This window comes from Bombina bombina, chromosome 1, assembly GCF_027579735.1.
Source record: "Bombina bombina isolate aBomBom1 chromosome 1, aBomBom1.pri, whole genome shotgun sequence".
NCBI classification, from domain to species: Eukaryota; Metazoa; Chordata; class Amphibia; order Anura; family Bombinatoridae; genus Bombina; species Bombina bombina.
The window spans coordinates 461,431,937-461,546,715 of NC_069499.1; the positions used below are offsets into that span (position 1 = coordinate 461,431,937).

At 37.2% G+C, this 114,779-nt stretch overlaps 2 protein-coding genes across 2 annotated transcripts; both read right to left on the reverse strand.

Annotated features, from left to right (window-relative positions):
* Positions 1 to 19,453: 19,453 nt before the first annotated feature.
* Positions 19,454 to 96,950, reverse strand: CHRNA1 (cholinergic receptor nicotinic alpha 1 subunit). The gene is made up of 9 exons (XM_053698468.1): positions 96,809 to 96,950; positions 55,606 to 55,751; positions 55,474 to 55,518; positions 51,921 to 52,030; positions 46,913 to 47,108; positions 34,957 to 35,194; positions 25,875 to 26,098; positions 23,445 to 23,684; positions 19,454 to 20,668 (listed from the first exon to the last, which is right to left on the reverse strand). Exons 1-9 carry the CDS (start codon positions 96,849 to 96,851, stop codon positions 20,537 to 20,539), a joined length of 1,374 nt encoding a protein of 457 aa, XP_053554443.1. The 5' UTR covers positions 96,852 to 96,950; the 3' UTR covers positions 19,454 to 20,536.
* Positions 96,951 to 101,722: 4,772 nt separating this feature from the next.
* LOC128638272 (intelectin-1b-like) lies at positions 101,723 to 114,497 on the reverse strand. The gene is made up of 6 exons (XM_053690140.1): positions 114,193 to 114,497; positions 110,441 to 110,620; positions 110,016 to 110,174; positions 109,682 to 109,802; positions 103,774 to 103,877; positions 101,723 to 101,947 (listed from the first exon to the last, which is right to left on the reverse strand). The coding sequence occupies exons 2-6, from the start codon at positions 110,519 to 110,521 to the stop codon at positions 101,801 to 101,803; spliced, it is 612 nt and encodes a 203-aa protein (XP_053546115.1). The 5' UTR covers positions 110,522 to 110,620; positions 114,193 to 114,497; the 3' UTR covers positions 101,723 to 101,800.
* Between the last annotated feature and the right edge of the window lie 282 nt (positions 114,498 to 114,779).

Here is a 114,779-nt window from a genome sequence, read left to right on the forward strand (position 1 = left end):
AGTCATAGTGTAGATAACGTAGTGAGTTTGTTGTCTGTTTGGTATTTGTCCCATATTCATGTCTGTTTAAACAAGTTATGGGAAAAAGCCATTTACGGCAAACCGGAAGTGTGAATATAACGTCACTTCCGGTTTCGGCATTATCGAGATTGGGGCAGAGGAGAAACCGTGTATTATAGTGATTGAGTGACTTATTAAATAGTAGTTTGTTTTGTAGTAATGTTCTGTTTGTAAGGATGTATACTTATTGTAATAAAACAGTTTCAAGTTGCGGTACAAGTATCAGGAATATTATATATATTTCTATATAAAAGCGGAATATATATTCCTATAAATAAAAAATGTAACAGTGTATAATTTAGAGAATTATATCATAGTAGGGTCAACTTTTGTTTAATTCATAAGGTAATTTCCAGATTTGAAAAACAGAGGTTGGTTATGATGTCACCCCCGGACTTGACAACAACATAAGTACTATAGTGAATGTTAGTACTTCTGTATGGGGAAATAAACATAATGGCTTGATTTATATTCATATAGTCATATTTGTTGTGATGTCCATTAGGGATGTTAAATCTTTAGGCGATCATGTTAAATCCCAATACATCGAGACCGGGAATGGGATAATATTATCAATAACATGTGGAGACCAATCGGTCGAAGGTGTCACATATATAAATCGATGATAATATGCATTGTCATTAAACAATGACAGTGTTAAACAGTAATATTATTAATATACATTACCACTGACAAGGATATGACATTTAAAATATATATACAAAATATATACAAAATATTGGAAACCGTTCAAATGTAATAAAGACTAGATAATAACCACTGGAATTACAACAAAGAAATTTTAGGCATATAACATTTGCCAATAATAGTGTCCTATATAGCTTTCCAAATTATATATTATACGGACTTGAGTAAAGATTGCATGTGGCCCCATATAAACTTGTGTAATTGCATCTCGGGTAGGTGGATAAAAAACATGATAAAGGTGGGCTCTTAAACATTAAAGCCACACCTGCTATAAAAAGAAGAACATAATAATATGGGACCAAAAATCGTTAAAAACTATATATAGGCCATCCATCATTATGACAGGGCTCAGTAGATCAATTTAAGAATATTAAATGATCTAAATGGACAGTTTGGTAGTGACCAAAAGAGAATGGATAGTCAATTAATATAGGATTTTATCTGGAAGGAGAAGACAGGAGTAAGGCCTGGTAGACAAAGGGATCGAGCTAGAAAAATTATACAAATACATAGATTGTATCTCTTTAATGTTCTTTAATATTCCCTTTATGTATAGTTGAAAAATGTTTGTATAGAATATAGAAAATTTATAGGCATTCAAAAGGTCAGCAAAAACTGGAGAGGCGGTAATCATGAGAAAAAGCTTCTGACAACAGAATACAAGTGGATATTTCTGTTAGACTGCCTACATCCGAAAGGACTCGACAATAAAGAAGATGTAATCCATTTATTATAGAACCTGTCTTTCTAATACAGGGAGTGCAGAATTATTAGGCAAGTTGTATTTTTGAGGATTAATTTTATTATTGAACAACAACCATGTTCTCAATGAACCCAAAAAATTCATTAATATCAAAGCTGAATACTTTTGGAAGTAGTTTTTAGTTTGTTTTTAGTTATAGCTATTTTAGGGGGATATCTGTGTGTGCAGGTGACTATTACTGTGCATAATTATTAGGCAACTTAACAAAAAACAAATATATACCCATTTCAATTATTTATTTTTACCAGTGAAACCAATATAACATCTCAACATTCACAAATATATATTTCTGACATTCAAAAACAAAACAAAAACAAATCAGTGACCAATATAGCCACCTTTCTTTGCAAGGACACTCAAAAGCCTGCCATCCATGGATTCTGTCAGTGTTTTGATCTGTTCACCATCAACATTGCGTGCAGCAGCAACCACAGCCTCCCAGACACTATTCAGAGAGGTGTACTGTTTTCCCTCCTTGTAAATCTCACATTTGATGATGGACCACAGGTTCTCAATGGGGTTCAGATCAGGTGAACAAGGAAGCCATGTCATTAGATTTTCTTCTTTTATACCCTTTCTTGCCAGCCACGCTGTGGAGTACTTGGACGCGTGTGATGGAGCATTGTCCTGCATGTAAATCATGTTTTTTTTGAAGGATGCAGACTTCTTCCTGTACCACTGCTTGAAGAACGTGTCTTCCAGAAACTGGCAGTAGGACTGGGAGTTGAGCTTGATTCCATCCTCAACCCGAAAAGGCCCCACAAGCTCATCTTTGATGATACCAGCCCAAACCAGTACTCCACCTCCACCTTGCTGGCGTCTGAGTCGGACTGGAGCTCTCTGCCCTTTACCAATCCAGCCACGGGCCCATCCATCTGGCCCATCAAGACTCACTCTCATTTCATCAGTCCATAAAACCTTAGAAAAATCAGTCTTGAGATATTTCTTGGCCCAGTCTTGACGTTTCAGCTTGTGTGTCTTGTTCAGTGGTGGTCATCTTTCAGCCTTTCTTACCTTGGCCATGTCTCTGAGTATTGCACACCTTGTGCTTTTGGGCACTCCAGTGATGTTGCAGCTCTGAAATATGGCCAAACTGGTGGCAAGTGGCATCTTGGCAGCTGCACGCTTGACTTTTCTCAGTTCATGGGCAGTTATTTTGCGCCTTGGTTTTTCCACACGCTTCTTGCGACCCTGTTGACTATTTTGAATGAAACGCTTGATTGTTCGATGATCACGCTTCAGAAGCTTTGCAATTTTAAGAGTGCTGCATCCCTCTGCAAGATATCTCACTATTTTTGACTTTTCTGAGCCTGTCAAGTCCTTCTTTTGACCCATTTTGCCAAAGGAAAGGAAGTTGCCTAATAATTATGCACACCTGATATAGGGTGTTGATGTCATTAGACCACACCCCTTCTCATTACAGAGATGCACATCTCCTAATATGCTTAATTGGTAGTAGGCTTTCGAGCCTATACAGCTTGGAGTAAGACAACATGCATAAAGAGGATGATGTGGTCAAAATACTCATTTGCCTAATAATTCTGCACTCCCTGTAATAGTCAAACCCAATTTACAGGTGAAACTCGAAAAATTATAATATTGTGCAAAAGTTCATTTATTTCACTAATGCAACTTAAAAGGTGAAACTAATATATGAGATAGACTCATTACATGCAAAGCAAGATAGTTCAAGCCGTGATTTGTCATAATTGTGATGATTATGGCTTACAGCTCATGAAAACCCCAAATACACAATCTCAGAAAATTAGAATATTACATGCAATCAATAAAACAAGGATTGGACATACCTGTAGAACAATATCGGACCTCTGAAAAGTATAAGCATGCATACTGTTTGTACTTAGTACTTGGTTTGGGCCCCTTTTGCAGCAATTACTGCCTCAATGCGGCGTGGCATGGAAGCTATCAGCCTGTGGCACTGTTGAGGTGTTATGGAAGACCAGGATGCTTCAATAGCGGCCTTCAACTCTTCTGCATTGTTCGGTCTCATGTCTCTCATCTTTCTCTTGGCAATGCCCCATAGATTCTCTATGGGGTTCAGGTCAGGCGAGTTTGCTAGCCAATCAAGCACAGTAATCCCACGGTCGTTGAACCAGGTTTTGGTGCTTTTGGCAGTGTGAGTAGGTGCCAAGTCCTGCTGGAAAATGAAGTCAGCATCCCCATAGAGCTCGTCTGCGGAAGGAAGCATGAAGTGCTCCAAAATCTCCTGGTAGACGGCTGTGTTGACCCTGGACTTAATGAAGCACAGTGGACCAACACCAGCAGATGACATGGCTTCCCAAATCAACACAGACTGTGGAACCTTCACACTGGACTTCAAGCATCTTGCAGTGTGTGCCTCTCCATTCTTCCTTCATACTCTGGGTCCTTGGTATCCAAATGAGATGCAAAATTTGCTCTCATCAGAAAAGAGGACTTTGGACCACTGAGCAACAGACCAGATCTGTTTTTCTTTAGCCCAGGTAAGACGCTTCTGACGTTGTTTGTTGTTCAGGAATGGCTTGACAAGAGGAATACGACAGTTGTAGCCCATGTCCAGGATCCGTCTGTGTGTGGTGGCTCTTGTGAAAGTCCCCAACACTTTTGAATGGCCTTTTCCTGACAATCCTCTCCAGGCTGCGGTCATCCCTGCTGCTTGTGCACCTTTTTCTTCCCCACTTTTCCCTTCTACATAACTTTTTATTAATGTGCTTTGTTACAGCACTTTGGGAACATCCAACTTCTTTTGCAATTACCTTATGAGGCTTTCCCTCCTTATGGAGGGTGTCAATGATGGTTTTCTGCACAACTGTCAGGTCAGCAGTCTTTCCCATAATTGTGATTCCTACTGAAACAGACTGAGAGACAATTTAAAGGACCAGTCAACACAGCACAAAACACAAAACCAAAACCAAAATAAATATACAGCCACATAGAGGATTAAGTTTATAATGTATATGAGCATTCAAAATAAAAACTTAGATAGTAAAATTATTATAAAACTTACTTTTCTCCTGTCTGTTTTACCAATTGTTCTGAGGCTTGTCCACCTCCCACGCCTAGAGGAGGATGGGCTCACTGTGAGTGACAAATTTTATCTTCCAATCCAAGATTAGCCTATTTGCATTTTTTCCCCCCATTGTGTGCATGTGAGTGTGCACGTGAGCCCCCGTAGTGTGCACATGACCCCCCCCCCTTGCATGTGCACGTGACTCCCTCCTCAGACGTGCACTATTGTCTTTATACATTACAAGCAAGCACAGCATGAAAGGGAGCAAGCAGCTCTGCTGAACAGCATTTAGAGCAGGAGTTGTTCCCTTTCATGTCAGTTGGATTGGTGCCACATTATATTGCTTCTCTGTCTTATATATTTTAGTGCACCCACATATTTGCAGCATAAATGTTTATTTTGCTCCCCTTGCATGAACATTTTCACTATAAAAAATAATTTCAATTTTTTTTTAAATTTATAATGTTCCCATTTTATAGTAAGTCTGTGTAATTTTACACTTCTAATTACTTATTTTATAATTATTATCCCTAGTTTTAATTATAGACTACCCATGCTACATATCTATTTATAAATGTATATTTTATATAGTCTTCCATTGATACTCGGCAGGCAATATGGGTATTTAAATAATGGAATTTATATTTTTTATACCTTAGAAAGCACCCTACTTGCTTTTATAATTAGCAATTTATTTTTAATTTATAGGCTAACCCCGCTAACTTCTCTTTTTAACATTTATTTTTCATAAAGTCTTTCACTGATACTCTGCAGGCAATTTGGATCTTGAAATACGAGAAATTTTACTTATCGTACCTACAAAAACACTATTCTCTTTTTAAGGCTAACCCTGTTGCATATCTGTATGTAAAAATAATTAGAACTCAATTTCATGCAGATATTTTCTGTTTGTTATTTCCACCTTTGCATGTAAGGCTATTTTTATCTGTGCAAAATCCTTTTCAAGCACCCTACTACCTCTTCAAAGCTAAACCTTTCTAAGCCAAAGCCTTATATGCAAAGGGGGTAAATAAGAAACGCTAAATCTCTGCATGCAATTGCGGTCTTCTATTGGTAAACATGCAGATATGCAACAGGGTTAGCATAAAAGAAGAGATGGAAAATACAAAATACTTTTATTTGCTAACCCTGCTACATACATTTGTACATTACAATCCTTCGTTACCCAGCATGTCATTTTGCACCCTTAGAAAGATGACGTTAGAAAGCACTCTACTTGCTTTTATAATTTATAATGTTCTAATTATTTGTACATACAGATATGCAACAGGGTTAGCCTTGAAATAAAAAGTATGAATATTATAAATTATAAAAACAAGTAGGGTGCTTTCTAACGTCATCTTTCTAAGGGTGCAAAATGACATGCTGGGTAACAAAGGATTGTAATGTACAAAATAAAAGTACAAATGTATGTAGCAGGGTTAGCCAATAAAAGTATTTTGTATTTTCCATCTCTTCTTTTATGCTAACCCTGTTGCATATCTGCATGTTTACAAATAGAAGACTGCAATTGCATGCAGAGATTAGCGTTTATTATTTACCCCCTTTGCATGTAAGGCTTTGGCTTAGAAAGGTTTAGCTTTGAAGAGGCAGTAGGGTGCTTGAAAAGGATTTTGCACAGATAAAAATAGCCTTGATATTGAGTTCTAATTATTTTTACATACAGATATGCAACAGGGTTAGCCTTGGGGAAAAAAAGGTATTGACTCAATTTCATGCAGATATTTTCCGTTTGTTATTTCCACCTTTGCATGTAAGGCTATTTTTATCTGTGGAAAATCCTTTTCAAGCACCCTACTGCCTCTTCAAAGCTAAACCTTTCTAAACCAAAGCCAGCTACCACTGCCCCCTTACCGTAGATTAACTTATCTCTACTCTACTATATTGTCCTGGCTGTAAATTAGCTGTGTGCTGTCTCAACTTAGTACTGAATACCTTACTGGCAGGCTCAGCACCGCGCGCGAGGGGAAATAAACCATGGGAAGGGTGTCATGAGATGCAGGACATATGCAGGACACAGCAATGATGGTACAACTCTATTTTATTACAGAGCATAGCAATACACATCCAGACAGGTTGATTGTACTAAACTAACTGCGACACAGACACCGGACCTAAGCCCCGCCCACATGCTAGTGACATCACATCCTGCTATCATCACATCTTCCCCTTTTTCAAAGACAAAGCATACATTCGCATATATTAAATAACAAGGTACACCAACAGGGTATACAACAACATTTTGTTTTAGAACATTATAAAAACAGATAGATTAGAAAACATGAACAAATAAATTACATCCTGACTTGGACATCGGGGTAGACTACCCTAGTCCACAGTGACCATGGGATTATTCTGCCCATACTTCCGGTCACTGTTCTAGCTAAAGTCAGTCCCTGTATCGGGCCGGAAGCCTCACCACTCTTCCGCTTGATGTAACTTTGCATGAACTGTCCTCTGATACAGAAGATGGTGAACAAGAGTCTGCTGGAGGCAAAGATATATCCCCGCTATGATCTTGCTGAGGGGAAGGCACCTCTCTTAGAACAGGGGATCCCACCGGCGGTGGTACTGAGGTATCCGGTTCCAGACTCTCAGGTACAGGCTGAAGATGTCTTCGGTTACGGCGTGTAACCGTCCCTCCCTCTGTAAGGACTGTATAAGACCTTGGTTCTGGAGAGCGGCCCACTACCGTAGCAGGCGTCTTCCATTTCTTCTCATCATCCAGTTTAATTCTGACACTTTGGCCCGCTTTCAGTTCCTGTAAAGGCCTGACAGAATGTCTCCTGTCGTAGAAGAAACGATAACCCTTTTTGGCCTCTTCATCCCTCCTAAGGACTTCGTCCCGAGGAACAGGGCCAGGCGGCTTGAAGACACCCACTGAGGGTAAAGTGGTGCGAATCTGGCGTCCTAGCATCAGCTGTGCCGGGCTAAACCCGGTGGCTTGAATGGGCGTCGCCCTGTATGACAAGAGGGCTAGGTACGGTTCAGATTGCTTTAGAATGAATTTTGTTGTTTGAACTGCCCTTTCAGCCATTCCGTTGGCCTGCGGATAATGTGGACTTGACGTGGAATGTACAAAATCATATTCCCTGCTGAAAGCACTGAACTCTGTAGAAGCGAACTGCATGCCATTATCACTCACCAGCTCCATTGGAATGCCCCAGCGGGCGAACAAGCTCTTCAGGCGAATGATAACGGCCTGACTTGTGATATCATTCAGGGGTGCTATTTCCAAATACCTGGAATAGTAGTCGATAACAACAAGAAACTTTTTCCCGTGCAGTTCGCACAAATCAGCAGCTATTTTCTGCCACGGCCCCGCAGGCAGCGGAGTAGACATTAAGGGCTCCCTTCTCTGAGTAGGCCGGCGTTCCCGGCAAAAGGCACATTTAGACACGTGATTTGCAATGTCGGAGCTGATCCCAGGCCACCACACAGCTGTAGCTGCTCTTTCTCTGCACTTTGTAATGCCTAAGTGGCCATCGTGAATCCTGTTTAACATCTCCTTCCTCATGCTGACAGGAATTACAATACGGTCTTGGAACAGCACCAACCCCTCCAGCTCCGTGAGCTGCGACCTCTCTGGCTGGTAAGCATTTAAAGACATCCAGGCTGCCCGGCTCTCGGGCCAGCCATCTCTTATGTACCTTATAACTTCTCGCAGATCTGTGTCCAAATATGTCTCTTTCTTTATCTCTTCCAGTTTCCTTGAAGAAATGGACTTAGAGGCCAGAACTGAATCAACATACACTTTTACATCCGACTCTGTGGAGGATTCTTCAGCAGCAGCCAGCGGGAGCCTGGACAGTGTATCTGCCACAACCAGCTGCTTCCCCGGCACATGCACTGCCTGAACATTGAACCTGAGTAGTCTCATTAAAAGTCTCTGGCATCTCAAGGGTGTTTTGTCGATGTCATAAGAATTGATAAGAGGGACTAGCGGTTTGTGGTCAGTTTCCAGACTAAATTTCTCCAAACCCACTAGATAACGCTGAAAGCGCTCACAGGCCCAAACTGCAGCCAGGCACTCTTTCTCAATTTGAGCGTATTTCGACTCCGCAGCCGTCAGTGTGCGGGAACAGTAGGCGATGGGCTGTAGTTTGTTGTCATTCAGCTGCAGGAGTGCAGCCCCCAACCCATAACTGCTTGCATCAGCACTAACCACCGTCTTTTTTGAAGGGTCGTAGAACCCCAGCACTGGGGCAGACCCCAGTAGGGACTTAGCATGCAGGAACGCTTTTTCTTGTGAGGGTCCCCAGACCCAGGCAACATCTTTCTTAAGCAACTCCGTGATAGGGTGCAAAACTGTAGATAAATCTGGAAGAAACTTGCCCACGTAATTTACTAGGCCCAATATCTGTCTCAGCTCATGTACATCAGAAGGGCTTTTCATCTGTTCGATAGCCCGAATTTTCTCGGGGTCCGGCTTGATGCCATCCCCGTTGATGATATGCCCAAAGTAGCATAATTCAGTTTTCCTAAAATGACATTTTTCTTTATTCAGCTTCAGCCCAGACTCTTTGATAGCCTGCAGCACACAACTCAAACGCTGATCATGCTCCTCCACTGTAGACCCATACACTAGAATGTCGTCCATGACGACTGCTGTGCCCACGTGGCCACTCAGGAGAGAACTCATTTCCCTCTGAAAGATCTCAGGAGCGGAGGATATCCCAAAGGGAAGTCTGCAGAAACAGAACCGACCTACCGGAGTGATAAAGGTAGTCAGTTTGCGGCACTTTGGATCCAGGGGGATCTGCCAAAAGCCGCTAGAAGCGTCTAATGTGGAAAAGAACTTCGCCCCAGCCAACTTCGGGGCTATATCTTCCAGTGTCGGCAGCACAAATCTCTCCCTCTTCACTGCCTCATTCAACCTTTTCAGGTCCACACAGATGCGCACCTTTCCGTTTTTCTTTGCAACTGGAACAATGGGGGCACACCAATCAGTTGCTTCAACAACCTCTTCAATAACCCCCATAGACTTCATGCGCATGAGCTCTTTCTCCACTTGAGGCATGAGCGGGAACGGAATTCTACGAGGAGTAGAAATACTGTACGGGACTGCGTCACTTTTAAGTGCTATACGGACAGGTTTGCAGCTCAGTAGGCCCAACTCGCCAAACATATCTTCAGAGATCTCATTCACTCTGGCCACGAGGCCCAAGTCACAGGCTGCTTTTCTGCTCAATAAACTGTTAACACACTGACCTCGGATCACATGCACCCACATGGTGAACTTCCTTTGTTTGTACTCACAGCTGGCAAGAAATTTCCCCACACAATCAATGCGGCCACCAGGACTATGAACATTTGTAGTAACCTTCGCCAGCTGGGGCTGTCGAGGCAGTCTCATAAATTCAGCAAAAGACATTACAGTGATATCAGCTCCTGTGTCAATCTTAAAATCAACATTGGCTCCCATTACAGTAAAGGTAACTTTCCAATCTTCCTCTGAGCTTGTCCGTTCCACAACAGACCCCACAAAAGACACTTCCTGACCCTCCTGGTCACTGTCCACCTGCATCTCCTTAATGTATTCAGTTTTACACACCACTTCAAAATGGCCTATTCTGTTACATTTTCTGCATCTTTTATCTCTGGCCGGGCATATAGCACTCTGATCATGAGCCCGGTAGCACCGTGTGCATCGGCCATGTTGCGCCCATCCACTTCTAGGCCTTTCCAGTACTTTAGATCTACCGCTCACACTGTGCCTTTCACTAGTAATTTTCCTAGACTGTTGCACTTCATCCACAATACTCTCAGACCTCAGATCAGCACTTTGCTTTTTCACCAGTTCACTCTGGCGGGCCATCCTAATAGCCCCGTCTAATGTTAAATCAGGCTCTAACTGCAGCTTCAGGGAGACTTCAGCATCTGCAATTCCAATAACTATTCTGTCTCTGATTTGCTCTTCTTTAGCAACACCAAACTCACAGAATTCAGCTAATTCATACAGGCTGCGCACAAATGACTCCACAGATTCTCCCACACGCTGATTACGTTTGTGAAAACAAGCTCTCTCATGAATCACATTTCTTTTGGGCACAAAGTGGGCACTGAGTTTATCCATAACTATATCAAAGTTAACTTCTTCCCCTTCTTGGAAAGTAAAAGCATTGAACACTGGCTCTACATCTTTCCCCATAGAGTATAAAAGAGAATTAACTTGTACTTCACCACTCTCCTTGTTCAGTTTGGATGCAATCCTGAAGCGCTGAAACCGCTGACGCCATGTGGGCCAAGCTGCAGGCTGAGAAAAGTCAAAAGGCTCAGGTGGGGTAAACTTTGACATCGTCATCATCAGAAACAGAAGCGTAGTCCAGAACTTCTGACACCATGTCATGAGATGCAGGACATATGCAGGACACAGCAATGATGGTACAACTCTATTTTATTACAGAGCATAGCAATACACATCCAGACAGGTTGATTGTACTAAACTAACTGCGACACAGACACCGGACCTAAGCCCCGCCCACATGCTAGTGACATCACATCCTGCTATCATCACAAAGGGGATGAAAAGGAGGGAACTGGGAAGTAAAATGTTTCAGGCTGTTTAAAGGAGCAGTGTTGCCTGAGACTGCACCACCCTCTGAAGTAACTGTGCTGCTGCGCCCCAGAACCCTCTCTCACATCCCAACTCAAAAACACAAGCTTGTTATCAAACACTTCTGACCGCAGCCAGCCACCTTTACTTCTCTACATAGTTCTCCTTCTGCAGCGTGTGGATGTATAACGCTGCTTGCTCTGTCAGATGCACTCCCAGTGCTTTTAGATCCTGGCCCCACATGGTTATATAATAAACTTATTTTATGGTCTCTTATAGATATGGACACAAATTTAAATAATAGATGCTGTGGTGGAGCTTTTAACACTATGCAGAGTGTGGATGCCCTGCTATAGCGCTGCCTGCTCTGTCACACACACTTCTGGTGCTTTTGGGTTTTTTTTTTAAGACAAATTCATTTCTACAGATATAGAAGTATATACCGGGAGTGCATGTGACAGAGAACAGGCAGCGCTATAGCAGGGCATCCACACGCTGCATAGTGTTAAAAGCTCCACCACAGCATCTATTAATATATTTAAATTTGTGTTTGTTGGTATCTGAGACGGTAGACCATAAAATAAGTTTATACATATAACCATGTGGGGCCAGGATCTAACAATATGTATGGACGAGCTCTTCTTGCCGTTGAAAGTAATTTTTCTCTTTTTAGTTCATAATGATATATAATTTAAACACCCGCCACAACAGAACATGAAGCTGACCTGTAGTACTCTGCGTTACTGGCAGTGGCTGCATTCTGACATCTGCCTCGCAGCCTCCTTCTTTCCTGCTAAGCAGCCGGCAAATGTTTCAGAGCGTTGCCATGGTAACCTGCGGCAACGCTCTGATTTAAAACTGCTGTTACAACGCAGGCACGCTTCTACACGCAGGCGCGCTTCTGTGGACAGTGCACATCCTTTTATGTGCACTGCTCCACCAAAGAAGCGCGATGCCGATTGCGGCAACTTCCGGTTGCGGCTGCGCAGTGAATGAAAAATGCATATACGTATATGCATTTTTCATTCGAAAATGACAAACATGTGACAAAGAGGACAGGGAAAGCGGCCAAAAATGTAACACAATCATTTGAGGGGAAAAAATGACATAAAAATGATAAGGTACTGTTAGAAACATTTAATATAGCACATGGAATATTTTTAGTATTGTTCTGTATAGTGTTGACTGGTCCTTTAAAGGCTCAGGAACCCTTTGCAGGTGTTATGGCTTAATTAGCTGATTAGAGTGGGACATTTTGAACACAATATTCTAATTTTCTGAGATTGTGGATTTGGGGTTTTCATGATCTGTAAGCCATAATCATCACAATTATGACAAATCACGGCTTGAACTATCTTGCTTTGCATGTAATGAGTCTCTCATATATTAGTTTCACCTTTTAAGTTGCATTAGTGAAATAAATGAACTTTTGCACGATATTCTAATTTTTCGAGTTTCACCTGTACATGTTTTTTCTTACTAGTATCCTGGTTTTTCAACTATTCGACAGACACTCAGTCCTGCTTGTATTTTTATCCAGCCCGATCCCTATGTATTTGTATAATTTTTCTAGCTCGATCCCTTTGTCTACCAGGCCTTACTGTTCTGTCTTCTCCTTCCAGATAAAATCCTATATTAATTGACTATCCATTCTTTTTTGGTCACTACCAAACTGTCCATTTAGATCATTTAATATTCTTAAATTGATCTACTGAGCCCTGCCATAATGATGGATGGCCTATATATAGTTTTTAACGATTTTTGGTCCCATATTATTATGTTCTTCTTTTTATAATATGATAATATGATCCCATTCCTGGTCTCGATGTATTGGGATTTAACATGATCGCCTAAAGATTTAACATCCCTAATGGACATCACAACAAATATGACTATATGAATATAAATCAAGCCATCATGTTTATTTCCCCATACAAAAGTACTAACATTCACTATAGTATTTCTGTTGTTGTCGAGTCCGGGGGTGACATCATAACCAACCTCTGTTTTTCAAATCTGGAAATTACCTTATGAATTAAACAAAAGTTGACCCTACTATGATATAATTCTCTAAATTATACACTGTTACATTTTTTATTTATAGGAATATATATTCCGCTTTTATATAGAAATATATATAATATTCCTGATACTTGTACCACTGCCAAAACCGGAAGTGACATCAAAAGCACACTTCTGATTTACCGCAACTTGAAACTGTTTTATTACAATACGTACATCCTTACAAATAGAGTATTACTGCAAAACAAACTACTATTGAATAAGTCACTCAATCACTATAATTAGATATGAGCGATTCGGTCCGAATCGAAATTCGGACGAATTTGTAAAATTCGGAGATTCGGATTGATTCGAATTTCCGAATTACGGTAGTGCCGAATCTACCGAATAAATCCGAATCAATTCGAATTTATTCGGTAGATTCGGATGGCCATGTATTACACTAGTATTGTACAGTATATTAGGTTTATCACTCTGCTATGGGTTAAACCTAATATACAGTACATAATACTAGTGTAATACACAGCACATCCCACCTAACACTTACCGAAATTCCGAATCGATTCGTACCAAATCTAACCAAATCGAACCAAATTTTTCATGAATCCGAAAGAATCTGAATAAATCCGAAACAAATTAATTAGATTTTTTCCGAATTCGAATCGATCCGAACCGAAATTCTAATCGATCCGAACCGAATTTTTCGAAGCTTCTCAAGTCTAACTATAATGCACGGTTTCTCCTCTGCCCCAATCTCGATAATGCCAAAACCGGAAGTGACGATATATTCGCACTTCCGGTTTGCCGTAAATGGCTTTTTCCCATAACTAGTTTAAACAGACATGAATATGGGACAAATACCAAACAGACAACAAACTCACTACGTTATCTACACTATGACTCAGACCTTCCTATATACTTGTATACTTTTTAGCCTTTTCATGTTACAGCCGAAACCAGAAGTGACGTTATATTCGCACTTCCTGTTCAATGAAAAATTGAAACGCTGAAAAATTGAAACGATTTCTTCACAAGTAGCTTTAACATAAAACATGAAAATATACTAAAGGGATTACGATATGATATAAATCCCCTTTTATAGATTCACTATTTATATATTCACTTTTTTCTTGGCAGTTCCACATCCGGTATTGTAAAAACCGGAAGTGACGACATTGAAAACAAAATCAATTATCAGACATAACAAACCGTTTTAAAATTGATTCTTAACTTCTAGTCACATGCTATATATTTTTTAATATTTCCTTGCATGGCTTCTGTTTGAATACCCTAGCAAAGATATTAATTGTTAATTGTTAACTTTTATCACTCTATTTACTAATCTAACGTTTTTTACTCATGATGCACCTCCCCAGGAAGTAGGCGGTCCAAAAAGAGCTGCTTTTTGGCGCCCAAACAAACAATTGCTTACCCTATATAAGGCCATCAATGCCACACAAATTTATTGTCTTCAAAAACTCCTTGCATAGGCCGAAACGCGTCGACAGTTGGTAAGCACAATTTTAATATTTCTATTTATCTTGTACATCCTACACTATGTTTTTTTATTTTTTTATAGGATTCTCAGAACCTTAATCACAATGGACACAGAACACTACTAGGAGCACATTGGAGGATTATTGCACATAAATTTATCATCTTTAAACTTTTCATTGTTTTTTGTGTATACACATTTTTTCTTAATTTTTAATTTTTTCATGTTTTTGGCATCCAATCATCACATTTTTATATTTTTATAGAGACTTACTCACAGAGACTTATTTTCATAGAGATTTTTCCACAAAGACTTTTTTAATTAATTTTTTCATTTTCACTTCATCACATCAACATAATTTGGTATTATTATCTTTTGGACACTTATTGGATATTTGTTTAACCTTTTGGACACTTTCAACTGGACATCATCATGGACAATGTTTCTCATTAAAATTATGGATCTATAATTCAGTTTATCCATTTTTTCTTTCTTTTTTGTTTATAATAGAGTCCTATATATAACAACCTGTAAACACTATTACACAACAAAGTAATGGTAGTAGAAGCATATGGAAAACTATATAGGAAGTTCAAAGTCTAAAACTATGCCGTGATTTTTTTCTTTTCTTTTTTTCCCACTAGCCAGCAGAGTTAGTAAAGTCTACCTCTACCATGAGGGCATGTAGGGGCATATTGAGTATGTCACAGGGTAGTGATACATATATTAAATACAAGGACCATAACTAAGTGTAAAAATATTAGTCTGAAAAGTTATATAAATGAAATATAGGATTTGTAGACAAACGTAAATATAAGAGTTCATACCTACATTTACCCCAAAAAGTACATTTTACACATGACCTATTCCCAAAACGGTAAATAAACTATTGCAGCGTATCTCGATGTTACTGGTTATAAGAGGTATAAAAGCACATAACTAAATAAGTACATGAGAGAACAACCTTCATAATGTCCAGTTACAGTCATATATTATGCAGATCTGAGATTCATCGTGGCTATGACCCACCAAGTGTACATCCACCACGGAGGGTAATATTCAACCGACTCCAAGTCTCCACGCTAGCTGGCTCTCGTTGGCTGCATACCAGATGGCATACATTATGGCTATGAACTCCAATAGCCCAAGTCTGTCCTGCATAATGTGTATCCACTCAGATGACAGTCTCAAAGTTATTTTGTCGCTGGGGCTGTTAGTCCAACTAGGCAAGCTACAGAACTGAAGTTGCATCAGATTATGTACCATCCAAAATTGGCTGTGGATCTCCACGGACTTAACAGGCTTGTTAAATGATCCCACTTGATAGACCGCATCACTCTCCACAAAGGACCATGCGTGGTCACAAACAAATTTGGGCATGGTGTCGGACAGTATGAGCTTTGTGAAATTCTGTGGCCTCAACATTTGCCGCTCCGTACTGTCTGCTCTCTGCATCTCCACTAGGTTCTCTGCGAGGTCTGGGATATGAGCTGCCGTGGTAGGTGAGAATTGATGCATGAGCAATGGGGTACACACACCCGAGACCCGAACCGCCAAGGTGTTGCTCCTCTCCAAGCCCTGCCAACTCGCAACTGCTCCAAGTTTGTGGTCTCCTTTAGGGACTTGACAAAACAACTCACTGGCAGATTTTCCCTGGTGTAGGGGTTTCATTGCCTCCTTTATAGTGTCGCACATCTGAAATTCAAACTGGTCCAGCAAAGTCTGTAACGCTTGGTATATCTCTTCCATAGCTGGATTCAGTTTTGCTGCTCTCGTTAGAATAATAATAGGTAGAAGCTGTTTCCTTTTAATTGCTTATGCTACGTTTCCAAATAGCAAGACAGCTCGTAAGGCTGTTACTCCTGTAATATCAGGATTTAGGGAGGGCAAATGAGGAGTCAGGTCTACTACTAGGCCTCTGCTGCGTACCTCACTTATTCCGGTCTGCTTTGCTGGAATTCAAAATCAAAAAGCATATGAGTCAGTTCTGTAGACATTAAACTACAAATCAATTGCAATTTAGGGCTTGAGTTATATGCTAGTGAAGCGATAGACAGCAGATCCCTCAGCTCCAGAATTCAGCCTAAGTTAAAAGCAGCCATCTTGGTCGGTGCTCGGACCCGCCCCCCCCAGTTTATCCATTTTTAATTGTATTTTTAAATTGTTTTTATTGTATTTTTGTGTACTGCTGTTTGAGAGTTCATCTATATCATATTGACTATTTTTAACATTTATTTGTATTAAATTAATTTTAATATATTTAATGCGTTCCTAGGATTCCTAAAATTCATCAGAGACACCTATCTAATTAATACCCCTGCCTTAGGTGCTTTATACATCTACCACGCTATATATCTATTCTCTTTGGGCCAGCTAGGAGGCCTCTGTATAAAGCTAGAGGGTAAATTCTGTGGCACTTGATCTATACCTTCATTTAACATTACACCTGCCCTTTCCAATGATATATGTCTTGGAGGCACATAATTAATAATTAAAAAAAAATAAAATATATATATATTTAAGGAAGGGGGTCTCTATGCATTTGTAACATGTGATCAAAAAGGCCTAGAGACCCCCATGTCCCTTTATTTTAAAGCCAATAAGCCCCTCTTTAAAATTAAGCCCCTATATAAGTTTCAATAGCCAGGAGATCACTGTAGTAATAGTGATCACCTGGCAGGAATACATGTGCATTTTATTTGAGCAGAGGCTCATGGGAGCCCCTACATTCAAATCAAAGTTATATTAATATATCAAAAGGCACTAATTTATATGAGGTTAACCACTTCTTCTTTTCTACATAGAGTTTAGGGGGGGAAAAACACACAATTTTTTTGCAACCTTGTTTATTACAATTGTAATATATATATATATTTTTTATGAAAGGGTCTTTATACACTTATAATAGGCCATCAAAAAAGCCTAGAGACCCAGAAGCCCCTCTTTAAAATAAAGCCCCTAAATAAGCTTTAAAACCAAGGTGACCAATGTGCTAATAGTGATTACCTGATGTGAATAAATGCATTTATTTGAGAAGAGGCTCCTAGGAGACCCTATGAGCAGATCAAAGTGACATAACTATACCTTAAGGCCCTAATTTAGTGACTATAGAGTTTAGAAAAAAAACACAAACGCACTATTATTTTCACTCTTATTTATTTTAAAAAACAATATATATTTTTTTGCAGAAATCTCTCATGTCATGATATATACTGTCCATAAAATAAAGGTATAGTTTAAATCTGCTGGGTCTGTTGAAAACTCCCAAATATATAATATGTGTGGGTTTATCATTGAAAAATGTTTGGGCTTAGCACACTTACAGTTACAGCATGGGCTGGCATACGGAGGCAGGGGGATAATGTATTGGGGCTTAGCACACTTACAGTTACAGCATGGGCTGGCATACGGAGGCAGGGGGATAATGTATTGGGGCTTAGCACACTTACAGTTACAGCATGGGCTGGCATACGGAGGCAGGGGGATAATGTATTGGGGCTTAGCACACTTACAGTTACAGCATGGGCTGGCATACGGAGGCAGGGGGATAATGTGTTTGGTATTAGCACACTTACAGTTACAGCATGGGTTGGCATACAGAGGCTGAGGGATAATGTGTTTGGTATTAGCACACTTACAGTTAAAGCATGGGTTGGCATACAGAGGCTGAGGGATAATGTGTTTGGTATTAGCACACTTACCGTTACAGCATGGGTTGGCATATGGAGCCTTGGGGATTATGTGTTTGGGCTAAGCACACCTACAGTTACCACATGGGTTGGAATACGGAGGCAGGGGGATAATGTGTTTGGGCTTAGCACACTTATAATTACAGTATGGGCTGGCATACGGAGGCATGGGAATAATGTGTTTGGCTTTAGCACACTTACAGCTACAGCATGGGCTGGCATACAGAGGCAGTTGATTGACAGCCATTGATAACTGAACCCAGTTAAACCACTAAAAGGGTATTTTCACTCATGAATAGCTTGTGGACACTCAATGTTAGTGACTAAGGTAATGTAACCTTATTATCAATATTAACAGCTTTGAAGAATACAGCAGCTCTTTTTTTCCTCTTAAATTTAAAGTAAGTACATCAACAGCTTCTGTATATGTAGAGACATATTTTACATAAAAATGACAATACAGGGGCAAGGTCTGTACAGTAAGAGATCTCTTGCACATTTTTTTAGAAAATACCAGTTTCAGTGCAGAATAAGTAAGACAGACCTTCCTGTAAAGATGTTGCCCCTGTATTTTATTGTTTTAAGATGTTATCAACAGAACTCATAGGGGTCGAATTATGGGTGTGAGTAAAAGCCGGATCCTACCGGATCCATGTCTAATTTAGACAGATATACACAAATGTAAGTGTTTTTCACACAAACACATCCAGACACTTCTGGATCCACCAATGTTTTTAAATGGTCAGTTGCTTAGCAAATCCGATACAACCAAACAGCACAAGAGACAAGCTAGTTTGCCAGAGTGTAGCCCCTTCTGCACACGCATATAGTGTTGTTTGTTCAGAAGCAGTTTAAAAATAGCAACTCTCTTGTCCTCCCCATTGGGATTTCTCAAGCCGACCACAGAGAAATAGCTAAAATGCCCTTCCTATAAGCTAAAGCTGAAAGTCACTGCTCTTGCATCTAGTTTCTTGGTAAACATTTCCTTTTAAACTAAAGCCAATCAATTCTTTTAGTGGTTTCAGTTAGTTTTTGTTTTTCAAGTAAATTTAGACATCACAAACTGAAATATAATTTAAGTGAAGGGAATGTATATGGACATACAAATAAAAAAAAAGACATCAGCAAATCAAGATGACATATCGCTGAACTTTATTCAAGATGCAATACCTTTCTAAAACATATTTTATTTATTGTTTCTTAACTTTTGGACTTATATGATATTTTAAAGGGTTGAACAAATAATAAATCTACTGACTACTAATGGAATTCCACACTGATATACATACAAACCATACATCATTTTTTTAATTTATTTTTTAATTTAACTCTTTATTTATGGGCTGTAACATTACATGAAAAATTCAGTACAAATTCAAACATTTAAAGAATTAGTTCTGGAAACCATACATCATTTAAAAAAATAAAAAAATAATCACCACCTTTATTACCTGTAACACAGACTCCTGTCTCTTCCGCAAACACTATAATTGTAGCAGTTACAAGGAGATGTAGAACAGAGAAGAATTTTCATTTTCTGATTTCCAATCCATGTACCTAAATTCCTAAGCAACAATCACTGTGCTATATGCATGATATAATATTGTATCACACAGTAGCGGATCTACTTAAATAAGGGCCCTGGTGCAAAAAAATGTTTAGGCCCGCCAAAGGTAACTCAGTAGTAAGCAACAGTAATAATATACATGCTGCGCTATATAATGATTTTGAGGATAGAGGAACCTGAAACCTGCAATAATAAAAGGCTCCCCTGCCTTAGGACTGCATATTCTGCACATGACTTTATATAGACTGGCTGCTATGGGCTCCACAAGCACTTAGGCCATGGTGCCACTGCACCTGCTGCACCAATGGTAGTTCCGCCCCTGGTATCACTGGCAGCTTACTCCATAAATACCTTTATAAATGTAATCTCACGGCAATCCTTATATATTAGTAGATGTAAAAGTGACTACTACAAGCCCCAATGTCTAGTTGCACCTGTGATAACAAGCAGCATAGTCTTATTCTACTTTCCAGCCAGAATTCCACTTTAATATAAGTTATTAAAAACAACTCTGTGAAGCGCCCATATCAAATATGCAGCTGGTATAAAATGATAAAATGGATGTCAGTTTCTCTTGTCTGAATGAGGATATAAACTATTCATTTAAGTTAGAAAACCTCTGCATGTTAGAAAATAGAATTGAAATCAGCCCTGCATATTAAGCTCAATAAGACGACCTGCAAAAACAACAGTTGTCCCAATGATACAAACAAACATGAAGACTGCCAGGAGAATGTGATCCAAAACCATTGCGACAAACTTCCACTCTTCTGCAGCCTGTAGAGAAAAAATACAGTTAATAGTATCTGTAATATGATTCGTCAATGAAAACAGCAAAACATCACATTAATATTATAAATAACCTTATCAAGACAATACACTCAAAATGTAATTCCACATAAATGTAATTATAATTTAATTATGCACACTTAAAAATATCCAAATTTTGCAATAAACTTTAATTATTTATTTTGACCATTTTTCATGTAATATAACTGTTAAAATGATAGTTTCCTCTCCCCTAGAGAGGCTGGAGGGCATTGTGTGAAATGCAGAACCCAGACACTCCTATACACTGCACAGTGTTTGACTGATATATGCAGGATCTTTTTTATATCTGTTCCTAATTGGCTAAAGACATAGGAAGTCAAATAACATTCAAGAGGCTTTTCAATGTGTGTGTCCCAGGCCTGCAATCTAATGCATATTTTTTTTAACAAAAAAACATTTTCCCTTTAAATTGGTTCTATAAGGCAAAGCCCCTCACTCCACATAACTGTTGTTTCGTTGGCTAGTTCCTTGAGCTCCAGTATCCTGTTGTTTTGAATATCATTAGTATTGCTTTTACATACCTCCCAAGAACCCCGCATCTTGTGGTACTGTCACGGTTTGGGAGGTATGTCTAGCTGTCCCACTTGCATCCCCTCTGATTTCCTGCTTTATGGGAATGATGAGTTCCACCCAGACATGCCTACATAGCTACTGGACATGCCACATGACTCCTGGACACACCCATGGACCACCTATATCCCGCCCATTAATAAGTAGCCCATCCCTCCCATGTATGGCCCTACCCCAAAATTACTGGTGGGCCACTATGTCAAGCTTTACACTGTCTACATCCCGAAAATCATTCAGCAGATGTTGGAAATATGCTTTTCACATTCCCTAAAGAAGCTTTCTATTTATAAGTGAGCCTGTAAGTAATAAAAACAGGTGCCCTTCTTTATTGTTATAATTCTGCACAAACTCTACTGTTCAGGGATACATACAATATATATACACTAACATTTTCTCCTCAGTTCCTTTTCTACTTTTGTCATCCCCTTGAACCCCCTTAGCATGTAAGCCTATGAGCCCAGCTGCTTCCTTGAGAGCTAATTTACAGTGCATCTCTTGGCAAGACCCTCTATACCTTTGTCTCCCATTATTGTCACCTTGCATGTTAGACCCAAGTTTAAAGCGCTGCAGAATAATCTGTTGGCACTCTACAAATAACTAATAATAATAATAATAATAATAATAATAATAATAATAATAATAAATAACAATAATAACTAGCCAAAGGCTAATACTGTAAAAGTAAATGTTTACATTTCTCTAAATCTTTTAGACATACCTTTAACCCACTGGTAATAATAATAATGAAGCCTTTCTGGGATCTGTGTGCCCATTCATATGACAGTGTCTCTAATAACAAATAACTGACACCATTTTTCCACTAACTAGATGTTCATTCCAAAGGACAGCTGGCATTCAATTCAACTAGAGCAGTGGATATTATTAGCACTGCTGAATACAAACTATTCTCTGTTGTGTGCAATCTGTCCTACATAACAATTAATGAAATAACCTACTATGTTTTGTTTAATGTTTTGAATTAAAGTTTTTTTTACACCTAATTATGTCCCTATATATATATATTATTGGAACATTATTACAACTTGCAAAAATGTTATCTTTATATATATATATATATATATATATATATATATATCTATATATATCTCAATATTCATTAACCTAAGAAGCAAATAATTAAGTTAAAAATAAATATTTGAACAATACTTTACAATATAAATGATTTAATTATTTATTTATTGCTTTATTTTTGTTGTACAATTCCTCTAAATATTGTTTTAGTTTCACTCCCCCCATAGAAGCTGGAGTGCCTACTTGATACTAGCTTGCAACAATGTACACAGTGATTGGTTAGCTAACAACAGAAGCTCATTAACATTTGTGCATAGTTGGCCACAACAAAGGAAAATATGAACATGATATCCACCAGACTTTTCAAAAAGGTGTATCCTTGAATTTGTAAACATTTTTATTTGCAAAAACGTGTAAATTAGACTAACAAAATTGCTTGAAATGATTTTGTTTTGTAATTCAGTGCTTAATTTTTAATATATACTGGCCTAGATTACAAGCAAAGTGCTACAGATAGCACAGACTACTAAGAATAGTGAACAATCTGGTATTAGAAGTCATTGGTAAAATAGATTTACCAGAGTGCGGCCAACAATTTTTGTTTAGAGCTCCTCATACTTTCGATGAATAGCGCAGGATGAGTGGCGTGTTCAAGTGCAACATATAATAACACTGAAAAATGTAGCATTCCTGCAGATCTGAAGTTTTAAAGGGATATGGTTTATGATAAGGTGTTGGACATGGAAGGGCCCTAAGACTTTTTTAGCACGCCCCATAGAAGTCTTATAGGTGAGGGATTTAGCACGGCCATGCTATCCGAACTCCAGATGTTAGTTAACCCGCAGCTTTTGTTCAGCCGCTAACATTTTGCTTTCCACTTGTAATATGGAAGTTAAACTGCTTTGTGCAATGTTAGGTCATCATAGCGCTTCCATTTTTATGCTTCACTTGTATGCTCCACTATGCGTTGAATGTCCCTTTAAGACATATTAACACAAAGGCTGCAAAGTTATAAGACTTTGAAGACTTTTTATTTTACAAAAAGAAGATTAATTTGTAAAATTATGATAAAATATTTGTCAGCTAAATATCAGTGTGTTAAAACTAATATGGAGCTTACCTTATTGGATTCCTGGTCCGCTTTCATAGTCTCTGCAATATATTTAACACCTTCTATAGCACTTTTCACATCAGGATTCTTTAAAACTGGAGACTGATAAGTCACTGCAGCAGGTCCTAATTTTCCTGAGATGTCTGAAATGTCAATATCTTCTGTAAATATCTTCTTTCCTTGTTTTTCTTGTGAGGGACGTTTCATTGTAGAGAAGAACATCATTTTTGGGATGGTGTCAATAAAAATCTGAAACCAAAAAATGTTGCCTATTATATTTAAAAAAATATGTACAATTATCACATTTAATAGACTTGTGCATGATCGAAAAATTTGTTTCGATTCGGATCGATTCAGATTTTTTCGAATTTCGGTTCAAATCGATTAGAATTCGGAAAAATTTGAATGAATTTGTTTCGGATTCGTTTCGGATTAATTCGGATTCAAATAAATTCGGTTGGATTTGGTTCGGTTCGATTCGGAAATTCGGAATTTCAGTATGTGTTAGGTGGGATATGCTATGTATTAGACTAGTATTATGTATTGTATATTAGGTGTAACCCATAGCAGAGTGATATAACCTAATATACTGTACAATACTAGTGTAATCCATGGCCATCCGAATCTACCGAATAAATCCGAACTAATTCGGATTTATTCGGTAGATTCGGCACTATTTCGAATCGGAAATTCGAATCGATCCGAATCTCCGAATTTAAGAAATTCGGCTGAATTTCCGAATCGATCCGAAACGAATCGCACATATCTATAAACTACACAATACAGGTTAAATCAAATTAAGCTTATACCAATTGCATTAATGCTACTCTCATATTCTCAAAGAATAACAACCAGCACATCTGCAGAATTATATCTATAGACAATGTGTAAATAAGACATACAACAGTCTGGCATAGCACCTCCCATTTTAAAATCACTTAAAGACTTTCAAAACAACAAATAATTGATATAGTTGTTATAGCTGTAAATATGATTTTTTATTATATAATTAGGCCATGATAAACAAAAGCCAAGTCTAAAACATGTCAGTTATATGTGATGTCTGTTTTATTAAGGATGTCTACTCTTTGGTCCCCATTTATGAAGCAGCTTTATCAATGTCGAGAATTGTGTATAAAAAATAAATCCAAACAAATAATCCATATAAGATAATATATTAATTCCCATATACAATGATTTAAGTTTAAATGCCCATAAGAAAAGAGTGAATTTCTTTTCTTTTTTTTTAAGTAAATTAATTTTCTTTGCTTTTAGGTTTAAAAGCCATTCTATAATAAAGTGTAAGCTGAAAGTTTTTTTCTTCACAAAATGAGGTCATGATCTCAAGTTGAAGGTTAGTAGGTTCAGGAGTAATTTGCGGAAGTGAAGTACTTCTTTACAGAAAGTGTGGTAGAATCAGAGAAAATGATTAGAGGTGGTAAAAAAACAGCTTTGGATACTTCAAGAATGCCTGGGATAAGCAGAAGGCAACCATACGATCTAATCAAACACGTGAAAGCAAATATGGGCAGACTTGTTAGGCCTATGATTCTTATTTGCCATCACAAATCTGTGTTTCTACATTTCAATAAATATATCATCATGAGCAGAGACGGACTTAGTTTTGACTTCTTTCAGCTTCAACAAAAGAATTAAGCACATTTGTACAATTAAGAAGTGCAAGTAGAGATGTAATGTGTAACAGTATTTCAGACCTAAGAGTCCAGTCAAGCTAGGAGGTCAGGATAGGTTGCAGATTTAGCCTATTATGTTCTTGTTGCCAAGTATAAAACAGGACAAACAGTACAGGTGGCCCTCGTTTTACAACGGTTCAATTTACACCGTTTCAGAATAGCAACCTTTTTTTTCCAGTCATGTGACTGCTATTGAAAAGCATTGAGAAGCAGTGAATTTATTAAAATAGCCAATAAGTGAAACTGTCCGCTTGTGTTGCAGCAAAGCCAAGCAAGCTGAAATTAATCAGTTTAACCAGACCTGAGCTATCGAGCAGATTTCAAAGGAACAAGATCTTCCTGTCTATAAATCAGTCCAGATTGGAATGCATAGAAAGAACTGTTTGCAGAAAAATGCAAGTGAAGTCTGTGTTGTGTGATTATTGTATTAGGTTTATAATACTGTTTAGCAAATGTTTTTGTTCATTTAACTTACTTTAATTATATATTCTGTGTTGTGTGATTATTTTATTAGGTTTATAATGCTGTTTAGCATTTAAAGTCTTCATTTCAAAGCTTTAAAAATAATGTATTAGGTGTTACTTATGACAATTTTGAGAGGGACCTGGAACCTATCTCCCTCACTTCCCATTGACTTACATTATAAACTGGGTTTCAATTTACAACGGTTTCGATTTACAACCATTCCTTCTGGAACCTAACCCTGGCGTAAACTGAGGGCTACCTGTTTTATGTAGTATCTTACCTTTCGTACCCACTCAGGCATAATGTGAGTACTGGGGGAGCGGTGATGAGTGTTGATTACAATTACTGTGATTATAATAGATGTTATGACAAAGACCATGGTAAACAACATGTATTTGCCGATCAAAGGCACAGCACTTGAAGTGGAAGGGATCAATTCAACAATAACCAGTAGAAACACAGTCAGTGACAGCAAGACAGAAATGCTCAGTGTCATCTTTTCACCTAAAATAAAAAAATACATATAATTATGTTAGACATTTATTATTTTGAAGCTAAATATTAATATAATTTAGACAGTAAATCTATGTTAAAATTGTATAATACATCACAAACCCAACATGTAAATAGTTGTAAAATCTTAATATGAACCAAATATTGGGAAAAAGTACACCTGAAGATAAAATAAAGTACTCCAGCATTTGTCAACTTTAACAGGCCAGATTTAAAGTTAATAATAGTGATGAAGAGTCACTGAACAGCAAACTGGCCTGTTAGGGGTACTTGAGACCTGGAGTTAAAGGGACAGTCAACGCCAACCTTTTTATTGTTTAAAAAGATAGATAATCCCTTTATTACCCATTCCCCAGTTTTGCATAACCAAAATTGGTATATTAATATACTTGTTACCTTTGTGATTACCTTGTATCTAAGCCTCTGCAGACTGCCCCTGATCACATTACTTTTTATTTATTATCTATTGACTTGCATTTTAGCCAATTAGTGTTGTGTTGTGCACAACTTCACGGGCATGAGCACAATGTTATCTATATGGCCCACATGAACTAGCAATCTCCTGTTGTGAAAAGCAAATAAAAAAGCATGTGATAAGAGGCTGTTTGTAATGGCTTAGAAACAGGAAGAAATGTAGAGGTTTAAAGGTTATAAAGTATATTAATATAATAATGTTGGTTGTGGAAGGCTGGGGAATGGGTAGTAAAGGCCTTGTCTATCTTTATAAACAATAACATTTTTGGTGTTGACTGTCCCTTTAAGGAAAGCTTCTGTACAGACTGGAATCAGATAAGTAAGAAAAAGTTGTTCCCCTTCCTTGCCCCTCCCATTCTTAGTGGATGTCCAAAAGAGGATGGATAACAAGGGAAGGAATCTTGTTAAATATTAACTAGGGATATAAGCAGGGGACAAGTCGAATGGGAACGCATGGGAATGGAGTTCCTGCACTATTTTTGCAGGAGGAACTAAGTTCCCTCTGGACAGAGAACAGAAACCCTTCAGTAAACACTGCTGCTGCTGGTGGGAGGAGCTGGAGCACAATCTGATTAGAAGGATAGTGAGATCCTCTTGTAATGGGCACTAACACTTCCTACAATACACTAAATGCAAGCCTGCCAGATGTCCTGCTGTGTAATCACCCCGCAATGTGTGTAACAAATGGTGCTTACATCTGTCTGACTTATGATGGGGTTATTAAGCTCCCCTCAGCAGAAATAGGAATATTGCACCTTAAGTGGGTGAGACTCTGTTACAGAGGAGGATTCTCAGGCCCAAAGGCAACCATTTGCTTTCATTAACCAAAGTGTATAGATTATATACATACAAATACAGTGTGTGTATCTGTATGTGTATGTGTGTGTATATATATATATATATATATATATATATATATAACACAATATTAATTGTGAGGGGGGGTGGAAGTCTTGGTGAGTTCCCACACTTTATTTTTTGTAGGACTTGACCCCTGGATATAAGCCAAACTATAGAAATGTCTGTATTTTGGCTCACCACAGCTAATACTCACTAGATTTGGTAGTGAAAATGACAAATAACGAGAAGTATGCTACAAAACATGTATTTATTATGACATAGCAGAGTTTAATAACTTTCTTACAAATTTTGCCAATGCTTAATACAGGACATCCAATTTTGTAGCAAGAAAATAATGTATTAGGTGTTTTCCAGAGTTCAGAAGGTGATGGATCTGCTTCCATTACCAAAAAGGTTGAAAGTGTCTTGTAGAATGAGGCCTGGGCCCTCCTGGAATATGAACTCATTTTAACTGGTATGTCTTGACAATGCATTGTACCATTCAGGTTCAAATAATTGTCTTTTCTAGTAAAAAGATATTTATCATATCAATTTGGCTAATAAAGGGTAATTTTTTTCCTCCATCCTTTTGTCCTTTTAACATAAACATAAAAAGCATCTGACAACAGCCATTTTATACAATGGCTGACCATTCATTGTCTTCTTATCTCATCTGTACAATACAATAGTAGGATTATATCCTTTAAAAAATGAAAATCTGAATAAAACCTTGGATAAAAACATCTGGAATTGTACTTTCCATTACTATTTCTTTATAGAATAGTGTTATTGTACCAAAAAGTGCTTCAATCAGAGCATCAAGTGTTAAAGGCAATTCCCAAGGAGGTGTAAAAGATATGCACATGTAGTAATTGTTTCTCCAGGTAAGGACCCAGAGGCTGAGAAGTGATAATAATAAACACTACCCCAAAACACTTCATAGAACCTAGGATGTGATCCACTTAAAGTAGTAACAAGATTAAAAGTGGTCAATCAGGCATAGTCATCAACAGGCAATCAAGTCAGTCACACAAAAAACAGACAAAACAGAACTGGAAAAAAAATCAAACTCAAAGAGCAGCCCACCAAGAAAGCAATCAAAATACTTGGAAAAAGTTGGCCACCATAGCCAGTTTTAAAAATGGGAAGGAATTATGCACCGAAAGACAAAAGCAAAGCAAAAATGTTGTTGCCTCTTACCAGAACAATACACAATGCATGTAAAAAATATGTACCTAAAATATATCCAACAGCAACATCAGTATGAGCTGGACACATTCTCTTCAATATACGAATGGCTAGTTACCCCATGACATGGTCATAATGTTGATTGACTGTCATGTCACTGGGGGTGTGGCCTAACTATATAGTGGATGACGAACATCCTAGGTAGCGTTTGGCAAGGAGTATTTAAGACAGCAAGCGGCTACATGGTGGTTTGTTTATATGCATTGAGAAAAGCCATCGTGGCAGACACACGTTTGCTTTATACTTTATTCTATCCCTTTGCCTCTCCACTTCCTCCCACCTGATGCCGAGGTTCCAATATATCAGCCAGGACTCTTTGGGGGAGTGTGATGCATGCTCTGTAAGCTGTCTTTCTTTTCAGATTTCCTTCTCTCCTGGGGATAATTTTAAGAGCTGTGGTTTTTACTACACCCAAGGGTTTGAGGAGGTTATGCTCCTGTAGGGTTGAGTTTTAATATAAAATAAAAGTTATATTTTATTAATTAATTTGGGAATTGTACATAAGCCCTACTCCTTTTCTTCTCTTTTTGTTTTTTACAAAGTATCTATTTAGAAGGGTTTGCACCTTACCATAATAAGTTTCCCTATTGTTACAAGGAATACATTATTGTGCCAATATAATCATTAGTATTTGAGGGGAATTATGCAATAAAGACAAAAGCAAAACATGATGTAATATTAAACAATTGTGTTGCCTGTTACCAAAACAATACAAACACAATGCATATAAAAATTTTGTACTCAAAATATATACACCAGCAACATCATTACAATTGCTATTCTGTAGTAAGCTGAAGTAGTATAGTTGTTTTGTGATTAAAGTATAATGTATAGTATATTTATTTGCTACAGTTTTGATCACTCTGCAACCAAATAACCAACCTCATATTTTGTGGATTGGGATAATAAATTGACCATTGGTGCAAAATTCCTGGAAACACCAGAACTACTCAAAGTAATTCTACTGCCAGTTTCTGAGTAATAGTTACAAATAGTTTGTTCCATCCTGATTTTTTACTGAAGCTGATGTATTTGTGATATTTAAGTTAAGGCAGAGATTGGCTTGAACTAGTAAGATGTGTGGTGATATATGTGCAGGACTCAACTGTGCAGCCCCTAATTCTGATATGCTCCCAGTATCAGAAAGTTTAAGTCTAAAACATGTGGGGGGAGGGGTGCGCTCAACTAAAGAGCTGTGAGTGGGACTTTATCTATTGTGTATGACTAATATATTATATTTCTATATTTATATTTTAGCAACCTAGTTAAGAAACATATATTATCGTGATAACATATGATTGTGATGTTTCTATTTTTATATATATTTTTATATATTCTTCCGTGATAACATATGATTATATGGTGGGGGGATATTAAATGTGAATCCTTAATAGGATAAGGTATAAGGTGTGTGTGCGATGGTTTGTTGCAAATTGTGATGCAATATGTTGCAAGGAACAATGCTTAAAGTGCAATATATGTGGTGGAAATAACCAACAATATGTGGTGTATAAAAAAACAGATACTTCTTATTGAAACAAAACAAATGTTCAATTGAATTATTAATCAGTTTATAGATATAAGCAAATAAAAACAAATGATAACAAATAAAATGATCATATCATTGCAATGAAATATAACAACTAATTCACTAAGTTAGTTAAAAATAGTGTCGGTAAAACTGACTTATCAGCATAGACCATAAGTACTGGGATTTGGCTGGTATGTTAATAGACACTCTTAGACAAAATAAGTCCTTGAAAGGATATGATGATTATAGTTCAGCGTAAAATATAAAAGTTAAAAGTTGTGGCCACAACTATTTGTAAGGGATCCAAAAAGCTCCAAAGAGCTGTTTCCTGTTAGGATAGCTTGTGTAGCTTGTAATGTCCCGTTGTTAAAAAAGGAGTACTACGGAGTTCTTATGATGCTCACCCCTACCGGACTACCGATATCCCTTACCTCCTCTTCTACTAGCGTGGGTTATGGGAAGGATTGTAATTGACCCGGGATGTGTCTCAGTTCGGCGTGTTGCCGTGTAGCTGTGGTAGTATGTGAGCGTCTCACCTTCAAATTTCCCGGTCAGTCCTTCCTACCCTGACGTCTACGTAGAATAATCACGTGGTCCTCGGAGGTCCAATCGGATAGCCGGGTCGTTGGGGGGAGTGGTGCGATAGCGGTTCTATCGGATCTGCTTGCTGGAGCCAAATTCGGTCACACTGGATTGTCAAAATCTACGCGTTTCAGTGCTGGATATGCGCCTTTATCAAGACTTCCTATTCTTGTGTGTTATCTGTGGCTCTATTTCTAGTATTATGGGCGTTAGAAAACTCCTCCCAAGGTGTCATATATCAAGCGATATTATCGCTTACTTGTCTATGCCTATATTAAAAACCAGTGATATTAAAGACTAATAATAACAGAATAGCACATATTGTGCATTTAAAAAACAACAGTGACAATGTTGCACTCAAACATTATTGGAACTATGTGATTAATATTAATCCAAAATGTGGAATATGTATGTATTTGCTGTCACACAAATTGCTATATATGAAACATATATGAGACATATAAAACAATTCGAAATATATGATACAAAGTTAAGTAAAATTAAAGGAAAATTAAAGGAATAAGACGTTTGGTATAAAGAAAAACTGCTCAGTAAATGAAACTTTCATCCCACAAGCTAACACATTAGAAAAGAAATTTCAGGACAAAGGATATGGAGATAACATAATCAAAGAAGCAAAAGCACAAGCAATAAGAAAAGATAGAACTGAATTATTAACATATAAGAGGAAGGATGCTAATAAAGATACAAATAATAAAATATCATTTATAACAGAATACAATGAAGACCATAAAATCATAAAAAAGATCTTAGACAAACACTGGCACATAATTAAAAAAGATCCAATTCTGTCAGATATTATAGACCAACACCCTACTATAATATATAGAAAAACTAAAAATTTAAAAAGCATATTAGCACCTAGTCAGTTCAATAAAAATACTACAAAAAAAAAATACTACATCAAAACAACAAGATTTACTAGGAAACAATCTTCATGGTTTCTATCCTTGTAATAGCTGTAAAGCTTGCAAATTTGGTAAAAAAGACAAAGAAGTGACATCATCCAATAACAATTATAAGCATCTGATAAAAGAGATAATCAGATGCTCAGATATTAATGTAATCTATCTAATACAGTGCCAATGCAAATTACAGTATTTAGGACAAACCAGTAGACCTCTACATGACAGAATAAGAGAACATCTCTCAAATATTAGACGCGGTAACTGTAAGCACTTACTATCAAAACATTTTACAGAAATACATCACAAAAAACCAACAGGTTTCAAATATTGGGGTATCAAAAAAGTCTTCAATAATAGAGGAGGAGATATAGAAAACACTTTATTATTAAAAGAAGCAGAACTAATATTCAAATTCAATACATTGACACCTAATGGTCTCAATGCAGAACTTAACTTAAACCCCTTTATATAAAATATAAAATCAAAACAGATATCCAATCGATAAGAAATAGTTAAAATTCATCTCCTAACATATCCCAATAGAATTATCTAATGTTTTTATTAATCTATCAATCTGCACCAACATGAATAAATATAGATATATCCCCATCTGTCCATATCGCAATATTTAAGATCCCCACACTGCTATCCTTACATATTAGAACACATTGGGTCTTTTCACAATTATTTGGCATTTCCTCATCGAATAAAGATACAAACTCTAACCATTACCCTAATTATTATCTTTCAACTTAAAACACCAAACGTCTTATTCCTTTAATTTTCCTTTAATTTTACTTAACTTTGTATCATATATTTCGAATTGTTTTATATGTCTCATATATGTTTCATATATAGCAATTTGTGTGACAGCAAATACATACATATTCCACATTTTGGATTAATATTAATCACATAGTTCCAATAATGTTTGAGTGCAACATTGTCACTGTTGTTTTTTAAATGCACAATATGTGCTATTCTGTTATTATTAGTCTTTAATATCACTGGTTTTTAATATAGGCATAGACAAGTAAGCGATAATATCGCTTTATATATGACACCTTGGGAGGAGTTTTCTAACGCCCAGAATACTAGAAATAGAGCCACAGATAATACACAAGAATAGGAAGTCTTGATAAAGGCGCATATCCAGCGCTGAAACGCGTAGATTTTGACAATCCAGTGTGACCGAATTTGGCTCCAGCAAGCAGATCCGATAGAACCGCTATCGCACCACTCCCCCCAACGACCCGGCTATCCGATTGGACCTCCGAGGACCACGTGATTATTCTACGTAGACGTCAGGGTAGGAAGGACTGACCGGGAAATTTGAAGGTGAGACGCTCACATACTACCACAGCTACACGGCAACACGCCGAACTGAGACACATCCCGGGTCAATTACAATCCTTCCCATAACCCACGCTAGTAGAAGAGGAGGTAAGGGATATCGGTAGTCCGGTAGGGGTGAGCATCATAAGAACTCCATAGTACTCCTTTTTTAACAACGGGACATTACAAGCTACACAAGCTATCCTAACAGGAAACAGCTCTTTGGAGCTTTTTGGAACCCTTACAAATAGTTGTGGCCACAACTTTTAACTTTTATATTTTACGCTGAACTATAATCATCATATCCTTTCAAGGACTTATTTTGTCTAAGAGTGTCTATTAACATACCAGCCAAATCCCAGTACTTATGGTCTATGCTGATAAGTCAGTTTTACCGACACTATTTTTAACTAACTTAGTGAATTAGTTGTTATATTTCATTGCAATGATATGATCATTTTATTTGTTATCATTTGTTTTTATTTGCTTATATCTATAAACTGATTAATAATTCAATTGAACATTTGTTTTGTTTCAATAAGAAGTATCTGTTTTTTATACACCACATATTGTTGGTTATTTCCACCACATATATTGCACTTTAAGCATTGTTCCTTGCAACATATTGCATTACAATTTGCAACAAACCATCGCACACACACCTTATACCTTATCCTATTAAGGATTCACATTTAATATCCCCCCACCATATAATCATATGTTATCACGGAAGAATATATAAAAATATATATAAAAATAGAAACATCACAATCATATGTTATCACGATAATATATGTTTCTTAACTAGGTTGCTAAAATATAAATATAGAAATATAATATATTAGTCATACACAATAGATAAAGTCCCACTCACAGCTCTTTAGTTGAGCGCACACCTCCCCCCACATGTTTTAGAGATTGGCTTGAAGTCCCACTGAGAGAAAGCACCCCCTTCCCCCACACTGAAAGAGGAAATGGAGGGCAGTTGAAGAACTTATGTATTTGAAGAGTGTTATTGTAGGGCATAAAATCCACATATTTCTGAGAACAAAGGTATAATGGATTCACTTGCTTGCTTGAGTACTTAGTGACTTCCTATCTGCCCTTGAAATTGTATGCAAGGCAATGCTGTCCTGTTGTCAGGGAAGATGTTTATTGATTCTCCTTGTAGGGAGTCCTTAAAATGTAACACCATATTTATTGCTCTTACCTCCAATATTTTTAGGGTAAAACTGATTTATCTAGATTCCATCTTCCTACTACATATTGCCTTTGCCAAGTTGTTCCCTAGCTATATTTGCTGGGATATTTAATTATGTGTAAAGGGAGCTAAATTGTTTTCTATATATTGGTTACCACTCATTGGTGTCTAGTGGAAATGAAGCATGTATAAGAGCAGTTCCTAGCCAGTGCCATTTTTTTAAAAACACGTTCATGGGTTACCTAACTGACTTACCCAACTCCCAATATGAAAGAGCCTCTGTTGTCAGGATGACTCCTTGGAACAGCACCCACCTCACTTGATTAAAATGTTAGGCCATATACCCAACAAACTTCAGTTTTCTAATGCTAGGTGTCTTGTTTTGTTTGATCTTTGCCTCCTACCACCCACAAGTTTAAAGGGAAGAGAGAAGGTCCTAGGTCTTAGTTAGGGGTGACACCATTTATAAAGGTTGATAAAATGAGAAGTGGTGAGTTCTATCCTTCCCCCTTATAAAAGTTCTCTCTTACTAGTATTAGCAAGGGTGAGCTTCAATAAAAAGTTTAGTTGTAGTACAACATTTTATGAAAAGAACGTATTACTAATGTTAATTAATAATTTACTTTTTTCAGATTGCCTTTTTATCACTTAACTGAAACATATTTTTATGGATTACAAAAAGAGCGATTGTTAGATTCAGTAAACTTACCCGAATCAGTGGGAAGATAAAACACTAAACCAGTAAGAAAAGAGAAGAGAAGACATGGAATAATAACGTTTACAATAAAGTAAAGAGGAAGTCGCTGCATAAGGAAGTGATATGTGATATCCAGATATGGGGTGTCAGGACAGCAGGCGTAATAAACCCAATGCTTCCAACAGCGGTTGTCCTTCATCAGCCATTCTCCACTCTCCATAAAGCTGCTCAGATCTGGACGATCACTCTCCTAAAATATTTGTTAGACTGTTATTAGAAAAATGTAAAAAATATAACCAATTCATTTTATTTTCCTGTATCACAGTGTTGTATAATATTATATAATATGATCTCTCTCTTCTGCCTCTTAAACATTACTCCTATGTTGTAATTTGTGTAATTTGCTAAATTAGCCAATATTACTGAAACGCTCATATATAAGTTCCAAAAATGACTGAACAGCATGTCTAACTATCATTTTAAATGGGCTTGAATGATCTTCATGGACAGATTTGTATTTTTTTTTTGTCTGTCAATAAGATAAATACACAAAATTATTCAATGTGAATGTCTTATAGCAGAAAAAATCTTAAAGAGACAAAAAACCTAAACATTTGCTTTCATGTTTCAGATAGAGCATCCAATTTTAATCAACTTTCCATATTACTTCTATTATCAAATTAGCTTCATTCTATTAGTATCCTTTGTTAAAGTTAGGCTCAGTAGCAGCAATGCACTACTGGGAGCTAAAAACATCTGCTGAGCAAATGACAAGAGTCATTTGTACTGCTGTGCAAAAGTTTTAGGTAGAGGAGAAAATAAATCTGTAAAGTAAGAATGCTTTTAATAATAGATGTGTTAACAGTTTGTTGTTATCAATTAACAAAATACAAAGTGAGTGAACAGATGAAAAATCTAAATCAAATCAATATTTTTTGTGATCACTCTATGCCTTTAAAACAGCATCAATTATTTCAGGTTTACTTGCGCAAAATCAGGGATTTTGTAGGCATATCAGGTGCATGATTAAACAATTATACCAAACAGGTGCTAATGATCATTAATTTAATATGTAGGTTGAAAAACAATCATCAATTGAAACAGGAACAGGAGCAGCAATGCACTTGAGTGCTAGCTGAACACATTGGGTGAGACAATGGCAAGAGGCATATATATATGCAGTCTAAGGCCTAGATTTAGAGTTCGGCGGTAGCCGTCAAAACCAGCGTTAGAGGCTCCTAACGCTGGTTTTGGCCGCCCGCTGGTATTTGGAGTCAGTGATTAAAGGGTCTAACGCTCACTTTACAGCCGCGACTTTTCCATACCGCAGATCCCCCTACGCCATTTGCGTAGCCTATCTTTTCAATGGGATCTTTCTAACGCCGGTATTTAGAGTCGTTTCTGCAGTGAGCGTTAGAGCTCTAACGACAAGATTCCAGCCGCCTGAAAATAGCAGGAGTTAAGAGCTTTCTGGCTAACGCCGGTTTATAAAGCTCTTAACTACTGTACCCTAAAGTACACTAACACCCATAAACTACCTATGTACCCCTAAACCGAGCTCCCCCCACATCGCCGCCACTCGATTAAAAATTTTAACCCCTAATCTTCCGACCGCCACCTACGTTATACTTATGTACCCCTAATCTGCTGCCCCTAACCCCGCCGACCCCTATATTACATTTATTAACCCCTAATCTGCCCCCCACAACATCGCCGCCAGCTACTTAAAATAATTAACCCCTAATCTTCCGACCGCAAAGCGCCGCCACCTACGTTATCCCTATGTACCCCTAATCTGCTACCCCTAACACCGCCGACCCCTATATTATATTTATTAACCCCTAATCTGCCCCCCTCAACGTCGCCGACACCTACCTACACTTATTAACCCCTAATCTGCCGAGCGGACCGCACCGCTACTATAATAAAGTTATTAACCCCTAACCCGCCTCACTAACCCTATCATAAATAGTATTAACCCCTAATCTGCCCTCCCTAACATCGCCGACACCTAACTTCAATTATTAACCCCTAATCTGCCGATCGGAGCTCACCGCTATTCTAATAAATGTATTAACCCCTAAAGCTAAGTCTAACCCTAACACTAACACCCCCCTAAGTTAAATATAATTTTTATCTAACGAAATAAATTAACTCTTATTAAATAAATGATTCCTATTTAAAGCTAAATACTTACCTGTAAAATAAACCCTAATATAGCTACAATATAAATTATAATTATATTTTAGCTATTTTAGGATTAATATTTATTTTACAGGCAACTTGGTATTTATTTTAACTAGGTACAATAGCTATTAAATAGTTAAGAACTATTTAATAGCTACCTAGTTAAAATAATTACAAAATTACCTGTAAAATAAATCCTAACCTAAGATATAATTAAACCTAACACTACCCTATCAATAAAATAATTAAATAAACTACCTACAATTACCTACAATTAACCTAACACTACACTATCAATAAATTAAATAAACACAATTGCTACAAATAACTACAATTAAATAAACTAGCTAAAGTACAAAAAATAAAAAAGAACTAAGTTACAGAAAATAAAAAAATATTTACAAACATAAGAAAAATATTACAACAATTTTAAACTAATTACACCTACTCTAAGCCCCCTAATAAAATAACAAAGCCCCCCAAAATAAAAAATTCCCTACCCTATTCTAAATTTAAAAAGTTACAAGCTCTTTTACCTTACCAGCCCTGAACAGGGCCCTTTGCGGGGCATTCCCCAAGAAGTTCAGCTCTTTTGCCTGTAAAAGAAAACATACAATACCCCCCCCAACATTACAACCCACCACCCACATACCCCTAATCTAACCCAAACCCCCCTTAAATAAACCTAACACTAAGCCCCTGAAGATCTTCCTACCTTGTCTTCACCATACCAGGTTCACCGATCCGTCCTGGCTCCAAGATCTTCATCCAACCCAAGCGGGGGTTGGCGATCCATAATCCGGTGCTGAAGAGGTCCAGAAGAGGCTCCAAAGTCTTCATCCTATCCGGCAAGAAGAGGACATCCGGACCGGCAAACATCTTCTCCAAGCCGCATCTTCTATCTTCTTCCATCCGGTGCGGAGCGGGTCCATCTTGAAGCAGGCGACGCGGATCCATCCTCTTCTTCCGATGTCTCCCGACGAATGACGGTTCCTTTAAGGGACGTCATCCAAGATGGCGTCCCTCGAATTCCGATTGGCTGATAGGATTCTATCAGCCAATCGGAATTAAGGTAGGAATTTTCTGATTGGCTGATGGAATCAGCCAATCAGAATCTAGTTCAATCCGATTGGCCGATCCAATCAGCCAATCAGATTGAGCTCGCATTCTATTGGCTGATCGGAACAGCCAATAGAATGCGAGCTCAATCTGATTGGCTGATTGGATCAGCCAATCGGATTGAACTTGATTCTGATTGGCTGATTCCATCAGCCAATCAGAAAATTCCTACCTTAATTCCGATTGGCTGATAGAATCCTATCAGCCAATCGGAATTCGAGGGACGCCATCTTGGATGACGTCCCTTAAAGGAACCGTCATTCGTCGGGAGACATCGGAAGAAGAGGATGGATCCGCGTCGCCTGCTTCAAGATGGACCCGCTCCGCACCGGATGGAAGAAGATAGAAGATGCGGCTTGGAGAAGATGTTTGCCGGTCCGGATGTCCTCTTCTTGCCGGATAGGATGAAGACTTTGGAGCCTCTTCTGGACTTCTTCAGTGGATGTCTAGCCCCCGCTTGGGTTGGATGAAGATATCGGAGCCAGGACGGATCGGTGAACCTGGTATGGTGAAGACAAGGTAGGAAGATCATCAGGGGATTAGTGTTAGGTTTATTTAAGGGGGGTTTGGGTTAGATTAGGGGTATGTGGGTGGTGGGTTGTAATGTTGGGGGGGGGTATTGTATGTTTTCTTTTACAGGCAAAAGAGCTGAACTTCTTGGGGCATGCCCCGCAAAGGGCCCTGTTCAGGGCTGGTAAGGTAAAAGAGCTTGTAACTTTTTAAATTTAGAATAGGGTAGGGAATTTTTTATTTTGGGGGGCTTTGTTATTTTATTAGGGGGCTTAGAGTAGGTGTAATTAGTTTAAAATTGTTGTAATATTTTTCTTATGTTTGTAAATATTTTTTTATTTTCTGTAACTTAGTTCTTTTTTATTTTTTGTACTTTAGCTAGTTTATTTAATTGTATTTATTTGTAGATATTGTATTTTATTTATTTATTGATAGTGTAGTGTTAGGTTAATTGTAGGTAATTGTAGGTAGTTTATTTAATTATTTTATTGATAGGGTAGTGTTAGGTTTAATTATATCTTAGGTTAGGATTTATTTTACAGGTAATTTTGTAATTATTTTAACTAGGTAACTATTAAATAGTTCTTAACTATTTAATAGCTATTGTACCTAGTTAAAATAAATACCAAGTTGCCTGTAAAATAAATATTAATCCTAAAATAGCTAAAATATAATTATAATTTATATTGTAGCTATATTAGGGTTTATTTTACAGGTAAGTATTTAGCTTTAAATAGGATTAATTTATTTAATAAGAGTTAATTTATTTCGTTAGATGTAAATTATATTTAAGTTAGAGGGGTGTTAGTGTTAGGGTTAGACTTAGCTTTAGGGGTTAATACATTTATTAGAATAGCGGTGAGCTCCGATCGGAAGATTAGGGGTTAATAATTGAAGGTAGGTGTCGGCGATGTTAGGGAGGGCAGATTAGGGGTTAATACTATTTATGATAGGGTTAGTGAGACGGATTAGGGGTTAATAACTTTATTATAGTAGCGCTCAGGTCCGCTCGGCAGATTAGGGGTTAATAAGTGTAGGTAGGTGTCGGCGACGTTGAGGGGGGCAGATTAGGGGTTAATAAATATAATATAGGGGTCGGCGATGTTAGGGCAGCAGATTAGGGGTACATAGGGATAACGTAGGTTGCGGCGGTTTACGGAGCGGAAGATTAGGGGTTAAAACTGTAATGCAGGGGTCAGCGATAGCGGGGGCGGCAGATTAGGGGTTAATAAGTGTAAGGTTAGGGGTGTTTAGACTCGGGGTACATGTTAGAGTGTTAGGTGCAGACGTAGGAAGTGTTTCCCCATAGGAAACAATGGGGCTGCGTTAGGAGCTGAACGCTGCTTTTTTGCAGGTGTTAGGTTTTTTTTCAGCTCAAACAGCCCCATTGTTTCCTATGGGAGAATCGTGCACGAGCACGTTTTTGATGCCGGCCGCGTCCGTAAGCAACTCTGGTATCGAGAGTTGCATTTGCGGTAAAAATGCCCTACGCTCCTTTTTTGGAGCCTAACGCAGCATTTGTTTGAACTCTCGATACCAGAGTTAAATTTATGGTGCGGCCAGAAAAAAGCCCGCGGAGCGTTAACAGCCCTTTTACCGCCGAACTCTAAATCTAGGCCTAAATGAGCAGCTAACTTCCAGTAGTTCATTGCTGCTCCTGAGCCTACCTAGTTATGCTTTTCAAAAAAAGATACACAGAGAATTAAGTAAATTAGATATAAAGAAGTAAATTGGAAAGTTGTTTAAAATGATATGCTCTATCTGAATTATGAAAGTTTAATTTTGACTGCCCCTTTAAGGATTTTCCAGTCCTGAAAACTAACAATACAAATAGTCCTCCTGTCACATATCTGTCCTTGCAGCTAGTTATCTTATAATTTCTGCTGGAGCCAAACTATTGAGATTTCCTAATAAGGAAAGTAAAGGGTGAAGTTTGACCTCTGAAAAACAATTGCAGCAAACAAGGACTAATCTGGTCTAATAACTTTCAGACTCTGTTGATGTGTTAAAGCATTGGAAGACTGCAGAAAAAACTTAGTAATTACTAGGTGTTTACTGCTTCTTTAATCAATAATTATTTTTTGCCATAACTGTTGCGTTGCACACTTCTCATTGGGTAATTAAGCACGTATAAATACTGCAGCTTATAAATGAGAGTATTATATGCTGTAAAATTAAATTAATCATTAGTAACTTATGTCATATGTAATTTTTAACTAACAAGTGGCCTGCTAACGTTTGCGCGCAAGCAATGCCAGCTTTTTGCGCATGTCATATATAATGAATATAAACCTGATCGTGAGAATGCAATTGAATTTTACACTCGTCAGATTAGCGAAAAACTGAAAACCTTGAGTAAAAGGTAGTGTGTAAAAAAAATTTTGCACTAAACACAACATAAATACACTGAAAATTACAGTTACACTTATATAAACCCTATATATTCATATAAATATTTTTTAAAAAGTTATAAGGGATTAAAAGTATATGGCATATGAGGTGTTATTCTATATATACATACAAACACATGTCTAAATATGTGTATGTATATATAGGCTTAAGGTCTAACGTGGTCGGGTTAGCAAACATGAAAACTTAGTAATCAGTGCGTTATTGAAATATTAAATATAAAATTAAAAAAATAATAATAATTATAGATACTGTAAAAAAAAATCTTAATAATTTATAGAATATAAAATATAATAATTTTTAATAATTATTAATATTTTTTATTATTTTATATTTTATATTTCAACAACACGCCTACGTTTTCATGTGTATTAACCCGTCCAAACACTTTCAAGTGTTTCAACATTTGGGTATCATGGCCCTTTAACATATATATTATATATATATACAGTTGCAAGAAAAAGTATGTGAACCCTTTGGAATGATATGGATTTCTGCACAAATTGGTCATAAAATGTGATCTGATCATCATCTAAGTCACAACAATAGACAATCACAGTCTGCTTAAACTAATAACACACAAAGAATGAAATGTTGCCATGTTTTTATTGAACACACCATGTAAACATTCATAGTGCAGGTGGAAAAAGTATGTGAAGCCCTAGACTAATGACATCTCCAAGAGCTAATTGGAGTGAGATGTCAGCCAACTGGAGTCCAATCAATGAGATGAGATTGGAGGTGTTGGTTACAGCTGCCCTGCCCTATAAAAAACACACACCAGTTCTGGGTTTGCTTTTCACAAGAAGCATTGCCTGATGTGAATGATGCCTCGCACAAAAGAACTCTCAGAAGACCTACGAAAAAGAATTGTTGACTTGCATAAAGCTGGAAAGGGTTATAAAAGTATCTCCAAAAGCCTTGCTGTTCATCAGTCCATGGTAAGACAAATTGTCTATAAATGGAGAAAGTTCAGCACTGCTGCTACTCTCCCTAGAAGTGGCCGTCCTGTAAAGATGACTGCAAGAGCACAGCGCAGACTGCTCAATGAGGTGAAGAAGAATCCTAGAGTGTCAGCTAAACACTTACAAAAGTCACTGGCAAATGCTAACATCCCTGTTAGCGAATCTACAATATGTAAAACACTAAACAAGAATGGATTTCATGGGAGGATACCACAGAGGAAGCCACTGCTGTCCAAACAACACATTACTGCACGTTTACAGTTTGCACAAGAGCACCTGGATGTTCCACAGCAGTACTGGCAAAATATTCTGTGGACAGATGAAACCAAAGTTGAGTTGTTTGGAAGAAACACACAACACTATGTGTGGCGAAAAAGAGGCACAGCACACCAACATCAAAACCTCATCCCAACTGTGAAGTATGGTGGTGGGGGCATCATGGTTTGGGGCTGCTTTGCTACGTCAGGGCCTGGACGGATTGCTATCATCGAAGGAAAAATTAATTCCCAAGTTTATCAAGACATTTTGCAGGAGAACTTAAGGCCATCTGTCTACCAACTGAAGCTCAACAGAAGATGGGTGTTGCAACAGGACAATGACCCAAAGCATAGAAGTAAATCAACAACAGAATGGCTTAAACAGAAGAAAATACGCCTTCTGAAGTGGCCCAGTCAGAGTCCTGACCTCAACCTGATTGAGATGCTGTGGCATAACCTCAAGAAAGTAATTCACACCAGACATCCCAAGAATATTGCTGAACTGAAACATTTCTGTAAAGAGGAATGGTCAAGAATTACTCCTGACCGTTGTGCACGTCTGATCTGCAACTACAGGAAACATTTGGTTGAAGTTATTGCTGCCAAAGGAGGTTCAACCAGTTATTAAATCCAAGGGTTCACATACTTTTTCCACCTGCACTGTGAATGGCAACATTTCATTCTTTGTGTGTTATTAGTTTAAGCAGACTGTGATTGTCTATTGTTGTGACTTAGATGATGATCAGATCACATTTTATGACCAATTTGTGCAGAAATCCATATCATTCCAAAGGGTTCACATACTTTTTCTTGCAACTGTATATATATATATATATATATATATATATATATATATATATATATATATATATATATATATATATATATATATATATAAAAATAAAATGTTATTGTAAAATATATATCCATACCTATATATCTATAGGAAAAGATATACAGGCATATATATATGAGAGAGAGAGAGAGAGAGAGAGAGAAAGAGAGAGAGAGAGAGAGAATTATGTATCTACAATAAAAATACAATTTTCCTGTATGTGAAGAATATTGGAATGGGAAATATTAAGAATTCCTGTTGGGTTAGCGCATGAGCAATAGGTGTTAGCTCTGTTCTTCTGCATCCTCCATTGAAGTCTATGGGGAGAATAAGCTAATGTGGTTACGATATTTGATGTATATTTGGTTAGCACGCTCGAGTGGGAGTGATAAATAGTACTCCACTTGTAATCTAGCCCAAAGTGATTATAATTTATCTTTAGCATAAGTGTGAGTATTATATAATGTGGCCCAAAGCTAATCCCGATATTAGTGATTGGCTCTCCATACTAAAAACTTGTGTGCTCCTAGTTTAGATGGAGATAATTGGAGAAAATGTGGTTGTATACTAAAGGGATTGTGTGGGGCATTGGGTCAGCTGTCAGGTTGCAGGATCTTGGTTAGAGATAGTGGTGGTGGAGCCCAGTTTAGCAGTTTTAATTGTGGTATGGGAGATCCAGGACAGGGTTAATTGTATATGGCACATTTAAGGTGAAAAGTTCACACGTGAAGAATTGTTGCTTTTGCTTGAACCACTAAACTTCGTGTGGCTTGAGTGCAATGGGTGGCCAGCTGTAACTGATAGTAACAGAACTATTGCTATCTATAGCAGCAAGCATCGGATTTTGATCTTTAGATTTTAACATGATAGAAAGCGGAAACCATTACACATTTGACATCATGCAGTTTATCCCCCAAGTACTATAATAATATTTACATACTTCCTATGCTTCTTTTATATTGACGCTAGTCTTATCTTTAAAATAATCACTTTTGTAAACAGACATACCGAACAAATAATAACAAAAGTGGGTGCACAAGCGACTGTGTGTTTGATGTAGAGAAGAAGAGTTCTAACAGAGACAGAACAGAAGTGTTAGAAGGCTAAGGGCTAGATAACAAGTGGCGCACTATTGTTAACACGCATATAACAAGTTAAAAGTAAATGTGTTTGCTGAAGCTCAAACAAATTTAGCGCATCAGGTTTGCATGACTGAAGGCCAAGCGTAAAGTGAAAGAGTTAAAATAAAATGTACACCAAACACATCAATACATAAAGTGTTACACTCATATATACACTATCTGATAAAAATACTTTTTAATTGAATTTTAATATTTTATAATGTATTTTACTGTGTATTTACTGTAAATACTTTACTTTCCAATGTTCTTCACATAGTAGAAAATGTTCTTTGTATTCTTAAATATATAGTCCTATATATATCTGTATATATCTATCAAGTAAAAGGAATGTATACAATACGGATAGGTACTTCCCTCTGTTCAGAACAGCTGCCTTCCAACAGTCTCTCTCAAGGCTGTAAAATTGATGTGTATGGCAAATAGAGGCGCTGGTTCTTAGGGGTCTTCAAAGGATTCCTTTCTGTGCTTCACGATTCTCCCAAAAGAGTTTTGTCTGTATCTGTGTTCAAAGAATATCACATTGGCGTATTGTTTCTATGCACCTTGGTACATAAGTGTAGTATACTCACAGAATAATATCAGACAAACCGCTCCACAGGTGGTTTCACAACAACCGTCAGGAAAAACTAAAGCTGAATCTTTGAATAAAATATGGTTGTTTATTTGGCTCAATGCGTTTCAACGGCTTTACCGTCTTTTTCAAGAGCTGTTAAAAACTTAGTATGGCTTGCAAAAAGTCATATCACTTTTTACCATATGTTATTCAAAGATTCAGCTTTATTCTTTCCTGACCGTTGTTGTGAAACCACCTGTGGAGCTGTGTGTCCGATAATCTGTGAGTATACTGCACTTATGTACCAAGGTGCATAGAAACACAGAAAAGAATCCTTTGAAGACCCCTAAGAACCAGTGCCTGTATATATCTATACCTGTTTAAATTCATATAGATATATTGGTATAAATATACATTTAAAAAATAAAAAAATCAACAGATATATCAAAATATATATTTAAAAATAAAAACAAAATTTTCTTCTATGTGAATAAAATTGGAGTGTAAAATATGCATAATTACCTTTGGGTTTACTGTTGTAGGTCTAACGTGGTGTAGGGTTAGTTTTATTTAATAGTGAAGTCTATGTGGAGGAGTCAACGTGGTCGCAATATCCTGAAGTTAGCGCGCATCAGGTTTTGCTCGTACTTTTAACTTGCAATATGGGAGCTAACGAGTGTTAAAAATTTTACTTCCTTCGGTGGTTGCGTGCAAGCAAAGTCGATAAATAGCGTGCCACTTGTAATCTGGCCCTAAGTAAGATAGAAAAAGAGGCAGGAAATTGAGCTGTAGATACACAGGTTTGCTTATAGGACCACATTATATCTATAGGTTTTACATTTAACATTGGTTGGTCAAAAAGTATTCTTTGAAGGGTTTGAGGGGTGAGAAGACCAGCCCTACAATTACTGGACATAATCATATCCTTTAAATAAAGCAGAGACAATGATTTTTGTCTGAAATCGTAGCTCTCAGTTAAGCATACAAGCCAACTATTAAATACAAAGGGAAGGGACATAAGATGCACGTTCAGTGGTGGAAAACTAAATATTTATCTCATTGGAAGCACTAAGAGTGGGCAAAGAGAAAAATGTGTCATGCCTAATGTGTAAAGCTGCTGTAATTGGTCATCATAAATGAATGAATACTGAATAGCATCCCACATTATAATCTACAGTAAATATGTTTAGTAAATTTATATACACACAAACACACACACACACACATATATATAGGGCTCAAAATTTCAAGTCCTAAGCTACTATCCAGGACAAATTGTTACTCGCCACTTCTAATTCCACCCACACCACACACACTACTTTACCTCCTCTTTGCATATGTATAATATTGTTTTTATTTTATACCATAACAAATTAAATAATGCTACATACAGTAATACATTAACAAAAATAAGTTCATAGCAGTTAGAAACATCAACTAGAGGTTCTGGGGAAGACAACAGCTGAATAGAAAAAGGAAGTTCTTCAACATAGGGAGTGCAGAGAGTTCTGACAGTCATAAAAGGTTATAGCAGATCTGGAGTTTTTTTTTAAAATAATTATCATCTCTCCCTTCACTCTCTTAACTGTCTTTCTCCTCTCACTCCTCTCTTCAATCTCTCTTTTTATCCTCTCCCTTCTTTCTCCGGTCATATCTTCTCTTTAAACTCTTTCTTTCCCCTTTCTCACCACATGTAAATCTATTTCAAGCATTTAATATTGTGCAAACTGTTCTACCCTACCAAATTGAAACTTCACCAGCCACCACTGTTAATCTCTCTCTCTCTCAACTATATTTTCCTCTTCAACCTTCCTAAAGAGATGTATTGGTAAAAATATAGATGTATTGGTAAATATAAATGAAAAATAGTTCTAGTAATAAGCAGATGATTAGGAATCCCTATTACAATGTGAATTTTCTATTTCTATAGAACGTAGGTAAAGATCAAATTCTTTCCTGCTTTCCTCTGTAGCATCAGAATGATTTCTTACCGGGTTTATAGCTACTAGTGTGCCATCATAGGTCCAAGTCCCCAGTTTCATGCTGCAGTTCTGCACGTCAAATGGAAAGTATGTGACAATAATTTCACAGTAGCTTTTAAAAATGGCTGGAGGTGTCCATGTGACCTTTCCTGTATATTCAAGAAGTACTTTTGTATCCTTGACAATTGCAAAGTCACCGTTTGCACTAAAATAAAAGACAAAGCATTGACAACGAGATTAAGATTATAAGGAATAATTGTAGCATAAGGGGCTGGATTACATAAAGCTAACTTGTCTAGCGAGACCAATCTCTCAAAGAATTGTAGGAAGGCAATTTTATCTTGAGAGCGGTTCATTTGCTAAGTGGGATTCATTCTGGATATAAAGGAGAGACACCTATATTACAATAAAATTAAACAAGTTTAGGGAGTTAGGTAGCAAGCTTAAAGCAATTACCTCCAAAGTAATATTTTCAGAGATATTACCAGTGCCATGGGCTAACTCAGTAAGGCAGAAGGAGCTAAGGTCTGTGAATTCATGGTTAAAAACAAGGTGTAAAAATCAGGGGTTTGACTTTTTAGAGCACTGGGCTGACTTTTCACTTGGGTACAATTTGTACAGTAAGGATGGATTGCGCCTGAATGACATAGGTGCAGGTGTGTTGGGGGAAAGGAAGGTAGCACATTTAGAGAATCTTTTAAACTAGGCAAAGGGGGGGGTCAGTTAGAACACAATAGAACAGATAGATCAGTCTAGTAATATGTCACTCCCTTAATATCTCAAGGAAGGGATGACTTAAGAAATGTCACATTAGAAAGTATAGAGGAAAGCACACCAAGTAGCAGCAGAAAGCACATAAAAATTAAATGTATGACAACAAATGCAAAAAGCATGACAGGTAAAACAGGGGAGCTGGAGCTCTTAGTTGCAGAAGAGGACTATGATGTTATCAGTATAACTGAAACTTGGTGGGATGATCCACATGACTGGGAAGTTAATTTAGAGGGTTATACTTTATTTAGGAGGGACAGGAATAATAAAAGGGGTGGAGGAATCTGCATGTATATTAAACCTAACCTTAAACCAACAATAAGGGAAGATAGTTATGATACAAGTGACAATGTAGAGATCCTGTGGGTTGAAATAAAGAGTGGGGGGAAAAATCCTAAAAAAAATATTACTAGGAACATGCTACAAGCCCCCCAACATTAGTGACCCGGAGGAAACTCAACTACTTATCCAAATAGGTAAGGCTGCTATTAACAGTAATGTAATTATGGGAGATTTTAACTTGCCTGATATAAACTGGGACAATGAAACTAGTAATTTAGCTAAGGGGGATAGATTTTGAAATGTTCTCAGGGATAACTTCTTGTCACAATGAATAGAGGAGCCAACTAGGAGTAAAGCTTTATTGGATTTAGTGCTATCAAACAATAAAGATATAATATCAAACATATTTTTATTATTTTATTTTATTTATAAAATATTTTACCAGGAAGGATACATTGAGATTTCTCTCGTTTTCAAGTATGTCCTGGGAAGTCATAGAAGTCAAAGAACATTTGGGTAACAGTGATCATAACATGGTCACATTTGAAATCTCTTTTCATATGCAGTGTCTTAAAGGTTTAACTAAGACTTTATATTCTAATTCTAATTCTTAATTCTAAGAAAGCAAAATTCAACGATTTAAGGAAATCATTAAATAATATAAATTGGGACAATGTATTCTCTAATAAAAAAACAGTGGATAAATGGATAATATTTAAAACTTTGTTAAATACATATACATATCAACAAATACCATATGGTTATAAAAAAAAAATAAAAAAAATCAAAGCCAATGTGGCTAAATAAAAATGTGTTAAGAGAAGTTAGGAAAAAAACGTAGGGCATTTAAATTATTCAAAGAAAATAGCACAGACTCAACATTCCATATTTATAAGAAATGTAAGAAAGCATGCAAAAAAGAAATCAAATTAGCCAAAATTGCAAATGAAAAATTAATTGCAAAGGATTCTAAGTCTAACCCTAAAAGGTTCTTTAAGTACATAAATAGCAACAAATCTAAGAAGGACAATATAGGTACATTAAAATGCGTTGAGGGTAGCATGATAAATGTCAGGGAGAAGGCTGATGTACTAAACCAGTTTTTTTCTTCAGTATACACAAGAAAGGAACCATTGGATGATACTTTGGAACAAAATAGAACATGCCAGTCCGTACCATTAACAGGGTTATGTTTAGAGGATATCAGGAAAAAAATGGATAATATTAAGGTAAATAAAACTCCAGGCCCAGATGGAATACACCCAAGGGTGTTACGGAATTTAGCACTGTTATAGACAAATCACTACTCTTAATTTTTCAAGACTCATTATCCTCAGGCATGGTACCCCATGATTGGCGTAAAGCTGATGTGGTGCCACTCTTCAAAAAGGGAAGCAGGGATGATCCAGGAAGCTATAGACCAGTTAGCCTGACATTAATAGTGGGGAAGATATTTGAAGGGATTATAAGGGATTATATTGATGATCATATTCGTGTAAACAAGATTATGAGTTCTAATCAGCATGGTTTTAGGAGAAATAAATCATGTCAAACTAATCTAATTAGATTCTACGAGGAAGTAAGTAAAAATATAGATAAAGGGGAATCAGTTGATGTGATATACTTAGATTTTGCAAAGGCATTTAATACAGTGCCACATGAGAGATTAATGCACAAAATTAAGGGACTGGGAATAGCTGAAAATATTAGCTCATGGATAAATAACTGGATAAAAGATAGGGAGTAGTAGTAAATGGATCATACTCAGATTGGACAAAGGTAATCAGTGGAGTCCCCCAGGGATCAGTACTGGGCCCTGTTCTTTTTAATATTTTTATAAATGACTTGGAGCAAGGATTAAATAGCGACATCTCAATTTCTGCAGATGATACTAAGTTAGGTAAGGTCATTAGGTCAGAGCAGGATGAACTTTCATTACAAAGGGATCTGCAAAAATTAGAAGTATGGGCAAGTAAATGGAAAATGAGATTTAATACGGGAAAATGCAAGGTTCTACATTTTGGAAGTAAAAATAAGCAGGCAACGTCTTTTTTAAATGGGACAAGACTTAGCCAAACAGAGGAGGAAAGGGATTTGGGAGTAGTAATAGATAACAAGCTAAAGATGGGTGCACAATGCAGGGCAGCGGCTTCAAAGGCTAATAAGACACTAGCATGTATTAAAAGAGGCATGGATTAAAGGGAGGAAAGCATAATTCTGTCACTATAGAAAATATGTTAGTGTTATATTTATTATACATAAAGGCATCATGGTACAATGTATTCTTTACTCTGATTCTCTTCTTTAGAATGCACATATGAATTAATAGCATATAATTGACTAGGGCAGCGTTTCTTAAACTCTCTGTTGCAAGTACCATTGAAGACATAAATATTTTTTGAAGTATGAAGTGAAACATGTATTATTGAATTAAAAAATCTGTATAAACATAAGGTACAAACTTTATAAATCAAACTTCATTTCAAACAGAGTTTATCTGGTTGAACACCTTATACCAGTCATCAAATGTTTCTAGCAGGAGAGATTCTGTGAGTTTCCCTAACTTATTCTCACAAGCTGGTCGCTTAATGTACTTGAGAATGACTTCTGGTATTCACTAATATACTGAATGTCTATCATAGCCACATCAGAGTATAAAAATATATATGAAAGGGCAAGCCCTGAAGTATCTCTTGCTAATACCTCATTTATGTACCACAGCTTGATAAACTAGGGCTAGAGATAATGGAAAGATTTACTTGCATCTTTCTATTATAATAAAGCTGTTTTATCTGTTGTAGCCTAACAAGAGGATACAGTGTCCCTTTAAGTGAAATAAATTATCTATTAAAATTAATTTTAGACTTGACTGTTAAATATATATAATACGTAGGAAAAGTCTTCAAATGTTTATAGTTAAATTCATAAGTTTTGTTAAAGGGACAGTCTACTTGAAAATTGTTATTGTTTAAAAAGATAGATAATCCCTTTATTACCCATTCCTCAGTTTTGGATAAACAACACTGTTATATTAATATACTTTTTACCTCTGTTATAACCTTGTATCTAAGCTACCGCAGACTGCCTCCTTATCTCAGTGGTTTTTACAAACTTGCCAATCCACTGGAGTGAGCACAGTGTTATCTATATGCCACACATGAACAAGCACTATCTGGCAGTGAAAAGCTAATAAAATACACTGAGATAAGAGGCGGCCTGCAGGGCTTAGAAACATGCAGATATTTTGAGGTTTAGAGGTTATAAAGTATATTAATATAATAATGTAGGTTATGCAATGCTGGGTAATTGGTAGTAAAGGCATTATCTATGTTTTTTAAACAATAAAAAAATATCAAGTAGACTTGCTATAATTAGGTACAAAATCCAATGTAAAAATGAACGCTTATACTTCATTTCCAACTAAATTGCAAGTTAATGAACATGCCTATGTGAACTTTATTAAAGGGACATTGAAAACCATACACACTTCATAAGCATAGTATTGAGGTAATTCCCCACCTCTCTCCTAGCATGTTTGCCGCCATGTTGAAATCCCTCCACTACATTCTAGTGCTGATGTGCTTGCACGTGTGCAGTAACTCTCCTTCAGATACCTGCATGTAACCTAGGTCCCAAAATGGCGGCACTTATAATTGTAGGGAGGTGCATGAAATGTGTTTAGTCTTCAATGTCCCTTTAAACCTAAATAGTTGGCTACTGTTACATACTGAAAAGTTTATTAGCATATGAATTATAATTTGTTATTTTAACTACTATACTTATCAATATAACTAACACTATTACCAGCAATGATATGAAGAATATAGCAAATTCAATTTGTATCCTATATTTGCAACATCTACCCAGGTTATATTATACTTTGTTGCATCAACAAATATTTTTTGCAGTTTAGCTTTTGAAATTCACCTATGTATATAGGTTATTTAGTATATAGTTTTCTTACTTATTATAAAGAACAAGATCAGGGTGCCAGATATCGCCAGAAGATATGCGGATTTTCTGTATTCCACCATATTCTGTTGGGTTCCACTTGAGGTTTATATCCACCCATTGCTAAACAATTGAAAAACACAAAACAAAAAACATTTTAAAAATAAAAATGATGACTGTGTTACAATATTAAACAGTATGCTTTGTTTAACTGCCACAAAACTTTTGAACCTTTAGAGAAATCCTTTTTAGCTATGGATAATTATTAGAGATCTAGAACAATTTTCTAGATTCACCAAGACTAAAATATTGTCTCCATTCTAAATACTATGGGGCCTATTTAAGAACGTGCGAGTGGACATGATCCGATATTGCGGATCATGTCCCCTGCACATCGATAAATGCCGACAGCATACGCTCTCGGCATTTATCATTGCACCAGTAGTTCTTGTGAACTGCTGGTGTAATACCGCCCCCTGCAGATTCGCGTTAGCAGGGGGTGTCAATCAACCCGATCGTATTGGATCAGGTTGATTTCTGGCGATGTCTGTCCATCGCCTCAGAGCAGGCGGACAGGTTATGGAGCAGCGGTCTACACGGGGCTTCAAGCTCCATACAAATCTTGATAAATAGGCTCCTATGGCCGTGTTTACATAGTTGCAGATAATTCATTTTCAGCAGCTGTTAACTGTTAAAAGTGCTGTTTTAGCGGTTAACTTCTATTGGTAGTTTACATAGTACAGATTTTTTATCCATTTAGCACTTACTAAATATCGGCAGCTATTGCCTAATTTGCACCAAATTTACACTGCACAAATTATCGTTCAATGACTGCCGAATAAAAAAAGGCATTAAACCTATGCTATCACAAAATGTACTTTTTAAAGTATTTTTACACTACCTTAAAGGGGTATGAAACCCAAAATTTTAATTTGTGAATTAGACAGAGAATACAATTTTAAAAACATTTCCAATTTACTTCTGTTATCAAATTTGCTTTGTTCCCACTGTATTTTGTTATTAAAGGGATGCTGAGGAAGGCGTCTGAAGCACTACATGGTAGGAAATCATACTGCCATCTAGTACTCTTGCAAATTGATAACATTCTAGCAAAACTGCCCGCTCCTGAGATTACGTCCCTGCTTTTCAACAAAAGATACCAAGATAACAAAGAAAATTTGACAATAGAAGTTAGGAAGTTGTTTGAAATCAGAGGCTCTATCTGAATAATGAAATTTAAAAAATTGTGATTTTATGTTTATTTAAAGTATAATACATCAGAAAAAATAATAATAATCATAACAAGGGTGAAAGTAAACAGTTATTTTCCTATTTATTTATATTAACAAAAATAAATATATTAGTGATGCATTTGCATTTCTTTCAACTAAACATACAGTATATATTGTAAAAATGAAGTTTGTGTTTACATAGCTCCCACTATACAGCAAAGGTCGCATGTGCAAAACTGTGTTTATATGTTTTTTTGTTGAGGTTTACTAAAGTGGCCTTTTTCCTTCAAAAACTATAAAGTCACATAGTGTTACATGTAAAACACATTGAATTATAGTTGTGAACTACGCAGACTGTGGGGCATATGTATCAAGCTCTGAAAGGAGCTTGATGCCCCGTGTTTCTGGCGAGTCATCAGACTCGCCAGAAACAGCAGTTATGAACCAGCGGTCACAAAGACCGCTGCTCCATAACCTGTCCACCTGCTCTGAGCAGGCGGACAGACATCGCAACAATACAACCCGATCGAGTACTATCGGGTTGATTGACACCCTCCTGCTGGCGGCCTATTGGCCATGAGTCTGCAGGGGGCGGAGTTGCACCAGCAGCTCTTGTGAGCTGCTGGTGCAATGCTGAATACGGCGAGCGTATTGCTCGCCGTATTCAGTGATGTCTGTCGGACCTGATCCGCACTGTCGGATCAGGTCTGACAGACATTGATAAATAGAGGCCTGTGTGTTAAACGGGTGCAGTTGAGGGATTTCATGAATAAATACTTTTTACACTTAAAGGGATGGTGTAGTCAAAATTAAACTTTATGACTCAGTCAGGGAATGCAATTTTAAACAACTTACCAATTTACTTTTATCAACAAATTTGCTTTGTTCTCTTGGTATTCTTTTTTTGAAAGCTAAACCTAGGTACTCTCAAACTGATTTCTAAACCGTTGAAAACCACCTCTTATTTCAGTGCATTTTGACAGTTTGTCACAGTTAGATGGTGCTAGCTCATGTGTGTCATAGATAACATTGTGCTCACTCCCGTAGAGTTATTTAGAAGTCAGCATTGATTGGCTAAAATGCATGTCTGCCAAAAGCACTGAGATAAGGGGGCAGTCTGCAGAGGCTCAGATACAAGGTAATCACAGAGGTAATATTAACATCACAGTGTTGGTTATGCAAAACTGAGAAATGGGTAATAAAGGGATCATCTATCTTTTTAAACAATAACATTTTTAAAGTAGACTGTCCCAACTAGCAGACCAAGGTACATGCGGCCCGCTGCACAATTTTTGCATCCCTCAGGAAAAACAGAACTAACAATGTGTGCCATAGTCTTTCTGGCCCTCGAAAAACGTGGAACTAACAATGTGTGTTTTGGGGTGACCACAACTCAAAAAAGCCTCCTAAAGGGAAGCACAGCATACAGGCATATCCTACAACCTTACCTAAATCTAGCCCTGTGCCACTGTGCTTAGGAAACATAGTATTTGTTTATTTAATAGCCATAAATTTATATGCGGCCCTTAAAGAGTCACAAAACCTAAATGTTTTCTTTCATGATTCAGATAGAGCAATTTTAAGGAACTTTCCAATTTACTTATATTATCAATTTGCTTCATTGCTTATAACGTGCAAGCGAAAATGAGTTAATCACGGTTGTTACAGCTCATATTACAAGTTGAAAGTAAATGCGATTGCTTGAGTGTAATTGCGATTACCGTATCTTCAGAGCTCTGGATAACTGTTTCGCAAAACATTTTACTAAAAGATTTTGTCAAAATACACAAAAAACACTTATTACCCTAATAGAAAAACACATAATATGAAAATGGAGTAGATTGTAAGATACTATACGCTGAAAGCAGAGTCATTTGATTTGTATTGGCTGCAGATTTAAATTTAAATTGCACCCTTTGCTCCCTGTTAACTTCTCTCTCTACAGCAAAGTTTCCCTTTTGGTAGAAAAGTCCAAAAAATATATAGGGGTAGATTTACTAAGTGTCGAGCAGACATGGTTCACTGTAGCGAATCATGTCCGCTCGACATTGCTAAATTTCTAAAGAAATGCTTGTGCAATGCCACCCCCTGCTCACTGGTGGCTAGCAGGGGCTGTCAATCGGATCGGGATGATTTCAATCTGCCACCTAAAAGGTGGCGGACAGGTTAACTTCCGTTTCACGCGAGCCAGAAACGACGGGCCTCCGAAGCGGCATCCACTGCTTCATAAATGGAGCCCAGAGTTATAGGTACCTTATATATTTAAATTAATTAAAATATAAAGCAGGGTACTCTATGTTTTTGATATTTAAATAGTAATGTTGCTCTTCAAACCTGCTTTAGACGAACATTTGTTGTTACAATTTGATTGACTTCATCCTAAAAAAAGAAAGAAAGACATTAGACTATGCATGTTGTCTTGTTTATTGAGAAACTGACTGGGTGAGACAGTGATCAGGAGCTTACCACGTTTATGAGTTGGATAAGCTGGAGTCCTACTGTCACTTCAACTTTATCTTTGAATCGTTGAACTGGCCGAACAACTTTGTTGTAATCTTTGAACAGGTTTGTAATGAGACGAGTCTCATGTTCAGAAGAATGCACATGCCCGACTGCAAAGAGACACAGCGTATTAATATATAATATATTACAGGTGCTCATAATGTGCTGTTATATAAAAAGTTTACATCTAGCAGATATAAAAGTGCAAAACTATTTTTTTATATGTTAGAGTATTTTATTATTGCAATATTGCTGTATATAAATGTGTGTTCAACCCCTGCAAAGTATTAAACTCATAGTTCAAGTCAGCTCTACAGCAGCAACTGCACTACTGGGAAATACAACAGGTGAGCCAATGACAAGATACAAATGTGTGTAGCCACCAGATAGCTCCCAGTACTGTAGGATATGTGCATATCCCTTTTCAACAAAGGAAACCAACATAACTTATATTTGACAATTGAAGTGAATTTAAAAGTGTCTTAAAATCACAAGCTCTATCGGCAAGTTTAAATTTGACTATCCTAATCCTTTAATGGAAATATAATTTACTTCTTATCTTGTTTAGGTCATATATCTGTAAAACCAGTGCTTATTTGTTCTACAAATGTTTTTTACATTATAAATATCTGTAAGCAATTTTTGTATCTCAAATTATTATTGTTATCTCTTAAATATCACCTCTCATGTGTTTCGTAGTGAAATAAATACATAATATAGGTAAGGCAGATACTTCTGTAGGAAGTGAGAGATACCAATATACGTGGAAGAATCTGAAAAAATAGGGGTCATTCTACCGAAACATATTGAGCCTGAAAATAAAATCATCTTGAACATATTTTTAGTTTTTTTTCAGAGATGCTACTTATTGACACTGATGTCTCTTATTTATTGAAGGCCATATTCTGGTCTAGCAAGCTTCTATAAGAAAACACTTAGGGCCCAATTTTCTAAAGGCCTCTGGGCTGGCGATATTCTAAAAGAATGCTCGCCAGTACTTTTGTTTCCCTGGTGGAATTATCTAAAGCCAATTTTTACCCTGAATACAGGGTGTCTTGCTAAGGGGCGTGTGACGAACCAAGGTTATCCAACCCTGTGCCAGTCTTTTATTTGGCACAAAAAGGGTTATCAGACCCCTTCTACTCTCACTAATATGTCACAATCTAGCCACACCAGACCAGCTTGTGATTTAGTTCAGTGGGTGCAAGGGTTAACAACACTCTCCAGTCTGTACTAGAAGTAAAATAAATGCCCAAAACTCCCCTTTAATGCCACCCACCCTAAACTAACTGCAATAGCTCAGCTGCCACCACTTAAAATTTATTAAAGGGAAAATCCTAAGGAAAAACCCAGACTTACACATTAACTCTCTGAGTAAAATTTAACAGAAAATAACCTAAATTATGCAGTTCTAATATTCCAGTCTCTTCAGTAACGTGGTTCAATTATTAGACAAAGGCCAAACTTAATAAAGGAATTATTCATTATGCCAAAAATATTATGCACAATGCATTATTAATAAAAAGTTGTTACAAATACAATTACACACAGCAAACAGGTTAAAATAAAATGAAGAAAATAACAGACCTAATACTTTACTAGCTTATGAGTCTGCCCCCAGGGAGATGGGCAAGAGAAAATGGTCACTCATGCTGTAGCAAGCAGGCTCCCATGTAGAATGAACCATTTCAGTGTTGACACGCAAGACCCTTATACCTTTTTTCCATAGATCAGGTTGCCTGACCACACCCTCCTGGGCGGGCTAAGAAACCCCCCTGTCTTTAAACACATATAGGCATTAGAAAAATGTCCTTTTATTGACCTCATCAGGATATGGGGGAGAAGCACTGTGGTATCTCTGGAGCTGACAGATTGACTCAATGCATACACAATAACATTTGGAGGAAGGGTTTTTTTAGAAACTATTTATGAGGGGTTCTGGCACATCAAAGAAAACACAAACAAACCCAGTATGCAGCTATTTTAAAAAACAAATAACTGTTCTTAGTTCACAAACTAAACAGAATTAACCCCTTAGCAGCTACATCCTGAGATATTGGTGACAGGGCGTATACTGCATTTTCTTATGTTAAGGAGATGCATACATTACCAAGTGCACAATAAAAATCGTAACTTAAAAATCATACAAAATGAATAATTCAACCATTCACAAAAAAATACACAAAACAAATTGTATTGTTAAGGTGCATCAAAAATCGTAAAAAAAATTGTGTTTTATCAAAAATGTTAAATTTGTATGTAAATTACACAGGAATAAATTGTATTAAATTTTCAAAGCGTAAATTGTAATACTAAACTCAGATAGATCATATACTTTTAAGCAACTTTCTTATTTACTCCTATTTTAATTTTTTCTTTGTTGTCTTGCTATCTTTATTTGGAAAACAGGAATCTAAGTTTAGAAGCTGGCCCATATTTAGTTCGGCACCTGGGTAACACTTGCTGAACTGCCCCTTTTTAAAGATAATTCCATGAGGGTAGCTCCTGTAAAGGTTGGCATGAAAAACCATGTCAGAACCAGCAATGTTTAGATAATCGGGCCCAGAGAGAGAAGCGCTCAACCAGGAATGAACAACGGCTGTGTAGCTTGTTCTTTGGCAAGTCACCACCTGGGAGCAGCCTCTTTTAGCTCAATTGTGCCTTTTACTGTCTGATTCTGCCTAAAAAGACACAGCACGGAAAAAACAGGCAATACTCCTATGAAAAAGGGACATGGCAACCTGAGATGATCATTTCATCCTTCTGTGGGCCTTGTCAGTGAGATGCAGCCATATCCCTCTAGGCACATTTACCTAGATTACGAGTTTTAGTTACGGCTTTTAACCCTGAAAAATGGCAATTTCAGGGTAAAAGCAGTAATGCAGCTATTGCGAGTCATGTCGGTATAGCTATACCGCAAGCATTTTAGCCTGTAACGCAACGTCCATTCTGCACTCCAAAAAATTACGTTTTTGCGTGGTATTTTCATAGCGGCGTGGTAAGGTATTGTTTTCAGAGGGGGAGTGTCAGTCAGGACTTGGGCCTACCGTACCACCTGGAAATGAAGATATTATTTGATAAGAACGTCCAGAGAACAGTAATTCAGACCACTTTATTTTACCTTAGTGCTTTTAAGCATTACAGAAAGCTGACCGGCTTCTTTTAAATAAAGGATGTTACGGCTACAACAGGAGGTGCTCACTGAGCCATAACTGAGAGGAGATCCTCAGGAGGTGTATCGCCTTGCAGTGTACTAGCCACTGTTTAAGTGCTAGCAAGCGAATTTGCACTGGTCATAGTAAAGTGCCACAGTCTCTGGTAAGCATATTACCTTTCAGCATATAATCGTATTGATGAAACTTTATCACGCTATGTGGCGCCCTCTCTCCATCTTTGTTTACTATAATAAAGCTATTAACCCTTATTCCGCTGCTCCCCGACATCGCAGACACTATAATAAAGCTATTAACCCCTATTCCGCCACTCCTCTACATCGCCAACACTATAATAAAGTTATTAACCCCTAAACCTCCGGCCTCCAAGATCTCTGCATCTAAATAAACCTGTTAACCCCTAAAACTCCAACCTCCCAGATCTCTGCCACTAAAAAAACTTATTAACCCCTAAACCGCTGGCCCCCCACATCGCAAAACACTAAACTATTAACCCTTAAACCTACCACCCCCCCTAACTTTAAATTAAAATTACAATATAACTATATTTAAATAAATAAAAACTTATCTGTGAAATAAAAATAAACCTAACATTAAATTATAAATTAACCTAACCTTACTATTCTAATAAAATAAAAAATACTACCAATTAAAATATCTAAATTACAAATTTAAAAAACCTAACACTAGCAGAAAATTAAAAAATCTTAAATTATAAAAATATTAAACACTAAATTACAAAAATAAAAAACACTAAGCTTACAAAAAATAATAAACAAAATGATCAAAAATAAAAACAATTACACCTAATCTAATAGCCCTATAAAAATAAAAAAGCTACCCAAAATAAAAACACCCCCTAGCCTACAATAAACTACCAATAGCCCTTAAAAGGGCCTTTTGTAGGGCATTGTCCTAAGTTAAACAGCTCTTTTACCTGTAAAAAAAATACAAAGTCCCCCAACAGTAAAACACACCACTCAACCAACCCCCCAAAATAAAAAACCTAACTCTAAAAACAACCTAAGCTACCCATTGCCCCTAAAGGGGCATTTGTATGGGCATTGCCCTTAAAAGGGCATTCAGCTCTTTTTCAAAAGCCCAAACCCTAATCTGAAAAAACCCACCCCCCAAAAAAATAAAAAAATACCTAACACTAACCCCAGAATATCTACTTATGGTTGCTGAAGTCCAGACATCCAGGTGGCGAGAAGTCTTCATCCAGGCGGAGACATCTTCATTCATCGTGGGGGCGTCTTCTATCCTTATCCCAGCAGCATGGAGCGGAGCGGGGAAGACATCCAGCGAGAAGCGTCCTCTTCATATGGTGTACCTTCCATTCCTTTTGACTGATTTAATTCTTCAAATTCAAATCAGCCAATAGGATGAGAGCTTCTAAAATCCTATTGGCGGTTCAAAACAGCCAATTGGATGAGAGTACTGAAATCCTATTGGCTGATTTGAACAGCCAATAGGATTTCAGTAGCTCTCATCCTTTTGGCTGTTTTGAACAGCCAATAGGATTTCAGTAGCTCTCATCCTATTGGCTGTTTTGAACAGCCAATAGGATTTCAGTAGCTCTCATCCTATTGGCTGTTTTGAACAGCCAATAGGGTTTTAGAAGCTCTCATCCTATTGGCTGACTTGAAGAATCAGCCAACAGAAATGCACGGTACGCTATTTTAAAAACGGCTACCTTGCCTTGAAGCTTCAGTGTACGGCGAGGCATAAGAAGAGGACGCTCCGCGCTGGATGTCTTTGCCGCTCCGCGCCATCGGGATGAAGATAGAAGACGCCCCCGCGATGGATGAAGATGTCTTTGCCAGGATGAAGACTTCTCGCCGCCTGGATGAAGACTTCTCGCCGCCTGGATGTCTGGAGTTCAGCAACCGTGAGTAGATATTCTGGGGTTAGGGTTCGGTATTTTTTTTTTATTTTTTGGGGTGTTTTTTTTAAGATTAGGGTTTGGGCTTTTGAAAAAGAGCTAAATGCCCTTTTAAGGGCAATGAAAAAGAGCTGAATCCCCTTTAGGGGCAATGGGTAGCGTAGGTTTTTTTAGAGTTGTTTTTTTTTTTGGGGGGGGGGGTTGGTCAAGTGGTGGGTTTTACCGTTGGGGGACTTTGTATTTTTTTTACAGGTAAAAGAGCTGTTTAACTTAGTAGTTTATTGTAGGCTAGGGGTGTTTTTATTTTGGGAGGACTTTTTTATTTTTATAGGGCTATTAGATTAGGTGTAATTGTTTTTATTTTGGATAATTTCATTTATTTTTTTTGTAAACTTATTGTTTTTAATTCTTCATAATTTAGTGTTTTTTTATTTTTTGTAATTTTAGTTTTTTTTAAGTTTTCTCGTAGTGTTAGGTTTTATAAAATTTTTAATTTAAATGTTTTAATTGGTAATATTTTTTCTTTTATTAGAATAGTAAGGTTAGGTTAATTTATAGTTTAATGTTAGTTTATTTTTATTTCACAGGTAAGTTTTTATTTCTTTAAATATAGTTATGTTGTAATTTTATTTTAAAGTTAGGGGGTGTTAGGTTTAGGGGTGAATAGTTTAATTTAGTGTTTTGCGTTTTGGGGGGCCGGCTGTTTAGGGGTTAATAGGTTTATTTAGTTTAATAACTTTATTATAGTGTCGGCTATGTCGGGGATCGGCTGAATAGGGGTTAATAACTTTATTATAGTGGCGGTGATGCCGGGGAGCGGCGGAATAGGGGTTAATAACTTTTATTAGTGGCGGCGATGTCGGGGGTGGCAGATTAGGGGTGTTTAGACTAGGGGTTTATGTTACGGTGTTAGGTTTAAACATAACTTTTTTTTCGTATTAATGGGGTTGCGTTACAGAGAATTTTCATTCCTCGATCGCAGGTGTCTCACATTCCAATGTTCTGTACATAGCAGAATTTGTTCTTTGTATTTATAAATAGATATTTCTATATACATATCTATATATATATATCTATACCTTTATATAATATATCTAATATACAGTATATATATATATATATATATATATATATATATATATATATATATATATATATATATATATATGTATAAATATATTTTTTATTTAAAATCCAACAGCTATATGTTGAAATATTTAATTATGAACAATTAGAACATATTCCGTTATGTAAAGATCATTGGAATATGATATATTTATAGTTTCATGTCGGGTTAGCGCTAATGAGAATATGTTATGTTGTTTACGCAAGAGTGGGGTGTTTTTTTTCCAAACTTTTTTTCTCCATTAACTTCTTTGGGGGGAATCTGTAAACGTGTTCATGATTTTCGAAATTCGAATTTATTTATTCGATTTCGGCTACCACTAGGGAATAAACTGTTTGCCAGCACAACCCGACTAGTGCAAAAATGAAAGCTGAGTTTCCACTATAGCTCCACTTGTAATCCAGACCCAAATTTTTTAGAAAATTTTATAAACTATATGAAAGTTGTGGGTAAGGGCAATACTAAATGGCTTAATTATTATAGTGACCTAAAATATGTACAAAAATTATTGTAAACTTTTTGAGAGAATTCTTTTAGCAATAGAACAGGACAATGTCAATATAAAGTGGAGGGTGCTTTCTAGTAAATTGGAAATAATGCATATTTATGTTCACCAATAGATTTGTAGGAAATATTATATCAGCCAGTAAACAATTTATTCCATAGGATCAGTTGTGCTCGTCAATTTAAACTACTTTAACAAAGCCTGTGATAATGTTTCTCAAAAGATTTTTGGAAATGAAAATGTATTGTACTAAAAACTGTATTGTACTTTTTTTTCAGATTTGAAAAACACTGCTGTTCATTTTAGATTTGATTTTATGTCCCTCTCATGTGTCTCTAAATAACAGGATGTATCAAATTCCCATTTTGGAGATGCCAGAGACGCACATGTCATTGCAACACTGTGCACTGCTGTTCAATAATTCATGAACAGTGGTCTCAATCTGTGAATAACATTTTCAATCCTTCATGTCGTAAGCAGCATATTTATGGTACCTTATAGCACCTGGCATTTTGATATTCCTCCAAGCATAATCTTGCATATTTGTAATGTTCTAATAAATCTGAAAATAAATATGTAGGGAACAAATAATAATAAGCTGGCAAAATCATAAAAGCAGAGCTGGATATTGCAAAGTAGGCAGCTTATTGGTTTGTCTGCTATGGTTGAGATATTTGCCTAATCTTAAAGGGACATTAAATTAAAAATTTGTGTCATGTATATGAAAGAGCACTTTTTAAACATGTTAAATATATACAAAATGTTTGTGTATCAGTCATTCCTAGGGGCACATTGCTCACTGGCTAATAAAGGACAAAACATAAAGCACTATTTGTGGGAAGTAAATATTCTTGCCAAGTGGACACTTAACTAACATGTTTAAAGGCTGATATGGGCATATGGCTTTCTGAGGCTACAGGGACGTAATTCTGAACTGAGGTCTGATGGGTGCATAAGTGTCCAATGCTCCAGGGCCATGTGACTGATCTGATAATCATACAGCCTACAGGAGCTTCAGGGTCATGTGTCTGATCTCATAGTCATACAGCCTACAGGAGCTTCAGGGCCATGCATCTGAACTCAGTCATACAGCCTACAGGAGATTCAGGGTCATGCGTCTGATCTCATAATCATACAGCCTACAGGAGCTTCAAAGTCATGTTTCTGATCTCATAGTCATCCAGCCTACAGGAGCTTCAGGGTCATGCATCTGATCTCATAATCATACAGCCTACAGGAGCTTCAGGGTCATGCCCCTGATCTGATAATCATACAGCCTAGAGGAGCTTCAGGGTCATGCCCCTGATCTCATAGTCATCTTACAGAAGCTTCAGGGACATGCATCTGATCTAAAAATCATACAGCCTAAATAAGCTTGAGGGTTATGCATCTGCTCTCATAGTCATACAGCCTACAGAAGCTTTAGGGTCATGCATCTGCTCTCATAGTCATACAGCCTACAAAAGCTTCAGGCTCATGCGTCTGATCTGATAGTCATACAGCCTACAGGAGCTTCAGGGTCATGCATCTGCTCTCATAGTCATACAGCCTACAGGAGCATCAGGGTCATGTGACTGCTCTCCTAGTCAGACAGCCTACAGGAGCCTCAGGGTCATGTGTCTGATCTGACAGTCATACAGCCTACAGAAGCTTCAGGGTCATGCATCTGCTCTCATAGTCATACAGCCTACAGGAGCATCAGGGTCATGTGTGGGCTCTCCTATTCAGACAGCATACAGGAGCCTCAGGGTCATGTGTCTTATCTGATAGTTATACAGCCTACAGGAGCTTCAGGGTCATGCATCTGCTCTCATAGTCATACAGCCTACAGGAGCATCAGGGTCATGTGTCTGCTCTCCTAGTCAGACAGCCTACAGGAGCCTCAGGGTCATGTGTCTGATCTGATCATCATAAAGCCTAAAGGAGCTTCAGGGTCATGTGTCGGATCTGATAGTCATACAGCCTACAGGAGCTTCAGGATCTTGAGCTCTGACTTAAGGACTGCTGACAACCCTGCTTACTACTTTTCCCTGAATTCCCACTGTTACGGTTACCCTTAGTCTCGCTGAGAGATGGACCGCTTAGTAGCCTGGATCCCTATTGCTAAAGAGGGGAGAAGCTGCTTTCCATAGTATTCTATATGAGTCTCGCAAATATAGAATAATCTCCCTTAGCTGCAGTACAGCTAGGATACCCTTCTGCCCACAAAAACGAGTCAACGCTGCGATTGAGGGTCAAACAAGAACTCAGGACTGGGATGCCCAGCCTGCTTTTTATTAAGGTTACATGCACACAGGGCACTCCCAGGGGGAGAGGGGGGGAAGCACAAAATCCCCCATCACACATTTAGATAGAGAGCACTGTCCTTTGACAGGCCACAATAGGATTACAGTACTTAAGATAACAAGTTTACAAGTTCATCTTATCAATTAGCAGTCTGGCTCCAGAGGTGATTAGACAATGGGATTGGTTATCCCTAAACTTAGAGCTGAGGCCAGCAAATGTGTATTTAGGCAATAGTTTCTAAAAGCTGAAAAAAAAGAGTTAACTCTTTATGAAATTATACTTGTTACGGTTTTCTTAGAGCCCTTCTTAGGCGCTGGCTTGCTGGTTCAGGCATTGCTGCTGGGAAATAAGCTCTTCACAACAAAATAACTAATGCTTCTGTAACAGTGCTCCCTTTCTGTGGAACACTCTGGCAGACACGGTCTGACCCCTTTTCGGGGCAGACTAAGGCTGTCCAGACCGCTGGTTATGCGGGGCTGAGGTCGGTTTGTCTGGACAACCCGTCAGCGTTGCCATTCTGTTTCCCAGGTCTGTAAGTAATGGTGAAATTGAAGGGTTGCAACGATAAGCTCCAACGTAATAGCCTGCCGTTATCTCCAGAGACCCGGTTCAGCCACACCAACGGGTTATGGTCGGTGACCAGAGTGAACTCCTGACCATATAAATAGGGAGTCAATTTCTTTAATGCCCACACCAAAGCCAAACACTCCTTTTCGACCGCTGCATAGCTGACTTTGCGGGGCAGGAGCTTCCGGCTGATGTAGGCAACTGGATGCTCCCTTCCATCTTCGCCTACTTGGCTGAGGACAGCTCCCAGCCCGAACATGGAAGCATCTGTATGGACGATAAAACGTTTGTTAAGGGCTGGGGCCGCCAAGACAGGAGCGTTAATTAGAGCATTTTTGAGAGCCTGGAAAGCCGTTTCACAGTGGGGAGACCACAGGACCTGTCGAGGTAAGTTCTTCTTGGTCAAGTCAGTCAGGGGTTTGGCAAGTGTGCTGTAGTCTGGTACGAACCGTCTATAGTACCCTGCCGTGCCCAGGAAGGCTAGGACCTGAGTCTTAGTGATGGGGGTGGGCCAATTGGCGACAGCTTCTATTTTGGCCGGCTCTGGTCGCTGCTTTCCACACCCCACCCGGTGACCCAGGTACTGTACCTCGGCCATCCCAAAGTGGCATTTTTCTGGCTTCAGAGTCAGGCCAGCAGCCCGGATCTGATCCAGAACCATTCCCACATGAGCTAAGTGGTCCTCCCAGGACTCACTGTGGATCGCTATGTCGTCCAGGTAGGCGCAAGCAAAACTCTGGAAGCCATCCAGGAGCCTATCCACCAAGCGCTGGAATGTAGCTGGGGCATTCTTCATCCCAAACGGCATTACCCTAAACTGATATAAGCCGAATGGGGTGACGAATGCCGACTTGGGGATAGCCTCCGGGGCCAGGGGAATCTGCCAGTAACCTTTGCAGAGGTCAATAGTGGTCAGGTAATTTCCCCTGGCTATACGATCGAGTAGCTCGTCTACCCTGGGCATAGGGTAAGCGTCCGTCACAGTATTTTCATTGAGCCTCCGATAGTCTACGCAGAACCGGGTGGTCCCATCTTTCTTGGGCACCAAGACAACTGGGGAGGCCCATGGACTATCGGAGGGCTCAATTACCCTGAGCTGGAGCATCTCATCGATCTCCTTCTTCATTCCTGTCCTAACTGCTTCGGGGATTCGGTACGGAGCCTGGCGCAAGGGAGCTTGTCCCGGAGTATCTACCTGGTGGGTGGTTAAAGTAGTGTACCCTGGCTTCGAGGAGAAGGTGAGGTGTTTGGACTGGAGGAGTTGGTTGAGCTGCTCCCTTTCAGTGGGGCTAAGTCGGTCCCCTATCTGAACCTGTGCCACTATACCTGTGGGGAGACTCTATTCTAATAGGTCTGGAATGGGTAAACTGTCGGGGTCTTCCTGAGGGGAACAACATACGGCCGTCACGTTCTCTGGTCGCTCAAAATATTCCTTGAGCATGTTTACATGGAATGTCTTTCTAAGATTGTTGTCATGGCAGCTAGCTATCACATAAGTGGTGTCTCCCCTTTTCTCTACGATCTGGTAGGGACCCTGCCAGGACGCCTGCAATTTGTCTGTCTTCACCGGCTTAAGTACTAACACCTTTTGTCCTATGGTGAAGATTCTCTTTCGGGCCCCCCGATCGTACCATACTTTCTGTCTTCTCTGGGCCAACTGGAGATTAGCCCGCACGGATTTGGCTAATTACTCCATTCGGTCCCTGAGTTCCAGCACGTATGGCACAATGGGGACACCGTCAGCCTCCATCTCTCCCTCCCAGTGCTCCCGGATCAGGTTTAGGGGTCCCCGTACCTTTCTTCCGTAGAGCAACTCGAAGGGAGAGAACCCTGTCGTTTCCTGGGGCACCTCCCGATAAGCAAATAGGAGGTGCGGCAGGAAGCGTTCCCAGTCTCGGTATTCCTGAGTGAACGTCTTGAGCATTTGCTTGAGGGTCCCATTGAACCTCTCACACAGCCCGTTCGTCTGGGGGTGGTATGGGGAGCTCAGGAGGGACTTAATTTTGCAAACCTGCCAGAGTTGTTGGGTTAATTCAGCCGTAAATTGGGTGCCTCGGTCGGATAGGATTTCTTTTGGAAATCCTACCCAGGAGAACACCTGTACTAGTGCATTCGCTACCATATCCGCTTGTATGTTGGATAGGGCGACAGTCTCTGGGTACCTGGTAGCGTAGTCCACTACGGTAAGAATGTAGCGCTTACCGGAGGGACTAGGGGTAGCCAGTGGTCCCACTAGGTCAATAGCAACCCGGCTGAAGGGTTCCTCTACAATGGGCATATTTACTAGCTGGGCTTTAGGGTGATCGCCTCGCCTTCCTACTCGTTGACACACATCGCAGGTGTTACAGTAAGTTCTAACGTCAGCGTGCACCCCTGGCCAAAAGAACGTGTGAGTAATGCGGTGTAGGGTACGGGTTACGGCTAGGTGGCCTGCTAAGGGGATGTCGTGGCCTATTTTGAGGATTTCTTGACGGTATTTGTGGGGCACTACCAGCTGTCGCCTACGCTGTCCCCTTTTCTCTGTCCAGCGGTATAGTTTCCCTTTTTCCCATAAGAATGTTTCGTTATCTGCCCCGCCCCCTCCGGTCTCTGCTCGTTCCCGGTACTTTTGTAAGGTCGGGTCAGTCTTAGACTCTGCCTCGAAAGCATCTGGGGTGTCCCAGGGTATGGGGCCTAACCTGTCAGGCAAGGTCGGGGTAGGTCTTACCTGTGTCTCCCGCACTGGTGAGAGCTCTCGCTCCGTCCGGGCTTGGGCCCGTGTAGTCACTGGGTCCGCCTCGTTGTTGCATACTGGAGCATAGGCAGAAGTCATGGGGCCCAAATCGTTGCCCAGTAGTACTTCGGCAGGTAAATTATCCATTAGGCCCACGTTCACAGCCCCCTTTCCCGCTCCCCAATCAAGATGCACTTTAGCTGTTGGAATTTTGTACACATCCCCCCCGCCACTCTAACGGCCACAGTCTGTCCGGATCGCTTGTGCTCTGGCACCAAATGACTCTGTACCAGCGTGATAGTAGCCCCTGTGTCTCGCAATCCCTCGGTAGATCGCCCCTCGAGCCATACCCTCTGCCGATGGTGCTGGCGGTTATCTGAGGCAGCATATACAGGGTCTGCCTCGTGAAGCGGCCCCACATATCCCTCCATAGGGGCCTCTTGGTTAACACAGAGGGCCCGGGCCAGACGATAGGACCCAGAGGGGTAATTGTAATTCCTGGGTGTCTGGTGCGTATTAAGGGGGCAGCTAGCCATGAAATGCCCTGGTTGCTTGCATCGGTGGCAAGTCGGTCTGGGACGCTCAGAGCTGTTATTGGGTGGTCCTGAGTGTCGGACGGGCCCTGTGGGCACCGGGGCTCGGAATTCAGCACGAGGGGGTGCACGGTAAACCTCTCTGGGTTCGACCCGTGCTGGAGCTCGGTAGTTCATGGGTTCGGGAAGACGGGAGTCATAATGTTCATCGGCCAATTTGGCTGCTTCTTCTAAGGTAGAAGGCCGCCTGTCTCGCAGCCATTCCTTCCCTTGCTGTTCCATGCCATTATAAAAATGTTCTAAGAGAAACAATTGTAAAATTTCCTCCCCAGTCACCGCTTTACTTCCGCTCAGCCAGTGATTTGCCGCTCTCCGCATTCGGTGCGCCCATTCCATATGGGTATCGTTAGGCTTCTTTTCCGTGCCCCGAAACTGTCGGCGATACGTGGCCGGAGTTACAGCGTACCGTCGCAACAGTGTCTCCTTAACTAGCTCATACTGTGTCACTTCCTCAGCACCCAGAGTACGAAAGGCTTCCAGGGCTCGCCCGGATAGTTTCCCAGACAATATCGTGGGCCACTCTCTGTTGGGAATCTGGTGCAGGGCACATTGCCTTTCGAAGTCCGCCAAATATTCATCAATCCCTGTCTCGCTCTCTAGAAAGGGTCGAAATGCCGCATAGGGTATCTTGGGCCTCCCAGCATTTTCGACAGGGATGATTACCTGCGGGGCTTCAGCATTGCGGTGTGCGTTTGCTAGGTTGAGTTCGTGGGCTCGAGTCTCTCGTATATCCTCGTCCGCCTCCGCCATCAACTGCTGTACCAATTCCATGGAGGGGTTCGGCCCGTATAATGAGAGCCTTTCCCGAACAATCCTGGTTTTTTCGTCACTAATCGTGGTCGGTGTTTCCGCCATTGTGAAGCTCTGATCCAGTTTGGTCAATTCTGCGATCAACTCTCTCCTCGGCCGGTTGCTGGCGTACCCCCCTCTGCTTTCAAGTAAATCCTTTAGGGTTGTACGCTTCAATTTTTCGTAAGCGCTCTCCATCCGTTCTGTACCTCTCCTAGGAAATCCAGGAAAATCCCGCCGCTGCCGTCAAATGTTACGGTTACCCTTAGTCTCGCTGAGAGATGGACCGCTTAGTAGCCTGGATCCCTATTGCTAAAGAGGGGAGAAGCTGCTTTCCATAGTATTCTATATGAGTCTCGCAAATATAGAATAATCTCCCTTAGCTGCAGTACAGCTAGGATACCCTTCTGCCCACAAAAACGAGTCAACGCTGCAATTGAGGGTCAAACAAGAACTCAGGACTGGGATGCCCAGCCTGCTTTTTATTAAGGTTACATGCACACAGGGCACTCCCAGGGGGAGAGGGGGGGAAGCACAAAATCCCCCATCACACATTTAGATAGAGAGCACTGTCCTTTGACAGGCCACAATAGGATTACAGTACTTAAGATAACAAGTTTACAAGTTCATCTTATCAATTAGCAGTCTGGCTCCAGAGGTGATTAGACAATGGGATTGGTTATCCCTAAACTTAGAGCTGAGGCCAGCAAATGTGTATTTAGGCAATAGTTTCTAAAAGCTGAAAAAAAGAGTTAACTCTTTATGAAATGATACGTGTTACGGTTTTCTTAGAACCCTTCTTAGGCGCTGGCTTGCTGGTTCAGGCATTGCTGCTGGGAAATAAGCTCTTCACAACAAAATAACTAATGCTTCTGTAACACCCACTAGTCCAGTATTTTTGTGGTTGGCTGTGGCAACACTAACAGTGTTGGCAATACTTTTTAAAGTGCAGTCTTTAATGTCTCTTTCAAATTTCACAAACAAACATCTGTATATTATCAATTATTCACTGTCATCGGTATAGGAAGCATGGAATGCACAAGAGTGAAATAGATCATTCTACCCTCTCTTTAGAAAAGGGGAGTGGACCGAGCGCTACAGATGGGCCTTATGCTTACTAACAAAGTAGCCTCCTAGTAGGCTAACCAGATAAAGATAATAATTAAGGTGAGAGTAAGCGCTAAATAGCTTAAAAGGCTAGATACGATAACACAATTTAATAAAAAAGTATTACATAAACATTAAAATCAAAATCATACGCATGGATCCATGTCTGACTTATCTAAAAGCTGTGATATACAAAGTAATTATAAAATCTCTAAGAGATGAGATATACAGTAGATCAAAACAGGACAGTCCTAAAATAGGATTCACAAGTGCGATATACTTGAGACAAACTAAAAACCGTAATGGGTAGATATAATAAAAAGTTCAGAGAAAATCAAAAATGTAAAAAAATGTGTTCATAAGGCTAGCTGTGAAAGTTCATGTGGATCCGTGGGTGTATCCTCCAACGTGACTTGCAAAACTGTGTTGTGATGTTTAGTCAATTGTGGATGATAAGAAAGGTTTAAAAAAGATGATCCAAACTCCAATTGAAATCCGTGAAAAAATAGGAAATAGCTTAAAACACACTTTAAAAGTCGGTATGAATAAAATCCAATGTGATAAAGTCAAATGTGAAAAAATGTAATAAAATGTGAAAAAATATGAAAAAATATGAAAAAATAGGTTGAGCAATCCAAAGAGAGTGGTGTTGATCCTAATAAACACAACGCATAACTGCTGATTAAAAAATGTGAGAAAAAATCTAAGTCATGTGAGTTTAAGCACAATCAGTGTGTTTGATATAAAAAACCCACAATAAAATCCATAAATAAAATAATGACAACGAGAAAAAAAAACCTAAAATGAAACAAAAGAAAAACAAATAGTGCAACACTGTATATAATGGAAAATAATGTTAATTAAAACCAAGCTCACCAGTATGCCAACGCGTTTCGGCCTAGACTAGGCCTTTCTCAAGACTATACTTTATAATGAAACCTGGGAGCTTTAAATAGAGTATGTGTGAAAATGATTGGTGCAAATTTGGCGCCAAATTTTGGAAAGGCCTCCCTTTCCTGTTTGGCCCATTGCATCTCTGGGATGCTTCCTGAAGTATCAATAATATTCCGAATTCAATCTTATATAAATTGTAAATAGTAAGATCTATTTTGACCTCTAATATTTGTGTAAATCCAAAATCTATCGGGTTATCCATTTTCTGTGTTTTTGTAAATGATGAGTATAGATGACCTTTATCAATATCACTGCGGTACTCTTCTATGTTATCTTTTCATGTAATTCCCCCTTTATAATATAAATGCTTCCTATCTGCGGGCTGGCTTTCCTTCTTATGATATTCCTATTATTGTAAAATTAATGCTTACTTTGTTTGTAATCCGATCTTCATTGCTAAGGTTAAGGTCGCTAAAACCGGAAGTCACCGGATGTTTACAAAACCGTCTTCCGCTCTGACTTCTGGGAGACAAAATATGCTAGTCCTTTAGGCTGCGGGGTATAACTGGAAGTGCAGTAATGCCTTCCGCATTGAATCATGGTATATGTAGTTGATTGCCACATTTGTTTACTTGTTGTAGATGCCGGTTTCTGCCAAAACTCGATGTATCTACATTTATCCTTAGCTCTTTTATGTGTGTGCATCTGTTGATATTCCAGAGTTAATATGCCACTTCATATGTATATGATAAGCTCATTTGTCACTATGAATTGTATATCGATTGAGTTATATATTATAAATCCTCATTGTATAATTAATTTTGTTCAACCTTATTTGTTATGAATAGCGAATCTGTCACTTCCTATAAAACCACTACAACATATCCAGGTTTACCTTCCATGTTTTTAACGAACCCTATTTCAACCTCATACAACTATTTTAAAAGGTTTGCAGAGCCGCCTATACCATAGGCTTGTGTTCGTGAATTTCTCACTACCTACTTTCTAAAAGGAACCTGTGAGTGTTCTAACGGGGCTGTTGGACCATGATAGGTATATCATAAGCTTAGCGCTAAAAAATGAGAATAATGGAACAGAGGAAAAAAATAACAGTAATAAAAAATGAGATAACGGTAATAAAAAAATGATAAATAAAAGATATGACATATATATAGAAAAAAATGTGTAATGACCATAAGTCATATGTCCGAATACGTATTATATAAAGTTCACCGAAACTAGTCTCTATCCATTACAAACAGGGCTATGGGCTGTGAGTTTACTGAGAAAGTCTTGGACCTTCCTGCTGCACTTTAAAGAGAATGTAAGCTATGAACTTTTCTAGGAACCTAGGTATCTTCCTAGGGATGGACGCTTCTTCGGGTGTATACTTGTATAGGGTAGGGTGTGGGTCTATTAGTAAAGGTGACTAATGTTTTTTGTATCAGGGCAGACATAGTGTGAAGATTCTTACATCCTACATTAGAGGTGATCCGTTATAATTTCTCGTTAGTCCTTCATTAGGCTATACTTCATAGATCCAATTATACATGAAGAGTTTCTTCCGTGGGGGAATTTAGTGCTTGTTTTATTCAAAATAATTCTTGTTCGATGTTTCATAAGTCGTTGTACTGAATGTGTTCTGCTTCACAAAGCTGAATGAGTTAATTTTGTCAGTACTGCAAAATTTATTAGTACTACAAAGTTTGACTTACAGTCAGTCTTTGTGGTCTGTCATTCCGATGTATGGATCTGTTGTCAGATGTGGATTTATGGAATAGTGTGCTTGTACTCGTATACTTTTTTGTGCTCTTTAAGTTTATACTAGTGTATCTCTATATTACAATAGTCCTCTACCTAGTACTAAACCCTTATCTCTAGTGTTATTGCATATTTCTATATTATATAAATGAACTTCCTAATTTTACACCACAGGACAGGTATTCTATTCTGTCTAGTTCCTTATCTCATCCTTGATTTATTTAGAGATAGAAAAGGTAGATGTTTAACAGTCGTTACTCCCACTTAGATTGATGACTTTAATGTGTTAATTTTCCCGTTACAGGGTCTAATGTGTTCATTTACCCTTTACAAGGTCTACACGGTATATATTTTACCGGGATGTTTTCTATTCTGAAACGAGGAAATCGTGGTTAGGGTGACCACCTCAGCAGACTTGTGTTGGAATCATAGTCTCAGTTTGATCATATGAAAGGACTCTTTTTGGATGTTATTTCATAGAGAGCAAGTGTGCAAGGTCTTCCTTATGATTTAAACCTTTCGGGTAGAGCCAGTCCATCATGAAAATCCATCTTGACTCATTAAATAATAGTTTCTGCTCGTGGTCCCCCCCCCCCCCGCCAGTCTTTTTGGACTTTTTGCATCCCAAAGTAACTGAAGTCTTTTAGATTTCCCTTATGGGTAGTTGCAAAATGTTTATAAAGTGGGGTATCTGTTTTACCTTTCTCAATACAAAGGATGTGTTCCCTAATCCTATCTTTAAGGGCTCTTGATGTCTGCCCTACATATTGCAACCCACAGGAGCAGGAGACTCAATAGATGACATTTTTATCGCTACATCTGATCAACTCTTTGATCCTATGTTTCTCGTTCTTATGAAAGGATGAAAAGGTGTCTGTTTTTCGTCCGTTCTTACATGCTTTACAGCTTGGACATGGGTAGAAACCTTTAATATTTTTTCTTTGATGGTTAATGGTGTTATTAGTATTTCCTTTCCTTGGGATGCTAGGAGCTATCATTGTTTTCAGGTTCCTGGTTTTCCTGTAGATGAATTTTGGTTGTGCAATCAGCTTTTCCCCAATCACGTTGTCCTCTTTGAGTATCGCCCAATGTTTCTTGATAATCCTTTCCAGGATGAATCTATTCTCACAATATTCGGAAATCATAGGAACGTCAATTGTTCTGTCATTCCAGATCTTTTTTGGTTTGTTTTTGTAACGCAGGAGGTTCTCTCTATTTATCTTACTGACTTCTTCGATTTTTTCATCCAGGGACTCTTTATCATACCCTCTTTCCAAGAAACGCTGTTTCAATATATCTGCCTGTGTGGTCCATTTTTCGGTTGTAGAGCAGTTTTTCCTCACCCTCAAGAATTGACCCTTGGGTATGTTTGACCTCCAGGTGGAATGATGGCAGCTCGTGTTATAAAGATATCGTCTATATATCTTGAATACAGGACCACACCTGCGCCAGCTGGACATGAGTCCCAAAAGATGTTTTCCCATGCGCCCATGTAAAGGTTGGCGTAGCTTGGCGCGAACCTGGTCCCCATTGCTGTCCCGCATAATTGTTTATAGAACTGGTTGTTGTTACAGAAGTAGTTATGATTCAAGATATAATTGATACAGTCCAGTATAAATAACCTCTGTTCATCAGGTATTTCCTGATCTTTTGTTAGAAATGAGTTAACTGCCTCTATCCCTAGGTTATGTGGGATACTAGTATATAGTGACGTGACGTCACATGTGACCATTATGTAGTTGTTTTTCCAGGGTATTGTATTTAGTAGTGACAGAACTTGTGTGGAATCTCTGAGATACGATGGTAATGATACTACATATTTCTGTAATATCTTGTCCACATACTCTGATAAGTTGCTTGTCAAAGATCCTATCCCAGATATGATGGGCCTACCCGGTGGATCTTTCATGGATTTGTGGACTTTAGGTAGTTGGTAAAAGACAGGTGTTTTCGGGTGTTGTATTCTGATGTAGTTGTATTCCCTTTCGCTGAGTATTCCTTCGGTTTTCGCTTTGCCAAGGAGGGCATCTAGCTCTTTCTTAAACCTTGCAACTGGATTATTACAGAGCTTTTGGTAAGTGTTGACGTCACTTAGAATTCTCAGACATTCATCATCGTATTTAGCCTTAGTACTGTTGTTTGCTCTGGCTTCTGTTTCCTTGACCTACTGCCCCCTCTGGATCCTCTAAGGGTCTTTTTTTGCTTGTAGAACATGTTTCTTTTATGTCTGGATTTTTTCTTTTTAATGTTGATTTGTTTTTCTCTTTTTCCCTTGGTGGTAGGGGGCTCTCCCCTAAAAAAACTTTGCCTGTTTCCTGGCCGTTTTCTTGTATTGTAATGGTCCTATGTTGTTGTGGGGTATGTTTATGTTGGTCCACCCCCACATTAGGATGTTGTTGGTTACCCCTCCATTGTGAGTCTTTAGACGCATTTTCGATCTTTCCAACTTTGTTTTCTGTATCCGTTGTGCGTATTGTGGTTATGTTCTCTATGACCTGTGCGGGCATATGATCTCATATCAAACCTTAGATGGTTTATCCCTTGGTTTCTGTAATTATCCCTCACATGGGGTGGTGATCTTCTATCATCACGATAGTAATGCTGGCGTCTGTGATGATAAGTCTGCGGGCGGAAATGGCCATAATATGGCCTAATATTTCTGGGTTCGTGCTCCCAGTGTGTTTGATCTTGGTCTCTTCTATTATTGTAACGTGGTCTCCTTTCGGAGTAACCATAATTATTGTAGTCTCTGTGGTATTGCTCATCCACCTGATATGCATCATATCCATGATTTCTATTGTATGAAGAGTCTCTTGTATAGGAATAATGGCTATTGTCTGTTCTTACAGGGGAGCGGAAATGTGTTCTTCTCCTTCCGTAACTTTCATTTCCTGTTTTCGAATAGTACCCCTGTTTTTTCTTTTTTCTGTAGTTCACCTCAGTCCAGTTGTCTCGTGTGTCTTCCTCTTTCCCTTCACAATCTAGTTCTAATTTATCTTGTGGACAGTCCCCCCTCGTCTCATATGGTGGGTCAGTCTCTCATGTGTTATTCATATCTGTCGATTTCTTGGCATCCAGTTCCCTGTTTAGCTTCTTCATCTTTTTCTGGATTACATCCTCTCTCATTTTTGTGACTCGTTTTATTAGAGTGTCCCTTCTCTCAGCTATTTCCTTAGATTCAGGTTCTGTGCTGTCCAAATTGGTTAACAGTACCTCATCATCTTTAATCTCATCATCTAGTTTGGTAATTAGAGAGGATTTAAACTCAATGATCAGTTTCATTAGTTGTCTCGATGTCTCCAAAAGGATATTCATCCATTTCTCTGCAAAATTTGGGTCAGCTAGCTGAAATGAGCACTCCTTCCTAATGCTCAGGCCTTTAGGGATAATATCAAGTTCCAAACACTTGTTTAGAAATGAAATTTCAGCTTTATACTTGACTTCAGAGATAAGAAGTTTCTCTAAATTTGTAAATATGGATGGAATGTCTAATCTATCTGGGTCGTCGTGATTTTAATCTATCGGTGTAGTTATACTTAGGGTGATATCCCTTCTTAGTGTTGACAACAGATCCATAATTCTAACCAGGAATGTGACAGGCTATGGCCTATAAGGGGGAAATGTTCATGCAGTATTCTATGAATAAGAGTACCGTTGACAGCTGTTCTAATAGGTAGCGGCTCAGGACCTACTAGGAAGAAACAATCTAGAAAAGGGGAGTGGACCGAGCGCTACAGATGGGCCTTATGCTTACTAATAAAGTAGCCTCCTAGTAGGCTAACCAGATAAAGATAATTATTAAGGTGAGAGTAAGCGCTAAATAGCTTAAAAGGCTAGATACGATAACACAATTTAATAAAAAAGTATTACATAAACATTAAAATCAAAATCATACGCATGGATCCATGTCTGACTTATCTAAAAACTGTGATATACAAAGTAATTATAAAATCTCTAAGAGATGAGATATACAGTAGATCAAAACAGGACAGTCCTAAAATAGGATTCACAAGTGCGATATACTTGAGACAAACTAAAAACCGTAATGGGTAGATATAATAAAAAGTTCAGAGAAAATCAAAAATGTAAAAAATGTGTTCATAAGGCTAGCTGTGAAAGTTCGTGTGGATCCGTGGGTGTATCCTCCAACGTGACTTGCAAAACTGTGTCGTGATGTTTAGTCAATTGTGGATGATAAGAAAGGTTTAAAAAAGATGATCCAAACTCCAATTGAAATCCGTGAAAAAATAGGAAATAGCTTAAAACACACTTTAAAAGTCGGTATGAATAAAATCCAATGTGATAAAGTCAAATGTGAAAAAATGTGATAAAATGTGAAAAAATAAGAAAAAATATGAAAAAATAGGTTGAGCAATCCAAAGAGAGTGGTGTTGATCAAACACACTGGGAGCACGAACCCAGGTTCGGAAATATTAGGCCATATTATGGCCATTTCCACCCACAGACTTATCATCACAGACGCCAGCATTACTATCATGATGATAGAAGATCACCACCCCATGTGAGGAATAATTACAGAAACCAAGGGATAAACCATCTAAGGTTTGATGAGAGATCATATGCCCACACAGGTCATAGAGAACATAACCAGAATACGCACAACGGATACAGAAAACAAAGTTGGAAAGAGGACCCCCCTTACATCCAAAATGCGTCTAAAGACTCACAATGGAGGGCTAACCAACAACACCCTAATGTGGGGGTGGACCAACATAAACATACCCCACAACAACATAGGACCATTACAATACAAGAAAATGGCCAGGAAACAGGCAAAGTTTTTTTAGGGGAGAGCACCCTACCACCAAGGGAAAAAGAGAAAAACAAATCAACATTAAAAAGGAAAAAATCCAGACATAGAAGAACCATGTTCTACAAGCAAAAAAAGACCCTTAGAGGATCCAGAGGGGGCAGTAGGTCAAGGAAACAGAAGCCAGAGCAAACAACAGTACTAGGTTCCAAGAACAACGACCCTACCAGTGATGACGCTGACAAAACAACTAAAGGGCTGTTTAACCTGAGTTCCATTGTACTGACAGAAAAAGAAAAAGAGGTACTCTCATACGGACTAAGTTTTGCTCCATCCAAAAAGATGGACAAATTCCTAACCTTTATAAGCGCGAAGGAATTGGTTAGGAAATTAACCCTAAAAAGGCATTTCCTAAAATCTCCCATTGATACCAATCAAACACCTCAAATGAGCGATGTCAACGATAGGTTTACGCACACTGATCTCAAGGCAAAGTCTTCATTTTACCCTATAACCAGCAAAGGGAGCCATATCGAGACATTCGAAATGAATGTCTGCCAAGACATCAGAAACCTGAAACTATCAAAATGCAACCAAATTAGACATAATCTAACAAGACCACAATTGGAGACAATCAAATGCCTAGAAAGGAATCATAAACTAACCATCAAACCAGCCGACAAAGGCGGAGGAATTGTCATTATGGATAAGGCTAAATACGATGATGAATGTCTGAGAATTCTAAGTGACGTCAACACTTACCAAAAGCTCTGTAATAATCCAGTTGCAAGGTTTAAGAAAGAGCTAGATGTCCTCCTTGGCAAAGCGAAAACCGAAGGAATACTCAGCGAAAGGGAATACAACTACATCAGAATACCACACCCGAAAACACCTGTCTTTTACCAACTACCTAAAGTCCACAAATCCATGAAAGATCCACCGGGTAGGCCCATCATATCTGGGATAGGATCTTTGACAAGCAACTTATCAGAGTATGTGGACAAGATATTACAGAAATATGTAGTATCATTACCATCGTATCTCAGAGATTCCACACAAGTTCTGTCACTACTAAATACAATACCCTGGAAAAACAACTACATAATGGTCACATGTGACGTCACGTCACTATATACTAGTATCCCACATAACCTAGGGATAGAGGCAGTTAACTCATTTCTAACAAAAGATCAGGAAATACCTGATGAACAGAGGTTATTTATACTGGACTGTATCAATTATATCTTGAATCATAACTACTTCTGTAACAACAACCAGTTCTATAAACAATTATGCGGGACAGCAATGGGGACCAGGTTCGCGCCAAGCTACGCCAACCTTTACATGGGCGCATGGGAAAACATCTTTTGGGACTCATGTCCAGCTGGCGCGGACCTGGTCCTGTATTCAAGATATATAGACGATATCTTTATAATTTGGAGTGGTTCATTGGAAGATCTGCTACACACCATTAGCGTAATGAACCACAATGAGAAAAACCTTAAGTTCACATACCAATACAGCCAAGAGAAACTGGACTTCCTGGATCTAAGAATTGAAGTAAAGAATGGGAAGCTCAAGACGTCAACCTTCTTCAAGAAGGTTGACTGTAATAACTATATTCATAACACGAGCTGCCATCATCCCACCTGGAAGTCAAACATACCCAAGGGCCAATTCTTGAGGGTGAGGAAAAACTGCTCTACAACCGAGAAATGGACCACACAGGCAGATATATTGAAACAGCGTTTCTTGGAAAGAGGGTATGATAAAGAGTCCCTGGATGAAAAAATCAAAGAAGTCAGTAAGATAAATAGAGAGAACCTCCTGCGTTACAAAAACAAACCAAAAAAGATCTGGAACGACTGAACAATTGAAGTTCCTATGATTTCCGAATATTGTGAGAATAGATTCATCCTGGAAAGGATTATCAAGAAACATTGGGTGATACTCAAAGAGGACGACGTGATTGGGGAAAAGCTGATTGCACAACCAAAATTCATCTACAGGAAAACCAGGAACCTGAAAACGATGATAGCTCCTAGCATCTCAAGGAAAGGAAATACTAATAACACCATTAACCATCAAAGAAAAAATATTAAAGGTTTCTACCCATGTCCAAGCTGTAAAGCATGTAAGAACGGACGAAAAACAGACACCTTTTCATCCTTTCATAAGAACGAGAAACATAGGATCAAAGAGTTGATCAGATGTAGCGATAAAAATGTCATCTATTGAGTCTCCTGCTCCTGCGGGTTGCAATATGTAGCGCAGACATCAAGAGCCCTTAAAGATTGGATTAGGGAACACATCCTTTGTATTGAGAAAGGTAAAACAGATACCCCACTTTATAAACATTTTGCAACTACCCATAAGGGAAATCTAAAAGACTTCAGTTACTTTGGGATACAAAAAGTAAAAAATAACTGGCGGCGGGGGGGGGGGGGGGGGGGGAACCACGAGCAGAAACTATTATTTAATGAGTCAAGATGGATTTTCATGATGGACTGTCTCTACCCGATAGGTTTAAATCATAAGGAAGACCTTGCACACTTGCTCTCTATGAAATAACATCCAAAAAGAGCCCTTTCATATGATCAAACTGAGACTATGATTCCAACACAAGTCTGCTGAGGTGGTCACCCTAACCACGATTTCCTCGTTTCAGAATAGAAAACATCCCGGTAAAATATATACCGTGTAGACCTTGTAAAGGGTAAATGAACACATTAGACCCTGTAACGGGAAAATGAACACATTAAAGTCATCAATCTAAGTGGTAGTAACGACTGTTAAACATCTACCTTTTCTATCTCTAAATAAATCAAGGATGAGATAAGGAGCTAGACAGAATAGAATACCTGTCCTGTGGTGTAAAATTAGGATGTTCATTTATATAATATAGAAATATGCAATAACACTAGAGATAAGGGTTTAGTACTAGGTAGAGGACTATTGTAATATAGAGATACACTAGTATAAACTTAAAGAGCACAAGAAAGTATACGAGTACAAGCACACTATTCCATAAACCCACATCTGACAACAGATCCATACATCGGAATGACAGACCACAAAGACTGACTGTAAGTCAAATTTTGTAGTACTAATAAATTTTGCAGTACTGACAAAATTAACTCATTCAGCTTTGTGAAGCAGAACACATTCAGTACAACGACTTATGAAACATCGAACAAGAATTATTTTGAATAAAACAAGCACTAAATTCCCCCACGGAAGAAACTCTTCATGTATAATTGGATCTATGAAGTATAGCCTAATGAAGGACTAACAAGAAATTTTAATGGATCACCTCTAATGTAGGATGTAAGAATCTTCACATTATGTCTGCCCTGATACAAAACATTAGTCACCTTTATTAATAGACCCACACCCTACCCTATACAAGTATAAATACAAGTATACACCCGAAGAAGCGTCCATCCCTAGGAAGATACCTAGCTTCCTAGAAAAGATCATAGCTTACATTCTCTTTAAAGTGCAGCAGGAAGGACCAAGACTTTCTCAGTAAACTCACAGCCCATAGCCCTGTTTGTAACGGATAGAGACTAGTTTTGGTGAACTTTATATAATGCGTATTAGGACATATGACTTATGGTCATTACACATTTTATTCTATATATATGTCATATCTTTTATTTATCATTTTTTATTACCGTTATCTCATTTTTTATTACTGTTATTTTTTTCCTCTGTTCCATTATTCTCATTTTTTAGCGCTAAGCTTATGATATACCTATCATGGTCCAACAGCCCCGTTAGAACACTCACAGGTTCCTTTTAGAAAGTAGGTAGTGAGAAATACACGAACACAAGCCTATGGTATAGGCGGCTCTGCAAACCTTTTAAAATAGTTGTATGAGGTTGAAATAGGGTTCGTTAAAAACATGGAAGGTAAACCTGGATATGTTGTAGTGGTTTTATAGGAAGTGACAGATTCGCTATTCATAACAAATAAGGTTGAACAAAATTAATTATACAATGAGGATTTATAATATATAACTCAATCGATATAGAATTTATAGTGACAAATGAGCTTATCATATACATATGAAGTGGCATATTAACTCTGGAACATCAACAGATGCACACACATAAAAGAGCTAAGGCTAAATGTAGATACATCGAGTTTCGGCAGAAACTGGCATCTACAACAAGTAAACAAATGTGGCAATCAACTACATATACCATGATTCAATGCGGAAAGGCATTACTGCACTTCCTAAAGGACTAGCATATTTTGTCTCCCAGAAGTCAGAGCGGAAGACAGTTTTGTAAACATCCGGTGACTTCCGGTTTTAGAGACCTTAACCTTAGCAATGAAGATCGCATTACAAACAAAGTAAGCATTAATTTTACAATAATAGGAATAACATAAGAAGGAAAGCCAGCCCGCAGATAGGAAGCATTTATATTATAAAGGGGGAATTACATGAAAAGCTAACATAGAAGAGTACCGCAGTGATATTGATAAAGGTCATCTATACTCATCATTTACAAAAACACAGATAATGGATAACCCGATAGATTTTGGATTTACACAAATATTAGAGGTCAAAATAGAACTTACTACAGGGAGTGCAGAATTATTAGGCAAGTTGTATTTTTGAGGATTAATTTTATTATTGAACAACAACCATGTTCTCAATGAACCCAAAAAACTCTTTAATATCAAAGCTGAATAGTTTTGGAAGTAGTTTTTAGTTTGTTTTTAGTTATAGCTATTTTAGGGGGATATCTGTGTGTGCAGGTGACTATTACTGTGCATAATTATTAGGCAACTTAACAAAAAACAAATATATACCCATTTCAATTATTTATTTTTACCAGTGAAACCAATATAACATCTCAACATTCACAAATATACATTTCTGACATTCAAAAACAAAACAAAAACAAATCAGTGACCAATATAGCCACCTTTCTTTGCAAGGACACTCAAAAGCCTGCCATCCTGATAGTCATACAGCCTACAGAAGCCTCATGGTCATGTGTCTGATCTGATAGTTATACAGCCTACAGGATCTACTGCTTACAACCCTGCTTATTACTTTTCTCTGAATTCCCACTGGTCCAGTAGTTTTGAGGTTGGCTGCTGGCAACACTAATAGTGTTGGCAATACTTTTTAAAGTGCCCTCTTTAATGTCTCTTTCAAATTTCACAAACAAACATGTATATTATCAGTTATTCACTGTCATCAGTATAGGAAGCATGAAATGCACAAGTGAGTGAAATAGATCATTCTACCCTCTCTTTAGTCTACACATTATTTCTCTGCATTGAGTTTCTGGGAGCTGAAGACCTTTTATGTTTTGAGGTCAGATCAATTTCAACAAATAGAATCTAAACACTGAGGGTCCTTTGGAGTTTTTTATACTCAGGTGACTTTGAGGAAGGTCACAGAAGCTACATATCTAGATTACGAGTTTTGCGCTATAGAGGGTGCGAAATGAACGCAACAAAAGTTGCGTTATTTCACCCTCCATAGCTCTGCCATTACAAGTTTCTGAAAAGCCTCCTTGTGTGTGCAATATGGTGTTGATAAGTTCCCTACCGCACAAAATCCAAGGGCTGAGAATACGTACTTGTGCACGCTTTCCCCATAGACATCAATGGGGAGAGAGTGTTAGAAAAAAAAACTAACACCTGAAAGGCGGAATGGTGATCTCTGTAACGCAACCCCATTGATGTCTATGGAGAAAAAAAAACACCCGAACATAAACCCCAAGTCTAAACACCCCTAATCTGCTGCCCCCAACATCGCCAACACTGAAATAAAGTTATTAACCCCTAATTTGCCACTCCCGACATCGCCAACACTATAATAAAGTTATTAACCCCTATTCCGCCGCTCCTGACATCGCCGCCACTAATAAAAGTTATTAACCCCTATTCCGCCACTCCATGATATCCCCGCCACTAATAAAAGTTATTAACCCCTATTCCGCCGCTCCCTGACATCCCCACCACTAATAAAAGTTATTAACCCCTAAACCTCTGGCCTTCCACATCACCGCCACTAAATAAATCTATTAACCCCTAAACCGCCAGCTCCCCACATAGCAAAAAATGAAATGAAACTATGAACCCCTAAACCTAACAACCCCCTAACTTTATATTAAAATTACAATATCACTATCTTAAAATAAATAAAAACTTACATGTGAAATTAAAAAACCTAAGTTTAAACTAACAATTAACCTAACATAACTATTATACTAAACTATTATATTAAAATTAAAATAACTACCAATTAAAAAAACTAAATTACACATTAAAGAAAAACCTAATACTACTTAAACAATTTAAGTCTAAAATTATGAAAAATAACAAACACTAAATTACGAAAAATAACAAACAAATCTAATAGTTATTAAGCAGTAGTCTCCTTTACAAAGAGTTCAAGGCATGGGGGGAATCCTATGGTGCATATGTAGCAACCTCCGCAAACATACACACACTCTTACACAGAAGGCTCGGGTATCAAAGTCGGTATAACAGGGGCATGTACAGTAAATAGCAAGATAACATCCGGTTAAAGTGAGTGATCTTACCAAGATGTACTCCCGGATTCTTGCTTTCCTCCTGTCGACTTCACTAGTCCGAAGCCGTTGTCCCTGGACGCTAACCAAAGATACTCTGCCACAGTCCACAGCTGTTTTGTAAAGCCTCACTTCCGGTGTGCGTTGTTACAAATGCAGATGCCTGCTAGCCCCACACGCTGGATAACTTCAAAGTGCCGAATCTCGAACCTGATAAATATTCCAATCCAGTATGTATAAAATGACCAGGTGAAACTCAAGGCACTAAAGTAGAAATGGCAAGCTTTATTGGAAGACAAGTAAAATCTTAGTAAAAAGCATAAGAACAGCAAGACAGGGTGTCTTACACGTTTCGGCTATAGATCAGCCTTACTCATAGACATATTGGTGACCCGGAACTCCAGGTTTATATAGCCTGGTGTTGAGGTCATCAACTACCTCAAGCTTTTAACAATTATTGAAAATATATCACTATTACAAGACATGGATCACAGAAACAGGAGATATAGTGGGAATATCAGAGTTACAACCTGAAGTAAAACAATCTTATAAAGATATATTATCTCCTTTCAATGTTGGATTAATCATATTGTACACTCTAGAAAAAACATAACCCCTTATCAGGACTCTCAAATTTCAGATAAAACAGTTATACAATGGTTGCAAATTTATCTGCTTTAGAAAAGACACTCTTAAAACTAGAGTGTATATTGTCTGACACTAGTATAAGTAGTTTAGTTAAACTCATGTGGCCTCCTGCATAAATTGTATTCTCCTGGTTATGGAGAGGGTGCATAAAGGATAGCTTATAACATGTTAAAACATGCTAGATTATCATATACAGACAATTACGTATATATAAGCTCTTATTTCTCATGCTGCCAATAATTGATGACATCTCCATCAATATTGAACCCATTTGGCTTTTTGGTTTTTAACTGGAAAATATCAATTCCAGTGAGAAACAGGAGAAAAAAGTAACGTTCTCAGATGAGGAAAGAGCAGACACTGACAATAGCTGAATCTAGTGGCCAATCAGAGGATGAGACACAGATAGTTAAACTTAAAACCTCAAGAACAATTAGATCTGAGCCAATTGCCACCAGAAACTCTGCTAAGAAAAAGGAGATAATACAGATGGTAACATCCAATGAACAGCGAAATGCAGAGTTTCTGAGTGACAATGACACTGACCAAAGACCATCAGTCCCACTTGCCAACCCCTCAGACAGGCAGGGTGGACAGCAGGGTTTTCAGAGCGCCTTCAGAACAACAGAAGGAGGAGGCGGCATAGCAGAGGAATAAGAGGCAGATGGAGAGCAAGAAGAGGCAGAGGCAGATGGAATACACGCTTTAAACATTATAAATCTATCTACAATAACACTTACAGAGTCTGAAACATGTTCTGAGTTTGGGTTTGGGCTACGTTCCAAAGAATAATTTCAACTTGTTTGATACTATAGTTGATGTAAATAAAATAAGAGATCTCACTTTAAAAAAATTATTTTGGAACAGAGCCACACACAATGAGAACATAGTGAATATTGACCCTGTAATGACTATTAATCCTGTCATTGAATTAACCAATCCTAGTGTCAGTCAAGAGATCTTGAATTTAGTTAATTTTCAGGACACATGTGAATATATTAACTTGCAGGATCTTTATATGGAGGCACAAATAGATACACACAGTCTAAAAACATTGCATGGTGGTTTCAAGCCCAGGTATGTGTTCTATCCTATTAAAGAGAGGGGCCCCTTTTTGGAAACTTTTCACAAAAGGATTGAGGAAGATCTCATTAGTCTGTCTTTAAACCACAAAAGAACCTATCCGAATCTCACTACTACACAGAAAGAGGCCTTAGAGAGTTTGAGGGCCAGAAATTACATCATCATTAAGGGTGGGAGTATAGTCATTGTAGATAGAATAGATTACATATCTGAGGAACACAGACAGCTCTATGATGAGAATGTTTACCAAATGTTTACCAAAAACTCAGTAGAGATCCAACAGAGCTTTTTAAAAAACAGCTTTGGGATCTGCTGGACAATGGACTGGAGGAGGGTATTCTGTATACAGATACGGTTGAGTATATATATGTGTCTCGACCTGTGATATCTGTCTTCCATAGTGAAAAAGGGGGTGTGTACAAGCGCTAAGGTAATCCCCAAGCTGTATCCAAACAGAGATCCTAACCAACCTCCAAAAAATATGCACAAGTAGTAAGAAGTGAATACAGCGCCAACAAGAGGCCAAGGGATAAATATACTCACAGAGAGATAAAAGAAGATTATTTAATGAACCATGTTAAAAAGCATCAGTAATAAAAGACTATATATAAAAAATGTAAAAAGCACATATAAATAAAATTACAAATACAGGAATATCTTACAGAAGCGGCTCAAAGGGCCAAAGCTGATAATTACAATAAAACAGAGGTAATAACAGGTGATCAGTGTGAGTGGTACACCAGAATAAGAGTGTATACTGATAAAACAGAATTAGCTTAAGTACAACTGTAGCAAGTGCATCAAGCAAAAAACTAATAAACAATAATACAAACAATAGTGTTCAAAATTAGTGTTACAAAAATAGTGTTCCAAAAAATAGAAAAATGCACTGCAGTGCAAAAAAAGGGGGTAGTAAAATAATTGTATAGATACAATCAAATAGTGAGTGAGTGCAAATGGATATAAAAATGCTAGCTACTTAATCCAGTGAGGTTAAGATATAATTAAATAAAATACACAATATGCAATAACATAAAAAATAAAATACACAATATGCAATAACATAAAAAATAAAAAATAATAAAATATAAAATATAATCCAAAAAAGTGTTCAAAAAGTTGATCAACAAATGTTAGTGAAGAACAAAAATAAGTCAATCAAAACTAAAAAATGGAAAAAATGGGTGATGAAAAGCAAGGTGAAAGTGAGGAAATTGATTCCTTCCAATGTTAGTTACTTTGACAGATCCAAATTCCTGAGTGTGGTTGCTGAAGTAGCTGAATGGATCCTAGCACCTGTCAGCTGCTCCTATGGTATCCTAAAAAGTGTCCCTGTAAAAAAAAGAAATTCACAACATAGTGTATCCAATATGAGAATGAAGTAAAGATTAAAGTAATGCTTACCAATATGTCAACGCGTTTCTGCCCTCAAAAAAGGGGCCTTTCTCAAGTAGTCTTGAGAAAGGCCCTTTTTTGAGGGCAGAAACGCGTTGACATATTGGTAAGCATTACTTTAATCTTTACTTCATTCTCATATTGGATACACTATGTTGTGAATTTCTTTTTTTTACAGGGACACTTTTTAGGATACCATAGGAGCAGCTGACAGGTGCTAGGATCCATTCAGCTACTTCAGCAACCACACTCAGGAATTTGGATCTGTCAAAGTAACTAACATTGGAAGGAATCAATTTCCTCACTTTCACCTTGCTTTTCATCACCCATTTTTTCCATTTTTTAGTTTTGATTGACTTATTTTTGTTCTTCACTAACATTTGTTGATCAACTTTTTGAACACTTTTTTGGATTATATTTTATATTTTATTATTTTTTATTTTTTATGTTATTGCATATTGTGTATTTTATTTAATTATATCTTAACCTCACTGGATTAAGTAGCTAGCATTTTTATATCCATTTGCACTCACTCACTATTTGATTGTATCTATACAATTATTTTGCTACCCCCTTTTTTTGCACTGCAGTGCATTTTTCTATTTTTTGGAACACTATTTTTGTAACACTAATTTTGAACACTATTGTTTGTATTATTGTTTATTAGTTTTTTGCTTGATGCACTTGCTACAGTTGTACTTAAGCTAATTCTGTTTTATCAGTATACACTCTTATTCTGGTGTACCACTCACACTGATCACCTGTTATTACCTCTGTTTTATTGTAATTATCAGCTTTGGCCCTTTGAGCCGCTTCTGTAAGATATTCCTGTATTTGTAATTTTATTTATATGTGCTTTTTACATTTTTTATATATAGTCTTTTATTACTGATGCTTTTTAACATGGTTCATTAAATAATCTTCTTTTATATCTGTCTTCCATCACCTGCCAAAAGTACACAAATCTTTGGAGGCGGTGAAAGGGACACCGATAGTCTCGGGTATTGGCTCCCTTTTTGAGCGACTATCCAGCTGGGTTGAGTCTCTCCTCCAGCCCCTTGTCCTGCAGCTCCCGTCCTATCTAAAGGACACAAAACACCTACTGAACTGTTTAGCACAGGTTGAGTGGGATCGGAGCTGTTCATGGCTCACCATAGATGTGGTGTGTCTCTATTCAGCAATACCCCATCAATATGGCCTACAGGTGGTCAAATTTTTTCTAAACCATCAGAGTAATTATGATGCCCCACTAAAAGCATACATTATAAAGGTATTGGACTTCTTCCTGAGTCATAATTTAAATTTGAGGGTGAATTCTTTCTGAAGAGACGTGGGACCGCCATGGGAGCGAAGTTTGCCCCATAATATGCTAATATTTTTATGGCATGGTGGGAGTGGTCCCACATCTATGCAGACAGTAACCCCTATAGAAATTATATCAAAATATACAAGATGTATATTGACAATCTTTTGATCGTCTGGTCAGGCACAAGACAACAAATGCGGGATTTTGTCCAATACATTAACCAAAACACTCTAAATTTACAGTTTACTTCCCAACATGAGATTGAGCAGGTTCCTTATTTGGACCTTATTCTTAGAGGTAATATAAAACTAGGTAAAGTAACTACTTCTTTTTTCGGAAACCTATAATGTCCAATGCGTTGCTTCATGCACGCAGTAATCATCCTAAACATACTGGTTTTGGAATGGCAAAGGGGCAATTCATGCGCATAAAATGAAACTGTACAAATGAAGTGGATTTCACCTAAGAAAGTGAGGTTCTAAAAATACAGCTGGCCGAGAGAGGCTATTCGGGGAAAACCATTAACAGGGCTCTTCTAGAAGTAACACGCATGAATAGAAATCTTATGCTTACTCAAAACACAAACAAACATTGCAAAAATACATTTAATAAGTTCAAACCACTCTTCATCACAACATACAGCTCTCAATTCAAACAAGTTTGCGACATTATTACTAAACATCTTCCTATTCTGACAGCAGAGGACAGCCTCAATGAATATGTCAGTAAAGGCTGCAATTTTGTAGCAAGAAGAGGGTGCACTTTGGGTAACATGTTGTCACCTAGTATGCTTAGTAAACCAGAAGTAAACACTAGTAGCTGGTTAAGTACCAAAGGTCATTACAAGTGTAATTTCACCAAATGCATTGCCTGTGGTCGCTCGAGGGTTACCAAACATTTTCAGTCAAAGGTGACCCAAAGAGTGTATAACCTAGCAAGTTGCACAAATTGTCGGACTTCAAATGTAATTTATTTGGTGAACTATACCCTGTGTAATAAACAATATGTGGGATGTTCCACTAGAGAGGTACGAGTTCGTATAAGGGAGCATCTTAATAAAATTGATAATGATACAGAGGTATCTGACCTAGCGAGACATTTTATCAATAATCATGGGAAAAATGTTAATAGCTTTTCTTGGCAAATCATAGAACAGATTAAAACCCCGGAAAGAGGGGGTGATATAGTGAGCAAGCTCTTATACCAAGAGACTTTCTGGATTTTCCAGTTAAAAACCAGAAAGCCAAATGGGCTCAATATTGATGGAGATGTCATCAATTATTGGCAGCGTGAGAAATAAGAGCTTATATATACGTAATTGTCTGTATATGATAATCTAGCATGTTTTAACATGTTATAAGCTATCCTTTATGCACCCTCTCCATAACCAGGAGAATACAATGTATGCAGGAGGCCATATGAGTTTAACTAAACTACTTATACTAGTGTCAGACAATATACACTCTAATTTTAAGAGTGTCATTTCTAGAGCAGATAAATGTGCAACCATTGTATAACTCTGTTTAATCTAAAATTTGAGGGTTCTGATAAGGGGTTATGTTTTTTTCTAGAGTGTACAATATGATTAATCCAGCATTGAAAGGAGATAATATATCTTTATAAGATTGTTTTACTTCAGGTTGTAACTCTGATATTCCCACTATATCTCCTGTTTCTGTGATCCATGTCCTGTAATAGTGATATATATTTTCAATAATTGTTAACAGCTTGAGCTAGTTGATGACCTCAACACCAGGCTATATAAACCTGGAGTTCTGCGTCACCAATATGTCTTAGTAAGGCTGATCTATAGCTGAAACACGTAAGACACCCTGTCTTGCTGTTCTTATGCTTTTTACTAAGATTTTACTTGTCTTCCAATAAAGCTTGCCATTTCTACTTTAGTGCCTTGAGTTTCACCTGGTCGTTTTGTACATACCTAATCTAATAGCCCTATAAAACTAAAAAAGCCCCCCCCCCAAATTAAAACACCCCCTAGCCTTCAATAAACTACCAATAGCCCTTAAAAGGGCCTTTTGTAGGGCATTGCACTAAAGAAATCAGCTATTTTACTTTGAAAATAAATACAAAGACCCCCCAACAGTAATGTATAGTTTTTATATATAAACCATGCATACAAATATCTTTGCTTCATGAGCTGTAAGTCTCTTTGTACGTTTTAGTTATTTCCATGAGATTCCTAATAATAATAATAATTATTATTATAATTTATTTGTATAGCACAACAAAAATCTGTAATGTTGGGTGCAGAGATAGGGGTATACAATGACAAGGAATTGTAATAAGATACATAAACATAACAGACTTAACAAATCTAGTACAGGAGGAAGAGGGCCCTGCTCCGGAGAGCTTACAGTTAACAGGTTGAGGATGCAGAGACATTAGTATGCTCACTGGCTTCTAATACAAGTGGTTAGTTGGCATTGCGCTCCTGTACAACCCAAAATACCACTGTTAAATTTAACCTTTTTTAAAACCTGAAGTAAAACACAATTATGGCTGAACATTGCTTTGCATTTAAACCATGCTCAAAAACATATATGAATTTCTTAGTAAGTTTAGTAAATTTAACTCTGAGTTCTGATTCAAGTTTCAAATTTAAAATATACTAATTCTCTCTATGTTCAGTCCTCTATGCTTTTTGGACACCTGACAAACTATTTTGCCCTTTTATATCGACATCATATAGTGACGCAGGGTCTTGGACCACTCTAGAGCCAAATAAAATGTGTTACCAAACAAGCTGTCTATACAAAATAATATACTCAGCAGAGATTTATTTGCCCTAAAACTTAAAGGAATATAAAACCCATTTTTTTTTCTTTCATGATTCAGATGGAGCAGGCAATTTTAAGCAACTTTCTAATATACTCCTATTATCAATTTTTCTTTGTTCTCTTGGCATACTTTGTTGAAGGAGCAGCAATGGACTACTGGTTGCTGACTGAACACATGAGTGAGCCAATGACAATCAGTATATATATGCAGCAACCAATCAGCAGCTAGAATCTAGGTTATTTGCTGCTCCTAAGCTTTCCTAGATAAACCATTCAGCAAATGATAACAAGAGAGGGAAGCAAAATAAATACTAGAAGTAAATTGGAAAGTTGTTTACATTTGTATTCTCTATCTGAACCATGAAAGAAACATTTTGGGTTTCATGTCACTTTAATAACAATCAGTTTTAATTGCTTACTTATCTGTACTAATTTTTAAAATTCTAAAATTTCTATTTTACAATAAGAGGTTTTTATTAGTACACAAATCCAATTTTAGGAGCCTTTTATACCAAGTGAGCAGATTTTTAACCTTGTGCTTGTCCGCCTGGCAGGGGTGGGCTTTATGATTGGACAAGGCCCCTAGCAGTACTTGACAGTGGCAGCAGCAGTACTTGACAGTGGCAGCACATAGGGGGAGAATATTATGGTAATATATTTTTTCTATTTATTTTTATTTGAGGCACATGAGATATTAAAGACAAATATGCCCACAAGCATCATTGAACAAAACTTTCAGTTATCATGAAACAGTAGAATTATTCTAGGCCTAAGTCACAAGAATCACCATCCTACATTAATCACTACAGTTGCCTTAAACATAAGCCACAACAATGACAAAGTATTTTTTGTACACACTTTTTGTTAACCATAAATGTAAAAGATTCTCTTTTAAATTGGAAAGGCCACTCTTGAACCTCATGTTACATAAGTGAACAACAGTAAATTAATCTGTAGTAAATAGGAGGTCTTTCATGGAACAAACCCCAAGTAAAGGTTTTTTAGGAAACAATTTCTAAATAACTTTTAAATGATAGTGCGTTGTCACATGTAAAAGTTAGCATTTTCAGTGCACCAGCATTTAAAATACTGCAGCTGCTCAGAGCACCAATGGGGCTTGTATCATATCAGCAATTAAATGCTACTGCACAAAGCATACTTAAATACACGTTTGAACCAGCTATAGCTTTTATAAGAAGCATTTTTGATAATACACATATATTACAAAAAAATTCTATTAAAAACTAAAATGAATCCATGTGGATTTTAATTTTGGCTGGAATGTCCCTTTAAACCACAAAAGTGTTTATGCCATGTCTTATCTGGTTATGAACGGAGGTTTTCTGTCAGTACCTTCTGAGTTTGAGGTTAACAGATTTCTTAGATTTCTCAAAAGTCTGTAGAAACCAGGCTATTCTCTCTCCCCATCACCTCAATAGCTTGTTCTGGTTTGATTACCTTACGTCCAGCCACATAGAATGACCCCGGGGAATTAACTGGGGTTAAACTGTGTGCTAGGGACGGTCTCAGAAATCTGGTTTACATCTTCACCTCAGAGTTCACTCACTGCTGCTCTATTGAAGACTTTGGAGATTAGTAAAGGAGGACTTGATATCACCAAGCAGAAACGTTGAGGGGAGACATTTTATTCTTGGACTCATGCTGTACAATTTCTCAAGTAGGCCCTGCCACATGGTACACTTATCCAATAATATATCACACACACTCACACGTATATTATGGACCATTGTATGAAAAGGTTGCAAAAAGGACATGCAAGTCAGTATTTATATGGCAAGACATTATGCAATACAAAGGACTAGATTTCAAAAGGAGTGCAAAAATATTAGTGCTATTGAGAGCTAACTAAGCTTAAAGGGACATGAAACCCCAAATTTTTCTTTCATGATTCAGACAGAGATTACAATTAAAACAACTTTCTAATTTACTTCTATTATCTAATATGTTTCATTCTCTTGGTATCATTTGTTGAAGATGCAGCTATGCACTAATGGTTTCTAACTGAACACATGGGTGAGCCAATCACAATCAATATATATATGCAGTCACCAATCAACAGCTAGAACCTAGGTTCTGTGCTGCTCCTTAGCTTGCCTAGATAAACATTTCAGCAAAGGATAACAAGAGAAGGAAGCAAATTAAATAATAGAAGTAAATTTAAAAGTTGTTTCAAATTGTATTCTCTATCTGAATCATGACATATTTTTTTCGGTTTCATGTCCCTTTAAGTTAAAGGGACATTCTACTTCAAACATGTTATTGTTTAAAAAGATAGATAATGCCTTTATTACCCATTCCCCAGTTTTTCTGGTGTAGACTGTCCCTTTAAATCAATAGAGCTCCAATTCTTGTGCTCATATGACAAGTTGAAAGTAAAAGGTTACCGCACAAGCAAAAGGCGCACTAACAACTGGAGGTCATGAGGTCATAACCTCACTAACTCTCTTTTCCCATAGACTTCTTTTATATTTATATACATTTATATTTCTATAACTATATAAATAAATATATATATATAGATATTGTATTATTTAAATATATATATTTATATATTTAAAAATAAAAAAAACATTCTTTTAAGTGAAGAACAAAGGAATTTGAAGTATTTCTATTAAAAAAGCCAAACATTTTAGCGCTGTTTTGTGTTGCGCTCAATCATTTTAAACTTGTGAAATGAGCAATTTTTAGCACAGTCTCGAAAGTCATTGAAAGTATAGGAAGTACTGAAGGGATATTGGCCAGGCTAAATATTCTCTGGTTATTGAGTTTTACCATAGACTTGTAATACCAGATTATGTGCTAATCCTAACGTTATTACCCTAATCTAGTGTTATTGATATTCACCCTCACTCTACTCAATCAATAATGCTCCACTTGTAATCTTGGAAAAAGTGTGTTAACCAAAAGTTGTTTTAGAATTTTGTTTTGTAATTTGTGCATGCCTGATGTTTGTGCTAATTAGTAGGTACACTCTGTGCATGGTGCATAAAGCTTACTTACTCATTTGCTGGGTCTTTTTTTAAAGCTACATAGTGCAACTGGTAGTATGCTAGGGCTGAACTACTCTAACATACTAGCACATGTTAGGCTATATTAAAGGGACCGTTTACTCAAAACATTTCTCCCCTTTAATTTTTTCCCAATGATCCAGTTTACCTGTTCGAGTATATTAAATGGTTTACAAGTATTTCCATCAACCTTATATTGGCATTTGAATTAGTTTATTTAGCCTGTGCTATCCCCACCCATACTGAAAGTTAACACAGCCAGTAGAAGAAATTACACTCCCAGTGGGTTATAGAAGTGATAAAGTAATAAAATGTTAATTTTCCATTGTTCTCTCCAAGTATTGGTGATTTTTTTATGTACAGATATAAGATACAGAAGCATGTATATGTACACAATGTGATAAAGTAATGAGATCTGATAATACCTACAAGCTCAACCCATTTTATAAGATTGTGGCTTCAAAACACAAAAACAGCTAAATCATATACACAAATAAGCCTTAAAAAGCAAATCTCACACATTTTATACTCTGCAGCTGGTAAAAAAAGTAATTGGAAACACATTAAGGGAAAAACAATTTTATAGTATACTGTCCCTTTAAGGGCCAGATTACAAGTGGAGCGCTAAATACTGCTTTTAAGAAAGCAATATTTGCACTCCACTGTGTAATACCAGATCACCTAAGCACAAAGAAAGGGATAAGTATCACAGCGATTGCAGCATTTGTAAATATATATGTATATACTGATATACATATATATTTATGTGTTGATATGTGTACATACACATATTAACACATAAATATATATGTGTATCAGCATATACATATATATTTACTGGGAACACACAGTTCCCATAGACCGCAATGTAAAGGCACTTTACACCTCATTAACACTCAACTCCCACCAACCTAAGACCCCAAAAACTGCCTTCTGCAGTTGTTTTTTATTTTAAAATAATGGTACTTTTATTTTTAATAAAAAACTATAATGCCCTCTTTTTTATTTTTAGGGCATTTAGGGCACTTGTAAAAAATTAACCATAGATAAAATCTCTGGTTAATTTTCTCAGCGCTAATTGCTACCGCAAGCTCGCGGTAGCAATAACCACCCACCAGCGAGATAATTTAGAGCTCGACTTATATTCAAATGCTGCAGTTGGAAAAACAACAGTGTTCACCTCAAAGGCCTTTCCCAAGACAGTTAGAGCTATGAACTTCGTTGTTTTTGACTCTGCACCAATAAAGAAGAAAATGTTTGCAATCAGACAATCTGGTAACTTTTGCAATGATATTTATAAATTCCCTCTTGCTGTATACCTGTGTATGTGTGTGTGCGATGAGTTTTGTCCCTGTATTATGAACAGTTACGTATACGGGTTAGGGGATTTTTAAACACAGCTATGTACATTACTTCTAAAAATAAAAGCTAAATGCATTTCACATGCAGCTGTCAATCAAATGTATTCTTCTATTATTAGGAGAACCAGAAAATTGTTTCAAATCACAGATTTTAGGATTATTTAGCACAAAATCATAAGGAAATGTATAGTTTGTTATGCTATAAATAATCTGATTAAAATAAGTTTAAGATGTTCTGAAAACTAAATCTGCATATTTTGCATATGGTTTCCACAATGACAAATGTGTTAACTACTAGGTTTATTAATCATTTAAAATGCTTTTTAAAAACTAAAAGTACAAAGTTGTGTAAATAAGACTATATTGAATTTATGGTGGGGGGAGCAAAAAAATAAATTCAATAAACAACCATTGAACTTTCTACAGGAAAAAAAACCCATTCAATTTTAAAAATGTCCTCTATATTGATAATATATACATTTATTTTTATAAATAGAATTTCAGTTGCTTAGAAATAGTTTCTTTTTACATTTCCAACCTAGAGACACTTAATTTATATATATATATATATATATATATATATATATATATATATATATATATATATATATATATATATATATATATATATATTTATAAAGTTAACATCATTTTGACAACATACTAACTAAAGAAAATGCTGTGAAATTAGTGCATCTGCCTATTGCTATACATACAAGCAATGATATAGTTATCAGAACTAACATTCATTTTGATACATCTCAAATTATTAGAGCTAAAGCAAACAAATAGATAAATAAAACATATACATACCTGATATCAAGATAAAAACAAGATGTGCTATATTAAAATCCATTTGCACCAACCTCTCTGGGCTCCTTAACTCATTGGCTTCAAGTCTGGAATGATAGAATTTCAGACTGTCAGAAGTCTCCCAGACTTTAGAGCTTCCGGATTGCAGCTCTCCACCTGTTCACAGTGGGACAGCTGAGCTTTCATGAGCATCTGCACAAATATTCAACAGTCGTTTCTCAAAGTGTGATCCTTATCCTCAATCTGGACCTGAATGAGAGGGTTAAGGGATGAGTAAAATGTAGTTATTTTTGCTTTAATTTGTGTTTGTTACATTAACAGTTTAATCCCAGTCTGGTACCTTTATAAGCACAGCCAATATAACTGAAAATTCCCCTTTGCACTAGTTTGACTCAAATGACCACTTAATGCAGTAGAATTTCATAATTAAAAAGTGCATAATAAAATGACAATGAAATAACACCTACTCTGAATTTAAAATAAGCAGTGGATTTTTTTCTGAAAAAAAGTTTTTTTTCTCCCATTTTCCGGTCCCCTGTCAGACATCAGCCAATCACAGACTAGTATATGTATACCATGTGAGCTTGTGGACATGCTCAGTAGGATATTGTTTCCCAGAAAGTATGTATATAAAAAGTCTGTGCAAAATTTGATAATGAAAGTAAATTGGAAAGTGTCTTATGCATGCTCTATCTGAATCATAACATTTTATTTTGACTTAAGTGTCCCTTTAAAGGGACAGGAAACCCACAGTTTGTATTTTATGAGAATAAAAGAGACAGAGCATGGGATTTTAAACAACTTTGTAATTTACTTCTATTATAAAAATGTCTTCATTCTCTTGGTATCTGTTGGACAGTAGGGATGTAAAGCTTAGGAGCCGGCACATGTCTGGAGCTTTATGTGGCAGCAGTTTTGCAAATATGTTATCCATTTGCAAAGCACTAGATGGCAGTACTATTTCCTGCCATATAGTGCTCCAGACACCTACCTAGATATCTCTTCCACAAAGAATATCATTGGAATGAAGCAAATTTGATAATAAAAGTAAATTGGAAACTTTTTTATATATATTATTAGCTCTGTCTGAATCACAAAATACAATTTTAGGTTTCATATCCTTTAAAGGGACATTGTACAGCAATTGTTTCTACATTTTGATATATTCCCAATCATCTATTTTACCCGCTGGAGTGTATTAAATTGATTTACAGAATCAATTTGGCGCTCTACAAATACCTGATAATAAAAATAATTTACTTTTATTTTGTCATTAGAAAATAGCTATTATTGCCTGTAAACAACCACCTATACTGAAAATATGAATACTTTTGTATTTGCTAAAAGAAAAAGCTATGCAAACAAGAAACAGAAGCAGACCCGTGGGGAGGGGAATGGTGACAGATACTAAAATGTTACAAAAAAAGTTACAGTCGAGCAGTTTATGGTCTTTGAGCTAAGCAAAGCGGTGGAACCTTTAATAGACTTTGGCAAGAAACTGTGAATATGGATTGAGAGTTTAATTTGTTTGGGACTCTGATGTCTATGCGGTTGTGTAATGTGATTTGATATTATTTGCATTGTATTGCAGTATAAGTATACATTCTGTTCCTTCCTTTTGTATTGCAACTGTAACAATAACTAAATGTTTTTAAAAAAGATACTAAAATGTTTATTTTCAATAACTCTCTTTAACTAGGTACAATAGCTACAGTGCCTGATGGTCAAAAACGTACAGGCATGGACAGAAATCACACACAATCTTTTGAGTTTGTTTTTTTAGACCTTATATTGTAACATATGTGTCTCTCCTTCATATCTAGAACCCTGCATAATAAGCTAAGCATCTCTCAAGCAAAAATATTTATTTATAAAGTTATTTAAGGGATCTTACAATACTGACAAGACTTTGTAGATAATCTTATCAGATCAAAAAGCTTTAGATAACCGAGCCTTATGAATTAGCCTTTTATATATAGGAAAAAGATAAGATAAGGTGGCATGTGCTTATATAGAAATAGATAACATAAGGATATTTGTTTTTCTACAAACTTAGCCTATTTAAATGGGTTCTGTTTTCACTGAGCAAAACAGCTATTTCATATACATATATAAACTCTGCAGCTGGCATAACAAGTCATTGGAAATATATACAATGTCCTTTTGAAAATAAAATTAAACAATTAAGATAGAAACAGCAACAAAAATTAGGCATGATTTGATAGCCACATCATTTTCAGGAATCTAAAAATACATTTATTGAATGTCATATCAAATTATAGCTGTGGTAATGTAATTGCATCTATTGTTATAAGGTTATTTGAAGAAACTTTATTTAAATTTCACATTAACCACAATTTATAGTGACTCTACTTCTATAACCTCAGTCAACTTGTAGAAAGCAGTAGTTGGTTGGCCTTCATAATAATCTAGTCCTATATTACAATCTTGCAAAGTTCTTTGTTGTAATTTTTATTTATGTTTTATAAATAATATTTTATCAATTATAATTTTGATTTTCATATTATCGATGCCCTAATAAATAATACAAACTGTTAAAAGCTAAAACATTTTTTTTATCATAAAGTAAAATTAATAGGAATATCTTTAGAATTTTTTACTATTATTAACTTGCTCTTATTACATTATTTTTTATTTACTTAGCTTATTATTAATATTAATTTCAGTTATAAATATACGTTGTATAATTGTGAACTGTACTATATTTACTGTATACTAAAAAATATGTTTATTTTATGTTCTCTTAAGTAACACAGATGATTAATAAAAAAAAACCCAGTATATATTGCATTTTTAATTAACATAATGAAATATGAGATACATATAGAGCCCATAATATTTTTTTGTGAGACATTAGATGATCTAATAGAAAAACATGTAATCATTGATTCTAATTCAAATCTAGATAATACAACATGTAATGTCATCATTGATGTAATTTATGAATTTGTTGTTTATGCTGTGTATAAAGGACATGCAAGCAGCAAGGTTACTGTGAAGACCCCAAAATAATGGCAACACTAAAAACTGCAGAATCACCAATCAGCAGCAGAGGAGGGACTTAAGGGGAGGGAGTGGAAGGGCCCTAAGCTACAGAAAGGGATGGGGCAGCTACACTACAGAAAAGGGGTTTTGGGGGGTTAATAAACGGTGATCGTGGGAGGGGGGGAGGTGGTGGGACCACTACACTACAAAAAAAATAAAATAAAAATAGGTGTTTATAGGTACTGGCAGACAGCTGCCAGTACCTAAGATGGCGGCAACAGTTAGAGGGGGAGGGTTAGAGAACTGTTTGAGGGGGGATCAGGGAGATTGGAGGGTTAGGGGGAACCTACACTGCAGAAAAATAAAAAATAAAAAAAAGTTTTATTTTTGTATTGGCAAACTGTCTGCCAGTACTTAAGATGGGGTGGCGAGAAAGCTGCTTGAGAGGTATCAAGGGGTAAGAAGTATCAGGTGGGAGGGTAATCTCTACACTATGGGGCCGATTTATCAAGCTCTGTATTGCTCACTGGAAACAGAAATTATGAAGCAGCGGTCTAAAGACCATTGCTCCATAACTTGTCCACTGATTCTGAGGCCGCGGACAGAAATCAACCCGATAAAATACGATCAGGTTGATTGACACCCCCTGCTAGCGGGGGGCGGCATTGCACAAGCAGTTCACAAGAACTGCTGGTGCAATTATAAATGCAGACAGCTACATAATATAATTTCCGCTCGCACATTAATAAATATACCCCTAAAGCTAAAATGAACCTTACAAGCTTCCTAAATAGAAGTGTGCTGCATAGCTGCAATTAGTGACCTTCTAATTACAGAAAAGCAATGGCAAAGTCATATATGTCTGCTATTTCTGAACAAAGGGGATCCCAGATATGCTTTTACAACCATTTGTGCCATTATTGCATAAGCTGTTTGTAAATAATTTCAATGAGAAACCTAAAGTTTTTTTTTTTTTTAAATTTGATCGCATTTGGTGGTAAAATGGTGACTATACCAAAATGGGCCTAGTTCAATACCTTGGGTTGTCTACTTAAAATATATATATATATATAGTTTTGACAGGTAAATAAAAAAAAAACAAGGGTCTATTTCTGTTTAAATTGAGTGATAACAAAAATGCTAAAAATTCTCCGGTATTTTGGGCAAGTTTTTCTCGGAAAGTCCCGGTAGTGAAGGAGTTAAAATGTGCTGGTTAGTAAAGATCTGCATCTTAATACTGGGCGCCGCCATCTTGGAATTTAAGTATTCATGTATCCAGTGACAGAGGTAGTGCACTTTTATAGATGAGTGATATTGTTTTCTTTTCTGTGAGCTAACCCAAAGTACAAGGTGCATTTCTCAAAAATTCAGCAGCATCACTGACCTGTGAAAATGCACTACTTCTGTCACAGGATGCAACAATATGTGCGTACCGAGATGGCAGTGCCCCGTATAAAAATGCAGAGGTTTACCTACTGGCTTCTGTATTGGATTTGGATTAAAACAAGTGAACGTCTTTAAAGAGAGATGCCGGCACAGGAGGAGAAACAATAGCATGATGAGTAGTAACTGTGCTACTGTAATTGTACCCAGCACTATAATGTCCCTTTAAATATTGACTATCAAAACTCACCAAGACAACATTCAGGCGATTAACATTAATCATGTCTCAGGAAAGTTCTCTAAAATGTGGTATGTACTAATGATAGTAGCTACATCGCCAGACACAAATAGCTTGAAAACTGAGGGAAATTGCGCTTAGGCAGAGTAAGTCTATCCTTGATCTTCATAATAGAGTTCATAAAATAGTTTCATCCGTCAGATCTGAACTGAGTACCATGGCAATCTTTTTGTGTTATTTTTTTCTAATACATTAGTCCTTAAGGACCAAAGAGTGAGACAAACAAATAGTGATCTGCTAAATAGCTTTATTTAGTCAATAACAGATGAATTTCAGCTGAGAAGGTATAACATTGTAGGTGATGGTCAGCGGTAAAAGAGAAGCACAGCAGCCTCTGTTATCTCCTTGCTGTTGCTCCAAGCTCTAGGTTTTCCAGAACCACCACTGTCATGGCCTGGAAAATCTCCACACTTTGTTGGATCAGGAGAAAAGCCACTTCCTCCCACACAGTGCTATAAGATGAAAGAAATGCAAATACTTTATTAATAATATCTTTATTTATTTAACTTACTTAAAAAATAATTTAAAATAAAATAGAAAATGAATTGATAAAATGTGCACAGTATTGCTCCAAAAGTCCAACTAATTTCAGTTCACTGAAGTGATTGTTTTATTCTGAATGCTTTTTCATGAGAAACGTTATATGTACTCAACACATTCAACCAAGTTTTGTTAAAATGATAAGCAGATCAAGCCAGGTGTTCTTCTTGCATTAATTTAGTTTAGGGAATTGGTAAAGGTGTTTCAGACAGAAATATATTTCTCTGTTGATTTTCTTGGTATAAAATTGCATGGTACTGATGATCTAAAGCTCTCCGCTCAGGTGAGATGATCTAAGAAGTCTTATCAGTACAAGACACCTCAAAGAATTTTAGAAAGACTAATTTTACCGTGAGAGTTGTTTATCTCACTAGGCAGATTCTTTATGAGAGACACAGACATTACAATATAAGGTCTAAAAAAATGTAAACTTTTTTTGTGATTTCTTTCCATGGCAGTGAGTTTCTGATCGTAAGGCCCCAAGAATCTATAGGTTTCTTTATACAATACATCTCATATCATTGATGGAGGGATTTCAGCCATAGCATATACTATTTTCCAAAAATCGTAGGGTTTTTTTTTTGTTTTTTTTTGCTGCAACATCATTATATACTGTATTTAGGTTAACTATTGTTATCAATCAAAGGAGCGACACATTAATTGTCATGTATACTTTGGTATTTGAAGAGTACATTTTAAAGCTTTAGTAAAATATTTTTTAATATACAATTTGCCTAAGTAAGTAACTATTAATAAGTCTGGGCATTACATGGATCCTGTGATAACTAGAGGGTCATGCATTTATAATTTCGAAGAAGAGACTATTTGTGAATGTGGAAGTATAAATTTTGTGCTGGTTTATTGTTGGTAATGTATATTGAATTATTTGACACAGTTCCTTTTATTTCTCTGAACCTGATGTCTAATCAATTAAGTATTAACTATTTTAAAATCAATTATGTTATATATAGAGAACCCTGCTACCTCTCATTAGAAAAACAAGTCCTCCTTCAAATGAAGTCTAATAATTGTGTGGATTTAATTTTGTATTTCAAAGTTAAACACTTTAATTATCTTTTTATTTGTTGTCAGGTTGACTCTATCATTTAAATGAGGAGGTTCTAAATTACTCACTGGTATCTAATGATTAAAAAATCTTCCATTCTGTAGCACAGTATCATGTGACCAATCATTTGAAAGAGGGTGTTGCAAGGGCTCAGTTATGGGATCTTTTGCCACCTATCTACATGATCAACCTCCAGATAAGATAAAAAGTAATTCACTCAACACCTTGTGATTACCCACATACAAAGGTTCTAATATACAGATCTTAGAAGTTGAGACCCAGGCTACATACTTGAGCTGAGCTAAATATTAAAAGCTTTGTTCATTTTTATTGACACCACAGTGTTTTTGGCTGTTTCTTTGCTGTGACATCGCTGGAATTTGGATTTTAATGGAGTAAGTTACTACTTGTTTATACATATATATATATATATATATATATACGTCAAGCCTATTTCCTTTGTTAGCAGAGATATCTACATATCCAAAGTGATCTTTCGGGACCTGTGCCATCTACATTTCACAAGATTAATTTGTTCAGTCATTTGGGAGAGATTGCAAGAAGGCAGTGATCCACTGTTAAGGAGAATATCAATTCTTTGTCATTTTGTAACAGATTTTTTTTGTTTTAAGATCTAACATTATCTGTACATTTCTTTTGCTACATACTTACATACTCAGGATTACAGGAAAGCACCTTCATTCCGGGGCACAACGCCACTGCAGCTTTTTTATCATTAAAAACTCGAAATTGGACATAACCAGCATCAAATTCCTCTATAGAGAAAGACATCATACACTGATCATACAGCACAGAAACATTTACATTAACGTTTTTGATTTCACCAAAAAAAATATTGAACTTTCTGGTTTCACAGACATGCATGGCCTTCAAGGGAAGAAGGGGGAAATGTCCCCCACATTGAATATTGATATACACAAAACAAAACAAAAAGCGCCCCAAACAAAATAGTGATACTGTATACTATACTGTATATGCACACACAGTGTGTGGTATAGAGATAGAATAATTCTATATTCAAAGGATATGCTGCTTTCAAAGATATAGCAGAATCACATTATCAGAGTTGCTGCCTCATGTATGTCACGCCACTGGAGACCGGATAATAGCTGAATAAAAAACAAAGAAAAAACAGGACGCAACTCCTCAAAGTGCAGTTGATCAAATAATACACATAATTTATTAACATTCACAATTAAAAACTCACAAGATACAACCCCAAACAATATGAGGTATGGTATGGGCGCTTGAGAACTATGTAGGTCTCTCACATCGATATCCCTCTAGGAATCACAGTAGCAGAGTTCCAGGACTGTAGTCGGTTTCCACAAATGTGCACACTGTGTGTGCCACGCACTTCCTGTGCTGACTGGAAGGGAAATAAAGTACAAATAAACTTTAAAGTTATAAAACCGCCAATGTTCATAAACAGCTGTACACTGACAAAGCAGCCGGCTATGTGTCACAGCTGATCATGGTGGCGTAAAGACAGTGGGCGCGGCCTTACTCGTTTTGTAGGGATTCCCCCTACTTTGTCAGAGGCTGCCCACTTCATCCACAAGCCGTCATAAATATGGCAGCAAAGGGTCGCCCCTCGTAATACTGATGTACTACTGCTGAACAGAGGGACAATGAATCACGGGACCTGAAAGCTACCATTAAGGAAATTAAAGCTGTATTGTATGACAAGTCTAAAAGTTCTTAAAAGACACACAATTTAACCGCATCAGGGTTCTTCTATATATACTATATCATCACCGCTTGTGGCACATAAAATATATTATATATATTATATTATTATGCATATTAAAAAACCAAGGGTCTCTCTAATCGAGATACACTTCTCATACTGAAATAAACATAAATCTTGCAACCTAATTGATACATATAAATATAAATGCAAATACAAATATTCATGTGGAGCAATTGATTTATCTTATTTATGCTCATTATATACTATATTAATTTATTAAAAAAAACGTTATTATAAATGTTAATACTAAAAATATATGTTTTAAAACCATTATAAAAACATAACAAAATGGATATATAGGTTAACACACATATCCTTTCTTTCTGACATATATGCAAATTACTACAAATGATATCAAATAAATAATTTATTTAGCATCTATATGTACATGTATACACATCTATAGTTAACATTTGAAAACAACAAAGATGGAACAAAATAAAATAAAACCATTATACACTTCAATCAATCATATAAGTAAAGGAAAATAAAGGGGTGGACATTGGCACCCAATACACCAAATATGGGGAAAATTGATTTATAAGAACCCAACTTAAATGAACATCCTATGACCTAATATATACATGTGAAAACTTCCACATATTATGTATTTGTTAAAAATGAAGAGGGGAAGATAAAAGGGAGGAATTTAAAAGTGTACCCCAACACTATTGAAGGACTGTTATTGACTCATACCATCCAATCATAATAATACCTTTTTAAATACAACTAAATCAAACTAATGTGAACACATATGTATGTTGAGTAGTGAAAAGGGACTTATTAATCATAAAATATATATAAAAAATAAAAATGAAGATAAAATATCACTCAAGTCAATTTATGCAAATAGAACCAGAGTTCGAACCCATCCCAACAGTTGCTAACACTCCTTGGAATATATAGTGAATTGATCTATTCTTCAATGAGAAATGCAGCCAGATCTATCTCTCGGTTCATACCTTTGGGTTCAAGGGATCCAAGGGTTCTAATCCAATATGTCTCCCTGCGTCGTAGGGCGAGAAGTCTATTACCCCCTCTTATGTCTAGTTTTACTCTTTCTATTGCCTTAACTTTAAGGCTGCAGGGGTCCTTATTATGGACCTCAGTAAAATGAGCTGAGACTCCATGGGACAGAACACCTTTTTCTATATTAACCAGTTGTTCCCGGAGGCGAGTCTTGAGGCTTCTCTTTGTCCTCCCAATATATATTTTCTCACATGAACAAGAAAGATGGTAGACTACATATGTACTCTTACAATTTATATATTCTTTGATTGGATATACTTTGTTGTCCCTAAAGGATTTAAAATGAGAATTGTCTTTATCTATGTGCTTGCAGCTTAAACAATTTTTCCTCCCACATTTAAAGAAACCAGTAGACTTATTTTGTAACCAGTTTTTTTGTTTCACACTTTCTCATAATTTACTGGGGGCCAAAAAATTTTTCAGATTTTGATTTTTCTTGAATACTACCTGTGGTCTCTCTGCTAGTACTTCTTTAAGGATAGGATCTTGCAACAAAATTGGCCAATATTTTTTAAAAATGCTCTCTATCTGTCTAGAAGCGCTATTAAATTTCGTTATGAATAGTGGTTGATTTTCAGATTTCCTATTCTTGTGTTTCTTATTTTCAGCACTTAATAATGTCCTTCTATCTAGATTTTTAGTTCAAAATGCATACATTAGAGCTAGAGATAGATCTGGCTGCATTTCTCATTGAAGAATAGATCAATTCACTATATATTCCAAGGAGTGTTAGCAACTGTTGGGATGGGTTCGAACTCTGGTTCTGTTTGCATAAATTGACTTGAGTGATATTTTATCTTCATTTTTATTTTTTATATATATTTTATGATTGATAAGTCAATTTTCACCACTCAACATACATATGTATTTACATTAGTTTGATTTAGTGGTATTTAAAAAGGTATTATTATGATTGGATGGTATGAGTCAATAACAGTCCTTCAATAGTGTTGGGGTACACATTTAAATTCCTCCCTTTTTTCTTCCCCTCTTCATTTTTAACAAATACATAATATGTGGAAGTTTTCACATGTATATATTAGGTCATAGGATGTTCATTTAAGTTGGGTTCTTATAAATCAATTTTCCCCATATTTGGTGTATTGGGTGCCAATGTCCACCCCTTTATTTTCCTTTACTTATATGATTGATTGAAGTGTATAATGGTTTTATTTTATTCCATCTTTGTTGTTTTCAAATGTTAACTATAGATGTGTATACATGTACATATAGATGCTAAATAAATTATTTTTGATATCATTTGTAGTAATTTGTATATATGTCAGAAAGAAAGGATATGTGTGTTAACCTATATATCCATTTTGTTATGTTTTTATAATGGTTTTAAAACATATATTTTTAGTATTAACATTTTTAATAACGTTTTTTTAAATAAATTAATATAGTATATAATGAGCATAAATAAGATAAATCAATTGCTCCACATGAATATTTGTTTTTGCCTTTATATTTATATGTATCAATTAGGTTGCAAGATTTATGTTTATTTCAGTATGAGAAGTGTATCTCAATTAGAGAGTCCCTTGGTTCTTTAATATGCATATTAATATATTTTATGTGCCACAAGGGGTGATGATGTAGTATATGTAGAAGAACCCTGATGCGGTTAAATTGTGTGTCTTTTAAGAACTTTTAGACTTGTCATGCAATACAGCTTTAATTTACTTAATGGTAGCTTTCAGGTCCCGTGATTCATTGTCCCTCTGTTCAGCAGTAGTACATCAGTATTACGAGGGGCGGCCCTTTGCTGCCATATTTAAGACGGCTTGTGGATGAAGTGGGCAGCCTCTGATGAAGTAGGGGGAATCCCTACGAAATGCGTAAGGCCACGCCCACCGTCTTTACGCCACCACGATTAGCTGTTACACATAGCTGGCTTCTTTGTCAGTGTACAGCTGTTTATGAACGTTGGCGGTTTTATAACTTTAAAGTTTATTTGTACTTTATTTGTACTTTATCTGTACTTTATTAGCATTTGGATGTTTGGGCTACCTGAGAAACCGGGAACTCTGCTACTCTGATTCCTAAAGAGATATCGATGTGAGAGACCTACATAGTTCTCAAGTGCCCATATCATACCCCATATTGTTTGGGGTTGTATCTTGTGAGTTTTTAATTGTGAATGTTAATAAATGATGTGTATTATTTGATCAACTGCACTTAGAGGAGTTGCGCCCTGTTTTTTCTTTGTTTTTTATTCACTTTGAATATTGGCTCTTTATTTCCAAGCACAAGTATCCACTTCAGTCACTTTGATGATGCCAGTGAGCCACCTATTGTAAAATGATGTGCGGTGTGTATGTAAAACAAACATCTTAACTTGCCGGAAACGTAAGTTAAGAAGCAGCGGTCATAAGACTGCTGCTCCTTAACTCATCCGCCACCTTTGAGGTGGCAGACTGCAATCATCCTGATCAGATACGATCGGGATGATTGACACCCCCTGCTAGCAGCTGATTGGCTGTTAATGTGCAGGGGACAGCATTGCACAAGCATTTCACCATAAATGCTTGTGGAATGTTAAATGAGAACAGCGTATGCTGTTGGCATTTAGTGATGCAGAGCGGACATTATTCGCTATAGCGAATCATGTCCGTCCGGGGAATGATAAATCTACCCCTTAATGTTATTTTCACCCTTGATCATATATCCTAAATACCACCATTTTGTTGAAAATCATCTATTTTCTATCTTGGTTTATTAACCAGTCAGTATCATGTCTCTAGAAGATATGGAACAGTATATCTGTTTAAATTTCTTATCTACATCTTTGCATTGAGGTAAAACTGCAACTGATGTATTTTCAAAAACATTTTAGAAAATGATATATTAAATTTGAATTCATTATAAATTTAAATTTATATAATTACACCCATTCTTTGCCGTGATAAGCCCTTTTACCTATGAGATTAAAAATTCCATGTGTGTAATTAGAATACAATGTACAGAATTGTTATTTATTTATAAATCTCCTTTGGATCTGGACATTGCATTAGTAGATTTAGAAAGTTTTCCATACAGCTTATTTATATTTCAGCAAAAAAATATGAGGGTTGAAATGAAGGCCAAAGTCTGACAAATTTATCATTCTCAATCAGTCACAAATCTTTTAAAATATCTAAGGATTTCAGCACTTTAAATTGTCACAATGGAGTATTATTGCAAAGGACCCTGGCTATATGCTTCTAAAGCTCAAGACTGTGACTTAAATCAAACATAAAAACATAACTAGATTTCACTGGAACCATGATTATTGCACTGGATGGGGGTCACATTGAGTACGAAATGTTTTTAGTGGTAGCCATGTGGGTGGAAGAGTCTCTGGATGGGTCTTCACTGGTTGGATAAGGCTGTTTTTTTGTTAGGTCTCCATATGTGTGGAGTAATCTAGTACGCAGTGATGTATAGACACACCCACACCTAGGCAAGATATTCAGTTTTTTTCATTTTATGCTTATATTTAGCTTTGTAGTATTTTCCAATGTATAACAATCTGATGTAGCATAAAGTATCACTGTATATGTTGTCACAGTAATACTACCAGTTGTAATTGATGATAAAGATAAGTCTACTTCTAGCTACCTTTTCCTGTTGTTGGGCAAAGCTGCTATTGTTATTATCACTTGCACATCAACTGATGAAAATGAAACTTGGATTAAAATTTTTACATTTTGATTACATGATTCAGACTTTGTCATGTGGCAGATTGAAATGTAAAGATGTAATCCTTTTCTGCACATAAATACACACACTTACTTCTGCCAAATGGTGAGTAGTAATTGGCTGCCTTCTTGATATCTCCAAAATCATACACAACAGGTACAGCAGGTCCATTGTTTTTAGGGCAAGATCCAGCATTAAACGCCACTGGGTATTTCTTAAAGAAGATCATACAGTTTTATTGTGTGAGGTAACAGTAACTAGTAATAACATTGTACATAAAGCGTTAGAATGAACATAAGATATCTACATTTTGTTTTATATTTTCATAGAACAAAAATTAAACCAGAATAATATGTTAAACATTATATGCAGTGAAATAAATACATGTAAAACATACACAAACCATTTATTTATTGGTGATGATTACCATATACAGCTGGAAGAGGTTTCCACCCATGGCAGTAAAGAATCCATTCTCTGTGCGATATCTTAGAAGAGAAGAATTTTTCCACAGAAACAGTGGAGTATCATTTGGAACATGCCACACGCCTAAGTTACTAGCTGAGATGTCATAATAGCCAGGATTCTGGGAAAAAAACAGGTATATGTACCGAATGTACCAAAATTACATGTAAAGATATTCTACAAAATCAGAAACATTATTATTATTATTTTTTTTTTTAAATCTCAAGTGTAATGGTTGGAGGATTTTAAAACCACAGCATAAGCAAAAATCTTATTTTTCCTATGTCAGCACCTCATAGACTTCTCCAATATATGTTACCTTGTAGTCATCACTGGTTGCGCCATCAGGTAATCCAAATGTGACAAAGTTGGCCCAATTCCTCTCACCTGCAGGATATAATTTATTATTCCCCTGCTGACTTGACCAGCGGTCACCCACAGTGCACTTCCCACGTAAGTTATTCTCATGGACACTGGCCACTAAGGTCCATCCTCCTCCATCTGTCTTCATATCACAGAAGGTTTGGTAGGAGACACCATCTTTGGTTTTCAGAGTATAAATACCATCTATAGTGAAAGCACAAGAAGAAATACAAATGTTCTGTGTAAATAAACAATACATATATCTTGTCTAAAACAATCTATCTCATACTGCTAAGACAGAAGATAAGAAAAGAGAATAACATGTAAAGATTATGGATGGGAAGATACAAAAAAAGGTTATATATAAACTTAAAAAAATAGTAAAAATGAGAAAGGGCAAATGGAAATAAATAAAGAGAGAGATATAGAGCTACAGGAGGGTGAAACAAATGTAGGGAAGAATCTATGAAAGGGACATGATTTTTTTTTTAACTATACTTCGGAAACTAATCTCTGCATTGCAAAAGATCTGCATAGAGAGTTAGTTTCAAAAGTATTTAAAAGTGTCATTTTTTTTACGAAATTTTGTATTGTATAGTCCTGCAGTCAAGGGACACATCCCTTGAAAAGAACCTTGAGTGTTGTTCATAGAAACATAAACATAGAATTTGACAATAGATGAGAACCAAAAAGGCCGATCAAGTCTACCCACATTACATGTTACTTTTCTTAGGATAGCCTTATGCATGTGCCAGGCACTTTTTAATTCCTTTACAGTCTTTGGGCAAGATTACAAATCACGCGGCAAATCAGTTGTGAAAACACTGCACGCTATGGCACTTTCACATTTGGGGTTGCGTAGATATTACAAGTTGCAAAATAACTTATTTTTAGCATGCATTAACCCGCGTAATCCAAATAGCTATATCGCGTGCCCGTTCACATATTCCCCCCTTAGAAGTAAATGGAGAAGATTGGTAGGTACAAGGTGCGCTAAGTCAAAAAATATCAAACACCTCCCTTAATAGACAATATCCCTACTAATGTCTAAAGTGCATAATCTAGAATAGAAAAAAGGTAGATATTGTAAAGGCCCATATAATGTAATACTGCTGTTTTTAGAGACGTCACGAAGATGTAGTTATTCTACTTATTGCCTCTTATTAGAGATTATATGCTCTTTAAAGTGTAATAGTACATTACCCTTAACTTCTGGCAGCGATGTACATTCACTCGTTTGCTCGGTATTTTCCTCGAGCAAGTCAGGTTGGAAAGTTTTTCCGGCGTCTGATGTCACCAAAAGACGTTCCGGTCAAACAGAGAGCTGATCCATCCGCTGCTCTTAGCCGTATAATGGAAATCCTCACAATTTATTCCCACAATGAGCCCTGCACTTAGTGCTTATGCACGCAGGGAAAAAGGAAAGATGCTTTGGGTATAGATTTATTCCTCCAAATGCAGATCCCAAGGATGGTGAATAATAAAAGTTCTTGAATAAAAAATAACCCGGGTTATATAGAAAACAGTAGATGAGGGTGTGAATATAGAAAGCAATGTGTCACAATCTTTACACTGCCACACAGTCGACGTGTTTCGCCATTCTATGGGCTTTTTCAAGAGCAGTGGAGGCAGATGTAACAGCCCCTTTTAAAGGGGTATCCTTCATTTTGATTGGTGACTGTCTCAATTGATAACTCTCTCTGGAAAAAGTGCGAACACAATACCACCTTAAGAGAGTTATCAATTGAGACAGTCACCAATCAAAATGAAGGATACCCCTTTAAAAGGGGCTTTTACATCTGCCTCCACTACTCTTGAAAAACCCGACTTGCTCGAGGAAAATACAGAGCTTATTGCCTCTTATTAGAGATTATATGCTCCTTAAAGTGTAATAGTACATTACCCTTAACTTCTGGCAGCGATGTACATTCACTCGTTTGCTCTGTATTTTCCTCGAGCAAGTCGGGTTTTTCAAGAGTAGTGGAGGCAGATGTAAAAGCCCCTTTTAAAGGGGTATCCTTCATTTTGATTGGTGACTGTCTCAATTGATAACTCTCTTAAGGTGGTATTGTGTTCGCACTTTTTCCAGAGAGAGTTATCAATTGAGACAGTCACCAATCAAAATGAAGGATACCCCTTTAAAAGGGGCTGTTACATCTGCCTCCACTGCTCTTGAAAAAGCCCATAGAACGGTGAAACGCGTCGACTGTGTGGCAGTGTAAAGATTGTGACACATTGCTTTCTATATTCACACCCTCATCTACTGTTTTCTATATAACCCGGGTTATTTTTTATTCAAGAACTTTTATTATTCACCATCCTTGGGATCTGCATTTGGAGGAATAAATCTATACCCAAAGCATCTTTCCTTTTTCCCTGCGTGCATAAGCACTAAGTGCAGGGCTCATTGTGGGAATACATTGTGAGGATTTCCATTATACGGCTAAGAGCAGCGGATGGATCAGCTCTCTCTTTGACCGGAAAAAACTTTCCAACCCGACTTGCTCGAGGAAAATACAGAGCAAACGAGTGAATGTACATCGCTGCCAGAAGTTAAGGGTAATGTACTATTACACTTTAAGGAGCATATAATCTCTAATAAGAGGCAATAAGTAGAATAACTACATCTTCGTGACATCTCTAAAAACACCAGTATTACATTATATGGGCATTTACAATATCTTCTTTGGACATATGTGACTGTGTTTTTTTCAACCTCAGCCTCAAACACTATATGACAATAGTGCACACAGAAACTTTTAACTCTCCTTTTTAACGGAGTGACTTTTTGCTACAGCTCTGTTTTATTAATTCAGAGATAATATTTCTTCCTTTATATATTTTAAGCACCATTAACAACGAGTAGCTACATTGTAACCTCATATAGATATACACATGATTTGTGATTTAAGCTTTTATATCCAAAGTGTATTTCATTCTTCTAGACCTTTTTTTGAGTAAATTGTATTATTTATTATTTTTAACCTAGCACTGTGTACAGGGAGACGTCCCTTTTAAACTGATATTTTATATAGATGATCTAGAATAATTATTTTAAAATCTTACATTCAGTGTTGATATCTTTAACTGTGAGCGCCCTCCCTTCCCCCCCCCTTTTTTCTATTCTAGATTATGCACTTTAGACATTAGTAGGGATATTGTCTATTAAGGGAGGTGTTTGATATTTTTTGACTTAGCGCACCTTATACCTACCAATCTTTTTTATAACTTATATCCCTATTTTGGTTGCTGCTTAAGGTCACACTAAGTATAGGGTAATATTACCAGTTGTTTATATCATACATCATAACAGTACACCTATGGAGGACCTTTTTGAATTTAGAGACAAAATTTATTTGGATATGGATGATGAGAATAATTTAGGCAACAATTTATTTGAAAACACTGCAAATATCTCAGACATTATGCACAATTTAGAATTAGCTATGACGAAGGAGTTAAAACAAAAAATGGAACTAGTTTTTCTAAATAGATACACGAACAAAGGCCTTATACCAAAGGGTTTACAATTGAATAAAAATTTTACTTTTACCTTAAGTCAAGAACTACAATTAGAGTGGTCTGACATCCTAAAAAAAGCATCAAATGGACTATTAGATATTCTAAAAAGATCACGTAAGGAAACATTAACTACTATTGAAAAAGAAATATTTAACCTGAAGGAACAACTTAAAGGGAACCTAAACACCATCATTTTTTCTGTGATTAACTTTTTATTAAAACCTTTTTGTATTATATTAAACATTGTTGCTTACTTTTTTTATTTTCCTAGCATCTGCTCAATTATTTTTCAGCTCCAATATTACCCCTAAACCACCGCCTACTGAATGTGGTGCTAGCCGCCATGTTGTAACGCGCGTTGTCTATATAGACTGTATGCGCACTCCCTGCTTCACTCCTTCACTTCCAAGCATGCGCATAAAAGGGAAACTCTTTGCAGCTTCTATGAAGCTCGTTCTCATTAACTTTGTGAACGAGCTTCATAGATTTAGTTGTTCAGTTGCACTGCAGCCGTTTTCACTGAATGACAGCTGTGTGAGACCGGCTTGTCAGTGCACTGTTCAGCGTGATGAGCTTGCATGCTGCTAGTTTTAATATTGCTATTGTTTACACAAAACTGTGTTTGACTCCAACAAAATGTTAAGCACATAGTCAAAGTCATCTCCAGAAAAGCAATACACTAATGGCTTGTCAATAAACATGTCCTATGAGCCCATCTGGGTCTGCACAGATGTGTATTGCTGTCTCAGAACTGACATTGACTATGTGTTTAACTCTTTTGCAAGAGGCTAACACACTTCTCTGCAAGCACTAGTGCAATAATAAAATGCCCAGCAAACTG

What these genes read in the sequence shown, in the direction of transcription:
- CHRNA1 (XM_053698468.1), bottom strand. Translation starts at nt 96,851, where the DNA reads ATGGATTTTAATATAGCACATCTTGTTTTTATCTTGATATCAG. An exon ending in TTATCTTCCCACTGATTCGG is followed by an intron (nt 26,099 to 34,956) that starts GTAAGTTTACTG and finishes TTTTTATTTTAG; the next exon opens with GTGAAAAGATGACACTGAGC. An exon ending in CGGACCAGGAATCCAATAAG is followed by an intron (nt 20,669 to 23,444) that starts GTAAGCTCCATA and finishes TTTTCTCTACAG; the next exon opens with GCTGCAGAAGAGTGGAAGTT.
- LOC128638272 (XM_053690140.1), bottom strand. Translation starts at nt 110,521, where the DNA reads ATGAGAATAACTTACGTGGGAAGTGCACTGTGGGTGACCGCTGGTCAA. An exon ending in ACCTCTTCCAGCTGTATATG is followed by an intron (nt 109,803 to 110,015) that starts GTAATCATCACC and finishes ATCTTCTTTAAG; the next exon opens with AAATACCCAGTGGCGTTTAA. An exon ending in TTTCCTGTAATCCTGAGTAT is followed by an intron (nt 101,948 to 103,773) that starts GTAAGTATGTAG and finishes TTCATCTTATAG; the next exon opens with CACTGTGTGGGAGGAAGTGG.